This window comes from Colias croceus, chromosome 9, assembly GCF_905220415.1.
Source record: "Colias croceus chromosome 9, ilColCroc2.1".
Taxonomy (NCBI): domain Eukaryota; kingdom Metazoa; phylum Arthropoda; class Insecta; order Lepidoptera; family Pieridae; genus Colias; species Colias croceus.
Genome location: NC_059545.1, coordinates 9,887,950 through 10,010,000, shown reverse-complemented (window position 1 = coordinate 10,010,000; position 122,051 = coordinate 9,887,950). Strand labels below are relative to the sequence as shown.

General features: G+C 33.5%; 10 protein-coding genes and 1 long non-coding RNA gene across 14 annotated transcripts in view; 5 read left to right on the top strand and 6 right to left on the bottom strand.

The window, feature by feature from the left end:
* LOC123694584 overlaps positions 1 to 17,676 on the bottom strand; it is a 77,018-nt gene extending 59,342 nt beyond the window's left edge. The window contains exons 1-4 of the mRNA XM_045640051.1: positions 17,428 to 17,676; positions 5,626 to 5,678; positions 2,120 to 2,236; positions 287 to 353 (exon numbers count right to left, since the gene is read on the bottom strand). Of these exons, the coding sequence (XP_045496007.1) occupies positions 287 to 353; positions 2,120 to 2,236; positions 5,626 to 5,667 (226 nt within the window). The 5' untranslated portion in view covers positions 5,668 to 5,678; positions 17,428 to 17,676. The remainder of the gene's footprint in view (positions 1 to 286; positions 354 to 2,119; positions 2,237 to 5,625; positions 5,679 to 17,427) is intronic.
* Positions 17,677 to 22,425: 4,749 nt separating this feature from the next.
* Positions 22,426 to 23,426, bottom strand: LOC123694525. The gene is made up of 2 exons (XR_006751821.1): positions 23,135 to 23,426; positions 22,426 to 22,748 (listed from the first exon to the last, which is right to left on the bottom strand). It is a non-coding gene; the product is annotated as an uncharacterized LOC123694525 (long non-coding RNA).
* Positions 23,427 to 30,773: 7,347 nt separating this feature from the next.
* On the top strand, positions 30,774 to 33,650 carry LOC123694534 (sperm-associated antigen 7). 3 transcript variants are annotated; one of them, XM_045639995.1, is made up of 4 exons: positions 30,774 to 30,823; positions 31,002 to 31,098; positions 31,244 to 31,354; positions 31,967 to 33,650. In XM_045639995.1, the coding sequence occupies exon 4, from the start codon at positions 32,300 to 32,302 to the stop codon at positions 33,002 to 33,004; it is 705 nt and encodes a 234-aa protein (XP_045495951.1). In that variant the 5' UTR covers positions 30,774 to 30,823; positions 31,002 to 31,098; positions 31,244 to 31,354; positions 31,967 to 32,299; the 3' UTR covers positions 33,005 to 33,650. The 3 variants fall into 3 exon arrangements, with proteins under 3 accessions (XP_045495951.1, XP_045495953.1, XP_045495952.1); XM_045639997.1 differs by having other exon boundaries at positions 31,225 to 31,354; XM_045639996.1 differs by lacking the exon at positions 30,774 to 30,823 and adding an exon at positions 30,842 to 30,885.
* Positions 33,651 to 40,510: 6,860 nt separating this feature from the next.
* Positions 40,511 to 62,361, bottom strand: LOC123694502 (sodium-dependent neutral amino acid transporter B(0)AT3). The gene is made up of 5 exons (XM_045639954.1): positions 61,434 to 62,361; positions 48,925 to 49,596; positions 47,079 to 47,440; positions 41,298 to 41,561; positions 40,511 to 41,082 (listed from the first exon to the last, which is right to left on the bottom strand). The coding sequence occupies exons 1-5, from the start codon at positions 62,118 to 62,120 to the stop codon at positions 40,896 to 40,898; spliced, it is 2,172 nt and encodes a 723-aa protein (XP_045495910.1). The 5' UTR covers positions 62,121 to 62,361; the 3' UTR covers positions 40,511 to 40,895.
* Positions 62,362 to 64,243: 1,882 nt separating this feature from the next.
* Positions 64,244 to 64,829, top strand: LOC123694329 (bladder cancer-associated protein). Its single transcript, XM_045639739.1, has one exon. It carries the CDS (start codon positions 64,431 to 64,433, stop codon positions 64,668 to 64,670), a length of 240 nt encoding a protein of 79 aa, XP_045495695.1. The 5' UTR covers positions 64,244 to 64,430; the 3' UTR covers positions 64,671 to 64,829.
* Positions 64,830 to 66,708: 1,879 nt separating this feature from the next.
* Positions 66,709 to 67,246, bottom strand: LOC123694395 (40S ribosomal protein S28). Its single transcript, XM_045639818.1, has 2 exons — positions 66,961 to 67,246; positions 66,709 to 66,834 (listed from the first exon to the last, which is right to left on the bottom strand). The coding sequence occupies exon 1, from the start codon at positions 67,160 to 67,162 to the stop codon at positions 66,965 to 66,967; it is 198 nt and encodes a 65-aa protein (XP_045495774.1). The 5' UTR covers positions 67,163 to 67,246; the 3' UTR covers positions 66,709 to 66,834; positions 66,961 to 66,964.
* Positions 67,247 to 67,869: 623 nt separating this feature from the next.
* Positions 67,870 to 70,924, bottom strand: LOC123694524 (translocon-associated protein subunit alpha). The gene is made up of 5 exons (XM_045639984.1): positions 70,725 to 70,924; positions 70,097 to 70,285; positions 69,390 to 69,667; positions 68,617 to 68,857; positions 67,870 to 68,297 (listed from the first exon to the last, which is right to left on the bottom strand). Exons 1-5 carry the CDS (start codon positions 70,783 to 70,785, stop codon positions 68,227 to 68,229), a joined length of 840 nt encoding a protein of 279 aa, XP_045495940.1. The 5' UTR covers positions 70,786 to 70,924; the 3' UTR covers positions 67,870 to 68,226.
* Positions 70,925 to 73,635: 2,711 nt separating this feature from the next.
* On the top strand, positions 73,636 to 91,677 carry LOC123694349 (alanine--glyoxylate aminotransferase 2, mitochondrial). The gene is made up of 17 exons (XM_045639759.1): positions 73,636 to 73,708; positions 74,790 to 74,881; positions 74,996 to 75,180; positions 75,369 to 75,492; positions 75,633 to 75,821; positions 76,153 to 76,281; positions 76,394 to 76,546; positions 76,748 to 76,969; positions 78,018 to 78,263; positions 78,571 to 78,612; positions 88,808 to 88,936; positions 89,162 to 89,321; positions 89,628 to 89,842; positions 90,028 to 90,134; positions 90,320 to 90,460; positions 90,840 to 91,154; positions 91,529 to 91,677. The coding sequence occupies exons 1-17, from the start codon at positions 73,696 to 73,698 to the stop codon at positions 91,650 to 91,652; spliced, it is 2,586 nt and encodes an 861-aa protein (XP_045495715.1). The 5' UTR covers positions 73,636 to 73,695; the 3' UTR covers positions 91,653 to 91,677.
* Positions 86,881 to 87,815, top strand: LOC123694347. The gene is made up of 2 exons (XM_045639758.1): positions 86,881 to 87,083; positions 87,334 to 87,815. The coding sequence occupies exons 1-2, from the start codon at positions 86,951 to 86,953 to the stop codon at positions 87,714 to 87,716; spliced, it is 516 nt and encodes a 171-aa protein (XP_045495714.1). The 5' UTR covers positions 86,881 to 86,950; the 3' UTR covers positions 87,717 to 87,815.
* Positions 91,678 to 91,920: 243 nt separating the features above from the next.
* On the bottom strand, positions 91,921 to 94,224 carry LOC123694346 (ER membrane protein complex subunit 8/9 homolog). The gene is made up of 4 exons (XM_045639757.1): positions 93,903 to 94,224; positions 93,456 to 93,605; positions 93,103 to 93,208; positions 91,921 to 92,659 (listed from the first exon to the last, which is right to left on the bottom strand). The coding sequence occupies exons 1-4, from the start codon at positions 94,113 to 94,115 to the stop codon at positions 92,490 to 92,492; spliced, it is 639 nt and encodes a 212-aa protein (XP_045495713.1). The 5' UTR covers positions 94,116 to 94,224; the 3' UTR covers positions 91,921 to 92,489.
* Positions 94,225 to 94,566: 342 nt separating this feature from the next.
* Positions 94,567 to 120,069, top strand: LOC123694244 (1-phosphatidylinositol 3-phosphate 5-kinase). 2 transcript variants are annotated; one of them, XM_045639630.1, is made up of 34 exons: positions 94,567 to 94,971; positions 95,338 to 95,506; positions 95,995 to 96,128; positions 96,374 to 96,525; positions 96,711 to 96,794; positions 97,252 to 97,385; positions 98,216 to 98,332; positions 98,409 to 98,465; positions 98,936 to 99,097; positions 100,572 to 100,692; positions 101,358 to 101,466; positions 101,896 to 102,007; positions 103,054 to 103,194; positions 103,394 to 103,967; positions 106,729 to 106,873; positions 107,738 to 107,855; positions 108,259 to 108,445; positions 108,728 to 108,859; positions 109,125 to 109,215; positions 110,491 to 110,690; positions 111,397 to 111,515; positions 111,923 to 112,048; positions 112,600 to 112,719; positions 113,259 to 113,312; positions 113,423 to 113,455; positions 113,549 to 113,631; positions 113,931 to 114,061; positions 114,673 to 114,784; positions 115,692 to 115,827; positions 116,965 to 117,072; positions 117,240 to 117,359; positions 117,888 to 118,076; positions 118,497 to 118,652; positions 118,965 to 120,069. In XM_045639630.1, exons 1-34 carry the CDS (start codon positions 94,690 to 94,692, stop codon positions 119,138 to 119,140), a joined length of 4,884 nt encoding a protein of 1,627 aa, XP_045495586.1. In that variant the 5' UTR covers positions 94,567 to 94,689; the 3' UTR covers positions 119,141 to 120,069. The 2 variants fall into 2 exon arrangements, with proteins under 2 accessions (XP_045495586.1, XP_045495585.1); XM_045639629.1 differs by having other exon boundaries at positions 113,256 to 113,312.
* Positions 120,070 to 122,051: the final 1,982 nt, after the last annotated feature.

Sequence of the window (122,051 nt, the reverse complement as noted above, 5' to 3'; positions counted from 1 at the left end):
TACTCCATGACATGACAGTATTGCCAGATTATTTTACGACAATAACAGATTTGATACTAAAAGTCAAAACAGTATACATAGGTATTGTACGAGAATCATCACTGTATAAAAATGAATTAAATCACTCTTAGACTCTTAGTGATGTATGGACAAATAGATCATAGTACGCGCAGTCGTTGATACTAAATCAAACACTTGATGCACACAAACACATAATACGAGTAGAAAAGCGTGTGTAAATTTAAATAAGTAAAAACACTTTAAAAAAAACCCTGTATATACTTACCAGTTTGCAATGATTCGAGAAAGGTTTGTATAAGAAGATCTGGCTTGTCATTCCAATAAGTCGATTTCTGTAAATTTACGTAGGTATGTATTTACAAATAGACTACAAGCCGGTATAGGAAAAAAATATGGGTCATTTGAACCACCAGGTGACCTATCTAGAACGATAGAAGAGCATAAAATAATAAGATTCAGCACTATGCCGTCACTTGTAAGCTGTCCAACTGAGTGCAGATGAGAATTCGAAAGTACAGGTAGACTCGGTAAATTTTGGTCATATATTTTTGTACGGCATTCTTAACCACCGATAGATCCATTAAAAATAATAAGAAAACGCTCAGTGCCGTACAAAAATGGTGGTCCACAAAGTCGGAATTTTTATTTAATTTCCGAGAGTTACCGTGGTAAATTTGGTCATTTGACCATGTACGGCATCTGTGTCATACTATTTCAATACTGCTTTTAATCCATTATTCCGCAACGCCGTACAAAAATCATGGGGACAAGGGGAAATATCGAGAGTTGCAATCCCCTCTCTTTCCCCACTCTAGGGAATCATTTGACAAAGTACGGCTTCGGTTCCAAAACATTATCTAGTCCCTCGTAACTTCTAAACTACTTATCAGAATTCGACAAATGACATATTATTAGAAGCGTCTGAATTGTTCGCTGGATAACCAGCGACCAGCTAGCTAAAGTCTATATGGGGTTTCACAAAATCTAATGTGGCGCCCTCTAGCGGACAAAACATACAGAGTAAAAAAATTAAGTTAAGATAAATATGCCGTGTTTGGTATCATTTGAAAGCGCCTTGTACATTTTGAATATGTATATATTACTAGCATTTGCTTGTGACTTTACCTGTATTCATGGGCTGATTGCATAAAATTCACATCTTTTCGTTCATAGCTTCTTTATTAGTTCATCAATTTAACGGAGTCCATTCCACCTGACTCCGACTTTCCAAGGCCGTGATAATTAACCACCTCGAGCTTCTTAATATTAATGTATATTTATATTTTATTATCAAAATATAAAGCAAAATTCACCTTACATTTCGTTAAATGGATTTTTTCTTTTTCAGTTTTTTCCCCTTTGAACCAACGAAAATGTACGGCATATGAAAAAATATTATCTATGCATAAAATACTTTAAAAATAAATTTATTTCGTGTTGTGTCAAATGACCCCCTGGAGTGGGGAAAGAGAGGGTATTGCAACTCTCGATTTTTCCCCTTGTCCCCATGATTTTTGTACGGCGTTGCGGAATAATGGATTAAAAGCAGTATTGAAATAGTATGACACAGATGCCGTACATGGTCAAATGACCAAATTTACCCCGGTAACTCTCGGAAATTAAATAAAAATTTCGACTTTGTGGACCACCATTTTTGTTCGGCACTGAGCGTTTTCTTATTATTTTTATTGGATCTATCGGTGGTTAAGAATGCCGTACAAAAATATATGACCAAAATTTACCGAGTCTACCTGTACTTTCGAATTCTCATCTGCACTCAGTTGGACAGCTTACAAAGTTACAAGTGACGGCATAGTGCTGAATCTTATTATTTTATGCTCTTCTATCGTTCTAGATAGGTCACCTGGTGGTTCAAATGACCCATATTTTTTTCCTATACCGGCTTGTAGTCTAAAAGTTGCTCTTTTTTCTTAAATTATTTTCTAGCAAAACAAAAGAAAAACCTCAACCTCTATAGAATCACTTCCTTGTCTGTCCGTCTGTCAAGTCTCTTTTGCTCACGAACGCGAGGAGGTATGAAGCAACGTCTTAGAGCACAGATTGATTTTATTATATTGCATTTAATTGGAAAGTATACCTCTGGTGAGGGGTCGGCGTGTCCGGTCACCAGGTGGAGCAGACAACGCCGCACCCAGCCCGGCAGAGCGTCCTCGACGTCCGCGGGATCACTTTTCTGAACAACATTCACTAACTCCTGCAAAGCAATAATGCTATTCTTTACTATCCATACTAATATTATAAATGCGAAAGTAACTCTGTCTGTCTGTCTGTTATTCAATCACGCCTAAACTACTGAACCAATTTTCATGAAATTTGGTACGGAGATATTTTGATACCCGAGAAAGGACATAGGCTACTTTTTATCCCGGGGAAATGACGCAATCCCGGAAATCCCACGGGAACGGGAACTATGCGGGTTTTGCTTTGACTGCGCGGGCGAAGCCGCGGGCGGAAACCTAGTTTTTAATAATATATAAAGTTTAGTTAATGCAATACTAGCTGTGCCCCACGGTTTAATACCCACATTGCTCCGCTCCTATTATTGTTAGCGTTATGAAATATAATACATATAAACCTTCCTATTAAAAAAACCACATAAATATCCGTTGGTACTTTAAAAGCATACATAGGGACATAAGGACAGAGAAAGCGACTTTGTTTTATACTACCTATGTAGTGATAGGTACATCAGAATAATACGTGAGCTATAGAAATACTTGATATTGCCCGCGAGTTCGCCCGCAGGTGAAACCGCGCGGCACAGCATGTATAAAGGTTTTATATCATTTATATTGGTATAGGCTAGGTAGCAAGTAGCAACGTTGATAAGAGAGAATTTTAGTATAGTTGGTTCTTTGATATACTGTTCCTCTTGCTATTTCGGTTAGAGTCCGGGCTGTCTGGCTGGCCGCAGTGGTTGCGTTTATTAGTGCGCATCTTATCTGCACAGAAAAATATCCTTAATTTAAAGTCATTTTTTAACGCGTAATTTTTAATCTTTTGCCTTTAGCTAGATCCATCAGACATATTTTTTTTATTGCAAGACGTTTTTTTCGTTGTTAAATAGATGCCATACGCAATTTTTTATTTCAAAATAATTAAAATGTCATCGAAATAAGTGAAATTCCATCAAGATGAGTCCCCGTGAAGGATAAGTAATCACTGTGTTACTTATACTATATATTATAATATTCATTTTACTATTTACAATTTTTTGCAACAATTTACCATGGTGCCTTCTTTTCCCAACGAAACTCAAATAGGACGTTAATGTAAACTTGATAAAAACCAAATATCATCAAATTCATATTTATACCCAAAAGTGTAATAAATATGAAACCATCTATTAAAAATATTAGTTTACAAATTATTCAATATAAGTATTAAAAAAGGATAATATAATATAAGTAATAAAGTTATTACTTACCTTTTAAGCAGACTCATGTTGATGTGATTTCACTTATTTCGATGACATTTTAGTTATTTTGAAATAAAAAATTGCGTATGGCACCTATTTAACAACGCAAAAAACGTCTTGCAACAAAAAATTTATGTCTGATGGATCTATCTAAAGGCAAAAGATTAAAAATTACGCGTTAATAAATGACTTTAAAGTTAAGTATATTTTCCTGTGCGCACTAATAAACGCAACCACTACCGCCAGCCAGACAGCCCGGACTCTAACCGAAATAGCAAGAGAAACAGTATATCAAAAACCCAACTATACTAAAATGACTTTTTTTAAACGTTGCTAGCTCCCGTACCATATAGCCCTCATACTCCAGTTGGTGATGATGGAGTGAAATCTCCAGACTCATTCAATTTTAATGCAATTCTTCATAATTTCATCAGCATTCAGCCGATAATGTTTTTCTGTAGGATGCTAGCTGTGATGCTAGGCTGTAGATCGAGAAGGGCAATTTATTTTATTTATTTAAACAATTAGATGACAGAGTACCTACCATTAATGTTAGTACGTGACTTATAAGCTAATGTTAGTAGGTAAATATACCTACATCAGTTGACTAAGGGACACACCGCGCGCCATCTATTGAGATGATTAACTTTAACTGAATTTTTTCTATTCTTTATAAATTTATATTTATAAAGCATTTGAATGCCATAAAACCGAAAATATAAATTCTACAAAAAAAAAGGTCGTGTTCCATCGTTACAATATTGTATTCACTGAAAAGTGCTTCATATTGGTTGAGAAGGTTGTTAATCATCTCAATAGATGGCGCGCGGTGTGTCCCTTAGACACAAAACTGAAAGAATAGAATAAATTCGATTGCTCTGGCGGGTCACGAGTGGTTGAGTTGGTCAGGCATCCGCCCCGGAATGGCGCGAAAGGATGCGGGTTCGAGTCCCGCCTCGTGATCGATTTTTTTCTATTCTTTATAAATTTATATTTATAAAGCATTTGAATGCCATAAAACCGAAAATATAAATTCTACAAAAAAAAAGGTTGTGTTCCATCGTTACAATATTGTATTCACTGAAAAGTGCTTCATATTGGTTGAGATGGTTGTTAATCATCTCAATAGATGGCGCGCGGTGTGTCCTTTAGACACATAAAACTGAAAGAATAGAATAAATTCGATTGCTCTGGCGGGTCACGAGTGGCTGAGTTGGTCAGGCATCCGCCCCGGAATGGCGCGAAAGGATGCGGGTTCGAGTCCCGCCTCGTGATCGAATTTTTTTCTATTCTTTATAAATTTATATTTATAAAGCATTTGAATGCCATCAAACCGAAAATATAAAGATGACATATATCTCTCCGAAATTACCATCATGAGACCGTTGCGACTGCCCCGCACTCTATCAAAAGTAGACGCTATTTTTTGCGTATTATCGCCCAGAAATCGTCAGTTTGCGAATTAGCGAACATTCCAGGCGCACTGCAGTAGCGAGGCAGTCCAAACAGCATTCTAAACGCATTATTATACATGACTCGTAAACTATCAGAATGAATAGTCAAACCATAGACCGTGTACAAATTCTGACAGTAGGCTTTAAAAAGCGTGATTTTCACTGGAATTCTACAACGGGGAAATCTACGGGCCAACATATTACTTCGGATCGCCAATGCCCTACGCTCACGCTCTATACAGAGGACATCAGTTAGCATGTGTCCGAGATACTTAAACTCTACTGTTATCGCGTTAAGAGATATATAGATATATCAGACTCACATTTTCTATGCTTGCCAATGTCCCCAAAAACAATGCATTTACATTTAGACACAATATTATAAAGCAAGCCGTGAGCAGTGACATAATATGTCTCACAGACTTTGAGCATCTCAGAAATGGCACTTGCAGTCGGAGCCAGCAATACCATATCATCGGCATAGCTTATGTTGCTACATATTAACATATACCTCCGATCCGGCAACCAACACGCATATTGCTGAGTACGACAACAAGGTCATTTACGTAAAGATGGAACAATTTACTATTTAGGCGACCACAGTCCCCTTGTCTTTATAACTATTAGCGATATAACAACTAGGTAGGTACCCAAAAATGACATTACCAGAAAAAGTGTGATTTATTGATATTGTCCGCCACTAATTATTACCTTAATCCTTAATGGTAAAACATCCGACATCACAACATCCATAGTAGCTCAATCTGTAACATAATAATATTACTTACTTACTTTAAAATAAACGAAACAATAATTATAAGATAAGTAAAATACCTAATGAAAATAAACAAAATGTTTGGTATCGAATTATAGGCAAACCGAGGCAAATGCTATGCAAAGTCCCAGTCTAAACGAATATTTTAGTTATTAGAAATATTTCTTTTTAGATAATATTATAGGTAATCTGTAGCCTAACTCGATCAATTAATAGATAATGAGTATTATTTGCAATGGTGCAGTTTGTTGAATTTGTACAATTATATTCTACTAGCGACACGCCCCGGCTTCGCACGGGTGCAATGGCTTTCGGCCGGTACCGCCGCGCCGCAAGCGTTACGTCATAATTTTTAAATCTGTAATATCTTCGAAAATATTCACTTCAATCATGCGGTGTAAAGGGCCATATAGATCTATATTAAATGAACAATGTATTCAAGGTATTTAATTGGTTAAGGATTAATGCTGTATTGGTTAAAATCGCTTCGAAAATTAGCTATTATTTGTCGTAAAAAGTAAATGACAAAAAAAGTTATTGTGGGTTATCCATAAGAGATAGACATATACCATCATGGAATTTTCTGTAGACCTTGAATGTGTACAATACTTAGTACATTATTTTGATAAAACTCGTAGGGTTCGGCCTGCGTTTGCAATGTAAGCGGAAAAAATGTAATTATTTACGAATTACGACATCACATTAGAAACCTCAAAAATAACAGTACTTCTCCACTATTTAATGGATGTTATTATACATATAAACCTTCCTCTTGAATCACTCTATCTATTAAAAAAAACCGCATCAAAATCCGTTGCGTAGTTTCAAAGATTTAAGCGTACAAAGGGACATAGGGACATAGGGACCGAGAAAGCGACTTTCTTTTATACTATGTAGTGATAGTGATGAATTAACCTTTTCAAGTATTCTGGCTAATAACCATTGGACTGACAATCGCCATACTAGAGATCGTAGCACTAAAATTTCAGACTATTACTAGATGGCGCTCTGATTTGAGCTTATTATTTAATTTGCAGTTTTAAAAGCGCCACTAGTGACCAATTTTAGAACTAAGGAAACAGAAAACTATCGATTTTCAATTATTACATCTAGAGGGCGTTGTTTTAAAAAATCGGGTGTTTTTGAATTTTTATTTTAGTTTTTAGTTAATAGCGTTCATGCCCTAGACTGATTATAGCCGGAATATTGATTTCAGAAGTACGAAAAAAATATGTCTTATTAAGTTTTTCGAAATAGTTCCGCGTGATTTTTGTTTTAAAATGCGTGGTATTTTTTATTTTGTTTGTGCCTACATTAGTAAGTGTATAATATTTAAGAATATTATAATAAAATTTTAGTAACAAATGTGTATTTTTTTTTACAACGAATTATTTAAAATTGTTCTAAATACGGCTTCCAAATGAAGTCGCGCCACAGTAGTACAATATACATTATCGTAATACTGCGCTCGCGCTCAGTTACGGCCTGTATTACCTATATTACTTACTCTGTGGCATGCCTGTGGCCATATTGGTCCATGGTGGTCAAGAAGTCACTCTCGAACAGCGATGAACGAAGTGAAAAATAGTTAAATCTGTCGGTCAAACTAACCGTCATTAGTGTTTCCAAAGTGTTTCGTTTACTCAAAAGTCAAAATACAAAAATCAAGAAAGTATTATTTTACGCTTATAAAATCTTTTTATAAAAAAATAAATTGAAACTAAAACAAATAGCATTTAAAAGTAATGCCACAAGAAATAATTTGTAACAAATAAACTATAAAGGTAATAAATAATAATTATTATGTAATTTTTTTTTCTAATTATTTTATCTTTTTTTATTTAGGGACTTTGAATTATGTAAATAAAAATAATATTTTGCCTATGATTTTATTTAGTGTTTAACATATGTCAAGATACTATTTGGCACAAATTTGGCACATTGATTTTTTTTAGTAGCGACATCTCTTAGAGCATTAAACCAACTTAAAGCTCTATGGCGACATCTAGTTCTTAAACGATTTTAATTACGTCTTTGGTATGACAAGAACCATTCAATTATAAAAAATGCCAAGTGCTACTGCGAGTGACATCTATCGACAAAATTGGGAACTGAGAAACGAATTACGTTGTTTACTATGGCGATTGTCAGTCCACTTGAGTAGATATTGGTCCATGCTAATAACACAATAGAACTAATCCATTATATTGTGTTATTAGCCAAAAAATAACACAATATAATGTTATGTTGGAGTACACGTACGGTATTAATAGTACCAGTTAAAAAAAAAAGACAATTCATAAACACTTGTCAAAGATTACATGAATGAAATTTTTTTGGTGTGAGTCTAGTATAGTCTGAGTTTACAAAATTCGTGAATTTTCTTTTAAATCTCGTCAACTACCTATAAACACCTATTTATTTTGGCAAAAACATGTAGGTAGGTAGTCTATAAGTTGAACCTAATATTGGTATATCTGCTATCATCATATCTTAACTATCAAAATCTGCTCAACGGTTTCCTAGGTACCTACCTATACCTATTTCATTTTTATGGAGTACCTTTATGGACTTGAATGACTCGTCTGGAAAATAAGATAGGTAGTACGGAGTACCTATGACCTACCTACCTACTTAAAATTATAAATACTTTTGCTAAATGCTAATTGTATGATTCATTTTATGACGGTCTCTCCGTCACGCTCGCTGTGAAGTGTTCAAAACGGTAAATCGCCTTTCCCCAGTAAATAAAGTTCCGATCTTATATGTCCGTGAACTTAGCAGAGCATTTTTAGCAAATCAAAAAAATAATGTGAGTTCTTATCGCGTGCAGTTGAGTTCTATAGTTCCTGATACTTTTTAGAAATAGTTCTGGCGTTTTTACCTGAAAAAACGACATTTGAAAAAATGATCTGCCAACTTCCCGTAGCAGAGCATTTTTAGCAGATCAAAAAAATAATGTGAGTTCTTATCGCGTGCAAATGAGTTCTAGAGTTCCTGATACTTTTTAGAAATAGTTCTGGCGTTTTTACCTGAAAAAACGACATTTGAAAAAATAACTTAGCAGAGCATTTTTAGCGGATCAAAAAAATAATGTGAGTTCTTATCGCGTGCAGTTGAGTTCTAGAGTTCCTGATACTTTTTAGAAATAGTTCTGGCGTTTTTACCTGAAAAAACGACATTTGAAAAAATGATCTGCCAACTTCCCGTAGCAGAGCATTTTTAGCAGATCAAAAAAATAATGTGACTTCTTATCGCGTGCAGTTGAGTTCTAGAGTTCCTGATACTTTTTAGAAATAGTTCTGGTGTTTTTACCTGAAAAAACGACATTTGAAAAAATGATCTGCCAACTTCCCGTACTAGATCATTTTTAGCAGATCAAAAAAATAATGTGAGTACTTATCGCGTGCAGTTGAGTTCTAGAGTTCCTGATACTTTTTTGAAATAGTTCTGGTGTTTTTACCTGAAAAAACGACATTTGAAAAAATGATTTTCACACATTTCCGTGCGATTTTAGAAATTACATTCATTTCCTAGGAATTTTATAGAATGACGGATAACATACATTTCCGTTAACATATATACTATGTTATCGCAAATGTATGAAATCAAGGAATTGTATACAAATCCTAGGAAATGTGTACAATTCTGATACCATTTAGGAAATGTATAAAATGTTGTTTAATTAACTATTTAATGCAAAGATATCCTAGGAAATGTATAGCCTTCCTCGGAATTGTATATAATTCCAATATCGTATTAGGAAATGTAAAAAGTAAATGATTTCTGTAATAAAACACGTTCTTATTTTTTTTATTATAGCACTTATTGAGACAATCGGGTAAAGAACTCAACTGCACGCGATAAGTACTCACATTATTTTTTTGATCTGCTAAAAATGATCTGCTACGGGAAGTTGGCAGATCATTTTTTCAAATGTCGTTTTTTCAGGTAAAAACACCAGAACTATTTCAAAAAAGTATCAGGAACTCTAGAACTCAACTGCACGCGATAAGAACTCACATTATTTTTTTGATCCGCTAAAAATTATCTAGTACGGGAAGTTGGCAGATCATTTTTTCAAATGTCGTTTTTTCAGGTAAAAATGCCAGAACTGTTTCTAAAAAGTATCAGGAACTCTAGAACTCAACTGCACGCGATAAGAAGTCACATTATTTTTTTGATCTGCTAAAAATGCTCTGCTACGGGAAGTTGGCAGATCATTTTTTCAAATGTCGTTTTTTCAGGTAAAACGCCAGAACTATTTCTAAAAAGTATCAGGAACTCTAGAACTCAACTGCACGCGATAAGAACTCACATTATTTTTTTGATCCGCTAAAAATTATCTAGTACGGGAAGTTGGCAGATCATTTTTTCAAATGTCGTTTTTTCAGGTAAAAATGCCAGAACTGTTTCTAAAAAGTATCAGGAACTCTAGAACTCAACTGCACGCGATAAGAAGTCACATTATTTTTTTGATCTGCTAAAAATGCTCTGCTACGGGAAGTTGGCAGATCATTTTTTCAAATGTCGTTTTTTCAGGTAAAACGCCAGAACTATTTCTAAAAAGTATCAGGAACTCTAGAACTCAACTGCACGCGATAAGAACTCACATTATTTTTTTGATCCGCTAAAAATTATCTAGTACGGGAAGTTGGCAGATCATTTTTTCAAATGTCGTTTTTTCAGGTAAAAATGCCAGAACTATTTCTAAAAAGTATCAGGAACTCTAGAACTCAACTGCACGCGATAAGAACTCACATTATTTTTTTGATCCGCTAAAGTGCTCTGCTAAGTTATTTTTTCAAATGACGTTTTTTCAGGTAAAAACGCCAGAACTATTTCTAAAAAGTATCAGGAACTCTAGAACTCAACTGCACGCGATAAGAACTCACATTATTTTTTTGATCCGCTAAAATGCTCTGCTAAGTTATTTTTTCAAATGACGTTTTTTCAGGTAAAAACGCCAGAACTATTTCTAAAAAGTATCAGGAACTCTAGAACTCAACTGCACGCGATAAGAACTCACATTATTTTTTTGATCCGCTAAAAATGCTCTGCTAAGTTATTTTTTCAAATGACGTTTTTTCAGGTAAAAACGCCAGAACTATTTCTAAAAAGTATCAGGAACTCTAGAACTCAACTGCACGCGATAAGAACTCACATTATTTTTTGATCCGCTAAAAATGCTCTGCTAAGTTATTTTTTCAAATGTCGTTTTTTCAGGTAAAAACGCCAGAACTATTTCTAAAAAGTATCAGGAACTCTAGAACTCAACTGCACGCGATAAGAACTCACATTATTTTTTTGATCCGCTAAAAATGCTCTGCTAAGTTATTTTTTCAAATGTCGTTTTTTCAGGTAAAAACGCCAGAACTATTTCTAAAAAGTATCAGGAACTCTAGAACTCAACTGCACGCGATAAGAACTCACATTATTCTTTTGATCCGCTAAAAATTATCTAGTACGGGAAGTTGGCAGATCATTTTTTCAAATGTCGTTTTTTCAGGTAAAAATGCCAGAACTATTTCTAAAAAGTATCAGGAACTCTAGAACTCAACTGCACGCGATAAGAACTCACATTATTTTTTTGATCCGCTAAAAATTATCTAGTACGGGAAGTTGGCAGATTATTTTTTTAAATGTCGTTTTTTTCAGGTAAAAACGCCAGAACTATTTCTAAAAAGTATCAGGAACTCTAGAACTCAACTGCACGCGATAAGAACTCACATTATTTTTTTGATCCGCTAAAAATGCTCTGCTAAGTTATTTTTTCAAATGTCGTTTTTTCAGGTAAAAACGCCAGAACTATTTCTAAAAAGTATATATCAGGAACTCTAGAACTCAACTGCACGCGATAAGAACTCACATTATTTTTTTGATCTGCTAAAAATGCTCTGCTACGGGAAGTTGGCAGATCATTTTTTCAAATGTCGTTTTTTCAGGTAAAAACGCCAGAACTATTTCTAAAAAGTATCAGGAACTATAGAACTCAACTGCACGCGATAAGAACTCACATTATTTTTTTGATCTGCTAAAAATGCTCTGCTAAGTTCACGGACATCGATCTTATTTGATATTTTTTTAGGTCAAGGCCTTAGATCATTAAGGTCAAGGCCAAGGCCCAGTAGCTTCGCGAAAAGTTTTTGGCAGATACCTATTTACTTATATAAAAATTATTTTGATATTTTTTGTACTGAATAAAATTCCACATTTTTTATATCCTGTAAACTTTTTTGGTTATGACCAACACAGATTATGACCTATTGAATGAACCGGTTTATCTAGAATAATAATGCTTTGTAGATAGGTAGCTAGCGTAAAAGCTCCATATTCGCGCTTCCTTCATTCGCGGTTTCACTATTCGCGGATGGAAAAAATGCGACCTAATTCCTATATTCGCGGCCTAAAATTCTTAATTCGCGGATCGAATCGGTACATCGGTACTTATATAATATAAATCTTAGATTACAAAATAAAAGACAGATGGAGCGTTTCCGAACTAAACCGAATAATTTATCGTCATTTTCAATAAAGCTATGTGTGCTGTCATTTCGCCGCTGCACTGTCAGTACGTACACGGTGCTTCTGTGTGCGTGTAATGTTGCCAGATATTGAAAAATTTCCCAAATTTTTCCCCGACTACGGAAAAAAGAGGGTTATGTTTTTCGAGTTTATGTATGTATGTATAATATTTCTTTGACACGCCCTGCAGTATAAACCGTTGGACCGATTTTGAGTTGTGAGGGAAACCTCTCAAAAAAAAAAAGGAAAATCGGTCAAAATTGCAATGATCTGAATTATTATGTTAGTGGCGGTAGTGACGTAGGCTATATACATAAAGGAGAAGTCAAGTTTTAATTTTTATTTAAATTCTTTTATTACATAAAGACGTACCTGCCTACTAAAGTTATATATGGACAAAATAATTGTATTCAATTTTTTATTAAATAAATTACATAAAAAAAGTTTCAATATTAACTATAATAATTATATTATTTTTTATTTTTCATAATATATGAATACGAATAGCGGTAGTTTTTAGTCGAGAATACGGGATTTATTTTCATCATATCCATCATGGAGTTCACATAAATTAAATCGCTAGCGAAAACGACTATGACGTTTTTAAGCTTTATAAAAGTAACAAAATAATGTATTATGCTTATTAAAATAATCTAATAATTATCATGAACCTTTAGTGCACTATACAAATAATCAAATTCACGATCGAAAAATCCAACAGCATTACCCTGAAGATCTTTTAACCATTTTACCGTTTTACCAATAAAAATGGCAAATTCATTTTCAAAATACTGGCAACATACGTTGAAGTTTTGTATTCCTTCATATCTGTAAAATGATTATTCGTATTAAAGAAATAAATCAGCCAAATTATCTACAGAAAACCTGTGAAACGATGTTTTATCTTTTTTTTTGTTTTCGGGAACAAATTTTACAGCGTTTTATTATCACAAGACGGCATTTTTTTACTTAAATTGCAAACCCTTTTTGACGTATTGCATGACACTATATGCGCTATAGCACTGGTGCAGCGACGTATTTGTTTTTTCTAGACACGCGGCAGCGTGTCAAGCCGAGTTCAAGCGAAGAGAACTGGCGAGCAGCAGCCGTGTGTATATTTACACGAACCATTTCGAGCCACTTTTCACCCCCTTATAACTCGAAAACTATTTAAGTTATATAAACCAAATTTGGTACATATCAAGAGGACCTCAAGATAAACAAGAACCTTAAATTTCATAAATACAGATTAAACAGTTGCGTAGATATTAATATCCAAAAATCGCAATTTTTAAGACTGACTGACTTATAGACATATACAAAACCTAACCCACTTCCAGATGACCTAGAAAGTTCAAATTTTGTAATCAACTAGGTAATAGTGAGTGTACAAAGGAAAAAATCAGAAAATACTGAATTTATTTGTATTTAATTTTTTTTTCAATGACATAAATTTTGTTTGTATGGAAAAATGGAAAAGTTTAAAAAAATAGAAAATAGTATATTCACCTTACTAGTCTTAAAAAATAGATCAAAACTAATCAGTGGCCGAAAAAAATTTTGAAATCCATCAATAAATGACTGAGATATAGATTATTGAAGTTTACATATTTTAGGACGAAACATCTGTAGATTCGAAGCGCCTCTGACATCACACTCACTCGCGCTAGTATCGCTAGGGCGGATTACTTCGATTGCATGATTTCTTTATTCAAAACTGTTATTAAACGTAAAATAAAAGAAAATGTTAATAAAAATATTGCCTTTATTGCTCATACAGTTAAAAATAGGTAATATATAATTTTACATATTCACATTTATTTATTCTTTATTTATGAGTGTTTAGTTTAGTTTTAATTTCAGTGTAAATAAATAAATAAATAAATAAAATCTTTATTTTGCTTTAAACATGGTATTCAATGGTGATACAATTATATTAATAAAGCACAAACATGTTTAGCCAATACAAGCATGCAAAAATAATTACCATAAATGGTGTAATGGAAGAAGGCTTCGTCGAAGGTCGAAATGATTTAATTTGTGTAATATTAATATGAGTGAAACATCTTTAGGCGCGTTTAGAGTAAAATTTCAAGATCGCGTCATGGCAATACCGTAACGTCATGGAGTAAGGCGACGATTCTTCTACAACGATCTTTGCATCTTGGTAATAGTGTGTGTACAAATTCACGCTGGATGTTTAGAAAATCATGTAATCTTTTAAACAGAAAACGAGTTTAAAAAATTGCAGATAATGACGGGGCAATGTGCGCTGACATTCATAACATACAAGAAAATATAGAAAATAATACTAAACAAACCATATAGAGAAACCGCAAGAAAAAAAAATCGTATATAAAAAGTATTATATTTATAAATTAAATCAAATTTGCAGAGTAATTTTCTGTACAAAAAGTAATGATATCCCACCAAAAACATAAATGTAAAAATTGGAGCCGAGTTCAATCGTTGACTTAATTTGCCAAAAAAAGAAATGAGATCTAAATGTGTGCCAAGTTCTGCAGACAGTCCAGAAATTTATTTACAAAGATGTATTAAGTTCTTAGGTTGACTGAAAACTCAATTGTTTTATTTTCCCTTAGAGAACAATGTTTATTCCAAAATATAACTTTTTTAATTTGAATAATATAATTATTTTCACAAAGCAAACAACTAATGACCTATTGAACCCCATAATTTGATGAGGCTAGTTTTACATACCTACTGTTTATATTTTGTGAGGTTCTTAAAACTAGCCTCATCAAATTATGGGGTTCAATAGGTCATTAGTTGTTTGCTTTGTGAAAATAATTATATTATTGAAATTAAAAAAGTTATATTTTGGGATAAACATTGTTCTCTAAGGGAAAATAAAACAATTGAGTTTTCAGTCAACCTAAGAACTTAATACATCTTTGTAAATAAATTTCTGGACTGTCTGCAGAACTTGGCACACATTTAGATCTCATTTCTTTTTTTGGCAAATTAAGTCAACGATTGAACTCGGCTCCAATTTTTACATTTATGTTTTTGGTGGGTTCGTATTTTCTTTGACAAGGGCGACGGGTGGTTGTCATGCTCCATCTGTAGGTACTTTATTTTGTAATCTAAGATATAAATCATCGTTATCCTTAGTAAACGCCTGAAATACAACTACGAATTTATAATGTCGACTAAAAAAAATAAAAAACGAGTAAAAAGTGCCAAGCCATTGCCTAAACCTGAAGATAATACCTAATCAAATGGTAATTAATAAATATGTATTGTCAAAAACTTCAATTAAACTGATTTCTTTATGTATTTGCTTTTTTATTTCGTCACCTAGGAACGTCACCTATAACCCAATGATATTATATATAGAAACAAGAGGTAGATACGTTACCAACGCACCAAAACGTAAACCGTGAATTGGTCCTAATTGGGACCAGTGGAATCAGTCAGATTGTGACTTGTGACAGCGAACGCACATGCTGATATAAACGTTAAAATTATCAATAATGCCTTCTTGTGTGTTCAGAAAGTGCACAAATTACGATAGCAAAATAAAGAAAGATAGAGGGATATCATATCACAGGTAAATGTATTAAAATATTATAATTTTAGAGCAAAAATAACAATTTGCAATTATTAATGAATGACACTTGCTTGACACTTGTATTGAAATAATGAAAGGGATAAAACATTGCTTCAATCACTAGTGTGACAAAGCTAGCGCACACTGTGTTCAAAGATTATCATGTAGATACGATTATTGAAAATAGAACGGTTATTTTATTAATTTCGATTTGGGTAAATACTTGATAATTTTTATATTTAAATCCACACAGTGCATGTAATTAACAAATATATCTATTTATTACATACAATGAAATCGTGATGGCAAAAATGTTTGTTTGCAAAAATGATGTTGAATATACGTATACATAAAAGAAAAGATTATCGCTACTGACGAAAAATGCTATTTGCTTTTCTGTAAATAGCTATTGAACATAAATTTTATTTGTGTTTTAGATAAAAAAGGCTTATACTTCATCCTTTCTTTTATTTCATACTTTTTTTTCATCTAGGCACCACTATTATTATATCCTACAAGTTGGAGTGATGACCTTGTACGGGTTCCGGGAACTGCCTTGAAACGAATAGCGTAAGATCGGTCCGTATGGAGTTCTATAAGGAGGACTATGCTCAGCAGTTGGTGTTTATCGGGTGAAATGATGATGACCGAAAACGAACACCACAGCTAGTAATAAATGCTTAATACAGTTATATCTCCAAAAAAGTTTTTTTCATTTTAATAAAACTTCATAATAATAACTAAATAGTAAATGAAATTGTCACATTTGTTTACGTGTGCAGGAAACGAAACATCTATAACATTGAACCTTCTGTGTCGTTAGTCTATGCCAATTGCCATGGCAACTATTTGTTTATTTATATTTAATTGGTGAATTCTTATGACTTTTGCTTACACCTGCGCGGAAGTGACAAACTATCTTGTCTTTTTTGTTTATATCATTTTATTATAGCCATCTCTCTAATACAGTCTGTCAATGTAATAAATTAAGTAAAATGAAACTTGTATTTGTGTGTGCCTGACACTGCATATGAAGCATTTTTTTTGGATATATTGTGAGTATATAACGTATCTATACATAAAATATCATTGCTATAACCCCATACAAATTACCATTCCGTATTCACGGTTTCTATATCCGCGGCATATTTACGGAACCTAGTATTATATTATTATAGACTATAGTATTGTATTATATTATTATTATAGCCTGCTAACATCTATACTTCTATACTAATATTATAAAGAGGAAAGGTTTGTATGTACCTATGTATGGTTTTCACGCATAAACTACTGGACCGATTTCAAAAATTCTTTCACCATTAGAAAGCTGCATCTTAACTGAGCAACATAGGCTATATTGCATTTTCAAAAAAATTAGGGTTACATTATTACCAAAAATGCAATAATGTAACCCAAGGTGTAAAAAATTCCTTAATAAAAATTCTGTCATCGCGTGCGCTGCGGAATCTATTCCTTGAAGTACGAGGATGGTTCTTATGAAAAAAAACTTTAAAAAAAACGTAGGTAAACATGTAGGTAGGTACCACGGGCGAAGCCGGGGCGGACCGCTAGTACCTATTATAATAAAAAGAGAACTAATAAGTACTTAATATCAACAAAAATAGCAATTACATACCTTTGGAATGTTTGCACAAGGGCGTACATCTACTCACGAAAAACACTGTTTAAATAACTTCCAAATTACAATAAATCCACCACCATCTACCTAGCCTATACTTTTGTAGACTTTACCTACACGAACTTATGAAATGCAAGGTAAAAAACAAACAAACACATCTACGCTCAATTCTGTATTACTATTGCTAGTGAGGTAATAACTAATACTAATGAAGACTGAAGAGCGGGCTAAAAACTTGAACTTGTGTCATTCAAATCCCCAAAGGGCCTCTAGCTAGCGCGATAGCCGACTGGTGCCCGCCCACGTCGCGCGTCGCCCGCGGCCCGCTCCTAGAGAAACATTTAGTTATTCGGTTTCTGTACCGAACTACCGAATACCGATATCACAAGTTGACCCGGACGCGGCGCGGCGGAACTGAATAACTGTCCAACTTCCTCCTAACTAAGATCGATAAGTTTATATTATTAAATCTAATGTTTTATAAACCAAAATAGAAAAAGTAGGTATCTAAAATAACGCAGAAGATAATATTTGAAATTTGTAATATACAGTATTAATTGGAATGTAATAATGTTATTATTAAAATGATTGCATGCCATTTCACATTGCGAATACTGTAACGAAATTTAGGTAATATAAGTTAACATTCGTGTTCAAGCAATGAATAAATGAATTTCAATTTAAATTTGAAATAACGAATCTCAATATAGTATTCGCTATCTATATTGGTAGCTACTTAATGAAAGTTTTTTTTTTAATGACATCGACACGTAAAAAATTCCTCGAGACTTACCTACTCATCATCACTACATAGTATAAAACAAAGTCGCTTTCTCTGTCCCTATGTCTCTTTGTATGCTTAAATCTTGAACAAATCAACAATATTACAAATCATAATGGAAAAATATTAGACTTAGCCTTAACTAATATTCCTGGTTTAAAAGTATCTTCTGCGATTGATATATTGACCAAGCCGGACCCACATCATCCGTGTTTATTCTTGAGTTTGACATCTGACGCAACTTCCGTGCTTAGACGTGATAATTACGTCAGTTACAATTTTTTCAAAGCTGATTATGGTTGTGTTGTGCGGGAACTGGAGAATATTGATTGGTGCTCCAAATTCACTAACCTCGTAGATATTAATGACATGTTAGAGGCATTTTACGACATTATGCGTAGTGTAATTGATACCTATGTGCCTAAGAGTAATATGAAGAAAAGTAATTACCCTCCCTGGTTTACGCCCGCCCTAATTCACGTTATCAAAGATAAGGATAAAATGAGACATAAGTATAAAAAATATAAAAATCCCCGCGACTTGTTTGAATTTAATATATTACGAGACCGCTGCCACAAACTAATTACACAGTGTCATCAAAACTACAAGTCAAAGATTGAAGATGCAATCTCGAAGGATAGTAAAGCTTTCTGGAAGTTTATAAATAGTAAACGGAACAATTCAACATCTTCTATACCTTCTGTTATGTGTCTAAATGACAAAATCGCGGAAAATGGCCCTGATATAGCTAATCTTTTTGCATTGCATTTTTCTTCTATTTATTCTGACCCTATTTCAAATATTAGTGTTCAGAACAGCAAATCTACTTGGGATTCTTGTACAAAGGTTGTTGTCACAAAAAAAGAGGTTCTTCTCAAGTTGAAACAACTTGATATAAACAAAGGTGCTGGTCCAGATCGTATTCCTCCTGTATTTCTTAAACGCGCCGCTGTCGCAATTGCCACCCCTCTCACTATGATAATAAATAAGTCACTGCAACAAGGCACATTTCCTGAATACTGGAAAACTTCTATAATTGTGCCCGTACATAAGAAGGGCGACCAAAGCGCAGTAAGTAATTACAGACCCATAACCATGCTATCTACACTATCGAAGGTTGTTGAATCGTTGGTTTGTCCGGTCTTGACTCGATATTTAGATAAATTCATAACTCCACATCAACATGGGTTTAGAAAGGGTCACTCTGTGCAGACTAACCTTGTTAAGTTCTTGTCTGATTTGACTCACGTTATGGACAAAGGCAGCCAAATGGACGCAGTCTACACAGACTTTAGTAGCGCATTTGACAAGGTAGATCATGGGACTTTACTCACAAAATTAAATAACTATGGTGTATCTGGTCCTCTTTTACAATGGGTTGCATCTTACTTGTATCAAAGGGATCAGGAAGTGGTCGTAAAAGGCTTCAGATCAAAAGTGTTCACAGCTACATCCGGTGTTCCCCAGGGATCTCATCTGGGCCCCCTTCTGTTCGTTGCTTATATTAACGATATCTGTGGTTCCATCAAACATTGCAATTATGCACTTTTCGCTGATGACTTGAAAATTTACAAAACTGTTAACAGCTTAGCGGATGTAGCTGCTATCCAGAATGATTTAGATAATATATCTCAGTGGTGTGAAAGTAATAATATGATAATTAACTCTAACAAGTGCTCATTTATTCGATTTACAAGGAAAAAAGTACCATTTCTTTCCACATACAGTATATAGACAATGTTCCTCTCATTCAACAGTTTGAAATTGTCGACTTGGGTGTTACTCTGGACAGTAAACTCAAATTAACGTCTCATATTGATATGATAATTAAGAAAGCCGCAAGGATGACCGGGTTTATTAAAAGAAATGCTACCTCCTTCAAAGCATCTACAAAAATTGCCTTATTTAACGCATTGGTCCGGAGTCACCTCGAGTTCGCGTGTGTTGTGTGGAATCCTCATCACGCCGTGCACTCGCAGCGCATAGAATCCATACAGCGATCGTTCACTAGGCATTTGGCTTTTACCTCCCCAGGTATCACACATCGTTGTCCGTATGCTGAGCGCTTACATTACTTTAAAATGATGACGTTAAGAGACCGGCGTAAATTACACGATTTGACATTTCTTTTTAACTGTGTAAACGGTATAACTACCTGTGAGGATATTGTTTCTAGTATCACTTTCCGAATCCCGTATAGTTTACCCAGAAAACCGATAAGCACTCTCTTTGACCTACCAGTAAGCCGAACTAACTTGGTACGACAAGCACCATTGTCTCGGATGTGTGCAACATACAATCAATTTGTTACTTCATTACCGGACCTTGACATATTCTTTGGATCTCTAGCACAATACAAACATATTGTTACTCATTGCTTACTCAATAATACTTGTATAAATAGTTATTAACATTAAAATTAATAAAAATAAATTATTGTTATTGTATTTTAATAATTTGTAAATGTACTTAAATAATTCTATATAATTTCGAGAACTGTTGTGAATGCTGTGTATACCTGTTATTGATAAATGCATAATATTAATGAATTTATAATGTCTATTGTATGAATGTCAAATGTATTTATTGTTGGTGTGCCAAATAAATAAATAAATAAATAAATAAATCTTTAAAACCACAGACATACATTAAGATAGACTACGCGAGTGTATGTACTTCCCGTGTCCAAACTAAAGTATAACTTAAACACTTACTTGACGCTGGCCTACACCGCTTGCAGTTCGCCAAGGAAAGACGTGAAACTGAATAGAGTAAAATGCCGAATTACGCAGTTATAAACTGTAGAAACTCCACAGCTGTGAGTGGCCGAGTTATCGGAGATTTTTCCTTCCACTGGTAATTAATTTTTTAATCAGAATATGCACTATTTATTTTAAAATCAAATAAAGAATATCTATGGAAAACGATCGTGACAATAATGGATACCAATTACCAAATCATACGGAATGATTCGGAATACATTGCGGCTTTTACTTGGCACGGTAAAGATCTTAATGTATGTCTGTGTTTAAAACTATGCAACGGATTTTGATGCGGTTTTTTTTTTAACAGATAGGAATTAGGATTATTCTCGAGGACGGTTTTAGTATCTAATTTATTAGGTTTAAGCCGCGGGCGGAAAGCTAGTATTTACTAATTTATTAACCACCACATAAAACTCGAACAAACACACCAACTGAGTAGTAAGTATGTGGTAGTATAGTGAGTGTCAAAAAATAGGTATTCGTTTTTCGGTTCGTTATGGATATTAAAATTTCAAGCTCGGCCATTTGACATAGTTATTAATATATGCGGGGTCATGCGTACAACGTTGTTTTTAACCGACTTCAAAAAAAAAGGAGGAGGTTATCAATTCGGCCGGTATGTTTTTTTTTATGTGTGTACACCGATTACTCCAAGGTTTCTGAACCGATTTACGTGATTCTTTTTTTGTTTGATGCGGAATGGTGTCGAATTGGTCCCATAAAATTTTATTCGGATAGGCCCAGTAGTTTTTATTTTATGAGCATTTTTGTCTGATCTCGATTACTTAATTGAAATGTAGCAAGTAACTTTGATTCACTTACCGGTAACCGATTGAGCTAAAATTTTGTATACGTATATAAATTGGATAGCGATGAAACATTATGATAACATAGAGCTGATTTGATGATGGAATCGGAAGGTGGCCATAGGAACTCAGTAATATATTGACTCAACTTTACCGAGTTTGGGCCCGTTAGATTCGTGAAATGAAAATACACTAAACCGACTTCAAAAACCGAAAATTAAAAAATAAAAAAGATTTGATTTGATTGATTTGATTTATTTTTTAATTTTCGGTTTTTGAAGTCGGTTGTTTTTAACCCTTTAACGGGCAGAATTTTTTTTGTTAGATATCAATATTTTTGATATGACGTTTCGTTAAGGACCTTTTATAGATGCTGAAAATTGATAAATTGACTAGTTGTGTCTTCCGGTTTTACCTGCAGGCCGTGGTTACATATGTAACCGAGACCATTTAGGGAATAAGTTAAGTGGTTACATATGTAACCGGACTGGACTATGACCGTTTAGGGCCTAACTTAATTCCCCATAGGAATGCCTAACCTTTAGATATTCCTGTGGGCAATTAGTAAGTGCTTAGGATAAAATGTACGTCATTTTTGTATATAAGGGTATTTTAATGAGCACATAATTAAATAAAAGATATGTTATTTAGGAAATCAAATTATTATATTTACTATTTCTAGTATAATACATGCAAAATCAACAACCTTTTTGCATTAGGCAGTCTTTGAATTTGTCTTCAGAGTGGAATAAAGTTTTCAGTCTCTCTCTAGTACACAAATACAATTCTTACATAACTAATTCACATGAAAAGTAAGCTAACGGGATTCAAAGGAAGATTGTCCTCAGGATCCGAATCACCACCAATATCAGAATCTTCAGCCTGACTATCATCGATTCCTGTCATCATGGCCTCAAATTCCTAATCATCCATTTTGTCCAAATCCAAAATATTTCTTTTAGACATCTAAAACAAACAAAATAAATTGTAATGTTGTCAAAACTCTGCACAATTATTACCTACAGTGTAGTACTTTTATAATGTAAAACCTCGTCATACAAAAAACCTGACTTTGGTGTTCAATAACATCTTTACCCGAAAATCTCAACTTATTGTTATGTTATTTTCGTAAAATATATTTATTTAACTTACTAATAACAACTAATAAACTTTTCAATTCATACAAAAAGTAAATTTTTGTTTCAATTGAAAAAAAGAACCAAAAACGGACCTCAAAATTAACGAAACGTGCTCTTCATATTTAACTCGTTATAAAACTTTGTCACACAAAGCTACATGCATGAATTTTATATCAAATTACTGGAAAAATAATAAATAAACTATTTACATACCTTATTTTATTCAAATATCACAAATTTCCACAAAAAACAATTAAAAAGCAGGAGAACATAGTCCACGTGCACATCGCAAACTCTGAATGGACAGAAGGCACAAACGTAACCACAAATATTTAGCGACATTGCAAATAGTACGAAACAACTTCACACCTGTGGGTACGATTGTGTGTTACGCCCGTTCAAGGACTACGCGAAAAACATATAAGGGTCATTTTATATAGAAAGGTTTAGATAAAATCAACCTTACAGTCAGATGTGTCATGTGGTTACAGCCGCTATACTAGTTTTGCTTATGCCCTATAAAGGGTTAACGTAGTTATCGTCTTTTTTACACGTGGTGCGGGCATCCGCCCTCCGCGCCGCGGCCGCAGTCGCCGCCATAGAGGCGCCTCTCTGATCACTCACTACGGTGCGGTGTCTTTTGATTTATTTCAAACTAGCTTCCGCCCGCGACTCCGTCCGCGTGGATGGTTTATTTCTCCATTTTGAGTGATTTTGAGTAACTCTGACAATGACATCTTATAAATATCTATTGGACCTAAATACGGCTAGGCCTATAATAATTTAAGGAGATCCCTCTATTGAGCTACTGCTGTTGAGCTCGCGTTCTGTAGTAGGTAAGTATTTTTTCCATAGTAATTCCGACCTTGATAAATAGCATGTAGCAGTAAATTACTGACAGTGACGAAAAGTTTGCAAAAATAAAAAAGTAATCGTGACAATGCGACAAAAAGTTAATTGAGAGCTTCACCATACACAAGTCACAACACACTACGTACGTACTATAATATTTAAAAGAGTATTTACAAATAACTGATCGTAATAGCACAGTATTACAATATAGTAATAGTCTTAGAAATGACATCAAATCATAACCAAAACAAAACCTACATTGTACTGCCCGTCAGTCTTGAAATATTTGTTTGTTTATAAAATTTTCTCAAGTTTTTGCTTATAGTTATAAGTGTATTGAATACGATTTTTGACGAGTACGATTGGGGGGGGCTGCATACCATTCCAGCCGCGTAACCCCCCTCAAAATGTCAGGCTGCGACCGCGCCTGTTTTAAGTCGGTTGTTTTTAACGCAGTTATTTTTATATACTACTAGTGGTCCGCCCCGGCTTCGCCCGTGGTACCTACATGTTTAAACTATCCTATCTCTCAAGTTGGATCGAACTGCACAGATGAATGAACTGCATGATGAACTGCACTGCACAAAAAATCAAAAAACCGTCATAGCTAAACCATCCATTTTTGACCCCTGGGTAACTGGACTTAAATTGTTGCAAATGACCTCTAGTATAACCCCTTCGAAGGATCACGTCGAATTTCCAGTCACCCTGTATATTAAGATGTAGTGATAGTGATATTTTAATGGGAGCAATAACAAAGTTGAAAGTACCATACAATTATTTCAAAAACTGTTTATGAAAGAAGAATACACCAGCCTTTAAAAATAATAAAAAGTGAAAAAAAATCGCAGTAGGATGCAACCCATTAGAAAAGGAGGAAAATATGATAAAAATGTAAGGAAAAATAAATTACGGTCAATCCGAGTTCGGGAAGTGGGAGGGGGGGAGCTTTTAAGAGAAAAAAATGGTATCTCTCGATTTCCGACAAAACTACAAGTCCTACGGAAAAAAGTTCAACAACTTTTGTATTAACAATTTTTTCACATAACCTCAAAATTTAGGTGAAAAATTCATAAAACCAAGTTTTTGGTTTTTTATTTCTATCTCCTTTAAAATTTATTTTTTTTCTACGAAATTTGGTGAAAACTTACTTTATTATGTCCCAAATACACTGTAATTTATTTGATTGAAAATATTTATTTTTTCTCCTTATTTTGAATTAATACCAAAAAACCAACCTAACTTTCAATCGAAAAGTCACCCGTCAAAATATAGCTTTTTTCAAAAAGTTGGTATGTTTTCTGTTCGTTGAAATCTCTACTTTCCGATGGTGAAAAAAAAATATGTTACCATAGTAAATCTTCTCAGGAAATGCATACAAACAGTGTGATAATGAGCTTTTACTAAATCAGGCAAATTTCTCAAACGACCTGTAGTCCATTGAAAAGTTACATTTGGGGTTGCATTTCTTAGAGGACGCAATTTTATTTTTTTGATGTGTAGAGGGGGTTAGTGTGAAGCTATCACCAAGTTTGTGGGGTCGCCACCCTTGTTCCACGGCCGCCATCTTGAAAATAGCGGAAGATATGGTTTATACGATATATCTCTTAAACTGTTTATCTGATAAAAAAAATTTGTTAACATTATTTGTTGCAAATTAAATTCTCTACAATTTTAGTCCAGTAACTTTTTGTCGTAGAACTATAAATAAAAAAGTTATAAGCAAAAATGTTCAGATAATAGAGATATTTATATTTTTCAATAAAACTTTTTTTTATCATTTTACGAAGAAATGATATCAGACCATTTTTGTAGATTTTTTTTCGAGGAACAACTTTTACATACAACATTTTTTCATAAAGTCAATAGCTAAGGTTTTAAAGCGCTCCGAAATTAGTACTATTTTTCAGTAGGTACTCTTAGCTATACGTTATACATATATTATGTGTGTACTAATAATTATTTGTCATCAGTAATTGTTTTTTTTTTTTTGTTATTATAATATTTTTAATAATTAATTTTGCAATACTATTAATAATTAATTATTGACTCTTTTCCCCACCACCCAGGAGGTAGAGTCTGGAAGCACGTTTTTTTTTACGTCGAAAAGCAGAAAAGAGCCAATAGCCAATATATGTATAGTAAAGAGTACTGAAAAATAGTACTCACTTCAGAGCGCTGTAAAACCTTAGCTATTGACGTAATGAAAAAATGTTGTATGTAAAAGTTGTTCCTCGAAAAACAATCTACAAAAATGGTCTGACATCATTTCTTCGTAAAATGATAAAAAGCAATTTTATCGAAACATTTAAATAGCTCTAATTTCTGAACATTTTCGCTTAGAAATTTTTTATTTATAGTTCTACGACAAAAAGTTACTGGACCAAAGTTGTAGAGAATTTAATTTGCAACAAATAATGTTAACAAATTTTTTTTATCGGATAAATAGTTTAAGAGATATATCGTAAAAACCATTTCAACCACTATTTTCAAGATGGCGGCCGTGGGACAAGGGTGGCGACCCCACAAACTTTGTTTTAGCTTCACATTGAACCCCCCTACACATCCAAAAAATAAAATTGCGTCCTCTAAAAAAGGCAAGGTTAGGCCAAAAAAATGTAACATTTCAATGGACTACTGTTTTTATCGCCATCATTTGTCACGTGTTGTTGTGTCACGTGTGTCGAATGTCACGTTTTGTGTCACGTGTGGCGTCACGTGTATCGAATGTCACGCGTTCAAACTCTTCGGCTTTATAATATTAGTATAGACTAGCTGTGCCCGCGACTTCGTCCGCGTGGAATAGTGACTGCATAGTAGTTACTACTTAACTTTTATTGAATAAACACGTACTACCATAAATAATTAAAAGAACTGTTAGTAAAATTTATTACTAAACTGAGCTAAAAAATAAAAAAAAAATGCCTAATTAATTTTCTACGTAAAATTTATTTTAAATTATGTCATATTATTTTTTAGGCACCAGGGAGCACATTATTTTATTTTCCTTCCTTCCTTGTATGCATGTTTTTGACAATATATCGTGCAGCAACCAGAGCGCCGAGACAAACGTCAAAACGCAAAGGAATAGATCGCGGAGCTATCGATACTAATTGACATAAGCGTATGATGTTTTGCTAAGGATTTGTTCACCCTGCTAATTATTTTTTACATATTTTCATTGTACAGACATCACTTTTCTAGAATTTTATTATATGTATTGATGATGATGATGTGCGCATGGTTTTAGTTATTTTATAATTAATAATAAAATAAATAATTTTACAATTATTTCAATGATGGACCTATACGGAGTTAGTACCATGTACCAAGTACTTACCACTATGTACCAAGTACTTACCACTATGTACCAAGTACTTACTACCATGTACCAAGTACTTACTACCATGTACCAAGTACTTACTACCATGTACCAAGTACTTACCACTATGTACCAAGTACTTACCACTATGTACCAAGTACTTACTACCATGTACCAAGTACTTACCACCATGTACCAAGTACTTACCACTATGTACCAAGTACTTACCACTATGTACCAAGAACTTACCACTATGTACCAAGTACTTACCACTATGTACATAGTGGTACATGGTAGTAAGTTGTTTGGTCAAGGTGGAAAACAACATGGTAGTAACAATTTCAATGATGGACCTATACGGAGTTAGTACTATGTACCAAGTACTAAGTACCAAGTGTTGTGCCGCGTGTGTCGAATGTCACGTGTGGTGTCACGTTTTGTGTCACGTGTTGTGTCACGTGTGTCGAATGTCACGTTTTGTGTCACGTGTGGCGTCACGTGTATCGAATGTCACGTGTTGTGTCGCGTGTCGAATATCACTTGTTGTGTCACTCGTGACATTCGACACTTGGTACCAAGTACTGAGTACCAAGTACTTGGTACTCAATACTAAGTACTTGGTATTGAGTACCAAGTTAGTATTACCAAGTACCAAGTACAAAGTCCATGGACTTGGACATGGACGTCGCGTGTGTTGCATGTCACTTGTTGTGTCACGTGTGTCGAATGTCACGTGTTGTGTCACGTGTGTCGAAGGTCACGTGTTGTGTCACGTGTGTTGAATGTCACGTGAGGTGTCACGTGTGTCGAATGTCACGTGTGGTTTGGCGTGTACTAAGTACCAAGCGCCAAGTACCAAATACACTTAGAACTTATTACGGACCTAACGATAAAGAATAGGATTTTGAAAAAATTCGCCAATCTTGCTATGGGTGAGATGCTAAAGTGTACTTTTTTATACCCAAAAGTAAAAAAAAATATTTATAATAAAACTAAAGGGGACCTAACAAAGAAATTGTGGGACCTTAAAGGACCAAACGGAGACCTATCGATTAAGGTCATTTTCGACCTAAAATTCTATGGATGCGGTGCTAAAGTGTACTTTTTTATACCTAAAATTTAAAAAATTATTTATAAATAAACTATAAGGGACCTAACAAAAAAAATGTAGGACCTTAAAGGACCTAACGGAGACCTATCGATTAACATTGAGATAATATTAATATGGAGACGATACCGCCTACATCACTTATGTTCCACTCAACATACGTCATGTGGCATAACTGCACTCAGTCGCTTGCTCGCTCATTGGCGCGAACGTCACGCTCATTTTTTATTTGTTTTAAAGTGAAACGCATCAAATATGCCTACGTGTGTGTTACGATATTGCACAAATAATACAAAGAATACGGAAAAGTGCAAAAGAATAACTTTTCATCAGTAAGTAACTAGATAATAATTTTTAAAACTTAGTTAGAGCAAAATTTTTGGCGGGCGACATTTTGTCATAGATTAAAAATTTAAGATATGACATTGGGCATGAAATAAGTGTTGTTAGTAATATTTGCTGGCATTTTTATAGTATAAAATAATAATTTTACATATTTAGAAAAGCATAGACTGGTTGTTAATTGAAAAAAGGTGAAATCATGAAATATGAAAATCAATTACTCAATCACCAATTTTTTTTTGTTAATTGATTTTAATCAAGTTTTTAATTGATATTGTATAAGCTACTGACTTGAACGTATAATTGAATTATTATTTATTTATCTGCACTAATATTATAAAGAGGAAAACTTTGTTTGTTTAATTGATTGTAATTAATAGGCTCATAAACTACTGGACCGATTTTGATGAAAGGAGAATGCCCATTTTTGGTACTGGTTTTTCTCATGCATCAAGACAACAATACTATTAAAAAAAAATCTCGGCAATTTAGAGGCCTTCTTACCATCGGAAAATATATTTTGAACAGGGAATGTTTTGTAAAATCTAATAAGACATGTAATTGTTTAGATCCGTTATTATAGATTTAGTGTCCATTACCGGTTACCACGGTAACCAAGCGGTAACTTATTACATTTACTATGGTAAATAGCTAAATGTATTAATATCGATTATTGTTTTCATTGAATTACAAAAAAAATCAATTAAGTAACATAAAATCACTCTTTAAGGTATTGTTTATACACTGTAGGTTGTTTTAACAAAGATAGTGAAGTAAAATAATATAAATATGTATATATAAAAAAAATATTATTATGACATAGCTTGGTAGGTAACCAGTTATTTCTTATTTGTTTCTTTCTTCGAATATGTAGTGAAAAAATGATTCAAACAACAACAACAACAACAACATGTAAACCGAATAAAAACTCAATTGGCATTTTTAAAATATCTATTCAGGTTTTCTTGAAATCCGTCCCGGATGATTTCTGGTGCCTACCTACTCTGGCCGATCAACAGATAGACTTTGTCTGAAAGCATAATCTCTACGCATAGATTAAATATGTTAATCGAAAAATAACCTTTGGACGATAAAATGTTACCTAAATCACACATAAACCTAACTAAATCGGGGTTATTTAAGTTTTGAGGTTATTTCACATTTTTCTCAATATCTTGAAAACCCCTGTTTTTATCACAAAAAAATCAATTGGTAAAAATCTTTTGAATATCGAAGAACCCTCCAAAACCACTCTGGCATTGACGCAACACTGTACTGTGGTCCATACTTTCATGGGCATTCTCCTTTGGCACAGACAATCTTAAGACCCTGAGAAAGAACATAGGCTACTTTTTATTGCGAAATATGTGCCACGGGCGAAGCCTTGTGTTTCAGAGATAAGTAATTAATATTTTTTCTATTCAAGGTTTCCATGTCTGGGCCGTGAAGAAAGGGAAAAATTATTTTTTTTCTAAAAAAGGCTCAATTTGTAAGGAATAAAACTTCCCATAGCCCTGACTTCAGTCAGTAGGTTCACCTAAAACACGAAAAAAATTAAATTATTCCATATGACGTCACTATTTACATCATCCTATATTATATGCCAGATATTGTTAGCCCCGCGTAGTAAAGTCAGTTTATACCTAAAATAAATATTAAGTAAGTACAAAGAAAATTTCAAGTCAACGTGCATGTAAGGAGTGGCACCCAATAAAATAGACAGAATGAAACAAAGTGTCGCCTCTATAGCGGTGAGTCAGTGACATCGCATAATCTATGACTGTCTAGCCGTCATTCGCGCGCCCCGCGCCGCCGCGCTTGGCGCACAGATTTTGTTCGTGGTGTCTGCTCCATATTAATATTATCTCAATGTCGATTAAGGTCATTTTCGACCCAAAATTCCATTGATGGGGTGCTAAATTTGCATTGGTATTTAAATCTCCTATTTTGAACTAGGAACGTAGTTAACACAATAAGGAATATTTTACAGCGAAGAGCAATTTTAACTATTGCCTTTTTTAATTCAAATAAAGAATTCTAAATCTAAATAAATATATAATTCTATAATTAATATTAATTATTAATATTATTTTAATACTTTTTAAATAAAAATTCGTAAATTCTATTTTTAAGTATTTTATAATTTTTGAGTAATTTTTAAATACTGTAAGTAATTTTTAAGTATGCCAATATTCGATTGACATCACAATTCACAATTCACAGTTGACATTTGACATACCTACCTACTGTGCAAGTCGTATTATAATCTGTATTCTGTGTAGGTATTTAAAAATAATTTTCTCGTTTACATTGACTAATGATAAGTTTTTATCAGTTTATGTAAGCAAAAATTACTTTTAGTAGCAATATTTCTTCATGTGCAATATAATAGTACCATCGTAATGTAATGGAAGCTAAAATACAATCGCAAATCATCGATTTCTTCTCGTTTTTAGAAGATTTCTACAGCACATCCAAAACGTGTTTGAAAACTTGCCAAAACTACGCCGTATCCATAAATAAAATAATTCGCCGTTGCAAAAATATAAAGGAGTAAGTAAATATAATACATAACCTTTGCTTACTATAGAATTAGAATGATGCTATGTCACATACATGCAAGACGTGCTACTATTTTTCTTTTTTCGTTACCTACATTCTGATTGTTTGTAAATATAGATTTTGCGTTTTGTTCAAGAGCTCAAATTATAAACACACCTTTGGAAGAATTTGAGGGACTTCAAAACAAATTACTGTCTTCACTCCACAACATTATAAATTGTGAAATACGGGAAATACAATCCGAACTGTAAGTAACTGCATTATATTGTGCATATAAAGGAATTTTAATCTATAATGAAAAGATTTCCTTGCAGCTGCTTCCACTTAATATGAAATTTTTATTGCAAAGACAGTAATAATTGAATTAAAAAAAAAATAAACTTTGTTTGTCGTGTAATAATTGGGTACTATTAATTGTCAAGTTATATTAAGTTTTTAGTTTATTTAAACTCGGAAAAATGTCAATAATAATAATGATATTTTCTCTCATTGCAACAATAATTAAGGCCTATATTTATAAACTAATTCCTTGCACCAGTTGACAGAGGATTAAAAGTGAAGACACTTGTTACTCGGTAAACATGTAGCTTTTTACTATTGCAGACACTCTAATCTTACCTTTTTGTTATATTGATTTAGATAAAATTAGTTAAGTATTTCAAAAAAGCATAGGTGTTAAAATGTCTTCGTATATCCTGAAAATTGAGAAAACCTGTTATGAAGTTCCTTTTCTTCATTGTATTACATAAGTGTTATCTGCCAATAGATTTAATTTAAAAAGAATATAATTAAGTCTTATTCAGAGTATTATTTTTTTTAGAAAATTAGACTTATAAAAAAGTTAATTTTATAATTTCAGCTCATCAATAGAAGAACTTTGTGAAAAACTCTGCTATAAGAACAAAGTTCTTCAGGAAAACTGCAAGGACATTGACTTCAGTGTACAAACACCATTAGTAAAAGGATCACCACTCCAGCCTCCATTAGAAGAAATATTACAATTTGCGTCAGAGTCTGTTACATTTGGCAGTCAGATTTGTGCTCAAATTGAAACATCATTGAGAGTTCTCTCATTCAAAGGTCTAGAAACATCTCATTTCATAGATAATTTCAAATTCCCAGCCAATTGGCAAGAGAGAATTTCTGAAATCCTCGCCTATACATCCTTCTGTCCAGAAAATCAAATTTAAAGATGGATCTACTAGGTTCTATCTTGAATTCTATGCAAAAACCGCCAGCTGCGAGCGAGGCGCAAAAAAATGCTATGCGAAAACAGAAAGAGGCTATTGAAAAGAAACAGAAGGAAAATAAGATCATGATTAATAAATTCAGACAGCGGGTTGAGGATAAAATAAGTGATTTTATCAAGGATGGCACCAAACCACACTTAGCATTTGACCCCATGGAACAAATGTACAGGTCTATAATTCGCGATGTCGCAGAAACAGCTGGTGTCCAAGTGTTCTCCTTTGGGCAAGAGGGTGTCGATAGATATTCCGTTGTGTACCTCAAAGACAAAGGGCCCTCTGAAGACGAAGTTGCGGTGCGTAAGAATGGCGGTATCTGGGATGAGGAAAAGGCCATAGAAATGGCGAAAAGAAGAGAGTTAGACAGGCAAGCAGAGAAGGAAGACATAGAAGAGAGAAGTAGAAAACGAAAGAATAAGGAGGAAATAAGTGGGACGTTTTATAAACAGAAGTATGCGCATTTAATCGGTCAAGAGGCAGCGCTCGATGCGGCGCATAAAACGAATATGAATAAAAACTATGGAGAAGTGCCGAGTGCAAATAAAAAGGATCAACGTTCGATAGAACAGACGATGGCGGATATTAAAGCTAAGAAAATGAAGAAGATTGAAACAGAGAAGCAGTCGGCAGAGGGTAATGAAAGTATCTAGTATTTAATACATTTTCTTCTCAAGTGTATTATGGGTTTGTGATCTAGGGAGTTGTTTAAATTTTCATGAATTGAAGTTGATAAACAATGATATTTTAGAAAAGTACTAAAAACACATAGTATATAATATACTTACTTACTCAGTATTCAATGTTACCTATATCTTGAAGTAATAATAACACCATATAAAACATACTTTAAATCCACATTCAATTTTACTATAAAGAAAAACAGTTCTAATATAGAAAGATGAAATTTGTCTAAAAAGCTAGAATTTATACTTCATTGAACTCTTTTTTAAATCTTAAAACATGCCCTGTATGTTAAAAATTACTCTTTGCAAAATGAATTTAGATCCATTAACATATTGCACTTTTGCTATGGATGAACACTAGAGTAGTGCTCGAGAGCATTTTAAATTATAGTTATATTACGACTGAATAGATAGGTACAATAACGAATAGCAATTAATAGTATTACACACCAAATTTTCTCACATTAGACGTTTAACCGGAGTAAGAAAGTAGGCTGTGATGAAAACCCTTGTGTCTCAAAGACCTAAGTAAGTTAAATCCTGTGCTTACCCTTATTCATAAACATTTTTCATAATGTACCCGCAACATAGACTTAAATTTTAACAATATTTTTGTCTTTGTTTATCAAATTGATACTCATCTGAAGTATAAGATTTTTTGATGTATTTCCTCTAGCACATTACTAATTAGGATGGTTTTAGAGTCAAGCTGTTGCACTAAAATCCTTCATTGGGACAGATAATAAATATTCTAATATAAAAGGCATAAAATAACTACCTACCTAATAAATACATTCTGTGGGTTCAAGTATACTTTAATGTGAATATAACAATTATTATCTTAGAATATATAATATATAAATGTACAAGCCGTATATGCGAACAAACTAGCAGAAAAGCCGTTCCGCGTTAGACGGAGATAGAATATACATTTAAACCATTAGCCGAAAAGAGTTAGCAACAACCGACTAATACAACCAAGCAAAATGACTTCAAACGGAACGTGTTTTTATGCGTATGCCGCTTCTACCTCAGTTTATATATACATATATATTCTAAGGTTTATGTATATGTACCCGCCGAACTTAAAAGAGTTATGAATTATGACTGGTTTAAATATTATTAGTATAATTTTAAAATTACCTGCCTTTAATTCATAAGAAAATTAATTCTAAATGAAGTCATGATTGCAGTAGATCATATAAATGTACTCTACCCATCTTGCTACCCATACTTGCAAACATTTCTTATGATTGAAGTATTTAGTAGAAAATATTGAATATTTTTATACCAATTGAGCAATACAAATGTAATTAGCAAAGCAATAGTTAGAATCAACGTAGAATAATTGTATTCTTTTGATAATATAGAATTAGTTAGTACTTAGATGAATTTTAAGAATTAAACGAATCAAAAAGAACATGGCGGCTAATGTTGACATGTCATTATAACGCGCGTAACTTCGAAAGACCGCAGGCCGCAAACGTGTACCGATGTATTATTTATCGGGAAGCCTGTTTTTTGTATAATAATTTCATTTTTTTGGATTAAGTTTAAATATGATAATTTTAAAGTGACGAAGAGGGCAGTACCTAGGTATAACAATATATCCATCTCTTTTCTCGGTAGTTTAATTTACGTTTTGTCTCCCTCACTCTCTCCGCCTGTAATATTTGTTAAGTTTTCCATAAATTTGGATCATAAAATGTTTTACGGAATATGTCATGAAATGATTCAAGATCATTAAGGAATATAATATTAAGATGTGATTATAATTAATGAACTAACTATGTAAGCAATAATAAATTTAATAATTGAATTATTATGTACTAAAACAACATAACGCACTTAATTTCAACATGGTTTGCGTACTATTGTACCTAAGTAAAACTATAAAATCATTTGCCTGAAATGTTTTCAAAGTTTGAAAATTTTACATTATAAATAATTAATTACCATCTTAAAATACATATTATATAAACTGACGTAGAAGCGGTTTATGCGTACAAACTAGCAGTTATATCCGTTCCGCGTTAGACAAAGATAGAATACATTAGCCAAAAAGAGTTAGCAACGTGACCGACTAAACGCAACCAAGCTAAATTAGCTGATTTCAAACGGAATGTGATTTTTAGTTCAGGATCCATCGCCCATTTTTGCAAGTGATTACTATCAAGCTAATTTTCCGTGAGTAGCTTTATTTTGATGAGACGCCCAATAATTTCCTGTACCTACGAAACTCTCGATTGTGGTAGCTAACAGAGGTAACAAGGATAAAATGTTTTGATTTGATGGTTCTCAAATATTTATTACTAACTGATTTTTTTTTTGTTCAATCTCAAGATAATTATCTAAATTATTCGAAAAAATATTTGTCCTACAAAATCTATGGTTTGATCAAAGAGTCCCCTCTTTCCAATGTGTATCGATAACGAGGACATCATAAATGATTACTAACCAGCAGATTTTTTTGTTTTCACTTAGTTAATATTTATATAATTCAACAGACATATTGTCCTACAAATTGCGTAATAAATATTTGAGAACCATCAAATCAAAACATTTTATCCTTGATACCTCTGTTAGCTACCACAATCGAGAGTTTCGTACAGGAAATTATTGGGCGTCTCATCAAAATAAAGCTACTCACGGAAAATTAGCTTGATAGTAATCACTTGCAAAAATGGGCGAAGGATCCTGGACTATTTACGCGTATGCCGCTTCTACCTCGGTTTATATATTAATTATTATGTACTCTAAGATAACCATGAAATAAATTACAATTAATGGAAGGGTATAATAAAATATATTAAAATTTCAATGTATGATATTTTTTCACATTTGAAACTGTGCACATAGTTTCAAATGTGAAAAATGTCTTCAATTTTATGCATGAGATGCATTTTACACTCACATATTCCAAATATTATAATAAAACATCGGTATGTTTTATTAAAGACGGATTAGTGGTGTATTATTAGACAAGTTTATTTTTAATAACTTTCTCAAGGATATGTTTCATTGACAATACCATTACCCACCACAATGTATACTGTGTTGAGTATTAATAGCTATTTTTGTACCTGACAGTACTTGGAATTATTGAAGTAAGGTTAGCAAATTAAAAAGTATGCAAAAATTGTGTGTTTTTATTTTATGTTCCTTTATAAAAAATATACCTACTCTTTATTTTGTGGTTTAACGGACGCAATCGAATGTGAATATTCGACGAACACGAATGTGAAAATGCACCATTAAAATTTTGATATTGCAATTTAGTCAAGAAAATTATTCTTTAGATCGATGTAAATTATAAGGGGCCATCCATTAATCACGTGATGTATTTTTGACCCCCCCCCCCCCTCCCCCTTGGTGATACGTGGTGAGGTTTAAGACTACCCCTCCCCCCTATATCACGTGTATTTTTTCCTACCTGCAAAGAATCAATTTTTTATTTATAAAAAAATACTGGTATAGGTAAGTATCATCTAATTTTATTATAGTAAATTAAAGACTACTATTATTAACGTTCAGAGGTAGACAGAAAGATTGCAGTTTATTTTTGAATGACATAAAAATAATGAAAGATATGCGAAAAAGTTGTACGCGTTTGACTAAAAATAAATACATGTAACGCCGCTTTTCAGTTGAGTATCGCGCGCTTGTCGAAAAAAAAATAAATACACGTGATATATTACTTTACCCCCCCCCTCCCCCTTGTGATATTTCGTGATGTTTTGATGGACCCCTCCCCCCCCTTTCGAGCCTCACCTGATTAATGGAGAGCCCCTAAGGGCATATACTGGGAAAGTATAAATAAAACCGCATTTCACATTTTTTGAACATTTATTTACCATTAACACGCAATAGACAAACTTTACAGCTCACAAAACATAGGAATAGGAAGTTAATGTGAACGTTTTAACATCTATAGATATGTTCTCTATTTAAAATAATTTTAATAATAATTAATTTGTGTACTAATTGTGCTCACGTTACAACATAATAAATTAAACATTAAATTACTCAACAACCCATCGTCACAATTCAGATTTAACTTTTTAATTGACATTAATTAACAAAACTAAAGTAGATTAAGTGTGATATTTACCTACTTTGATATGTAGGGTTAATAACATGATTTGTTAAATAGTTAAAATACAACATCCAAAGCTTTCACTACTATAAATGTATTTTAAATTAATCGTAGGAGATATGCTTACAGAAGTTTTTAAGTCCTATCATAATTCATAAGATAACATTTTACAATGGTGTTATAGCTGCCACGTTAAGAGACACTTGTAGCATACTCTTAGTTTTGTTCAAAGACAAACCAGTCTTTATTTGCGATTTAAAAAAAGCCAAGTAATTATGTAGGTATGTACCAAGACAAGACCTTTCTTGTAAAATCGTATAAAAAAAATATCAGAAAAATCAACGAGTAATTCATTTGTTTAAATATATGCAATAAAAATAATTACATCTCCATCTTTATTAATTTATGGAAGGATTTCCATAGACAATTTGTAATAAGAAGCATTAGGGTACCTACCGAATAGTCACAGGATTTTCCTAAAAATACAATAATCTCTGGAAACATTACGCTAAGCTGATATAACATTCTGTGATATTGCAATTAAAACTAATAAAACTATATTTAATTATTATCCATCATTATTGTCGGACATCTTTGTCTACAGTAAACGTCTAAGCTATAAATACATATCAACAGGTTATATAATATAGAATAAGATCAGCAATATTAGTCAAAAATGTAACAACAATAAATTTTATCACATCAAATATTATCTAGTCCTACACGTATATTATATGCAGTCATTTGCATGTTATTATTATTATTATATGTATATAAATCTAATTTTCCACCTACGGATGGAAATTAAGGACTAGGCCAATTTAGGCGATTATATATTTTTATTTTGAATACAACTAGCTTAGCAAGATACAGCAATATTCATGGAGATGTTACACAATTGAAGGCTTGTGTAACATCTCATTTCAAGTTCACATAATAGAAATTGATATTATCTTTATATTTACTGATAATATCAATTTCACTGATATATTATCAGTAAAAAGGTGTAAATGGTTACCAACACAACATATTTTGATCTGCAAAAACGGCACACTAACGCACACATGATTAGCTGTCGAAATAATCGTGTACGTACGTGTGCGTTAGTGTGCTGTTGATTGGATTATGAATTTTTTTTTATTAACTTTAAATTCTGTCTAAGTAACCGAATTTCAATGCAACTCCCGGAGCGCTTTTAACCCACCCATTTACTTAGAATATCATCATCTTAGAATATAATAGGTAGACCGAAGATTGTCGAGGCGAACAATTTTATTGTCTTGATAAAAGTTTGAATTGCCCTTTTATGGCAAAGGACATATACAGCCTAATATAATGTCACACTACTCTATTATTCAAATTTTTATTGTCATGGAGAAAAGATGTACTTACTTATTTAGTTATTTTAATACTGAAAAACCACAATAACAACTGTAAACTTATTGTAAAAGTTTATAATAAAATTTGATATTTTATTTTTATTATCATAAAGTATTGTCTTCACCTTACAAGTATATGTATTAGATAGGGAGGCGAAGAGGGGAATTTTCTGTAATACTCGAGCGTGGCAGTTTAAGATATGAGAGATACCTTAGACCTAATAGAACAACCTTGTTAACTATTTAGCTCTATATGTAGTGACGCGCGCCTAGGATAGACGATCAGATTAGTAAAAAAAATCGATAGTCTGAAATACTCGAGCGCGTCAGATTAAGATATTGGGGGTTGATTTTAGTGTTTTAAGACTAAATTTAACTAATCTGACCATAAGTCCTTGACGCCGCCGAGTTATAGGGTCGCGAACTTGTAAAAAAAAAACGTTAATCCGGCATTCTCGAGCGCGATTGTTTTTATTTTTATTTTGAAGAATATAATCTAAAACTTACTAAAAATACAAAATCTGCCGGTTTCTGCATGACCGAAAGTCTGGAGGAGCCATTTCTTCTTCCAAAAAACGCGTTGCAGCATATAAGTCGCGAACTTTACTTTTTCCAAAAAAATAAACAAAAAAGGTAATTTTATTTTACAAAAAAAGGTCTCTTTTCATTTTTGTCCAAAGTTAAAACTTTTTTTACTTGAAGCATTATAAAAATTCAAACTCCCGGTTTTTTGAGTATATCTCGAAAACTGAGGGTGTTATGAAAAATTTATATGAAATAACGATGATTAAAAAAAAGAAACCCTTTTCGGTCAGATTAAGAGAACCCACCAACATTTTTGTCAGATTAAGAAAATATGCTTTCAGGATACCGAGATGAACCTCCCCTATGAAAATCTGACGCGCTCGAGTATTTCAAAAGGACTTTTTTTTTCTGCATTTTCAAAAATTCATCGTAACTTATCGTCATGCCGTAATCGTCAGTTTTTTTAAGGGGAGCTTCCTTGGGGCCTACTTAACACCCCTTCCTAAAATCTGACGCGCTCGAGTAAATTTTTTTTTTTGTGCATTTTTGATGAATTTATATGCCTAGCCCCACCACGCAAACCGGCAGATTAGTATACCGCTGTTATCAGAGGCACTTGGAGCATACGTAGTATGAATATCTGACGCGCTCGAGAATGCCCAAGTAACTGTTTTTTTTTACATTTTTGAAAATCCGTACACACCAAACCCACCGCTAAAATGGTTTTTACCATAGAAGCTTTTCTTTTCGAAATTATTTTATCTTTCGATTTTGATAAGTCTCGACGACGCCGTTGAATTACGCCATTTAGCTACCTCGCCTCCCTATCTATATTGTCTCGCTAAATTTATATAATGTATAATTATATTTTATTAAAATGTAGCAGTTAAAACATTGGTATGATCATTTTAAAACGTAAAATAAAATTAGATACAATGCGATCGTTAACATTAATTAAACAAGAGTAAATATAAGAATATCAAAAATTATCTTTGTATGAAAACAAAGATATAGTTAAGTAGGTATAAATAATAATTATTATTTTTCTGTAAAAATGTTTTCAAAAACAAGTTTTCAATATGTAGAATACAAAATTATTACCTATAATATAAATTATTGTAGTAATACTTTAAATATAATATGTTTATTAAAATTATTGTCACAATCTAAATTATTTAGTATGCTACAATTCTGAAACATTTCATAAAAAAAATTAGAGATTTTAAAATTGAGAATTATGTTTATAACAACTTTTAAAAATATCTATACTTTATGAAAGACGCACACATTATCGATACAAACCTATATGGGTAATTGGGTAGAAAATATTAATTTGTTCGTAGTATTGTACGAATATTTTGTGCACTCAGAAGGGCAGAAGTTTTGGCCTTCTCAAAGTTGTCTTGATAAATAATAGTAATAGAATTAACGATATGTGAATCAAAGAACGTTGGATATGAATTATAAAGAATCGCTTTCCAAGACAAACGATAGCTACAGGAAGTAAAATATGTACTTCCTGTCTTTCACCGTATATTATGCTATTTGGATGCCTTCTTCTCGTTTTCTTTCTTCCTATTAACCAAATTTTCACGAGTAAGTATGTATATTATTGTTTATTGTCATAGGCCAACATTTTAGCTATCTTACGATCTTTACAATGCATTTTGAAAACTTTTTGATAATTTTGTGTAGTAAGTATGTAGGTACTTTACATAGTTTTAACAGATATACAATATGTCTATCATAAGATCATCCAATTTCCTAGCATTTCATTATTGTGCTACATATTGAAATTCAACTTAGAGCTACACCAATCGAAACCTTTGTGCGCTCATTTTACGTGATAACCAAGTACCTATTCCTCGTCATCGGTTTCGCAGCAGCCTGGCCAGCAGCAGCCTTCAGTGCCGTCTGGTCTGGTGCAAAACAGCAGAGTCTCCAACGTGGAGACTGGATGAGGTTCTATGCCGTGGAAGTCGCGAAGGTCTTCAGCTGGGAACCAGGCGCGTTCTTCGTCTTCTATAACGGGTATACCGAAGTATCTGGAAGGATAGGATTGTTGGAATAAATATACTGTTTGCAAATAAAATTGAATTTTCATTTTTTACACTGACTAAATTAGTTGGTGAAAATAAGTAAAGGAAATGGCTATTGCGTGTGGTGTGCATTACACAATACCTTAGAATGTTTATAATTTCTTAAATTATGAAAATACCTATAAAATGCGAACTAAATAGGTAGTCGAGCATTAACGTACCTGCAAATAGCCAATCCCGGAATCCATAGCACAGAAGCCAAAACAAGGACCAACACCAGTAGAATGGCCCAGATTGGCCAGGGTTTCCTGACTGTGTCGCCTTCAGAGCTGATCCAGGCGTCATACCCTGATCCCTCCACAGCTAACTCCGCAAAGGAGGAGATCAGGATCGATATCATGGCCAGGGGAGACAGGTACTTCCAGCAGATCAGCCAATATATGCCTGGTCGCTGGCCCGTCATTGCCTCTATGTCGTCAGCGAATCTACGGAATAACGGTTGAGGGTTAGAATAAGTATCTAAATAGGTCACTGTATTGGTTGCTGTACGGAAAAATGAACGGGTAATCTACTATTCGAAGATTGAAAATTATTAGGATTATTGTATTTTTGTTGCGTAGGTGTTTAGTGTTTATACCTACTGTTATTGAAAATTATAAATAAAGTATAGGTAGGTATGTATATCTAAATTGTTAATACGGTCATTGATATCACCTAAATTATTTGTTCGATTCAGCTTAGATGTATTATTCTGGTACACAGTTCTGGTACCAGCTACATCACTGACAAGTACCATCAAAATCCGTTCAGTGGTTTTCGCGGGAATGAGTAACAAATATACATTTTCTGATAACTTTCACCTATACATTATTAGGAGGAAGTAGGGTTAAGATAAAAATTATAATTATTCAGAACCTTACTTAAATGTAGAACACACATTTCGGTCGACCGATCGTGCTATCTCCCTCGCACTTATGACTTATAGCTAACATCTACGCAAATGGATAAAAAAGATTTGTTTCTTTCATTGCGAGGGCTTAGGTTGGCTGTTATTCTTTGTCATTTTTGCATGAAAACATTTTCACGTTAAGACTACGATTGATTGAAAATCCAATAAGGATAAATACTTTTATTTATCATTCTTTATAGATAGGGAGGCGAGGTAGCTAAATGGCGTAATTCAACGGCGTCGTCGAGACTTATCAAAATCGAAAGAGAAAATAATTTCGAAAAGAAAAGCTTCTATGGTAAAAACCATTTTAGCGGTGGGTTTGGCGTGTACGGATTTTCAAAAATGTAAAAAAATACAGTTACTTGGGCATTCTCGAGCGCGTCAGATATTCATACTACGTATGCCCCAAGTGCCTCTGATAACAACGGTATACTAATCTGCCGGTTTGCGTGGTGGGGCTAGGCATATAAATTCGTCAAAAATGCACAAAAAAAAAATTTACTCGAGCGCGTCAGATTTTCGGAAGGGGTGTTAATTAGGCCCCAAGAAAGCTCCCCTTAAAAAAACTGACGATTACGGCATGACGATAAGTTACGATGAATTTTTGAAAATGCAGAAAAAAAAAGTCCTTTTGAAATACTCGAGCGCGTCAGATTTTCATAGGGGAGGTTTATCTAGGTATCCTGAAAGCATATTTTCTTAATCTGATAAAAATGTTGGTGGGTTCTCTTAATCTGACCGAAAAAGGTTTGTGGGTTTCTTTTTTTTAATCATCGTTATTTCATATCAATTTTTCTTACCACCCTCAGTTTTCGAGATATACTCAAAAAACCGGGAGTTTGAGTTTTTATGATGCTTCAAGTAAAAAAAAATTAAACTTTGGACAAAAATGAAAAGAGACCTTTTTTTGTAAAATAAAATTACCTTTTTTGTTTATTTAAACTTTTTTTTTTGAAAAAGTAAAGTTCGCGACTTATATGCTGCAACGCGTTTTTCGGAAGACGAAATGGCTCCTCCAGACTTCCGGTCATGCGGAAACCGGCAGATTTTGTGTTTTTAGTATGTTTTAGATTATATTCTTCAAAATAAAAATAAAAAAAATCGCGCTCGAGAATGCCGGGTTAACGTTTTTTTTTTACAAGTTCGCGACCCTATAACTCGGCGGCGTCAAGGACTTATTGTCAGATTAATTAAATTTAGTCTTAAAACACTAAAATCAACCCCCAATATCTTAATCTGACGCGCTCGAGTATTTCAGACTATCGATTTTTTTTTACTAATCTGATCGTCTATCCTAGGCGCGCGTCACTACATATAGAGCTAAATAGTGAAAAAGTTTGTTCTATTAGGTCTAAGGTATCTCTCATATCTTAAACTGCCACGCTCGAGTATTGCAGAAAATTCCCCTCTTCGCCTCCCTATCTATTAGAGCAGCTTAAAGAGCTTTCGGGGTAATCGCCTTTATGTTAATTTTTTGTGTGTTAAGTTATTCTTTTAATACAATGTATCATTTACTTTAGGTTAAGACTACGTTTACTTTAAACTTATATTTAGAAATAACTAGTGGTCCACCCCGGCTTCGCCCGTGGGTAATGTTTCGCAATAAAAGGTAGCCTATGTCCTTTCTCAATTAAAATTTCATGCAAATTGGTTCAGTAGTTTAGGCGTGATTGAGTAACAGACAGACAGACAGAGTTACTTTCGCATTTATAATATTAGTATGGATTTATACGAACGTACTTCGACTCTACGGCGTAGCGAGTTTACGCCGTAGCATCGTAGCAAGTACTATCTTTATGCAATGCTCTCTCGTACCTTCTGTTAGTCTTTTTTAATTAAAATTTTGCAATAAGTAAATTAAATTTTACATAAAATAAAAATATACGATAGTTAATACATTTCTGGAAAATTACATATCAATAAAATGATTTATTTTATAGCGCAAATATTACGTCTATACATTTAAATAAACAATACTTAATTAATTGGCATATGAATATCGAAATGCAAACGCTGTTTACTAAAATGTAATTGAATGGCACCCTTTGACCTTTAGTGACAACCCACGCTGGAATAAAACGCAAGCAGAATTCAAATGCAGTAGGTATATGAACACCCACGAAATGGTTGAAAGGGAAAAACAATTTTCCTGCATTATTCAGAACTGACTGAGCATAAAAGACTATTTAGTGTATGCTCTTTTATTATCAATTGCGATAGAGTTCAGTTTATTTGGTTTGCTTTGAAAATTTATAATTTGACTTATAGTCTAGTTACATGCATTCTTCTCTAAACCTAACTTTACCCGGTATCATATACAGGGTGTCACGGATGTCCTATCGTAGGCCTAATGGAGTATATAGTGTTTAACCTTCTGATGCTGTAAAAAATATTTAAAAAATCCGGTCGTGCAGGAAAAATTATCTTATAACTTTTCAATAAACTTTGTGTTCGTAACCCTAACTACGCGGATCATATGCGGAGCGTTATACATAAGCGGTCATTGACCGAACGCGGACTCGAACGCTATGCTTAACCTCGAACCTCGGAAATAAATACCTACTGTTTGGATAATATTTTTTAGAGTATACAACACACATACAAAAATAATCGTTTATTTTACAAAAAAAAAACTGAAACTCAAACTGACCGCGGTCGAGCCCTTTTAATTCTTTTTACTTTTAACATATGTATTTTAATCCTAACTTAAGTTTTTTTAATTTTTATTTTTGTCTGCATTATGCAATGTGTTTTTTACTTTTGCTTTACTAGGTATTTACTTATACTTTTAATTTTACGAGGAAGTCTTCAGATTTTTCATGAATCGAAAAACTTCATTATGCTAATACACATAACTACACGTTCCGTAAACAACAAAAAAAATATTTATCAAAGTTTTCATAACGATAAAAATAAAGTACGACTCCCTCAAACTCGTAAGTAATAACAACTACCTGTACCTACATAATTATGATTACTGACAAAATAATTATTGTAATAAAACCCACTGAGTTGTGAAAGCTAAATAATAAATTTATTTATTTAATAAAATAAGTCTAAAGTATTAATAATTATTGATAATTATACGACCTTACACTATTTTCCATTTGGGTTAAAGCTATTAAATAAATAATTATTAGTAAAAATGAATAATAATACTTTGATTTAAGAAATAGAAAGTATGTTTTACTTATGATTTTTCGTAATTAGGTAGATGTGTCGTAAACACCAATTACATGCACACGGTGTCATATTATTTACCAGAAGAAATCAACCTCTGTGAAATCAACGGTTTCAAAATGCAAACACTCACCCGATTATCATGCACAGGAATCACAGGATCGTAATTCGTAATAGGTACATATTGCACAATGATGACGAATGATGAGTGACGAAGGTAAACAAATATTACATAATGTATTAAATATTATACGCACTAGGTACTCCAAATATCAATCACTTCTTAAAATAACTAAGTAACATAAGAAAATCTCGTAAATACTTAAATGCATTATCATGGATTTATGCAACCACTGCTTTAATAACTTTAACTAATTATTATTATAAACACAAAATAAGAATTTCGACTAACGAGTAACGACCCCGAATCACCCGCGCAGATCTATCACAGCCATTACGCTAAGACGTTTGGTGGAGAACTAACAATTTAACAAAATTTATGCAATTATTAAAATGCGCGGACGCTTACACGTGCCGGCGGCGGTGTCTTTGTGCAACTAGCAAAGGTAACGCCCCCTTTCGTTTGTGAAATGCCGCCTTTTAAAAATACGGTTCCGTTGTTTATTTAATATTTTATTTTACTTATCTTTTTATTATTTACTTTCAATTTTCTTTTGTAACTAAAAATGAAAAAACACAATCATATTTAATGTGAAATTATCAAGAAATGATATTATTAAGTTTTATGCTGGGAAATAATATTATTATTTAATAGGTATTTAGGTACCTTAAGTTGCTATTTATACTGTAATCTAGATTAGGCGCCATATTTTAATTATTGAGTTTCATCTAGCAAAAGTTGAAAGGAACAGATATTATTATGTATTCTAAATCATTCTTATTAAAGGTATTTTTACAAACATTTCCCTACGAATCCCTAAACTCGCATTGTACGTTTATTCGTATTATTATTGAAGTTTTTATAATTTTAAATGAATTTTTGTTAGTCGCTTGTTTTATCTTTCGGTGTCAAGTTGCTATCGTTTGCTTTTTGTCGTTTTCTGTGTTTCATCTGTGAGTTTCTGAGTCGGTAATGTCCTAGGTATTATACGAACGTGGAGTATTAAAATGTTTGAGTTTGAGTACGGGTGCTTTAGTAGGTATGTTGTGAAGGTGTGTTTAGTGTGTGTGATAGGTACCTACTGCATGTTGTATGCTGAAATTTCTATAAGTTGGTAGGTAATAGGTATGTACCTTATTTCAATATCATTGTACAAAAATAAATTAAATAATTGATACGCATGTATCTAAATAAAAAAAACTAAGTAAAGATTAAAATATGATTAAGTATAAAAAGGGTGCGGTCAGAAGGCGATGGTACTAAGTAGGTAAATTTTCGTTTTTTTGGTAACGAATAACGATAGTGTACTTGTGTATTTGTCTCGTATACTCTAAAAAATATTATCCAAACAGTAGGTATTTATTTTCGAGGTTCGAAATTAAGCATTGCGTTCGAGGTCAATGACCGCTTATGTATAACGCTCGCGAGTATGATCCGCGTAGTTAGGGTTACGAACACAAAGTTTATTGAAAAGTGGTAAGATAATTTTTCCTGCACGACCGGATTTTTTAAATATTTTTTACAGCATCAGAAGGTTAAACACTATATGCTCCATTAGGCCTACGATAGGACATCCGTGACACCCTGTATATCATAAAATAATTTATTTAAAAACACCATAATTTGATCACATTTATTAATGAAATATTATTTGATTATACTGAGTACAAAATATTGCGGATATACAATTTTATTTAACCAGTGGTTCAATATAAAATGAAAAAAATATCGAATTAAATTAAAACTTACCTCTTAACTCCATAAACGTAAGAAATTCCAATGCATTCGAAGAGCGCTATGATCAATAACGGAAAATTTCCGCTATACATATCGAACAATAGAAAAATATAGCTGCCAGCACCATGTGCGAATCCCATAGATAATAAACAACATAACAGGCATATGCCGCCTGTCAAATATTCCTTCCTCAGATTCGGGAATAGCTTCATATCCACGATTGATGTCACCACGCCCTCTAATGTTCCAAATTGTGAGTCTATGCCCAAAGTGAAGAGCATTAAAAAAAATAAAACGGACCAAAATTGCGCGCCAGGAAATTGGTTTATTGCTTCCGTGAAAATTATGAACGCGAGGCCGGTGCCAGATGCTGTCTGCAAATGGAAAAATGTTTATTGTAGTTGAGTGCTTTCGTATTTTGGGTTCGTCGAAAATATTTTTTGTGAGGGTCTGTTTTCATTTCAGGTTAGTTTCGCCTTCATATTTTAGATTCATTGTGAATTGAATGATATCTCCATTAATAGGCTTATTAAGTAAGCTATTGTAACTTGATAACAAAGCATAGAACCAACTTAAAAATATTTTAAATAGTATTATTATATTGTAAGTAAAAACTAGTAAAATGAGATCTTTATAAAATGGATCCAACGTGATTTTCTCTTATATATTAAATAAATCCGAAAATTATCAAAGGACCCTAATAAATAGTGTAGTTCTGCAATATGTGTTATTATTTAGCTCAAACGTGCACGAAATATTTCAATAAAGTTCTACTTTGGCTGACGTCCAAGCTGCGGAAATGAAGCTTTAAGGCCGTGTACGCGGTCCGTGCGCTGTTTGGCTCAAATATGTGATTTTCCAAACCAGATTGTCCATCAACCACTTATCTTACAAACATATGAATTACTAATAATTTTAGGAAATTTTATTGTCTATATAGTTAGTTAAGAGTTTATTTCAATTTATACAGTATTTGTGAATACCATCAAGATAACTGAGCCGATGATTACTTGATTTCACTTTTAGTGTCAATTTCGAAGCTAAAAATATCTGAAATTGCTGACAGATCTAACACACTTTTTTTTTTAACTAACTGCTAAAATCCTTATTAAAATAGTTAGTTAAAAGATTTTTTTATTTTGGACTCCTAACTTACGAAATTAAAATCCGAACAATGTGAATTTTTTTAGAAATTATAGTCGACAAAATGATTATTTTCACCAAGATATTTGACTTAGTTGAATATAATTTATACATATTGCAATAAAAGAACGTCTTACTTATAAGATAAAATTTAAAAAATCAATTAAGGTACCTCTATTATTTTTCTACAATTTTTTTTAAAGTACTATAAAACACTGCGCGCGACCCGAATAAAATCAGTCGGCAGCGAGCCTTTCCAGAGAGAGGACATGTTGCTCGGCGCTCTCCTGTGGACCTATGCTGTTCATAGTAAAAGGATAGCGCAAGCCGCGATCTATCGTAATAGATCGCGGAGATTTTGACTTGCGTTAAATTGAATAAGCCCTCTTAAGCCGGATTTAGATGCAACCAAATATTATATAGGGTAAAGTAAATGTTGAATCCATACTAATATTATAAATGCGAAAGTCTCTGTCTGTCTCTCTGCCTGTCTGTCTGTCTGTTACTCAATCACGCCTAAACTTCTGAACCAATTTTCATGAAATTTGGTATGGAGATATATTGATACCCGAGAAAGGACATAGGCTACTTTTTATCACGGGAAAATGACGCAATCCCAGAAACCCCACGGGAACGGGAACTATGCGGGTTTTTCTTTGACTGCGTGGGCGAAGCCGCGGGCGGAAACCTAGTTATTTTATAAGTAATAACTTACATTATCTAATTCCTTCTGTAAATCACACTCCGGCAAATGTGGCATGATTAAATGCGTCAAATTTCCATTCATTTCAATCGTCACATTTGTTCCCGGTTCTGGGATTACCATACTCGTGTATGCTGGTCCAAAAATCTCTAGCAGCGTCTCGTTCCTTGTTCCTAAACATTTCTCATATATCATAGTCGCTTTAAACCCAATAATTGAGAACACAACGATGCCAGCGAACATAGACGTTAAGCAGTTAGTCATAGATACCATAATGGCATCCCTGTAACAGTTATTATCGACGGGGTTGTACGAGCTGAAAGCAATGAGGCCTCCAAATGCCAAGCCTAAAGAGAAGAATATCTGTGTTCCCGCTTCTAGCCAAACAACGGGATCTAGAATCTTGTGCCATTTGGGTGTAAATAAATGTATCAAGCCATCTCCCATTCCTTTTAAAGTAATTCCTCTGAAGAAGAAGATCACCAGGACTATATAGGGGAACGTAGCAGTGACGTATACAACTTTGCCTGAAGATGCAATTCCTTTGATCATACACATATATACTAGGATCCAAGCTATTATAAGGGCAAGAGCGATTTTATAATTAAAGGTTTCTGGGTAATTGATGTCCTCCGATACTTGTAAGGTGGTCCGGTACCAGAAATATTGGGTAGGACTGCTCAGCTGCAACAAAAGATATATCATTAAGTTATCGTGATTTAGTTAATTCAGTATATATGCCTAAAAATTAACAACCCTCTTTAGTATAAATTTCTGGGTAAGTCTAAACAGGGAAATAAAAAGTCGCAAGCAACCGATCACAATAATACGGAATACCTCCGCTTATTTCTATTTATAGTGCCAAATGAACAAACTGAATCTCACATTGACGCATTTCAATGAATAAATTAACAGGATAAAAGCACATGGAATTAATTAAATATAATTATTTATTTTAAGTCGACCAATCATGATTATGATAATATGCTATACTGTTTAATTGACTATAGGTAGTATATTTGTCACTAACATAATTTTTGTAATACAACAACAAGATGATATCTAAGCCTAAGCCTTAGCCTGAGCTAATATTTTAATTAAACCTGGAAATGAAAGAAAATGATCGTTTAGACTTTAGACGATCCCTCTAAAGCTGGGTATCGACTTCGCGCTCCTGGCGCGCGCGCCATGAATGACCGCGCCGAGAGTGCGTTCCGCGGAGCGCGTTCCAAATAATTGAAGTATATCAACTTAGCGCGCCTGGCGCGCGTGGCAACCGTTCCAGTGTTTGACCGTTCATCATGGAAGCTAGTCCGGTACAAGCAGCAGCAGCTTTTGTAATTATACACAGCATAATAAGAAAGAAAAAACAGAAACGAAAAGTGCGTTGGTGGATAAAAGAGCTGTACCGAAAAAGAATGCAGTATGGAGTGACACATATAAGAGATATGCAGTTCGAAGTGATAGAAGACACAATAAGAAACTTCACTTCACTTTGGTTATCCATAATTATTAGTCGGAGCGCAACAAACACAAAAAATACGACAAACCCGTCTCCATTGGCGCGCGCGCCACGATTGATGCGCGGTAAAAAACCGACACCCGACGGAACGGACCGCTCCGCGTTCGACCGCTCCAACGAACATTTTGGCGCGCGTTCCAAACTGGTATCCATTTCACGCGGCTGGAGCGCGCGCCAATGTTCGATCTCTTGGAGCGCGAAGTCGATACTCACCTTTATTCATCATTGGAACTGCAATGACACATTCCCAATTAACAACCAACGCCTCGCTGGTATTAACGTGACCCAGTTCGAAGCATTCCCTACTAGCTTCACACCCGCATTTCCTCTACTCCTTCTACTACCTACCACCCTTTTTCAAAAATTCGAATGAAATGTCTAAAATGAAGACAAATATCACAGTGGATAGTCAATGTTTGATACTAAAATCGTATGAATTTTGAGACATGATTTATTTTAACAACAATTCATACACCTGTGTACCTAACACTACTTATAGTTGATAAAATTAGTAGCTGAAGTTATTAAATTAATTTACCATTCCCTATTCATGTTTCCTTCCGTTTATTTACTTTAATTTTAAACACGTAATTTACAATACAATGTACATATTATGAGCCCCGCTTCTGTGATAACTTTATTAATTATTCCGCCCGGAATTCCGTTTAACTATAGTTGTGATCATTAACTAACAAGACACGACTATTATGATAAACTGTGAACAGATTCAACACCTTTAATAGATTCTCTACAGCAGCCCTAATGACGATCAATATTCGTAACGCCCACGCTTTTTACTAGGGCTGCCACTCGCCACTTATAGAACAATATTCCTACTCATTCCCATTTAGAAATTAGCTATTGTTCCTCGTGCCATCTGTTAGACTAATGCCTGCATCTTAAATCGTTATTTATAGAAGTTGAAGCTATAACTTTCTTCTAGCTATAAATTTAACGTTTTTCAAAGGTCAATTCAAGTTTCATTCATTTTGAAGTATTTAATTATAAATTTATAAAGAATAGAAAAAATTCGATCACGAGGCGGGACTTGAACCCGCATCCTTCGCGCCATTCCGGGGCGGATGCCTAACCAACTCAGCCACTCGTGACCCGCCTGAGCAATCGAATTTATTCTATCCTTTCAGTTTTATGTGTCTTAAGGGACACACCGCGCGCCATCTATTGAGATGATTTAACAACCATCTCAACCAATATGAAGCACTTTTCAGTGAATACAATATTGTAACGATGGAACACGACCTTTTCTTGAATTTATATTTTTTGGTTTTTATGGCATTCAAATGCTTTATAAATATAAATTTATAAAGAATAGAAAAAATTCGATCACGAGGCGGGACTTGAACCCGCATCCTTCGCGCCATTCCGGGGCGGATGCCTAACCAACTCAGCCACTCGTGACCCGCCTGAGCAATCGAATTTATTCTATCCTTTCAGTTTTATGTGTCTTAAGGGACACACCGCGCGCCATCTATTGAGATGATTTAACAACCATCTCAACCAATATGAAGCACTTTTCAGTGAATACAATATTGTAACGATGGAACACGACCTTTTCTTGAATTTATATTTTTTGGTTTTTATGGCATTCAAATGCTTTATAAATATAAATTTATAAAGAATAGAAAAAATTCGATCACGAGGCGGGACTTGAACCCGCATCCTTCGCGCCATTCCGGGGCGGATGCCTAACCAACTCAGCCACTCGTGACCCGCCTGAGCAATCGAATTTATTCTATCCTTTCAGTTTTATGTGTCTTAAGGGACACACCGCGCGCCATCTATTGAGATGATTTAACAACCATCTCAACCAATATGAAGCACTTTTCAGTGAATACAATATTGTAACGATGGAACACGACCTTTTCTTGAATTTATATTTTTTGGTTTTTATGGCATTCAAATGCTTTATAAATATAAATTTATAAAGAATAGAAAAAATTCGATCACGAGGCGGGACTTGAACCCGCATCCTTCGCGCCATTCCGGGGCGGATGCCTAACCAACTCAGCCACTCGTGACCCGCCTGAGCAATCGAATTTATTCTATCCTTTCAGTTTTATGTGTCTTAAGGGACACACCGCGCGCCATCTATTGAGATGATTTAACAACCATCTCAACCAATATGAAGCACTTTTCAGTGAATACAATATTGTAACGATGGAACACGACCTTTTAGATGGCGCGCGGTGTGTCCCTTAAGACACATAAAACTGAAAGGATAGAATAAATTCGATTGCTCAGGCGGGTCACGAGTGGCTGAGTTGGTTAGGCATCCGCCCCGGAATGGCGCGAAGGATGCGGGTTCAAGTCCCGCCTCGTGATCGAATTTTTTCTATTCTTTATAAATTTATATTTATAAAGCATTTGAATGCCATAAAAACCAAAAAATATAAATTCAAGAAAAGGTCGTGTTCCATCGTTACAATATTGTATTCACTGAAAAGTGCTTCATATTGGTTGAGATGGTTGTTAAATCATCTCAATAGATGGCGCGCGGTGTGTCCCTTAAGACACATAAAACTGAAAGGATAGAATAAATTCGATTGCTCAGGCGGGTCACGAGTGGCTGAGTTGGTTAGGCATCCGCCCCGGAATGGCGCGAAGGATGCGGGTTCAAGTCCCGCCTCGTGATCGAATTTTTTCTATTCTTTATAAATTTATATTTATAAAGCATTTGAATGCCATAAAAACCAAAAAATATAAATTCAAGAAAAGGTCGTGTTCCATCGTTACAATATTGTATTCACTGAAAAGTGCTTCATATTGGTTGAGATGGTTGTTAAATCATCTCAATAGATGGCGCGCGGTGTGTCCCTTAAGACACATAAAACTGAAAGGATAGAATAAATTCGATTGCTCAGGCGGGTCACGAGTGGCTGAGTTGGTTAGGCATCCGCCCCGGAATGGCGCGAAGGATGCGGGTTCAAGTCCCGCCTCGTGATCGAATTTTTTCTATTCTTTATAAATTTATATTTATAAAGCATTTGAATGCCATAAAAACCAAAAAATATAAATTCAGTATTTAATTAGTTGTGCTTTAGTCATGAATAAGTAATAATAAATAGTTAAAGGTTAAATCTTATTTCTCTGTTATTCCAAACTTAGCTTAGAAATCTGAGATTTAAAAATTACATTTTGATGAACATAAATTTAACCCCTTATTGCATGAATTATTAAGGAGATGAAATAAAAATTATTTTTTTGCAAAAAAGTGTTTATTAGACCTTACATTATGAGATCAAATTGAGAAAAAAAATTATTTACTTATATTATAGAAAATATATAACGGCGCCATATATGGACTTGTATGCAGTGTTTGTTGTATTTTTTCTGTCATATATGGCTTCGTATGCAATTAGAAAAAAGTAACTAATTAATAAAATAAAAACATATTCCGGATTAATTTCACACACACGGTTGCTAAGCCCCAAACTAAACTTAGGCCTGTATCCTGAATGCTAAGGCAACTGATATAGTTACTACAAATACTTTACATAAATCCTATCCTACTAATATTATAAATGCGAAAGTTTGTGAGGGTGGACTTATGTGTATGTGTTTGTTTGTTACTCCTTCACGCAATTGCGTGAACTACTGAACCGACTTCTATGAAATTTAGCACACATAATATAGAGGGTAACTTGGACTAACACATAGGATAGATTTTATCCCGAAAATCCCACGGGAACGGGAACTATGCGGGGTTTTCTTTGAAATCGCGGGCGAGGCCTCGGGCGAAATGTTAGTACTTTATATTGATAACTTATACTTCGTGAAATTGCTTAAAACAATTACGTTTGTCATTATAACATAAAAACACGTTATATTTTTCACATAACGTGAAGGAACGAAATTGGAACAATATAGGCATAGCTGACGGGCGTTCTTCTTCCAAATTCGGTAATGACTAATCCCATCAGATCGTACAGAATCAAAGTGAAAATCTAGATGTCCTGCAGGAGTTTTTCGTAGCTTTTTTGTGGCAATTGGCGAGTCAGAAATACTGAGGAGACTCCAGAGATGCCGATGTTTCTAAGTTTTTGAGAGACGACCACGTCTTTTGGTAATAAGAGCTTTCCCTGACTTTCGCATTTGCTCTGAAATGGCTAATTAAAAATCATACAGTGGCAAATAGCATGAGATGATATGATATTTACATGCTTAGCAGTGAGATAAAAGTGTCCAGGATCGATACTGGAACAATCAGTGAAAGTATCCTTGAATGCATACCAAGCCACATATGACATAATATATTTTGGACGGAATGCATACGAAGCCAAATATGACAGATTTGGAAAAGTACAAAAAAACATGATTAAAGCAAGAAAAACAACCTAACCAAATGTTTTACCTTATTTTAGAAAGACTAAAGAATGAAGTAATATTTTTTTTCATGGCTTTACTCACCTATTTGATATTGAAATCTTAATTTGAAAATCACGGTTTTTTCCGCGCACCCAAACCGTCGCACGCGCTAGACTAAATCTATAATATATCTGATGGATAATAGTTACACTGTATAAATTAATTACATTCCAATTCTCGATGAAATGCTGTTTAAGATGTAAGGTAGTTTTTGTAGATATTGTTTATAGTTAGCCTATAAAAAATTCATAAACTTCGTCGTCCATATATGGCTTTGTATGCGGTAAGGGGTTAATGTAAATACCTTTTCAAAAAACTTTCTTTTAAGTTACTGATCATAATAGTTAAGAACGACATCACATAATTTCTGAGTTATTCTTAGAAATCCCTTTTATTTTATACAAATATTATAGCAGTTAGTAGTGCTATAAAAAATATTGGTCCGCCATGTTGGATTTAGAATGACGGCAAAGTCATCCAAAATGTACATGTATGTTCATACAAAATTTCAGCTCAATCGGTTTTTGATATCTGCTTCAAAATTGAGTTTGCAAGATTACCATCTGTAAATATTTATAAATTTTACTATACCTTAAAAATAGTTACCTACCAAAAATAGAATATAGATACAGAAGATTAACCACGTAATAAAACTATAAATGATATTAATATCTATAAATTAAGGCAACTATTTCCGAGACGATTTCGGATAGTAATCTTTTTATTCGTATTATGCCTGCCTCTATTGAAAGCTGAAATAGAATATGGATCAGCTTTTATCAATTTTATTTCAGACTAGCGCAGCGGTCCGCCCCGGCTTCGGCCGTGGCACATATTTCGCAATAAAAGGTAGCCTATGTTCCTTTCATTGTCTGTGCCAAATTTCATCAAAATCAGTCCAGTAGTTTATGCGTGAAAACCTACACCTAACCTACATACATACAAACCTTTCCTTTCCATATATTAGTATATAGATTATCATACGTTACAAATTAAATAATTGTTAGAAAATTTGCACATAAATTAATATAGTGTTGCACGCTTTAGGAAATATTTGAAAAATAATTATTGTAGGTAATGTAATTTCCTATGATGATAATTCTAATAAAAAAATCCTTTTCTGCTTATTTTACGAAGTAATAGTAAATTATGTGCTTTTCAGCGATTCTAAAAGGTTTTTTAAAACTCATTTTTTAAGAAAATTCGATTAAAAATTTATTTAAATGAAATCGAATGAAAGTACCATAAAAAAGAAATAACGGCTACGGGCTAATAGAAAAATGTCATGAACTATAAATCTACAAAGAAGAAATTATAAAGACAGTATTCACATTTATTATAAGGCTTTGAAAAGGTTTTATAATAGCGCTTGCAAAATTATAATATTTAAATGTAACATTAAACCTGAGGTCATATGTTAAAAAGATGTGTACATGATATAATACATTTGAATAACAAAAAATATGAAAGGGTCAAGCCGTATTCCACCAAAAACCACGATTATATTATTATACTGAGAATTTCAGAAAGCATTGTTGTCGAAAATAAATTCAGAGTTACTTTACAGCGAATAAAACTACATATTAATAATTTGGAAATCTTTAAAACGTACCTATTTCTCAAATTATTAATTTATGTAACAAGAGAAGAAATAATCATTTACTAATTTAAATATATACTAAAATAAAGCCGAATTAAATTAAGACCATAATAAATCTAATTTTATCTTATACAACCCTTTTCAGGATAAAGGATTCGTAGAGCCACTCGTAGCCCTATTCGTAGCTGATGAATACTGCTTGTTCTACGCCGTAGTATAAAGCCGTATACGTTTGTAGATTCAAGTCTTTGTAATTGAAACAAACCTTGGCCTTTCGCCAAATAATTTCGAATATAAAGATTTAAGATATTTTAAGTAGAGTTTTTAAATAAAGCCTATGTGCAATTTTACAATAAGAACAGTAAAAAATACCATCGTAATACATTGTTTATTATAAACAGTATCTCTTAAACAGAGAAGACTTAGTAAATTAATTTCTACGTCTTCTCTATTTAAGATAATATCGCGAAAAAAGTCATGGTAATAAATATGTGCCGCATGTACAACTGTAACAGCGTTAGCTACAATTAAGTATTCTGTGACTGTATTAAAGTGTCAATTATTACATAAATAAATAATTTCATATTATGCTTTTAATAATAATATAATATGATAACAAGCACTTGAATTTTACGTAACATCTGAACTCTATATTTTTACAACTCAATCTACAACCATTCCCAAAATATGACGAGCCCTTTTCAAACAGGAAAAAAAACTTTCCAATCAAGGTTATAAAAAATGCTACCAGAAAAAATTTAACGAAAATTTTTACTAAAGTTACGTCAAAGTTTTCAATTTATATCTCCAATCAGGCGTTAAGTTGCAAAGTTTCCGTCCATTTATGAAGCCTTTTAGAACTTTGTTAAACCATTAAAAATAAGCCCTAAGTAGGCTAGTTAATATGAATCAAGTACCTTTGTGAAGGGACAAAACTTTTTGCCGATTTCGTTTTAGATTGGACCCCTTTCAATATATTTTTATCAACGAAAATTTGCAGGATCAAGATTAAGTTAAATAGGGCTTTTGGAGCTTATACATATTGCATTTTGCTATGCTTTTTGCATAGGCTTTTTTTATGCATAGGCTTTTTGCATTATACATATATACACTTTAACATATAATTATTTTTTGAAATATTTATTTGTAAAATAATCTGGTTACCACCTAATTTTAAATAACATAAATCTAATAACAACAAACCATGTTATATCACTACGCCATTTTTGTTCTATATATACTATCATTATTTACATAGAAAAAAAACAATTTAAACAAAATTAACATAAATTACATTACGTAAGTCTGCAACATGTTTCAACGAATCAATAACGGTTCAGATGTTCCGGTATTAATTAATTTTCATATTTTGCAATAGAGGCTCTTTATGTGTTTTTTTATTATTATGGCAGTGCTTATAAAAAAGAAAATCCATTGTTTTTAGTTCATCAAGCGAAGTATTGAATTCAAATGCGTATATTTTTTATTGATTCATTTGCGTATATTTTTTTAATACAAAAAGCATTGTTAGATTTTTTAGATCTGCCGTCGAGTATTTTTCAGTAACAAAATAATAGCAACAAAATTACCACAATGCGCTTGTAATTTTCGTCATCAATTAAAAAAAAGTTTGTGAGAATGATTATACTTTCAATTTTTGATATTTTATTAAAATTCATGTTCTCCACAAAAACTTTTTGGAAATCTTGTAATAAGTAGTTATTACAAGATTTCCAAAAAGTTTTAACGTGTAGATATAAAGTTATTATATTAATGAATAAACTTTCTACAGAACTTCAGCTCTGAAGTCTGAACCTCTATAAAATACGGTCGATTGAATTTAAGTGATTAATAACAGCAGGGTTATTGTAGAATCTACCTTAATTGTTATTCTGATTCACAATTTTGGGTTTATGTAGGTAGGTACGTGTAGATATAAACCACCCATAAAAGGATAATAATATAATTTTGAATCAATGAATCAAGTCGAAAAGCTACCGCCATTTATCCTAAGAAAACTTACAGGACATTAAAAAGGGACAAACTTCTCGGCAACGAAATTGCGAGAGATTAACCCTGTACCTTTTCATAAAACTTACGACACAGAACACCGTAAAGTTTCCTTTATATAGGTAACTTACATAAGAAACTTTTTAATATCACCCTTTGAACATGTTTCTCATGTATTTCTAATAACTTGAGACGTGTGATCTATTTTTGATGAAAGGTGTCAATATGTTTGTAGAAAAGATTTTAGATTTACAGTTAAATATCGGCCTGAGCCTAAGAGAAAATCGCAAAATAATAACTGTAGAGCTTATAATATACTTCGATAGCCTTATATATGACTCTTCAGACGAAATTTTAAAATAATTATCACAAATAGATAATATAGGTAACTAAGGTTGTTCCGTAATAAAATACTAAATTCTAGCATAAAAAGTAGTTCTTCGATAGAAAATACGTAAACATATTAAATTAGAAATACCTATGTAAAAACCACAAATATCCAATACCTATACTTAAAATTAGCCTTTATGAATATTTCATATAATATCATACTATTTGTTTAAATATTTACTCTACAAAACAGTAGAGTAATTATCGTAGTTGCCCCATTTCATTTTAAGTTCAATTAGGTATACGGGTTACAGGAACATACGTTAATATCTTGACAAACCCTAGCATACCTCATCAAAGTCAATCTTCTTAGAAAATAATAACGGTAAGCTATTTACGCTGCGACTTAACTTGATTGTTAAGGGTATTGGTTAATCTTAATTCTAATATGATAATAATTATAACAAAATAAGGATTAACAGACAATAAAAATATAACAAAAGGATAATTATTATTGAATCTTTTGTTTGTTTTATGTAGAAAGAAGAGGTCTCCCGTCTTCAGGGTTCTATTATATTATTTTGTAATCGCATTACTTACATGAAATCTGATTATTTAAAGACAAATGGTAGCGCATGGTAGATACATCATAACGAAAGAGATATCAAACCGAATGTAAAATTTTGTATAAGATGATTCTGGAGGCAGTTACCGTTATTTATTCTTTTAAATAATAACAAAATTTGCAAACGTGTAAGGCGTAAGCACATTCACTATCTATTATTAACTGTCTGTATATCAAGCATCATTTGAAAGAAATACAGCCTACATAATTAACCATTGCTGGTTATTGCGATCATAATAATTTGCCAGTCAGTTCAATTCACGGCGTAAATTGTCTGGAAATAAGAGGTCATACGGCCCCGGGCCTGTTTCCCCTAATATCAGCATGTTTTAAAGTTACATATTATATAAATGAATAAACTTTCTACAGAACTTCAGCTCTGAAGCCTGAACCTCTATAAAATACGGTCGATTGAATTTAAGTGATTAATAACAGCAGGATAATTGTTAGCACCACTAAACAATATTTTCCCGTAATTAAACATCTTTGACGAGGTCGTTTATTCCGCTTGATGACTTTTGTAGATTCAAGGAAATATGATATTATTATTACTCTTCTTTTATGAGATAAGAATAGTGTAAAATTTTAAGTTTGAAAAATCAGATGTTTTGCGCGAAGTGACTACTGTCACTTCGCGCAAAACATCTGAACATCTGATCTGGGTACTACTGTACCCACCTCAACGCTTCGCTTATGAGGCGTGCAATAAAATAATACAATTCTTTATTTAAATCAATGTGAATGGAAAATAAATAGAAATTTCTATATTTCACGTTGTTGTTTCAGGTAGATAAGTACCTACTTGTTTGATTTGGCTTCAAATGTAATTAAATTCAGTTCCATGTAAGCTACAAATTAAACATAAATTGACAATGATATATTTCGTAGTGGAATGGACACAATGGAGATTGTCGAATTTAGTAAATTATTATGTGCAGTGCTTGCCCATTGCAAAAATACAAAATTGAATCTGTTTATAAATTATACCCTTTTTAAACGAATTTTTAACGACTTATTTGGATAGGTAGGTATAACTAAATTATGGGAAGGATATCCAATTTCCAACCACTAATTTTAGCTCTTCCAAAATCTAAAATATACATAGATAATAGCTAACTATCTACTTGAAAACTTTTAGGAACAATGCTTACAAAGTATTTATTGTACTTATAGTTTTCACAAAGTAAACTCAAACCGGTAAGTAAACTTATGTCTTATACAAGTTAACAATGTGAGTAGGTACATATGTAACTATTAATACATGTAGGTTCAGTTGTTTGTTCTTATATAATATGTATGTCTCATTATAGTAGACTAGCTTTCCGCCCGCGGCATCGCCCTCTTTGTCTAAAACCTTATAAATTATTTACTAAAACCAGAGCTAAAACAGTCGCCTCGAATCAATCTATCTGTTAAAAAAACGTATCAAAATCCGTTGCGTAGTTTTAAAGAGGGAATGAGAAAGCGACTTTTTTTTATATTATGTAGCTGTAGTAACTAACTTAGTCAGGGATGCATATATGTAATAAACTAACCCTTCTGCTACTATGTTTGCGCATCATTTTATATATTTACATGTTAATTCCCAAAGCATTTATCGTGTAGTATTAATATTAAAATCCCTTAAGATTTACGATCGTGTGCTGATAGTTACATCACACAAGAATTATCAAGCATTATGTTTATATAATATGTACTAAAATATATGCATATATTATATTGAAGTCAAATAGCTTAATCAGCAATTTAATTAAGAGCCTAGTTAATTAATTAATATAGAGCGATTGCGTCGTAGAGCCTCATTCGTAGAGTACATTTCCAAAGCTCATGGACAGCGATGACCTGCCATTCTTTTGTCGTTTAGTTGCTATAGATTTTCTCTGATTGTTTCACTAGTTTTGGAAATATATTTACAAACGGTACAATGTGAAATTGAAAACGTCCTAAATACCTATTTATTCATAAATTATTACTTTCTTATATATTGCATTGAGTATCATCGTAATCATATATTTTTGAAATGGGGTATGGGGGTGAAACATACTTACAGCGCATTCTGGTTCGGTTGTATACGATCCATTACTGAAATATTTCTTCGGGCATTCCGACCACGGCAATTCTGCTTGGAAGCTCTGAGCGAAATAGAACAGGCACCAAGCTATTATAGAATTGTAGTACAAGGCAACATTGAAGGAAACCACCGCGGAACTTATTCCAATCCCACCCAAATATGGGGACACCTGATGCCACACGCCAATTGCACCCTTTCGCAAACGTTGGCCAATAGCCAACTCCAGATAAAATATCGGTATCCCCTCAATAGCCAACATAACAAAGTACGGTATTAAAAATGCCCCTCCTCCGTTTTTCTGGGCTAGATATGGAAATCTCCACACATTACCCAAACCTACAGCATATCCAACTGTAGCTAGAAGAAATGTCAGCTTACTGTCCCAAGATTCTCGTTCCCCCGGATCTCCTTCTGGTTTGAAAACACCCCTTCCTTCAACTGAGCTTTCCTTGCTTGTCGGTGTTTCTGATGTCTGCCTGTTAGGACTGGTGTCTTCGAATGCCTGGTTCGTCGCTCCATACATAGCATGTGCACGCAACGGCTGACCATTCTCTAGATGAACTAAACGCCCCCTTAATTCCTTCATTTCCATTCTTTCTAATGAACGTTGTGCGTAAAGATCTCGCGAGCTTTGTCGCCGAATTAATTGAGCCGTGTTCGCCATTGTTAACTAGGTATATTTTATTGTCCTAATTACTTAGTGTTTATTATCTTAGTATCTAAGCTAATTCATTAGACTCGTCGTCATGGCACATAATGGCTAGTATATAAACGGCCACCGCGTAACACACTGTAATGTGAATGAACTTAGAGGCAGAAGATATTGATCGAAGCATTTCGACACACCGATTACTCAAAAATTGAACACTTCACGATTTTCAAAGAAATGTTTGGTACAGAGAGTGATTTTTGTATTATTTTTTATTTAAAAAGAGATGAATGATATAATATGACTACCATCAAGGGTGCCGAGATGTAACTGGCGGGAAATCCTCCACAAAGAGGTGAGAATGAAGCAGCGCATGCGTAGAAGTAAAGGCTTTTATAAAATGGAAGAGTATGGAAGGTTATTCAATCAGTTCAGTGAAACCATTAGTCTTTGCTGTCGAAGCACTTTATTGTACTTATATAGATATGGAAGATAACCCATTCAATAAGGAACACATAAAAGATCAGTCATTTCGGTAATATGATCGTTGGATTAATATTTAGTTGTAGGTAAATATTGTAACCTGAGGATTATGTGCTATAATTACATACTCGTATCTGACTTTTCTAATATTCAAAATATTAACAAAAAATATATTCTAATAGGTACATATTATATTGTAATTAGTAAATAGTAATAGGTAGGTATATTTCACAATAGGTATTTTCCACTTTCAATACGTCGTCAAAATCTAAATTAAATTTCCATTATAGTTTTGATGTAGAAACAATTACCTTGAGTCAAACAGACATAAATATTTTGTCCCTACAAAAAGGCGCGAAGAAGAAGAAGACAGACCTAATACTATCGGTATCAGTTATTCTCTTTTCTTTTACTAAGTTTTAATTCAATAATTAGCCATGTCTAAGGCTAATTATAGAATTATTATAATCATGACTCTAATCCAAACTTTCGCCTCTGTGCTATAAAATTATCACTCGACTCGACTCAACCCTCGTAAAGATACTTCGCTCAGAGTTCATTTACATACCCTAAGTGGAACCTAAATAGCTAGAATTTAAATAGATAAGTATTAAAACTCGTTATGACTTGACTCAGCACTTCAAACCCTTAATTTATTAGTGCATTATGCATTATTAGATAATTTAACTTATAATAATTATGTTTTACTAGCTTTCCGCTCGCAGCTTCGTCCGCTTTGTCTAAAAAACTACAGCCTTCCTCTTGAATCACTCGATCTACATATTTAAAAAAAAACCATCATAATCTGATGCATAATAATTGTAAACATTTTTCTTGGTTTATAATATTATGTATTAATATGTAGTATTTGGTCTGGTAAATATTTTATGAGTAATAATTTAATCTTAGTTTAACATAAATTAATGACCGTCTCCAGCCTCCTTGGAACAGTGGTTGACGCGTGAGCGTAGAACCGAGGGGTCCAGGGTTCGATTCCCGGTGGAGACGAAGAAAAAAAATGTCTCGGTCTGGCAGGACACAATAGGCTGATCACCTACTTGTCCCTAAAGGAAGTGGATCAGTGAAACATATGTATGCATAATGCATCTGCCCCTTACCCCACTAACTTAAATTACTTCTTGACTTCACTTTTAACATAAATTAATATAGAAAATCATTCTGAATACTCATCTATATAGAGGTAGGTAACAGTAAAGCTATATTAAATTAATAACAAAATTCAATTGTATTCGGAGCCGACGTAGGAGGAGATATTATTCGTTTTTACTGAAGGAGGATGAGGATGAAATTTAAATCACAATAAAAATACATAACATTCATCATTAAAATCATTAAACCACATACATTTTTTTCTGAAAATGTTCAACGTACATTAGATAACGATAAGTAATAGGACAGTTAGATAAGAAAAGGATAATTACGACGTAAGAATTAAAGAATCCTAATTTTCAATAAGAATTAGAAAAAAAAAGAAACTTTATTACATAGGTACATTCTTTATGCTATTCTGAGATGCTTTTATTGTATTTTATCTGTGTATTTTATTAATATTTAATTATTACTAGCAACATTTTTTGCCCGTCATACCTCCATCACTGTCATTTTGACATAATTTATTTATCCATAAAAAAATATTAAATATTGTCAATACAGGATTTGTGACGATTGTAGGATTACGCATTTTATACCTTGACATTATTTTTGCTATAATAAGTAATATAAGCAATATAATTTACAGAATATGTCGATTGTGACATCGATACCCTTTTGTGTTTGTATCCGTGTAAGGTAATCGTAACCCTTATCTTCAGAGCACACAAAATGTATTGCTTACAATGGCTAATACCTGTGCTCTTGATTCCGAAGCCCGTAAACCCGGCATTAGTAAATACACACGTAATGTTTATGGTGTTATATCTAATCGGGTTTTTCCTTGAGCGGAAGCCTTGCACTGTATGCAGCGTAATGTTCATGGCCGCAGTGGTTCTTATATGTTATAGCGGCATAGGTAATTGTTTATTTTGGGGCAGTCAGTGTGAAGTGGAAAAATACGACACTTAGCGAATTCCGAAGAATCGTATCAGCGAAGTGCTCAAACTCAAGTGTTCCTGATGCTTTCGGGCACGACACGCGGCCAAATCCTGCTGACGTCATATTTACCCAATAATAATACCTAGTTACTGTATAATTATGTAAATAAAACGTGTTTTGTTTACATAATGTTGTGTATAATTATTGTTGGAATTCCCTGGGGATATGTGCCGATTTGTACTTATTTAACATTGTTGTGTTGATTATTAAACATTGTGATTATTATTGTACAGTTATTGTTAGTATTTTATAGTGAAATATTAATTTTAAATTAATCGAATGTCTTTAGAACTCATTTCCCTATAGAAATGTTATAAACATTGACACTTAATGTATCATTCATAGAAAATTCAATGTTTCATTTTAAAATTCAATTTTTAACAATGTAAATCAATTTCATTTATATTTAATAAATAATTCAATGTAAGTAGCATAATTAAATTTCTTATTGAAAGCTATACAATGCCTTTTTCTCAATCCTTAAGCCTTGGTAATTAGTTGAATTTGTACATAAGGTACTTTTATTTAAGACTAGATTTCCGCCCGCGTTTGCAAAGGAAAACCCGCATAGTTACCGTTCCCGTGGGATTTCCGGGATAAAAACTATGCTATGTGTTAATCCAAGTTACCCTCTATATGTGTGCTAAATTTCATTGTAATCGGTTCAGTAGTTTTTACGTGAAAGAGTAACAAACATCCATACAAACTTTCGCCTTTATAATATATATTAGATATATTTTTTTGTAATTATTGATCTATTTTTTGTCCATTTCATGATTCAAAGATAATTAAAAGTCCATTAACTGATGCTTAATATCAGATAAAATGCCTATTAACATTTTGGTGTAAACACTCACTGCAATTCAACCAAGTATTTCGTTTGTTCTAGAAAATATTTTGATGATATCAACGATAATAAAGATATATCTCAATAGTTTAATTATAATATTATGTATTTAACCTGTTTATTAAATATGCATCCTTTTATTATGGACATATTATGTACTGCTGCTGAAGGAGAGAACAATTTTAAATTTTTACTTGTATTTGTTGCTTATAAATAAGCAATCATAACTGTAAAATGTTGTGATACAAATACATCCCAGCAGCGACATCCTTATTATTATTTACAAATTGATTTTGATTTATACAAATTATGGAACTTTTTGTAATGTATATCTATACTAATAATATGAAGCTGAAGAGTTTGTTTGTTTAAACACGCTAATCTCGGGAACTACCTACTGGTCGGATTAAAAAAAAATATTTTGGTGTTAGATAGCCCATTTATCGAGGAAGGCTATAGGCTATATAATTATCATTACGCTACAACCAACAGGAGCAGAGCCAGGCGGGTGAAACCACGAAGCGCAGCTTGTATATTATATGAGAGAAAATATTTATCTCAATGATTTTACATTTTTATTATTGATTAGGTATCCTACTATCTAGTAAAAAAAAGAATATTATAGTTTGAAGATATGCAAGAAACTGCAATTATTTTAAATATTGTTTATGGTATAAATATTCAACAAATTTGTATACCATCAACTAAAAAACTGGATCATGGCATAGCAGTCCATTTAGAAATTTACTGCTATTTATTATTTAAAAAGGTTTGCTGCTGCAAAATTATATAACAGTGCTTGTAGGTTTTTCTCTGCATGTATGCTGGAACAATTCAGAATCTTTGCAACCTTATTTAATACTTCAAAGAAAAAATAAATCCCTTATTTTATCAACTGCAATATATCTTTAATTACTTACTTTACTACACATTTTTTTCAAGAATATGTTCTGTAATGCAATAAAATCATTATTAATCCTCCCACTAATGCAAGTCAACACAGCAGTATTTGGTGCTAAATACAAACTGGGCTAATGATTTTCATTTCACACTGTCACTTATTAGAAAATATTCTGAAACCACTGATAAACAAAGAAATATACCATCATTCTGAGCCTGTAAGTATTAATAATTGGAATTAATTCAAAATAAAACAAGAAATGGTGTTAACTGTTTATTAAACGAGCTGGATTTAAGATGGTCATCTTTGACGGTTTTGATGTTCACTTACAATTTTGATAACATAGTTGATACATAGAAAGCCTTAACCTAGGAGGTTCTAGCAACCTGAAACAAAGAATTAATATTGGTTGAAAAACATTACAAAAAAGATTGTCATGCTGTAATAAATATTAAAATAGGTTATCAAGATTGAATATTCTTTCATACAGTGTTGGTACCTAATCAATTTACCTGCTTATCTTAGTCTTCTAGCTTCACGCTCAGACTCGAGAAGGGTTAGGATGTCACCATCACGCACGGGCCCCTTTACGTTCCTGATAATTTGACGGCTGGTCTCTCCGATGAACTCGACCTTAACCTGGGTACATTGTCCCTGGGAGCCAGTACGGCCCAGAACCTTGACGACGCGAGCAAGAACGTTGGGTTTGTCCATTTTGAACAGATATCGAGCGAAACTCACTAAATACACGTGCAACGCAAACGGCGTGTACGAAAAAGAAATCTGTCACAGATTAAATTTTGAAGGATCCGAAAATAGTGTTACCATTACATAAAACCGGTATTATTTTATCGGTTTTTAGTTATATTACAAATAAGATCGAATTTAATATTATTTAAATAAGCACATAGGTGGCTCATAGTAACTGAAGCAAAAAAATAATAATTTTATTTAATAATTAAATAGAATAAAATTAAACTAATTCGATATGTATTCTATCCTATCTGACTAATATTTTTTTTTTAATTTTTTGGTATAATAATTATTATACCACAGAATTATACGAACACTAGCCCCTCAAAATGACCTGGGAAAGGTTCCAATCGATCTAGTACAATAGTACAGTATTAATAATATACTACTGAGACTTTAGAGTAATAGAGTATAATACTACTCTTTGGTCCAGTAGTTTCGAAGCTCATTCATTTCATTAGAACATTGAAAATTTAGGACGTACAAAAACAAGTAAAAAGTGGCAAATTCTTATTACATATCACTTTTCAAACATTTATTTAATTTTTACACAGTTGCACTTTTTTTTTGGGTTTTGTCGCTGTTAGCCCAGGAGGGCTTCTATAGCTTATCCGGACTTGGGTTGCATGTGCAAGTATAAAAAACAGTGGATAAAATAAAACCAGAAGTAAAAATGTAACATTTTTAATATTTAAATAATGTCTTCTCGTAACGCAACATTATTGCAAAGATGTCCACTCATTTTGTTCCATAATTTACTCTCACTCTTAAACTAAACACACAGTCTCATCACTTTACATCAAATAAAATAAGAATTAAGACAATTTATTGTACATCTTAGTTAATTTTTATTAGGTGTAAGTATAAAAAGTGAAAAAGAAAGCTATATCAACTGCTTCCTAAACTAATTAACATTATTTTTGCAGTATACAATTATTGAAATCTTATTCTTATTTTAATTGACTGATCACTGTAAACTCCTGGCTGATTTGATGTTAACTAAAAATTAATTTAAAAAACTAAAATTAGTCATCTCCCGCCGATCTCTTGGCCTTCCTCATGCGTGGCGACTGTTTCGGCGTCTTGGGTGATTTTTCTGTAAAAAAGAAATATATTTACTATTTTAGGTATGCATATTTATCTTTTGGACAAAAAATTTTTCCATCATATCACAGAAAAGCCTTAACAACATTAGATTCTGGCAATCACATGATATATATAAGTTGTATTTTTTATTTTTCTTTTTTATTTATTTTCTATGTTGTGCTTTTCACTTTTCAAAACAATTAAATTATAGATATCACGTCCAGCACACACAATATAGGGAGTAATTTAGATTTAATTAAAGAGTGTCTATGTTTAACTTTAACACACATTTATGCATAATTTTTAATAAATCACCAATAAATACTTACTCAACTGGTTAACGACTTCCTTCGGCAGCCAGTCGTAATCTACATCATTAGCTGTACCAGTCTCCAAGGGTTTAGGGGCTGATCTCGGTGAGCGACGACGGGCGAGTGATGATAGAGCTTGCTGGCCCAACACGAGGATCAGTACGCAGGCTGCACCCAAGAATACGTATAGGAAGAATGTCTCTCCGTCTAGACCTTCAGAGATTTCGACAATGTTGACTGTTTGGTTGTAGACTGCTTCCTGTAAAAAAAATTGATATATTATAGTACGAATCAAACTTATTGGCGTCTCGGAACATCGTACGATCCGATGCGCAGAAAACAATTTTAGGTATTAGCAGGACGTTAAGGGACCTGTGCGCGCACCCGCACTCGCATCTGCACCAAACTTCCGAGCCGCCATTCAGTATGAATCGTACTATACATCTTAATAATTCGTAAATTTGTTAAGAAATGAATAATGTTCTCAATAAATATAGCAGATTGCGTTTAAGTTTATGTTTCTATGGAATATAATATTCCATGTGTTTGTAATTATTAAGTAATCAATAAATAAATACAGTCTATTAACATGTTGTAATTTTTTAAGGATTTAGTGTACATAATTAGTTAAGTACATAACTTAAATGACCATCATTAATAAATATAACGACAAATACTAATGTTATATCAAAATTCTAAGAAAAATTTACTAATGAGATTGATACCTTGTAAGTAATTGTGATCAATTTATCAATAGTATAACCATCTAAATTATAATAAAAAAAAATTACCTGGTATGAGTTGCCGCTAGCGTCCTTGTAGTTGATCTGAATGTTTAATCCAAAAGGTCTGCCAGCGAACGCTTCATTAGGAATGAACGAATAAGCAAAGGTGGCTTCTTGCTTCGGTTTGACCTCGCGGTTGTAAGGCAGAGCGGTGAAGTTCTGGATGTAGTAAGTGTAATCCAGAGGATATCTGAAGGAAGCTTCCATTGTCTCCACCAAGTAGTCTTCAGAGCCCTTGTTGATGAAACCAACGAGGAATTCCACTGGATTTCCGGCTTGTAAATCTAAAAAATAAACATTTACTTTATAATAACGTTATGTTATAAATTATAATAATGCATAAATTAATGATTTATATTGTAAATTAGTGTAAGAAACCGGTGTTTTTTTATAATATGATTCAATAAATGCTCTTTATTGTACATACATAGAAATATAATTTGCTACATGCTTGAGATACTTATAATAGAGATGTCAAAGGCCAACAATATTATGGTGTACGCTTTAACGCTTTGATTTTAATAACAGAATAAGTAACTGCTAATTGCACATATTTTAGGAATAAAAATTTAACTCAAAATGAAAGTATTCCTTTGTTTCTAGGTCAGTTAATATCACCTTTCAAAATTTTTATTAACACATGTAACATAATAAAATACTCTTGCAATTATATGCTTCTAATTATATTTTTATGTTATAATAAATAAACTCACCAAATGACACATCACCATAGTTAGTGATGGGTTTGGTGAACAATATGGTCGTGTCTACATCTTGTGATGACTTTACAACAGAGTCATCTTCATCGCCAATAACATCATCACCGACAACCTGGTTGTCTTCACCTTCAATATCCACTACATCATCCAGTTCGTCTTCCTCTGCTCTTGCTAGGATATTAGCTGAAAATTTACAAAGAGATTATAAATTACGAGAATCTATTCTCACATCTGTGAACAAATTCAATTTAAAAAAATGTTGAGTGTATGATTGTGACAACAAAGTTAGTTACTGAAGTGAGAAAGTTTTCACTATAATACATTTGAGGGGTCTTGCCTATCTTACTTATATAACAAAAGAAAATGCCTATATTTCATGTATTTAAAAGTCGTATGTTGATCTAAATACCGTCTTGATTCGAACAAGTTTAATTTCATAACTGTAGGTATAATAGCAAAAGTATTTATGCGGTAACTAACAATATGGAGATAAATATCTTAGTGAAACAATGGACGTTTAGATATTTAACACAAAATTATAGTGAGTTTCTTTTAAAATAATAACCCTATGCCACGTACTTACACTACTTTCTAAAACAAATACATAATTCTTTGAACTTACCGTTTTGGAAGCACAGCAGAGCCGCGGGTAAAACTAATAACATTAGGTAGATGAGTTTCATTTTGATTTATTTCTAAAAATAACTAAGGTTAAAGAAATATACTAAATTGATGCTAGCTAGGAGACATTCACTTCACGTACTATAATATCTATGCGACCGCCACCGCAAAAGCTCGATGTTCACGAATGCCAATTTTCTCTCCAACTCGATTGACGTGGAAGGAATGCTTGTCAATAGTGTTGTTATCGTATCGGTTTTAAAGAAAATCGATGACGGAAAAATATACATGTAATTCTTTAGGTACGTTTTTAATTCGAAAAATTGAACTTTTGAAGTTTTTGATTATGTTTCGTTGATGTTTCGTTAACATTTAATTTAATAACGATAAATTCACACATAATAAATAAATAAATACTACAAGCGTTAATTCTAAAATATAATAATGGGTATCATAATTCTTGGATAAACTTAAAAATGTGGAGAACATCTCCTGCCGAAACGTAGTTCCGTACTTTTTATTAAATTAACTTTGTAAGTAAACACTTTTATATTAATTGGAAATTTATAAAAAGCTTTCAATACTGGTTATTGTAATGTTATTAAAATTGAGTGCCCCTGTGGAGTGCCCTTAATGGCACTCCAAGCTACCTACTCCAAGGTTAATTTAATCCTTGGCGGGACTTCTTTTGTGGCTCTGTCTATAATGTACAAGTTACCTGTACCCTTAGCATTATTTTATTAATATTGCATATAAACAAGATTCCTAAAAAGCACATACCTACAGAAATTAGAAACATGCCTTGTCAATGCGATGATAAATAAATAATCGTATAAGGCTTCTCTACGAGTTTTACGATTACACAATAAAGTATTTGGTTATAGGTCCAAGAAAGAAATTAAATCCTGCGTCTCAGCTATTGCTTTCCAAAACAGCGATGTTGATTGTGAAAACAATAAAACCCTTAATGAAACCTGTGTGATTTGTCTAGAAATAAAGAGAAAATTTGGTTTAAAAAATTAAAATTTTAGTAAACGTTACTGATTTAAATACCTAATTCAGGGCCAATAGATTTAATTATATTACTGATGCAAAACGATAGATCTAAAATTATACATCATTATTTCTGAAGCTTTCTTTCTAAAGCTAGAACAAAATGACAACGATAGAACAAGGATAGAACATTAATCTAGGCACATAAATGTAACTATATTACTTCACTGTATGGGGATATCGGTATAAAAAATAGCTTGTTTAGTTGTTCCTCCTTACACCAACAGTGAAAGTTCCGACCAAATCGGTCCAGCCGTTTCTGAGATTAGCCGGAACAAAAAGACAGACAGATAAAAATTTATAAATTACTATTTTGTCTAATGCTAATAATTGCACCTGATGAGAGTTACTTTTTTCTTTCTTCCCATACTATATCGCTCTGTAGACTGTATGTACCTAACTTTTTAAGTTATAATTTGAACCAATTTAAAAGTCAGAATTACCTACAATGAACTTTTAATTTATGTAAAATTTTGTAACATTACATACATTTTAAATTATAATTTGGTAAAGGGCAGTTCACATGAATAATATAATATGATATGCATTATTTTTAACAGTGATTCTACGTACCTGGGGTAAATATTTTTGTACCTTTTTTTTTCTTATGAATAAGCTATAGCAATATTTTACTTTTAAACTATTACTAATTATTAATGAATTATTAAATATTTAACTTAACATTCGCCTCAAATACCAATACCAACTACGAAAAAAATCTATGTCATATTTATGATAATCTCCAAGCATATAATTGTTACACATATCTAGTGATACAGAATCGGGAATAATAAAACCACCAAAAACATTTTCATGTAAAATGTTGCCAAGACGAGCCCATATGACTCGCACTGTCAAAAAGTTATCAGATCTCATGTAGAGCGAAGCTTCTAACACTACACGCCCTAACTCTACAAGGCCTAACTTCACAAACTCTACACCTTAGTCAAAATATGTGGCTTGGCCATTTCGCTACATTCACATCGGCGCAAGGTGAAAAATTAATTAATTCACTGTTCATACAATAGTTCTTGTAGTAACGAACGGCCAAGCCACATATTTTGACTAAGGAATAGAGTTTGTGAAGTTAGGCCTTGTAGAGTTAGGGCGTGTAGTGTTAGAAGCTTGGCTCTACATGAGATCTGATAACTTTTTGACAGTGCGAGTCATATGGGCTCGTCTTGGCAACATTTTACATGAAAATGTTTTTGGTGGGATTTCATTTCTTTTTGTAAGTTGTTTGTAACAAAATTTTATAAGTCGATTAATTTTTTTTTTTTAACAAGGAGTACCTATGCATATATATATATCTAGGGGAACCAAGTTTTAGATAATTAGATTAGACCTCTAGCGTCATCAAAATTTAATTTAAAATTACAGGTCTCATACAAACTCCCATCCCCTAGTTTAAGGGGTTGGGGGATGAAAGTTACAAGTTTTATAATTTTTTTGTTGTTTGTGTGCTAATACTAGCTTACATACAAAATTTCAGCTTTCTAGGACATTAGGAAATACCTTAAGAATTTTGATGATCATCAGTGAGTCAGTGACGAAATTAGCGTTTTTTAGATATAAATAAAATCTGAAGTATAAAAGCTAATGTAATTAAAACTTAATATGTTCAATAAGTCCGCTATTGGCAATATATCCCGAAAATTTTGTTGATCTAGCATAATCCAAACCCAAGTTATGAGGGTTCAAAAAAACGTCGAAGCGCTTCGAGAAAAGGTAGGTAGTGCCCGTGCGCTTCGCTTGTTCGCTTGGCTCGTCTTGGCGGGGGCACTACCGTGCCCCCAGATGTTTTGTTTCAACATTATAAACACGATCGATATAATAATTATGTATTCAAGAGTCAACGGTCGTAATTCAGTTGTGTTTTAGCCATTAACTTAGTAACTTACGCTATATCGAATTTAATAATGGTCAAAAAAGGTATGTCCACTATTCGTTTATTTTTTTATTTTTTTTTGGATTATCTTTCTTCTTTAAATTGGATCTAACCTAGCACAGCTACCGAGTAGCGTAGGTAAAAAACGTAGGTAAATTCATTTGTGAGGAAAACTAAAAAAAAAACATTGAAGTTAGTTAGTTAGTACTCGTTGGTTAGTACACAATGAATAAGAATATTTTTTTTTTTATGTCGACGGAATTAAAAAAATATGGAACTTATTTGAAAATAGCTGACTCTTGTCCACTTCGTTGGAATCGTCATTAGGAATCTATGTCGTAGCAACATTGTGAAAAGCGTTAGATTATAATCTAACAGGCACAAATTCTCTAAAAATCGTGATCCGTAATTGCTGGCATTATTTTTGATTTATATATTATGCTCAGAATTTACTTTTTCTCAAAAATCTGTCTGGTGAAGGTAGAGATAAGATGCAGATCCAAAGATGATGATGAGTTTTATTCAAACATACAAAACTGAGTACCTAACTAATTCAGTTTTGAACTTATTTTTTGAAATTACAAACACCAAGTTTGAATTTGAGTTTGAGTCTTTCATCATCTGCAGTACTTTAAAGTTTTTAATAAGTATAATTAATTATAATCCATACTAATATTATAAATGCGAATGTCTGTCTGTCTGTCTGTTACTCAATCACGCCTAAAATACTGAACCAATTTTCATGAAATTTGGTATGGAGATATTTTGATACCCGAGAAAGGACATAGGCTACTTTTTATCTCGGGAAAATGACGCAATCCCGGAAATCCCACGGGAACGGGAACTATGTGGGTTTTTCTTTGACTGCGCGGGAGAAGCCTCGGGTGGAAACCTAGTATTTAATAAAACGATAATTTTAACTTTATAGTAGGTCCCTATTATCTATGTGTTAAAATGATGTTTTGAAATTGTGGAGATAAGATTAAATAATTATTTATAGAACCTGCTATGGCGTATACGCTATTGTTAATTACACAATTGATAATTTATCTGAACAACTGAACTTTTTATGTAAATCTAATCCCATTATGTTGTAGTAAAATTAATTTCGTATTTAATTTTCAGCATCTTTACAGTATTTTAAACATGTTGGTCGGCGTCTCAGCACAGCTTCTGCACCTCTACCAAAATGCAGTTTTATACCCAAAGAGTACACTGTAAGTTAAGAACATAATATTACGACCAATAGAAAACTGCTTAGTTTCCTATTATATTTTTATTATAACTTTTTATCAACATTAAGTTCGTTGATAGGTTACAAATAATTCCAGGGTCCCGTTGTTCAAAAGCTGGACAAATTGAAGATGGATAATATACCCTCCGTGCAAGGCAATATGTTTAAGAAACCGGTGGTCATTCACCAAGGTCACATGCAGTGGCTTTTCGACCATGAGGGCACGAGATATTTGGATCTCTTTGCAGGCATCGTCACTGTATCCGTGGGACATTGCCACCCGTAATTATATATTTTTGTTAAATTTTATAATTGGTTTTCTAAATAAATAGTTGCTAATGTAGAGTTAAGCGGTGCTGAATACAGAGTAATGTCGTAGGTGCTGAACGCGATAATACTTAACGTTCTTTATAACTGCATTTTGTAATTTCACTAAAAAGCCGTTGACTATAAATAGTTACAATTTTCAGTAAGGTATCAGCGGCTCTTCACGATCAAATCGATACTCTGTGGCATACAACTAGTATTTATAAGCATCCAAAAGTATACGAATACGTTGAACAATTAACAGCTAAGTTTCCTGGCGATTTGAAGGTAACTATCACTTCTAGGTAAATACGAGAAAAAATCTGCATACCAAATTTTGCGTTGTACGCGTTTATAATCTCATTAAGTTATTTTAAACCTACCTATAACGTTTCATTTTAATTTGGGCAATTTGATCTTTTTTTCAGGTAGTTTATCTAGTAAACAGTGGTAGCGAAGCCAACGACCTGGCAACACTGCTAGCAAGAGCGTACACTGGTAACCACGATATCATTTCTCTTCAAGGCTCCTACCACGGCTACTCTAGTAGTCTTATAGGTCTCACTGCGACACAGTCTTATAGATATCCTGTTCCTGTACCCACTGGATTTCATCATGTAAGACATTCATTACTACAGCCTACTAAAAAGTTACATAATTATAAAAAAAATGTCTGACGCGTATGTCGCAGTCATCTGGTTGAATCTGCTCTTTGATTGAATGAATAGTTCGTTCATTGAATGACGATATTTAATTGAAATGACTAGTAATAGCTAGTTATTCAATTAAATAGCTGATAACAGATTCAAACAGGCGACACCTACATCATATTATCTTTCTAAGTAGTATTTTCGACTTCTTAAATTTATCAAGATAAAAGATTATTTACGAATTAACTGCTAAATCATTAGGTAACTCGTTAAGGTCGTATAGTAAATTTTCTTACAGGCAATGTTACCCGATCCATTACGCGGTCTGTGGGGAGGATGTCGCGACTCGTACTCCCAGGTACCAGGAGCCTGCTCATGTCCAGAAGATTGTGTCACTTCTGATAAATACATACACCAACTTAAAGAGGTAATGTATGATAAAATTTCTTTGACATTTTAGTTAATGGATAATGTAATCGGAACATATCAGGATCGATCATTTTCATTAGATTTGTAATGATAAAGGTATTTTTTTCTAGCTATTAGAACATTCAGTTCCAAAGGGTCGTTTGGCAGCTTTCTTTGCGGAGTCAATTCAAGGTGTGAATGGAGCGGTACAATTTCCAAAAGGATATTTGAAGAAGGCGAAGGAATTGGTGAAAAGTTATGGTGGATTGTATGTAGCTGACGAAGTGAGTTGATATACCGTTAACCGTATAACGGTAATAGAATTCACATAGGTACCCATTCATTCACATTCATGTCCAAGTTCAAATCAATTTTAACATTAACACAATATCAAAAAATAATTGTACAATATGACAAGCTTAATGATAATGAAGCCTTTTTTACTTTATTTGGCCATTTTTGCAAAGACTATTTAAATTTTTCAGGTACAAACTGGTTTCGGTCGTACCGGCGACGCGTTCTGGGGCTTCCAGAATCATGAAGTTATGCCAGACATTGTGACAATGGCTAAGGGAATCGGTAATGGCTTCCCACTCGCTGCTGTTGTTACTACCAAGGAAATAGCTGATGCGCATAAAAAAGCGTCCTATTTCAATACTTTTGGAGGGAACGCTCTGGCTGCTACTGTGGGAAAAGCTGTGCTCGATGTAAGGTTTTTAATTTTTAAACGATTCGTTTTTTTTTTTTGCAAAATTATACCCAAAAAGATAGCCAGTATTGCAGGAAGTGCTTCTAAGCAAATATGATATATGAATACTTTTTTATTTAAACTAACAACAACCCGATGAAGAAAGTCAATTATAATATTATGTATATTTTTCATACAGTCAACGCAGAAAAAATACACAATACTTAAGGTACATTTTTTGAAAATTTATTTTATTGTAAACGAAACCGAACCGTATTAAATGGTCCATGTTGAAAAAAACAATAGAAATCTTATAAATTTATAAAGAATAGAAAAAATTCGATCACGAGGCGGGACTCGAACCCGCATCCTTTCGCGCCATTCCGGGGCGGATGCCTCACCAACTCAGCCACTCGTGACCCGCCCGAGTGATCGAATTTATTCTATTCTTTCAGTTTTATGTGTCTGAAGGGACACACCGCGCGCCATCTATTGAGATGATTTACAACCATTTCAACCAATATGAAGCACTTTTCAGTGAATACACGGTCACGAGTGGCTGAGTTGGTGAGGCATCCGCCCCGGAATGGCGCGAAAGGATACGGGTTCGAGTCCCACCTCGTGATCGAATTTTTTCTATTCTTTATAAATTTATATTTATAAAGCATTTGAATGCCATAAAAACCAAAAATATAAATTCAACAAAAAAGGTCGTGTTCCATCGTTACAATATTGTATTCACTGAAAAGTGCTTCATATTGGTTGAAATGGTTGTAAATCATCTCAATAGATGGCGCGCGGTGTGTCCCTTAAGACACATAAAACTGAAAGAATAGAATAAATTCCATCACTCGGGCGGGCGGGTCACGAGTGGCTGAGTTGGTGAGGCATCCGCCCCGGAATGGCGCGAAAGGATACGGGTTCGAGTCCTGCCTCGTGATCGAATGTTTTCTATTCTTTATAAATTTATATTTATAAAGCATTTGAATGCCATAAAAACCAAAAATATAAATTCAATAGAAATCTTTACAAAAATTACATTCATTAAACAACGAATTTCGTTTCAGGTAATAGAAGAAGAAAACATTCAAGAGAACAGCAAAATCGTCGGAAAGTATTTCATTGAACAACTAATGGAATTACAGAAGATTCATCCCACTATTGGAGACGTTAGGGGCAAAGGTCTCATGCTAGGCGTGGAGTTAGTGAACCCTGGAACGAAGGATCCTTTGAGTCCAGAAGCATTCTCGAATGTCATGGAAGATGCTAAGAATATGGGTGTTTTATTTGGATGTGGGGGAAGATATGTTAATGTGAGTTCTATTCCAATAATTAATGTTTTTAACGGACTATAAAAAAAGAGGGTATTCTAATTCAAATGTATTTATCACGCAACTGCGTGAACCGTATATATCTTATATACGGTTAACGCAGTCCTTTTTCAAAAGTTGTGCCCCCGTCTGGTTTTATTTCAATTTGACATTACGAGAGTCTTATGTATTTTTTTTTTTTTTGTATTCGTGATTCCAAATTGATTTGATACGTAACATAAATTCATAAAAAGTGATTATTTGTAAAAGTAATTCGTGTTTTGTTATTTTATCTTTATTTTTATTTCAGGTATTACGAATTAAGCCTCCAATGTGTATAAACAAAAAAGACGTCGATTACGGTATTTCAGTATTGGACCAAGCTTTGTCAAAACTTAATAAATAACAATTTATATCTTGTGTGTATATATTGTGTACTTATGTAAAATGTTTTTTTGTTTCATTGGAATAAATATATGTATTTGCGTTTATTTTTTATTGAAACAAACAATTTATTTGAAATGCTCTTAGGAAATGCTATGAAAGAATATTCTCTGTTTTTTTAGGTAAGTACATTGGTCGATGGTTTATTATCACGAGGGACATTTTTTTTTTAGTTCTCGTTTAGTGAATGATCTCTCATGACTCATCATTTCACTATATTAAGTTTAGTGAATATTTTTAGTAAAAAAACCTAATAAATAGGATTATTTGACATATCCTACTGTGATTTCGTGATATGTCTGATATCATCATTTATCTGCGACATAAAAAAACGGCACTGCTTGAAAAAGGCTTGAAACCATAATATTTTTAGAAAAATATGGAACAAAATATATGGTCTAAGATCCGAACATAAGGCGAAATTCAACGGCGTGATAATAGAATGAGACCAATTTTATAATAAATTTAGTCTATTAAAAATGTATTAAAAATGGGTTGACTGGGAAAATCCTGGACAGGACATTTTTAATGAATTAAAAAAAACATTTTTTTTTTTATTAATTGCAGTATCAAGATAATAAAAAAAAATATAATTGACTAAAAAGTATGAAACCTACAGAATGTGCAGTCATAGTCGTTTTCTAATATTTACCGGGACAAACGGCTAGGTTGGCAGGTATAAACAGGTATGTCGGTACCAGTTATTTTCACTTGATAGGATGATGAAAAAAAAATTATGTCAGCACTGTTTTATTACAAAATTGTTTTATTATCTCGAAACTGCAATTAATAAAAAAATAAATTAATTTTTTTTTTAATTCATTAAAAATGTCCTGTCCAGGATTTTCCAAGTCAACCCATGTTTAATACATTTTTTAATAGACTAAATTAATTATAAAATTGGTCTCATTCTATTATCACGCCGTTGAATTTCGCCTTATGTTCGGATCTTAGACCAATATTTACATATTAAACAATCAATCATGCATATGAGTGATTAATATCTGAACCAAAATCACAGAACAGTAAGAACATAATAGAAGTGCGATGTGGGCGTGGCCCACGTGTCACTAGTAAGGTAAGATCACCTAACTCGCTCTCAGTTGTGCGCAGAAAAATATTCGAGTCGGTTGTCAGCTGTCAAACCTTATTTCCATATTTATTCATTATTTAGAGCGTGTTGTTCGGTATTAGAGTGGAAAAATGATAGCAGACGAAATAATTTCAGCAATCGAGGCATTTCATACCATCGGTAAGTCTTATTTTAATTTATTTTAAATATATTTTATGTTACAACTTCGCTTGTCGTAATTTGTCAAAAAATTATAAAAATATTAAGTCAAAATGAACCTTAATCCATAAGAAATTAGTACTAATATAGATTGAACAGCAAACAAGACTTTCTGGAATATTATTGCAATAAACAAACGAATGTCGGATTAGTGATGCATGTGGCGCATATCGACAGTATCGATACTTTAGAAAAGACAAACATTATAAATATTAAATTTTATTCTATTTTTCCTTAGCTTTCATTTGCCCCTTTTTCTTTATAGATTCGAAAGAGCCTAATTTAAAAGAGAAATGGATAATAAATGCAACGTGACGAGTTAACTGGATGCCGAACAGCAATAAGCAGTCTAACAAAGGCTACCGATACATCAAACCTACGGCAGTTCCAAGATTTAAAATAATGCATATTTTCTGTTTGTTTTGTAAATATAGATTTATACTATTCTATTCCGTTTTTTATTTAAATATAATAATATGAAAAGACGTACTTAGTAGTAATAAACATACTCCAAAATGTGACACATTATCCTATACTCATATAATAGAAAGAAAAAAAAATGCACAAAAATATATTTATTTGTGAACTAGCTGTTGCCCGCGACTTCGTCCGCGATTAGGTCGTTTTTCGTCATTCGTCGTTTAAAAAAAATACGTGACACTTTATTTTAAAATTTTCTTAATTATTGTCTCTTATAAAATTTAACTACATTAAAATTGAACACTCTGATAAGAAAATCTTAAAATCTGAAGAAAACATGAATGTGGTTTAAATTCTACATTACTTAGTATCAAATAATAATCTAAATTAAATGTAGATTAACAGTTTGAGCACACCATTATAGAATATGTACCTAAGTATTAAATTACGTTAGTTTACATAGTAACTTTACTAAAAACACGATGACTATCTTTCGCGCTCGATACCACAAACTAAGCATGTTTGTGGTACGTGGCCCGCGTCACTTGACCCCCCGCGAGTTCCCCTCCGTTGCTATGCGAAAATATATTCGTCGCCCTACTGTAGGAAAAATTGTAATACTGTGGCCTGGGCGTTATAACACGTCCAGGGAGTTCCTGAGTGCCGATATCACCATCTTGAGGAAAAGCTTCTAATGTCGATTTAAAACTGCATACATACGAATTAACCTGTTCTAAAATTGTGAAATGAGTTCAGTTTTAAATTTGAGAAATATTGATTTCTTGTATTCCACTATTCGTTGTAGTCGAATACAAAATATATTTAAACAAACTTAGCTTGGCCTTCAGGCAAAAGGGATCCTATCAAATGGTAAACTTGACCTTGTATCTTAAAAGTAAGCATGAACGGATCTTCTGATAATTATTGAGCACCAAAGGATCATTTGAAACGCACTACTATAAGAGCGAATATTGTCTAATAACAGTTTACATTGCACCACAGAATATACATAATAGTAGCTAAACGCTAATTGCACAGTATGTTCCTCTAAAAGTAGTGATTTTGTGAAAGGTTCCGGTGTATCTTCAAACGAAAGCCGACTCGCCTTACTACACTTTAAAGCATTACAAAAAGAACATACTACGTTAATATCGCCTATACAGAAAATGATCTGTAATCAATTGTGAGGTTATAAGCAAACCCACTTTTATATTTGTCAGACCACACCACCGAATTCGTAGATTGTTTACCTCAAGACATTAAGACTATGACGAAATCTGTCTGCAGTAAGACGGGCCTCTCGCTATTCGTACGTTTCCAGAGACCGAATAGTTTCAATTCTTAATCTTTCATTAAACAAACTTATTAATCGTTCTTGTCTCATATAATTGTAATATTCGCGTCCCTACTCTAGTCATTGCTTAAGCTCATGTTCATCTTATTATGATGCACCCTACCATTTGTCAAACGGTCTTCATATTGAGTAAAGTTTCAGATTCTCGAGATAAAATATGACTGTCGTGATCAGTAGTGAGACGAAATTCCCTCTCAGTGAGGGTTTCGGTCTCACGGGATAGTACAATCTGCCGTTTGCGATCAGCTGTGTGACGTCATACCCTCTCAGTGAAGGTTCGGTCTCACGGGATAGTAGGGGAGATCGGGTTTGGTTGTCTCACGGGTTAGATGTCACAGCGGTCTTAATACAAAACTGAACTAACGAATAAGTCTGTTGACCAGCGTGGCTAGAGCGATACAGTGACAACGCTGTCCCCACTTCGCGTCAGACCGCCCCGATCTGCCGTGAGGGCCTCACACGTGTTTATTGTTTTCGCACAGATTTTTTATGATATGAGGACCGAATATGCTCCTCATAACATCACTTTTTGTGAACGAAACGACAGCGCGGTTTAATTCAATGCCAACACATCAGAAAAAAGGATTATCTTTAATTGTGTAATAATATATTATGATTTACACTATTAACACTCTTTTAACATAAAATATAAGTCTGTGAGTGTGTAAAAATAAATCCAGCTAATTACACATCAAACTTATGTTTATAATTTGGTATACGACATTAATTGTCCAGCAATAATAATACAGATAAATACTGAACATAAGTATAATAGCTGATATTAAGTAGTATTAGTTAAAATATACTTTGACTACTTTGACTGTTAGTTAAAGTTTATTTTTACTAACAACATGTAAATGAAGAAGAAATAATAATTACCAACGAACTAACCTTTTCTATAATACTTAACACGGCACATTTTTCAAATTATCTTGCTCAACTCTACTAAAAAATTTGAGGGTTTTGTTGGAACTTTAATATGTAAAAACTATGATATAGGTATCTAAACTACGATACAACTTGCATGCGGAAATGCTCATTACAATTGTGAATCTAAAGAATAACTAACAACATACTGTTCAATTTTATTGAGCTGATGAATATCTTTTGCCTGGAAGAAATCACCGTCGCCTAACAAATATAATGTGTTTTCTTATAAAACCGTTACATAATTTATTTTATCTACTTAAATAATGAAAATGATATATTTATAAAATATAAAACATATTACTTATGTAAAATGATTAAAAATAAATAAATGAAGCAACTACGATTCAAAGAAAACAATATCTTTTTCAGTGTGAAAATGCTCTAAGCAATCCTGGATGATGAACTGTATATCATGTACCTACTCTGATCCCAGTACGGTCGGTACGTCGATAGCCATAACGATAAATATTATAATCAGATAACCGCAAAGTCAAAATAAAAACATTACTTGAAAAGTTGTGAGTGCAAAATTTACGTTTCATTTGGCAATAAAATTTTTTTCGGTACTAAAACGTAGTAGTTTGATATGTGGTTGGCTGCCCCTCCTCTCCTTCCTGAAAAATATCCTCCAAAATTTCCCGAGATACTTCCAATGATTGAACCATTGGACGTTGAACATTAACTTCAGTCAAAAATTGACGAAGCGGATGATTACTAATTTCCACTTAATCCTCGCTGCTACTGTCTTTATCATCAAATCATCAATTTTCAAGTGGTGTAGTAAAAATATCAGCAGAAATCGTCTTCCAAAGGCGATATAATTTTATTAGCATTGAATCTGTAAATAAAAAAATCAAAAGTTAACTGTAAATCTATAAAAAAAGCTAACTACTAACAAATAAAATTTCATCAAAAACTTCTGTTCCCAATGCACCTCAAAATAATAAAAGAATCATTCATTTCATTTCATTTCATTTCATTTCAATAAATATCTGTAAGTAACAACTTACCTTTTGTGGGAACGCATGATGGTGAAAATTCACAAAACACGAAGATTGCACTTGATATTTTTGGTTTTATGGCATTCAATTGCTTTATAAATATCACTACATAGTATGAAAAAAGTCGCTTTCTGTGTCCCTATATGTCCCTATGTCCCTTTGTATGCTTAAATCTTTAAAACTTCGCAACAGATTTTGATGCGGTTTTTTTAATAGATAGACTGATTCAAGAGGAAGGTTTTAGTACATAATTTATTAGGTTTTAGACAAAGCGGACGAAGCCGCGGGCGGTAAGCTAGTAAATTTATAAAACACGAAGATTTTTAAAATTGTAACTAATGAACACAACAATATATTAGTATACTCTTTGGAACACAATCATCAGATTAACTGTAGATAATGGTGTCTATTTTTACTTAAAATAATAAACATCTACCCTCACTTTAAAAAAATGTAGTTTATTATTTACACGAAATATATCTTATAGGGAACGGAAGATATAGGTTAAAGAGTTAAATAAATAAATAACATAATTATATTTAAATTATTAATTTTTAACATTGTGTTCAGTAGTGTTAACATGTAAATTGATTTGATTTTTACGAAATCTCATAGATGGCGCTGTTACAAAATTAACATTATACAACTTACATTCTTTAAGCTATGTTTCTCTTCCCAAGTTACTTAAATGGCATAATTTTTATAGTGTCAATATAGATATTGTCAAACAACATTTATATATGCGTCATTTGATTATTAATTTCCAATAGTTAACGTGTAAATTGATTTGATTTTTATAACATTTAATAGATGGCGCTGTTTCTAATTTGTCTTTATACTACTAAATTCATTAAACTGTTTCTCTGCCCAAATTACGTAAATGACATAGTTTTTATTTTGTAAAGCTAGATAATAGCATGGCTTACTCGAAACCAACATTTAAACATGAGTCTTTAGATTGTACGCTGTCGTAATACACGGAATACGTAAGAAAAATAAAGGTTCACAGCTCCTCCCCCGTAGGTGATAGCTTGATAATATGTAGCCTATAGCCTCACCCGACCTGTTAGTAATATTCATGCAAAATTTGAAGTCAATCTATGCAGTACTTTTCGAGATTAGCTCGGACAAACATACAGACAAACAGACAAACAGACAAACAGACAAACAGACAAACAGACAAAAATTCTAAAAACTATGTTTTTGGCTTCTATATCGATTATAGATCACGGCCCAGGTATTCTTTTAAAAAAATATTCAATGTACAGTTTTGACTTTCCTACGATTTTATTATATGTATAGATTATCGATAACAAGGCTGACATCCCTTAGAGCATAGCATCAGGTTAATGTCAAGTTAATGTCATTAATTTAGAGTGACACAAATTTCAACCTTATCTTTATGTGTAGAGGTTCAAAGTTATATGTATTGAAAACCAACGCCCTCTGTTGTGGAATAGCTGAATGTTTTCGAATTTGGAATTTCTGAGCAAAGAGAAACAAAACAGCTAATATACATAGGGATGTTATACTAAAATAAACCGTAACTTGGTTCGTTAGGGTACATATTGAAATGCTGAATTTATAACCTAAGTCAGTTTTTCCTCAAATTAAGCTGTCCAATCAAAGGCATAGTTTACTTGTAGTGTACTGTACACAGAACAGTAAGAACATAATAGAAGTGCGATGTGGGCGTGGCCCACGTGTCACTAGTAAGGTAAGATCACCTAACTCGCTCTCAGTTGTGCGCAGAAAAATATTCGAGTCGGTTGTCAGCTGTCAAACCTTATTTCCATATTTATTCATTATTTAGAGCGTTTTGTTCGGTATTAGAGTGGAAAAATGATAGCAGACGAAATAATATCAGCAATCGAGGCATTTCATACCATCGGTAAGTCTTATTTTAATTTATTTTAAATATATTTTACGTTACAACTTGGCTTGTCATAATTTGTCAAAAATTTATAAAAATATTAAGTCAAAATGAACCTTAATCCATAAGAAATAAGTACTAATATAGATTGAACAGCAAACAAGACTTTCTGGAATATTATTGCAATAAACAAACGAATGTTGGATTAGTGATGCATGTGGCGCATATCGACAGTATCGATACTTTAGAAAAGACAAACATTATAAATATTAAATTTTATTCTATTTTTCCTTAGCTTTCATTTGTCCTATTTATTTATAGATTTTCGAAAGAGCCTAATTTAAAAGAGAAATGGATAATAAATGCAACGTGACGAGTTAACTGGATGCCGAACAGCAATAAGCAGTCTAACAAAGGCCACCGATACATCAAACCTACGACAGTTCCAAGATTTAAAATAATGCATATTTTCTGTTTGTTTTGTAAATATAGATTTATACTATTCTATTCCGTTTTTTATTTAAATATAATAATATGAAAAGACGTACTTAGTAGTAATAAACATACTCCAAAATGTGACACATTATCCTATACTCATATAATAGAAAGAAAAAAAAATGCACAAAAATATATTTATTTGTGAATTATCGATAACAAGGTTGACATCCCTTAGAGCATAGCATCAGGTTAATGTCAAGTTAATGTCATTAATTTAGAGTGACACAAATTTCAACCTTATTTCTATGTGTTGAGGTTCAAAGTTGTATCTATCGAAAATTAACGCCCTCTGTTGTGGAGTAGCTGAATGTTTTCGAATTTGGAATTTCTGAGCAAAGAGAAACAAAACAGCTAATATACCTAGGGATGTTATACTAAAATAAACCGTAACATAGTGATTTAGGGTACATATTGAAATGCTGAATTTATAACCTTAGTCGGTTTTTACTTAAATTAAGCTGTCCAATCAAAGGCATAGTTTACTTGTAGTGTACTGTATAACTATCGGTTTAAATGTGTGGTTTTGGCGACACTGGTTTTCATACTAATTATGACATTATAGCACTTCTATTATGTTCTTACTGTTCTGTGGTACTGTATAACTATCGGTTTAAATGTGTGGGTTTGGCGACACTGGTTTTCATACTAATTATGACATTATAGCACTTCTATTATGTTCTTACTGTTCTGTGACCAAAATAATCGAAAATAAGTTTGTGATTGGTTTGTGAAACTACTTCTGCGTGCCACGAAACGAGTCTTACGGCGAAATGAATGAACTAAATTTGACAGGTCGGCCATGACGTATTTATCATTGTTTACATGAGTAAAGAGATTTGGCGAATTTACGTAAAATAACGTTTACGACTGTTGTTTACCATGTCACAAGAAGTAGACGATGGAGTCCGAGAAGTGATTCTCAGAATGAAGAAGTTTTGTGAAGCGGAAAAGAAAAATAAAGGCCTTCTAATCCCACTAGCTAACGTTCGAGCTCGAGTTGCTGCTTTGACAGGTAAATATTAATAGTTGCCATATAATATTTTCTTTTACCCGTAAGTTGATAATTTTTAGATTTTTTATTCGTTGAAAAGTAAAATGGCATAATTGGCTGAACAATAAAATATACTTGTTATAGATAATAAAATAAATCGGGAATATTTTCTTCTATTTTTTTATTCAGAAAAGTAAAAAGCCCTTGAAGTGTTATGCGCCTTTAAGTTCCAATCATACGAGACGTACATTAATTAATATACTTTTTGCAGGTATTTCTGAAAAAACTGTATCTAGGATTACTAAAGAAGGTAACATTGCAACCAGGACATGCAGTAAAATGGTAACTCCAGGAAAAATTCGACCACATCCAAAAAAATATAATCTCCATGAGTATCACGTCGGTGTCATTCGAAAAAAAATTAATGAATTTTTCTCTGAAAATAACAAACTACCAACTGTTAATAAACTGCGCCTGGAGTTACTAGAGGATATTGACTTTAAAGGAAGTAATACCACTTTGCGAAGAATATTAAAAGAAAAGGGATTTCGTCTTAATAAGCCCTGTGAAACGAAAGAAAATACATCGATGGAAAGCTCTAATACAGTTCCAGAAGAGTCGAACCCTTCAAATAATGAAAGCGATAGTCAATGAAGTTGAACCATCAAGTGATCATAATATTATTTAAATTAAAAATTAATATTTGTAAGTTTGTAAATAATGCTACAATACAATATAAGAGATGACTGATAATTCATTCTTATTTCTTAACTAGCTTCCGCCCACGACTTTGTACGTGCATCCCCGTTTTTCCCCGTTCCCACAAGAATTGTATCAGTCACCTTTGAGTTTTATATATATAGATTACTAAATTGAAATACTGAAATAAATGGGTGTTGACTTATATTCACTCAACAATAAAAACTGCCTAAATATAACTGAATCTTACATCTTCAATAATAATAAACATTAATCATGTTATAATTGATCTCTATCTTCTCGGTAATATTAAATATTATTGAACATAAATGAATAAATGTTTATATTCAACACAACAAAGAGATTTTCTATGACATTTCAATCTATTTTCCCAACTCTAGGGGTATTTTATATAAACTAGCAACCTAGCAACATTATTTCAGGTGCTAAGTGCTAACAGCGCCGCATCAACGGAACTTTTTTTGTGGTTCGCTGATCACTCCACATTTATCATTATTTTGTACATGCGTGATGTCTGATGTGATTATTTGTTTTTGCGCAGCCTTCAGATTGAATTTTTGATTGAACCCAAATTATTTTATTGTATTACTTTTACATTTTTACTATTCCTTGTCTATCTTAAAATCACAGCATAAAATGGTTTTTAAATGTCAAGAGGATAGTTATTTGAAAGAGGTTCGTATTATAGTTACCTATTTTTTAGCGAGCATGTTTATTTTTAGTCCGAACTTCTAAGCCGAACTTAAATTAATTAGGTACCTCTAGACCTACTTACATAAAGTGATGTCCCGTGTCATCTAGTGGGGTAAGGGGCAGATGATTCATACATCTGTTTCACTGATCGATTTTCTTTAGTGACAAGTAGGTGATCAGCCTTCTGTGTCCTGCTAGACTGAGACATTTTTTCCTTCATCTCCACCGGGAATCGAACCCAGGACTCCTCGGTTCTACACTCACGCAACTGTACCAAGGAGGCGGTCGACCTTCTAACATACGTTTTGATACATGTATTGTTACTATTCCAGTTTAGCTCTAAAGTTGTTAAATGTGAGCCTACGAAAGAACCAATAGTTGAATATGGGAAAACTTCAAAGTTCGAGGGCTATCAAATAACACTTGATAATACCATTCTTTTTGCTGCTGGTGGAGGACAGGTAACTAAAAAAATTCGAAGTTTATTCATAATTCTATTATAAATAATATGGTGTACTTATAGAAATCTTTCTTTAATATAAAATCCATTTCCTATGTTAAAAATTCTTATAAATCAATAGCGTTCACTTAGAATGTTGAATAATAAAAATATAACAACAAAAAGTGAATTTAAATTTCGTATGATTAATAAAAGGCGCATAAAATTTTGTTTCTATGCATTACAGCCTCACGATAAAGGATGGTTAAACGACCTTGAGGTGTTACAAGTCCTCCGAAAAGGTGAAGAGGCACTCCATTTTACTACTAAACCACTTGAAGTTGGTGCGGTTGTGTCCCTGAAGATAAATTGGCAGAGGCGGTTTGACCACATGCAGCAACATTCAGGTTGGTAAGTGGAAACAGACTTCGGAAAAGTTACATAGTAAAAACAGCAAACAAACAATCACATTGATGTATTTAATAATAATATACATAAACTCTGTCATTGCCATTACCATTGCTAAATTATATTTTATCTTACGGTTTTTATACAACATATTTTGTTGAATATACTAGGAAATTTCACAAAAAACTAGTTTTATATCCCAGACTGTATAAAATTCAAGAGGAAGGAATTTATATTTGGTCTAGTACTCTCAAGAAAAATACATTATCCTCGCTTACCTTACAACGTCTACGTATTTACTTCAGGTCAGCATCTTCTCTCAGCAATCCTAGAAAATGAGCACAATCTCCCAACAACAAGTTGGTGGCTTGGAGCCGACGAGAGCTATGTTGAGTTAGACCAACCTAGTGTAAATGCCGATATTTTAAAAGCTGCGGAGGATAGGTGCAATGAGTTGATTAGAGCAGCCATTCCTGTTACTGTTAAGTTTGTGAAGGCCAATGATCCTAATTTGGATAAAGTAAGTTCGGATATTGAATAAGTATAAAATTATTTTTCAATAGGAAATTGGAAACTGCAAATTATTTGCTATAATAGCTTGAAATAATATACAAGAGAAGACCATTTAACCAGACCAGTAACACTTTTTTTATATATAATGAGTAAAATTCTCTACATATTTTGAAAATATCATTTTATTTGTAGGCACATACTCGAGGATTGCCAGAAGATTGCATGGAAACCATCAGAATTATATGTATTAAGGACGTAGATGAGAACATGTGTTGTGGCACTCATGTGTCTAATTTAAGGTCAGAAATAAAAATGTATTACATAAAAAAACCATTGAAATACTATACTTTACTTTCTTTGTTTCAAATATACTCTCCTCTTCCTACTGTAACGAATTTTCATAGTATTTCGCAAATATCATTATTCGTTAACTAAATAAAGCAAAACTGTAATAGTTACAACATTTATTTATGTTTTTTTATAGCCAGTTGCAAATGATTAAGTTTCTTGGTGCTGAGCCTGGTAAGAAAGGCAAAACAAACCTAAGGTTCCTTGTTGGGGACCGCATTATGAAAACTTTCCAAATTATGCTGGACAGAGAGAATGCACTTACTGGTCTCTTGAAGTAAGTATTTATTAATTTATTATATGTCATGAGAATAAAATATACAATGCAATGCAGTAGCTATAGGCAATATCCTTTTAGAATTCATTGTTAAAAAAAATTAAATGTTTGATTTAATGATAATATTTATCATAAATTATTTTAATTTTACACCACTCTTACGCCCGCCTTTTTTTTTATATAGTGGGGAAATCTTCCAAAGATACCCACGTCCCCCGGGAAAGGAGCCGTGGGTTATGTCGGATTCTTACCGACTAAAACCCCACTGTGTTCCGTCGAGCCGCTTTAATGATGGGGCACTCTTACGCCCGCCTGATCAAATTTAATCATTTTTAAATTATTATAGCTAATATTTACATCACTTATTTACTAAATGCAGAAATGAAGCATCAAAACACGAAGAACTTGTGCAAAAATTACAAAAGAACCTCAAAGTGACGAACAAGAATCTACAAAACGTTCTCTCTGACTTGGCACAGTATGAAGTGGACAAAATAAAGAGTACACAGCCGAAGCCAAAATTCGTATTTATGTTTAAAAAGGAAGCGACACCTGATTTTAACAGGATTATATGCAAGGCTTTGGAAAATGAAGGGATGTTTATATTCTGTGCTTCAGAGGAACCTGATAAGCCGAAAGAGGGACAAATAATGATGCAAGGGCCGGAAGAACACTGTAATTTTTTGGGACCTCAGTAAGTTTTACTTTATTAATACTTGAAATCTTAGTGCACATTAAATTAATTACTCACTTTAATAAATAGGTAAAATAATTAAAATTCTTTGAAATAATTTTGCTATTGAATATATTTCCATTTAATTAATTTAAACATTTACCTGGGAATCTATAAGAAAATGTGATTTAGTCAGGCTTTAAACTCAAAACTCAAACATTTATTTATTCAATTAGACTTCTTCTAGAAGCACTTTTGAATCGTCATTACATTTTTTTTAATTTACCAAAACTGTGAATAATTTTATTTTATTTGGGAAAATAAGAAGCAAGCTTGTGTTTGTACAGTGTACCATAGTCCACAATCAATTACTTTTAATTAAATATTTTTTTTAGGATCACACAAATGTTAAACGGAAAAGGTGCATTTAAAAATGGCAAGTTTCAAGGAAAAGCTGGTGACTTGACCAATATCAACAAATGCAAGAAAATCATAGAGGATTACTTCAACAGTCTTTAGATAAATAAAATGTTATTTGTGTGGTTTGAAATGTGTTTTTATTTAAACAACATTATATTATTTTGGTATTTTCTATAATGCCTTTAAAGTGTATATTAAACGTAAATAATGTGTTAATTAAACAATGCAATGCTAAAATATATTGTAGAGATCAAAAGCTGTATTTTTACTGGTAAGTCAGTTCAACAGATTTTGTATACTTTAAAATGTTATTAGAATGTTGAAAATTGAATTTTTTGTAATGGAAACAATATTTTACTATTTTTTCTATTATTTGCATTGTTTCATTAACACATTACGAGAAATAAATAATATTCATCATATTTTTACATATTTGTAACAGGCACATCTTTCATATAATAAACATATTAATTGTAGAATAAAATACAAGTAAATTAAAATAATCAATTCTTACATAATAAAATGAACATAGTGCATAGATATTTCACATCCCAGATTGTATAAAAATCTTAGCATACCTACATAATACGCTTATATTGTCTGTATAGAAAATTTGGTAAAATTATTGAAAATGTAGAAATTAAAGAATGTACAAAATGTACCTCCGCCAGTAATTCTGAGTTGACCACAAATCACATACAATATTTCAAATACCTTCCACCCCACATTTTGTTTACATCCCTCGTTCTTTATATAAGACCACATATAAGACAGATTGCTTAGAAAAAGATGCTATTCAATATTCACTTAAATAACTTTCCTAAATAATATAATTTGCTAGTTTTCAATGCCTATACCAGAACTGATAAATTTATATATAAATGTTGCACTTACATCATTTACCAGTCACAAAAAAAAAAACCGAAGAATCTATAATTACTTACTATCTATAGTGTTAACAGCGTTAATGCTTGATACCACTTTCTCAATACCCAGATTGCTCCAATCTTGTGTGAGGTCATCTAGATAATTATCGAAGTCCACCAACTCTTTATATACTTCCCATTGCAAGAGATGAGACACCGTTTCTAGTACTAGAGGTGTTTCTGAAAAGAAATTTTGATATTATAATTTTTAGAGTGAGAAATTCAATCACTTGGAAGGATTTGAACCCACGACTTTCAAATAAATCGGACAAATGCTATAAAAAAATAACAATATATCAAGTTTTAAATGAAAAAACATAATTTATGAATGCTATTAGCATCAATATTACAAATGCTTTGAATGCAAGACATATAGCTTGGGCTTGATGAACTAAGCAACAATTTTCAATAGAATTTACGTTCTACCCTCCAATGTTTGTGATTAACTTTATATTTTGTGATATGAACAAATTATAGTAGTTTTTGAGGGTAGGTGTCAAAATAAAAATAACCATTTTTGTTTTTTGTTGCAATGCCTTGAAAATGCATATAGTATTTGTACAGCTTAAATATAATTTTTTTCAGAATAAGCCTAATTTCAATTAAAAGTCAATATAACTTACGGAATAACACTTTATTTGTGTCCTGTGGTTTCCACTTCCCTTCACTGTATCTGTAAATCTTAATTGCTGGTGTAACCAAGTGTCTAACTAGCCTTTTGTTGTCCACCTTAAAATTATAAAAATGTGATTATTAAAATCAGAATCTATTGTGTAAAAATCAGAATTATCTATCACATGTGTGTATAAAAAATCAAGTAGGTAATAGATTTCAGAGTTTTCATTTTACTTGCAAGATGATAAGATAATTTTAAAAATTTTAATTTATCATGTCTAACTTTAATTTAAGTTATATTAATATATGGAAATTCTGCAAATTTCATGTAATACTTTTGACAATTAAATGTTATCATTACCACAATAAACACAGCGGATGGGAAGTGTTCAGCAATTTTCTCAGCAATCTTCTGACCTGGACACTTCTCCACAGTGTTGTCGTTAAAGTTCTCACAGCCTGCATAGTAACCGGCTATCACGCGATTGTCGGCTTGCGCTAATGCTTCAATCTACAAAAAATTACAATTTGCTTGATGTTACTGTTGCTGTTTGAGTGAAAAGGTTTCGATTTGGGTTTGAGCTTGTAAATCTTATCAAATATAAATGTTAGTGTTGCTTTTTTGATCTCAAACATGTTATTGTCAATGAGGCTTCTTAAGCACTTTAAATTATAACCATGATTACCCACTAATTTTACAGTATTATTTACAATCAAAATCTAAGAGCCGGCAGGAAAAAAGACTATGTAGGTACGCTCTATGTTCACATATTAAAATATTAGAAAAAGATTGGAGTGGTTTGGTTACCTGTGTTAAAGCGACCTCAGCCATTGGCGATAAACTATGGCTATGGTGAAATAAGGGCATCGTATCCACAATATGCAGGTCGGGATTCTTAGACCCCTCTTTAATTTTGCTTCCATCCGCTAGTAGTATTCCGTTCACAGCACATTGAGAATATTTCACTGCATGTAGTATAATTTTAGCGTAGGCACTTGTTTCAAATGATACTTCTCCCATTTTTGAAGTTGCAATTACTTATTAGGAATGGGAAATTAGATAGGATTTAATATAATAACAGCTAAAAACTTGTTTTCTGTTAAAATACACGACACTTCAATAACATAGACATCACCAAGACACACACCAAGACATCACAGATTTCTGATTGACATAAGACATTATAAGACAATTTAATCTGTATTTTTTAAATTCTTTTGATAGAAAGGTGATAGAAAGGCTTTTTGTCAGTATCGAGTTGAAATTGCTACGAAAGGCGTATGTAAGGCTGTAAGGTCTTTTACTTTACTATCAGTGTGCTATAAGTTACTATATTAGCAACATTTTGTAATTTCTAGCTAATATAAAATCAGTAATTTACAATCGAATTCTAGTTTTACTTTTCCGATTCATAAACGAACATTCATAATCAGCTGACATCGCTTTGTGACATGTGTCACAAAAAAAAAAACAAACTGTCTACTCGTATATAAATATTTTGTTTAATTAATTCTGCAAAAGATTTGGTATTTGTAAATCTATTTTGCATATTTATTTTGTTACCAATGATAGTACGGAAATTGTTAATTTATTCATGATGGATGCAAATGACGTTTCTCAGTTGACCGAGTTCCCTCGGTTTGAAACAGAAGGGAATCAAAGGGGTGTTACAACATTTTTTAATAAATTGTGGAAACTTCCCTTATTTTCGCCTAACGAGAGTACAGATCAATCTGATGAAAAACTAATGGGTGATGAAAGAAATAACGATCGTAGTGATGAAAGAAGAAAGGCGGAATACTCAGATAAAAATGATAACTCAGAGAACAGTGAATTTAGGACCAATATTAGGAAAATAAGTTACCTGGGATCTGGGGTGAGCGTTTTCTTTTTTATTTTATGAATTATACATCCATATACTGATAATTAAAGCCAAATATTTGAAAAATTATAATTTGCTGAATACTATGTACGTAAATATCTATCAACAACAGATTCTTGTTTTGTTTTATTGTTCACATTATATCAACATATTATTCCCACAGTTCTATATATCAATAATATGTTTCTTTTAAAAGGTGCTATTACAAAATGCCACCATGTATATTTATGAGATTTAAATTAAAAATACATTTTTTATATGGTAGTTATATGAAACACAATGATATCTAAAATTATTACAAATTTTCTGTTTGTAACTAAACAATAATTTCAAGTTTAAAAATAAATAAATGTTCTCTAGAGTGGTACCCGCTACGCAGACACAGAGCTAGCCCGCTACTGGATGCCGGACGATATCTCCCGCGAATGCTACGAGTGTGCTGCGCGGTTCGGCACGCTGCGACGGCGTCATCATTGTCGAGTGTGTGGACAGATATTCTGTTCGAGGTGTTGTAGTCAACGGGTACCAGGTAATTGGAAAAAATTGCTAGAAACTATTGTTATATGCTAGCTTTCCACCTGCAGCTTCGCCCGCTTTGCCTAAAACCTAATAAATTATATACTAAAATGTTCCTTCAGAATCACTCATATGTTAAAAAAATCTGCATCAAAATCAGGTGTCATAGTTTTAAAGATTTAAGCATACATAGGGTTATAGATAGGGACAGAAAAAGTGACTTATTTTTAAACTATGTAGTGATTTTATTTTGCATTTTTTTTTGCTTATTTGCATTTTATACACGTTGGGTTTACTTAATGATATTATTAAATTGAAGGGAATAGAAAATTAAATTTTATAAGTGGGTAGAAAAAAGAAATTACAAACTTATGTTTATCAGCAATTTTTTGTCATGGGAAAAATTTAAAAAACTAAAGTAAACTTAGAATCTCTATTACTACATAGGTATTTAGAATTGTTAGTCAATTTGAAAGATTGTATAATATTTTTAATCTTCAGGTCAAATATTTGGATGCGGGGGCGATCTCCGCGTGTGCACATACTGTTGTAATGTGGTGTTAAGATATCTACGGGAAAATGATATTACCGGCGAAATATCACCTGATTTACGGACACTACAAGAGAATTTACAGGTGCGTTTTGTATTGCATTTACAGGTAAAAGGTGGGAGTTACAGGTGGTATTGTGATTAGTTAATAGCAAAGCTTAGACAGTCAAGCAATAATGATGACTATATTTTCTTTGTGCAGTTTGCATTTCTTCGTGATATTTAGGCACAGACATAAAGAAAAAAATATTAAAAATTCCAGACTATATTGAATTAGAAATTAACTAATATATAATCATAAAAAAATAAATTACAACCATATCATTTCAGATAAAATTCCCCGAAAACAAATCGACGAGTCCCCACAGTCGTGACTTCGTGTTCGCTCGCGAGCAAGAGACGTGCGAATTTAAAAGCACAACCAAAGATATCTATGAAATTTATAGACAATTGTCATTTGCGTTGCCTACACAGCAACATAGGTAAGTAGAAAAAATTCATCTGCAAATATTTTTTTTGGGACAGTAATTTTTTTTTATTAGTTTAATAGTAATAATTATGAAAAACTCTTCTAATTTCTGTCACTTCTTAGGTATAATCAAAAAATTTAAAATTTGTTAAAAAAAGAGAGTTTCAGTGATAATAATGTCATTTTTATACATCACAGATATCGGCTAGTAAGATATAACAACGTGTGGCGTGGATGTGACATGTTACAATGGGTCATGGACAACACTGTACACAAAACAAGGTAATTTACTATTTTATATGCTTCACTACATAGTATAAAACAAAGTTGCTTTCTCTGTCCCTATATCCCTATGTATGCTTAAATATCTAAAACTACGCAACGGATTTTGATGCGGTTTTTTAAGCTATTGCATAGCTTCTATCGCGGGCCTTGAGCGCGGGGACCGAATCGAGAAATTCCGTAACGAAAAAACCTCACGCTCCCCACTCCGACGGGCGGAGGTGTGGCTTGAAGGCATAGCATGCAATAGCTTTACCGCGGCAGTCCCCGAGTGCCACACGTCGTTTTTTAATAAATAGAGTGATTCAAGGGGAAGGTTTTAGTATCAAATTTTTTAGGTTTTAGACAAAGCGGGCGAAACCACGGTCGGAAAGCTAGTACTGTTAATATAGTTAGTGCAAAAAATGTTTATTTTTTTATTTATTTCAATAAATCTATTGTTTTTTTTTATTTACAGGGCACAAGCGACGCAAGTGTGCCACAGTCTCATACAACTGGGCTACGTGGAGCGAGCCACTGAGCCCTCGCAGTTCGCCGACTACGCGCTGTACCGCCCGCTGAGCATAGCGCGCACTGACACTAAGGACCAACGTGAGATAATATACAGGGTGTAATCGTTAACCCATTGAGCCCCGAGCGGCCCGATCAGACCACGACACAATAGTTTTTCTATTGTGTCTGTGATTCCGGGGGCTGAGTTATTGTGTGGACAAGCGATTATACCGTAACTATTGCAAATATCAAAAACTTTAAACTGATATCGAAAGTACTTAACCTAATGAGTAAAATGGCCGTAATAAATTTTTAAAAATAAAACGAGAAACGAACGAAAGCAACGAATTCGCTGCGCAACCACGTCATGTTTGTTGCGCACCCGCTCTGCTTTAAAACGCTCGCAATCTGCTAGTGTGATATCGCCCTAATAGTTACGGAATGTACATCTGTGCACACTTAACAATTACACCCTGTATATATTTGGGCTTACCACAAAACAATTTAAACACAGTCGAACTTTAAACCAGGTATCTGTCACTTTAATAGTTGTCTATGTGAAATATGACAAAACCACATTAAAGAGAACCCGCGTTTAAAGTGAAACCCTGTCTAAAGTTTTTTGTGGTTATTGTTTAACTAATTATAACATCGACACAAGTGTGCCACAGTCTCATACAACTGGGCTACGTGGAGCGAGCCACTGAAGACTTTAATTATTTTTAACTAGCTTTCTGCCAGCGGCTTCGCCCGCGTAGTCAAAGAAAAGCGCGCATAGTTCCCGTTCCCGTGGGATTTCCGGGATAAAACCTATCCTATGTCATTCTTCAGGTCAAATGTGACACTCATATAATATGACACTCATTTTTAATACATGATGTCATTTTTGACATTGTTTTTTTTTTTTTTGATTAATTGTTTTTTTTTAGCTGAAGAAGAACAACCTGTAGAAGAACCAACTAAATTAGTGGAAAGCGTGTCGTCGTATTGCCTAGATCTAAATCTAGGAAATAGTTCAGCTAGACTCATCAAATCCACCAAAACAGGTAAATGGAAATAATAAAAACATATAGAAAAAATTATTAATACATATTTTTAGATTAAAAATGATTTCTCTTTTAGAACCAACGGAGGTAAAGCCATCAGAGGAAGAACAACAAAATGTGGATCAAAATGAAAGTAAGTTACTTTTATTTCCATTGTATTCTATTGATGCTGTCTCACGGCTATGTGAACTTGGCATCCGACTTTAAAAAATCATATTTTTTGTGTTCATTTAATTTTGAGATTTCAATATGTAGTAGTAAGTAGTGAAACTTATTTTGTTTGTAGTTGCGCCAAAATTTTTTTTATAGGCACCTAATAAACTCGTCCCCCGAAATTAAAAAAAAAATACTTTTTTTCTTGTTGTGTCTTAAAGATAAACGTTTGTATTTGATTGAAGTGCAATTTTTTCGTTTGTAGTTGAGCAGAAAAAATATTAAAAAATAATAGCGATTTTATTTTATACCCAAAACTAATTCCGAAGAGAATACGATTACTTTAGAGGTTAGTAGTGGTAAAATATTCGTTAGTTAGCCAGAAATTGATAGCCAAGTCCACATAGTCTCTATCCCATGTACTTTTTTCTGTACCTACCGTTTTTTCAGTGGACGATTCCCCCCGGCCAGTGTGCAAGGCCATAGAGCAGGCTGGGGCGGAGCACTTGGCGCTGCTGCTGCGGCAGTGCCTCGCGCGGCGCGGGCTGGCGGCGGCCTGGGCACCCGCCCTGCTGCCGCTCTGTGTGCACGCCGCGCACGTCACTGTGCCCGGTAATCTATACTATAGTCGAGCCAATTTAATGCTAGGCGTCCACTAGGCGGATCGGGCCGGGCCGCATCGCAACGCAAAAATACGCCGGCCTATGTTTTGTATGAAACATCGTCCATTAGCGACGGATCGGGTCGGGGCGGGCCGCAACGCATTGGCGGATATAGATTCGCAGGCGGATTTCTGCCGGCGGTGCGCTGCGGCCCGACCCGTCTAGTGGACGCAGGCAGGCGGATGTGTGACGTCTGTAATCTGTTAGATAAAATCCGCCTAGGCGGTCCGCCGCGCCCCGTACAGGTGGACGCAGGAGCAAACAGCGCGTCCATTAGAGACGGCCCGTTGCGATGCGACCCGCCCCGATCCGTCTCTAATGGACGCCTAGCTTAATAGGCAACATTTAACGTGTATCAATTTTATCTTCGAAGAGATGTAACTTGTATAAAAACATCGATTAAAGTGAATTAATCGATACGGATTTGAAACATTTGTCAATCGAATTTATTAATTTATGACGATTTTTATTCACAGGTAATCAATGCATTCGATTCTAGATGTCAGATTTCAATTTTTAGAGTAACGTCTCTGGTATTTAAAAAGAAAAAAGGTTTATTGACACAAAATTGTAGCGACGTCAGTTCTTCAATTCAGAAATTGTTTATTATGTTTAGAATGGTTTATCAGTAAAATTAAATCTTTAAATTACTTGTATTGGTTATTATAATAAATATGTAATCATAATTTAAAAATGTTAAGCAAATGTGCAGTTCTAACAAAACGAAATATCATGTTATTCTATTACGTTGTTGAATTTTGTTGAACTGTCAAATGTTGTCTATTAAAATGGCTCTACTATAATATTATAAATGCAAAAGTTTGTATGAATGTATGGATGTTTGTTACTCTTTCACGTAAAAACTACTGAACCGATTACAATGAAATTTAGCACACAAATAGAGGGTAACTTGGATTAACACATAGTTTTTATCCCGGAAATCCCACGGGAACGGGAACTATGCGGGTTTTTCTTTGACTGCGCGGGCAAAGCTGCAGATGGAAAGCTAGTAGAAATATAAATAGAAAGCGTTTTATTTGCCACCATGAAAAAAATCTTAATCTAACACAGAACAGAAAAAAAGGCAATGGTGGCAAAAAGTCCTCGTCAGCAAAGCAACAATTAAAATGTATTGCTGCACTTATTTTCAGAGACCACATGACTGTACAGATGCAATGATTCAGTAGGTACTAAGTGAAACATGGCAGTGTGTAGCATAAGTAGAGACGATATAATATGTGCATTGTGCACCTTAATTTTATCTTGTTATCTAGCCGCAAGTTGGCGATTTGTATCGTATAGCCAAGCCGTAGAAGTTGCTTCTATGTAACTTTAAAAATTAACAATCTAATTTATTAAATTGTCTGTTTAAAGAAAAGTAATGTTTCAGTATATTTGAAAGTTTAACGAACTCATGATTACAGATTATATGGGCAACGACATCGACGTCAGGAATTACGTCCAAATTAAAAAGGTACCTGGTGGAGATATGAAGGATAGCGTGGTTATACCGGGCGTGGTTATGACCAAGAATGTAGTGCACAGGTATGATATTAATTATATTAATTACAATTTAATTCCAAGTTCCCTCTCTTAGACATGAGAATTTATTTCACATCTATTTCAATCGTACATTTGAAATATTTTTTTTTATTTGAGATTTTTTTTGTGTCTACTATTTAAGGGGAGGCTCCCTAAATTTTATGTGAATTTGCATTACTATTCTGAAACAGTCACACATACAATCAAAATGGAACTTTAGTATATGATTTATTGGGTCTATTTCTTTCGATGTAAAAGACAGTTACATAATTGTAACATTTTCGCTCGATTCATTTTTTATTAAAAAATTATGCCCTTTTTAAGGATTATTACATTTTTTAAAGATTTGCTTGAACTTAATCTCTAAAATAAATGTTAACAGTAAGAAAAAAGAGTTTACTATCGAATACCAAGATATTTTTCTCTACACCAATTATTATTACTTCAGTTATAAACGAAATATGAATTGAGACTTACTTTTCGAGCTCGAACGCGATCAAAGAGCGCATGCGATATTCAACTTTATTACGGCTGTATTAGCGTCTAGTACCGTAACCGGTCTCTCAGTGCCAGAAATGAGAAAGAGAGCCTCGTCTTAAATGTAAATATAACAGATTTTTTATTTTTTTACATAATGTGTGTTTCTTATAAAAGTGAGTGAGTTACAGGGGTATGCCGCGTCAGATTTCAAATCCGACGGTGCTGCTTCTAGATTGTTCTATCGCGTACCAGCGCGTGGAGGGGAAACTCACTTCCTTGGAACCTGTTCTAATGCAGGTAAGGATGGGATCTAGTGGATTATAAGTTGTTAATTATGGATTGTATATCTTATCTGTTGTTTATAAAAAAAAAATGAAAGAAAAAGTTTAGTTCTCTATGGACCAACAAACTTTTTTGTTATTTTACCAGATATAATTTAAACTTGAGAAGCGTCAATAGACATGAATACTTGCCTTATGAAATCAACCAAGTATTTTTGAGCAAACTTACCACCACTTCTTTTAAAGATTAAAATATTGTCTTTTAAAAGTTAATTTTAAAAAATTCCACGCAGTTGAATGTCATATTTTAAAGCTGTTTAGTCTTTACAAATTTAATTTTTAATTCATAATAGATTCAAAAGGCTTCACAATTTTTTGATTTTTTTTTAATATGTACATTTTGGTTAATTCAATATTATTAATAAATAAAATCTTTCTAAAACAGGAACAAGAGTACCTAGCGCGATGTGCGGCCCGCATATCAGCGTTGCGGCCCCGCGTCGTGCTCGTGCGGGGCGCTGTGGCTAGAGCTGTGCAGGACAGGTTGAGGGAATTGGGTATTTTATTTTATTTTTTTTATTTTTATTTTTCTTTATTAGGGATAATAAACAGCAGAACAGTGGTTAATTGTACAATAAAACTTAATCTAAATACAGGTATAACTGTCCAACCAACAACATTATCCACAGTTTGGATACATACATTTTTTACGTGCAACAAATGCGAATAAGAATAAATAAATATAAATGTGCACTTAGCCATGGCAATAAAAATAAAATAAATCAAAAATTAAAAATTGTTTGGTATTGTGTGGTATGTGTGTGTTTGTGGCCTATTGGTTTAGGGTAAGGCCATTCTCCCATTACGATACGCACAGGCGTTTCAAGTATCCTGCAAGTCTCGGAGACTTGTCGCCGCGGAGTATCTCACATACATTTGTATGTAGGTACCGGTAGCGTAGAGGAGAAGAGTAGTGAGGGCAGAACCCAGTGGAAGATGTTGGAGGAGGCCTATGCCAAACGGCACACTGAACTACGAGATATTTTATAATTGTATAGTGTATAAGAAAATATATTATGTAGTGTATAAGTTTTTAGTTCAGAATAAATGGGCTTTTTATTTTATTTTTGTTTTATTTTATTTTATTTACCGGTAGCGTAGTGTGCGAGCCTACATACAAATGTGTGTGTATCGTAATGGGAGAATGGCCTACGGTGTTTATGTGTGTGTGTTTGCCCTGTTGGCTTAGTTACATTATAGTGTTTTGGTGATGACACTTAGGTAACATGGTATGTGTGTATGTGGTTATTTTTATAAAAAAGCGGGCATAACGAACTGGTGGGGGGGTTTTTGTATTTTTAGTATCTGTTATTATTCAAATTCATTAAATCTATACGAATATTATAAAGCTGAAGAGTTTGTTTGTTTGTTTGAGCGCGCTAATCTCTACTGGTCCGATTTAAAAAATTCTTTCGGTGTTAGATAGCCCATTTATCAAGGAAGGTATAGGCTATATATCATCACGAGTGGAGCCACGGGGGTGAAACCGCGTGGAGCAGCTAGTAAGTTATACATTTAATGTTAATTAATTTATCCGTTGCAGGTGTAGCCTTAGCACTCGGAGTTGGTGATAAAGCGTTGCGCAGAGCAGCCAGATGTGCTAAGGCTGATCTAGTGGCATCTATAGATGCTAGGATTGGAATGCCTAGACTTGGCACTTGTAAGAACTTTTATGTCAAAAATTGTAAGTATCAATGTGTTTTTTTTTATGTTCTCAAGAATTTATTATCTATTTGTTGTTTTTACAGCATTAATGATTGTTTGATTTTAAACCTAAGAACTTTCTTTCATTTTGTTACTAAGTGTGATTTTAACAGTATAGCTATCTCTAACGACTTACCTGTTTTGAAAAAAAGTAAGTAAAAAGTAATGTTATATTTTAGATTCGAGCAAAACGCTCATGGTGTTAGAAGGATGTGCGGAACCGAACTTAGGTTGTTGTATTTTACTACGCGGCGCTAATAACCAAGAGTTGATGCGAGTAAAGAAAGTAGTCAAGTTCATGCTACTCGCTTGCTATAACTGGAAGCTAGAAAAAGCATTCCTCGGTGACATAGAAGCTGTGCTACCAGAACCTGGAATGAGCTTTGTTGATGATGAGGATGATCAAAATGATGATAAAAACACAAAAGAAGAAATAATAGAAACCGGGGAAGCGGTACTCGAAAGAATAAATACCAATGGTTCTGATGATAGCGACGATATCTTTGATAACGCTAGAAGCAATGCTCTTATTGATAATTCTGAAGTAAAAGAGAATGATTCAAATACTGAAGGTGTTAAAGACACTGATCCACTAAAAGCGAAGCAGTTTCGTAAAACTGAAAGCGATAAGAATCTCAGTTGCGGTGTGCCGATACGGGATTTCAGCGATCCGTTGAGGTCTACGCTGTCTATGGAAGATGAGGTTTTTCTGCCCGAGGAGGCTGAGTTGAAAGCGGATACGAAGAGTGAAAGGTTTGTATAATCCTATATTGTATTATATTTTTTTATTTATAGGCTTGGTTTTTGAGTTGTTTTTTTTTTGTTTGTTTTTTATTATAAATATTTGAGACAATTTTGGAACCGGATCTCTTGATGTATTTTCAAAAATGACAATACCATCTTATTGAGAGCATTCACGTAGTTAATCACATGGAAAAAAATGTCAATGCCACACATTGACGGTGTATCTGAAATGTCACTTACAATGATATCGTCGCCGTAGAAGAGAAATTAGATAACTAACAAAACTGTTTTTACGAGAAAAAGCTGATTTAGTGTATTTTTTTCACAAAAACCGAAATAAATATTTTACTGTTAACATTTTTACTGTAGGTTTTTTTATATGTTATTAAAGGGTTAGTTATGCATGTTTTTAGTTTATTGTAAACCCGATATCATGTTACCTTAATATTTAAGAAATAATTTAAAAGTTATCTAATTTTGCTCCAACGAGATTTCGGAACTTACATGTAGTTATCTACTTTATTAAGTTAGTTGTTCAGTTTTGTCCGTGTGAGTTAAAGACAATCAGTTTTAAATCGAAATGATAATGAACATTGTTCAATTATTCTTCTGCAAATAAAATATATGAAGAACATTTGTCTAATTTTTTCGGATAATCTAAAGTAAAAAATTGAATAAATCTTTGTATATGAATGACTGATAATTACTAAAAAAATACATTAGATAAATAAAAAAAAAAAAAAACAACAGTGAACACATGAAAGTGTGATAATTCATCGTGAAGCAGATCGTGCAGTACCGCATCGTACTCTCCAAAGTGTATCCGATAGAAGACCGATAAGCTGGCCACTCTGCGGCGATGACCGAGGCTCTGGAGTTTTTTGCCACTAGGTCATCGTCGTTTATGAGCCTCTTGGCACGCCTCTCTATCGCCTAAGCGCCTCCAGCTGGTAGGTACTTGGCGGAACCGTCCCAGAGATGAGAGCAGTATTCCATGCACGATCGGACTTATGCTTGATAAAGGTTGAGCAACTGTCCCGGGCTGAAATACTGTCTCACCTTCGCCAGAGTTCCAAGCTTTTTTGAGGCTACTTGGGCTTTTGATTTCTATGAAGGAACCAAAGTTCAGAGTAGGCGTTAAGGTGATACCAAGAAGCTCGAGGTGGCTAGTTATCGGCACGGACACGCCTTGGAAATTCGGACTCAGGTGGAATGGACTCCGTTTAGCGGAGAATAGACACGCCTGGGTCTTAGACGCATTGAACTTGACCAGATTGGCATCGCCCCAGTCGGAGACCGCCTGTAAGGACAAGTTCATACGATCAACCATCGCCTCCCGTAGAGACTGAGTTTGTGCCGTACTGGCTCGCGCGTTGGATACATATCTCTCCACAACAGTGCTATCGTTTGCGTACCCATAGATACCGGGTTTCAGCAGATCGTTGATGTGTAGCAAGAAGAGTGTTGCGGAAAGAACTGATCCCTGAGGTACTCCGGCATTTATAGCCATTTGGTCGGACGAGCAGCCGTCGACGGCCGACGACCGGGTAGAAGCGAAGCGACCGGTCTCTTAAAAAATCTGAGATCCAGGCGCAGAGATCAGCAGGCAGATCGTAGGATGGAAGCTTGCCAATAAGACTATCATGCCAAACCCTATCAAAGGCCTTCGAGATATCAAGGGAGACAGCAAGTGCTTCACCATGATTCTCGATGGCCTCACTCCAGATGTAGGTGGCGTACGCTAGAAGATCCCCAGGTCCGCGGTCCACGGTTCCGGCGGAACCCGTATTGTCGGTCACTGAGGAGGTCGTTCGCTTCTAGGTGTGCCAGGAGCCGGCTGTTCAGTACACGTTCCATAGTCTTACAGAGTATGGACGTGACTGAAATTGGCCTGTAGTTGGAAGGATCGGCACGACTGCCTTTTTGGGGCACAGGCTGCACGGCGCAGGCGATTATTCCATAACTATTACAGATATCAAAAAACTTTATACTGACATTGAAAGTACTATACCTAATGAGTAAAATGACAAAAATAACTTTTTAAAAATAAAACGAGAATTATCCAAAAATGTTACTCTGCCTTCTTTATTTGCTCTACCTTGTTCGTTTTCTTTCGATTCACCATGCTTCCTTAGTTCCTGAAAGTCTGTTTCACAATCTGTGGTTTCAGCGATCGTACGATCGTAAAAAATAGTGGTTTTTTTTTTAAATAATGTACATTGTTCGTTTTTGCCACATCTTTCTTATTACATTCTCAGAATTTGCGGCGAGGCGAAAATGATTAACGCTCATTATGCATTTTATTTAACACCTTATGGGTTTATCTTGAAAGTTAATCATTTATTAGTCAGTTATTCAATTTTTCTTCTCAATTTATACTTCCATTATTGAATGTTCATTTTTGTTACAGAACCCTACTTTTTTTTATATCTTACGAACAAAACGAGATTTCAAAGCGAGGGTAAGGTCAAAAGATGCGGCCAACTTTAAACTTTAATATAATGCAAAAAAGTAGATTTTGGAAAAAATGCTAGTTGTTCGATTTCTCTTCTACGGCGACGATATAATCGATTAATTTGTACCTACTTAGTATCCCAGGAAATCCCATATAATATCGATAATTTCGACCATTATAGATGGTGTACAGACGACGTAGTACTGTCGTAGACCGTTGTATGAGACCCCCCCCCCATATCGGCCTTTTAAATCAAATAAAAATATTATGAATTACCATACCAACCGACATTCAAAATAAACAATTTCGCTATAGATGGTGTACAGACGACGTAGTACTGTCAATGTCACCCAACATAGTAGTCCCAGCGCCAAGTAGGCCGCTGTACTCAGCACCACGCCCGCACACACCGCGCCCGCAGCGCACGCACGGCAAGGAACTGAAAACAGCGCCTGTACCGGTAAGATTATTTTGTGTAACTGTATTAATTTGGACATTGTATGTTGAAAATGGAAGAAAAAACATGATATAATCTATACATATAATAAATCTGTAGAAGGGTCAATTCTGTACATTGAAAATATTGAAAAAATAAATTGGTGGGTGGGTGTTACTGGATCGATACCAAACCCAAATATGTGATTAAAAAAATTTTTGTCTGTCTGTCTGTCTGTCTGTATGTGAAGACATCACGTGAAAACTGCCGGTTCGATTTCGTTGAAACTTGGTATGATTATACTTTATTATCCTGGGCGTAAAATAGGATACTTTTTATCCTGGAAAAATACGTAGAAAAAAAATTAATCTTAATTTTTCAGTTTTATACATAGACGTTGTTCTGTAGAACCGCGAACACACGTTGCGTATTGTTATAGGCCTATAGAGATATATTTATAAGATGTAATTTTTTTTTACATTGTTATTCTCAGAGTTACTCAAAATGGACAAATAAACCATCCACGCGAAAACCGACATACGCGCGGATGGAGTCGCGGGCGGAAGCTAGTGATAAATAACTCACAACCCAACTACTAGAATTATGGAACTTTATATTCGCTTTTATGCTTTATTTTATAGAGCAGGACGTTGCACCCGAGGATTAAAAAAATATTTTCGCATTTTTACTCATTTTTTTTTTCTTATCGAGTAGGTAGGCCTAAACTTAATTTTCTGTTCACATAATCTGTTTTATCGACTGTTTAAAAAATTGTAGTGATACAAAAATACATTTTTATTATATTGTAGTATTTTGATAGCTACTACAAAAAAGACCACTTACCACTTACAATTTACCATGTACCAATTTTTTTTCCTTACCACCCAGGAACCCCACCCGTTCATAAAGCAAGCGATCACAGCACCTGCGGACGACTTGGCAATGCGGAGGTCGTTAGCGCACTTTCGCGCTACGGGATGTCGATTTGTCACTGATAAACATAAGAGTGAGTTTGGTAGACTAGTTTGGGTTTGTGGTTTTGCTTGTGTATTGTACGAATAAAATATTGATATGGACTTTATACCAGGTTGTAATTTATCTTATTTAGAAGAGGTAGAAATCGTTAATGTTGTTTTGGGTGTGATTGGACAACACATTTTTCGCAGGAATAGAAACAGTTTTCTGTAGACTTCTTATTAATGAGAATGGCGTGACGAAAAAAAGTTTGATAAATTTTTTAGACATCACATTCAGTAAATAAAATACCGTAAATAAATAATCTCTTCAACATTACCGTACTATTATCTCAAATGTGAAAAACATATAGGTCCCACTTCTGAAACTTTAGAATAAGATTTTTAAACATTCAGAGTATTTTTAAAGTTTAAACATTCAATAATAACTTCCAGTGGAATGTCCGAAATACAATCCATCTGTGATCAAGCAAGTGGAGAGTGAGAAAGAGACGAACAAACAGACAGAAAGTGTGGAACCCCCGGATCCGTTGGACCCGGTAAATCATCAGAAACTAAGTCTACTATTGTACAGCTATAGCAATAAGTCGCCGAATGTTCCAGACTTCTGTGTTAATCCTTGGTAAGATCTTAAACCTAGGTATTTAAAAAGATTTGTTTATACAAATATCTTTTGGTAACCATCTACAGCTTTTTGTTAAAGTTTAGTAGATTGAATGAAAATTTCAAAAAATATTGTAATTCGAAAACATTGTAATTATTATAATGTTGAATACTTTTAAATTTCACTTTTTTGTAATAAACGTAGAAATTTTTGTCATACCTACCTTAGAACGTATAAAATACCTTAGAAGAGACGTATAATAATAAAAAACTGGCGTCTAAATTTTCAATTTTTTTCCAGGATAGTAACAATGGAAATGTATGGACGTCATGATATTTCTCTGGGCGCATTTCTAGAGAAATACTGCTTCAGTCCCGACCACAAGTGTCCTTCAAACACTTGCCATGTGCCCATGAACCAGCATGTTAGGAAGTTAGTTTTTAATTTAACTTATAAAAAATAATAATAAATATAAAAATGCTTAGATCTTGCAAGGAATGATGTTTTGTGAAAAAAATACAATATGTTCTGTTTTATTGAATAAAAAAATAGTCTGGTTTAATCCTAACTCGATTTTACTCGATTCTTTTCTCGTGACATCACGTGTTAATTTCTTATTTTGCGAAGAAATTCAGAAAAAGTTATGAATTTAGATTTTTTTAAATAAATTGAAAAAAAAAAAAAAAAACATTTGCAGGTTCGTGCACGATGACGTGTGTATAACAATAACATGCAATACTATTGGCCATAGCAATGTCGATAAACCGAAGGAGGATTTGAATAAACAGGTATGTGTACATACAATAGCTAAAAATATTTAATTGGTTTAATTTAATGGTATGTCATTAATTTAAATCATGAATAGAAACAGACTAAGAATGGAACCTTGTGGGACGCCTAATTTTATAACTACGCTCAGTGAGCTTCGACTATTCATTGAATTCTGTTGCATATGGTTTGATAAGTAGGTGGTAATAAGGTCTTGACCCGTATTCTTTATTGCGTAAAATCTCTTTTTCTCTATGACTTTTTTGTTATTCACACAATCGAATGCTTTTGGGAGAACACCTTTTGCATTTTGTTGATTTTCTCAAGCTTCATAGCCTCGATTGCCAGTTTGTAATTCGTGTTTAAGGCTTCACATTAAAAAACAGCCTTTTACACACTAGGGTTAGAAGGCTGCTTTTTTATACCTTACGTAGTAGTTTTCTTAAAAATTTTGAAAATGGTGACAGGCGGCGACTCGACTAATTTTATCAGTGAACCAACAATAAAAAAGTGTTCTAGCGGGCAGAGCTATCGCTAAAAAAACCTTTTGAGAGCAAACCGACATATGGTGTTGTGTTAGTTATGAATTTTAAGAATTACCGTCGTCGTTTGTTTTTTATGTCACGTTGTGACCTAAGTGCCACATTACCACGTTGTACAGGAATATCCCGTACCGCGTTTCGCAGCTAGTTACTAATAATAAAGCTCTCATAGGTGGTGTTCTGGTCACGCTACTACCTAAGCACCCCTACCACGTACTTACTAACTAACAAAGACGTAGGTGGTGTTCTAGTCACGCTATGACCTAAGTGCCACATTACCACGCCGTACGGTGCTATCCCGTACTGCTTTGCGTGTATAGTTACTAATAACAATGATATCGTAGTCATGAGCTAAGTACCAGTTTACCACACTGTACAGGAATATCCCGTACCGCGATTCGCAGCTAGTTACTAATAATAAAGCTCTCATAGGTGGTGTTCTGGTCACGCTACTACCTAAGCACCCCTACCATGTACTTACTAACTAACAAAGACGTAGGTGGTGTTCTAGTCACGCTATGACCTAAGTGCTACATTACCACGCTGTACGGTGCTATCCCGTACTGCTTTGCGCGTATAGTTACTAATAACAATGATATCGTAGTCATGAGCTAAGTACCAGTTTACCACACTGTACAGGAATATCCCGTACCGCGTTTCGCAGCTAGTTACCAATATCAAAGCTTTCGTAGGTGATGTTCTGGTCACGCTACTACCTAAGTACCACGTACTTACTAACTAACAATGACGTAGGTGATGTTCTGGTCGCGCTGCGAGACATGCGCCACCGTATCTCGTGGTGCCCCCTTATCCCGCAGCGCGCGGTCGCTCTCACTGGCCCAGTACCTGCGCACACGCGTGGCCGCCCCCAGACTAGCCCGTGCCCTGTGCCACCACCCACTCAGCGCACATTCACACGCGTTCGTCACTCGACTCACTACGGCTTGCTTCAGGTGAGTGACACCGTGAGTGACACCGTGAGTGAGTCCGACATAATGCTCCTTCCCCGGTGGCCGTGGGTATCTATGCAAGATTTCCCCACTTAAAAAAGGTGAGTGTCACTTATTTACTTACCGATATATCTCTAGGCGCATTTCTCGAGCTGCTTCAGTCCGGAACACAGGTACACAGAGCGACTAAGTAATGATATCATAGGTGGTGTCCCGTAGTGCGCGGTCTCTTTCGCTAGCCCAGTACCTGCGCACGCGCGTGGCAGCCTCCAGACTAGCCCGTGCGCTGTGCCTTCACACGCGTTCGTCACTCGACTCACTACGGCCTGCTTCAGGTGAGTGTCACTGCCACTTTAAATAAACTTTAAGCCATTTTAAGGAAATATAGAGATAAATAAAAACTGGAGAAGTGTCAAGGGACGAAAAAAACGAAGTAACTAAAATAATTGGTTTGCTTTGAGAGAGAGAGAGGCAGATAAGTGCCTTGCTTTCTATTAGAGAGAGACACAGTCATACGGCTTACAACTATTGTGTCTACTAACTGTTTACCACATAAATTGGTAATTTTTTTTTCAAAAAAATCTATATTCCTTTTGTTTTTATAAATAGTGGAGATTTTTTAAGTAATTTTATTTCAATTCTCATCACTAATAAACTTTACATTCAAATCCCATTGAAATTCTATACTCAATTGTCAAATAAATTCCAGGTACAACAAGATTTCAATGTACGAGATCCAACTGCCGCCAGACGTGATATCCATAGATTACGACGTGAAACAGATGCGAGAATCCCTTATCGCACATCTCAATGACTTAATGCTAAAAGGTGAGTTACTTTGAGGAAAAAATAAAAATGTTCCTAGCATGTGATACGTAATGTTGTACTAAACGCCAATTTATTGTTTTTCTTAAACTGATATAACACAATATTTTTTGTTATTGTAAAGTAAATTCATATCTTGTAACGTAATGATAATTAAATTTCTTGTACCATTTAGTCATAATATATTGAAATCTTATGACAATTGAATTTTTCAACGTTAATTCATGACTTTCAACGTGAACTCATGACTTTCAACGTGAACTCCTAACTTTTAACATCAACTCATGACTTTCAAAGTCAACTCATGACTTTCAATGTCTTCTCGTGTCTTTCAAAGTCCACTCATGACTTTCAATGTCTACTCATGTCTGTTAACTTCAACTCATATCTTATTAAATTGCAATAATTAGGTCACGAGACACTAAGTTCGAGTGATAACTGCGGCGAGGCGGAGCGTGAATATGCCGCGTTCAAGCTGCATATGGAGCATTTGCATCTCGCACTTACTGCTCCTAGTAATATGCAATCGGTTCCTGGTAAGTGATATCGCATTGAACATTGTAACACCACTAATACCCGTCAAACACACCAATATTTATACAAAATTATACTATTACTATGTGGTCTTATACCTTTTTTTTATTTATTTTTTTTTATAGTGGGGAAATCTTCCAAAGATACCCACGGCCCCCGGGGAAGGAGACGTGGGTTGTGTCGGATTCTTACCGACTAAAACCCCACTGTGTTCCGTCGAGCCGCTTTAATGATGGGGCCGCGGGTATTGCTTAGAATTCTTCCGCGACATGTGGTCTTACACCTGCCATTTGCCGACCACACCAAATGTTATAAACTACTAGCCATCTGCAAACCACATAGCTCGTTTCAACATGTACAACCTATAGTTTAAAATCCATTGTCTACGACTTTACCTTACAACTACCATCTTGAATCTAACTACTTACTAATTACCATGAAACAAAATGTTTTACCTACCAGAATCATAAATTATTATCATTGATCTTTCTGTGTATAACTATTTTATAAATATTCTTTTGAATGTAATATTGTAATAACATTTAATAAACAGACATGGTCCGTCGACTCTGGAACGTATACGATAACATAATAACTGGAGAGAAGATGCTGCGAGATGCACAGGACAAACTATCTCTCACCGCTAAGGGCAAAGTGCAAATGGAGAGTAATGGTGAGCAGGATGTTCTGTAATTAGAAATATTGTGTATGCACTTTTTTGAGATTTTCTGCTGTTATGTTTGATAGTTGTCATTTCTGAAACTGTTGGGATTATGTCGATAAGAACGTACGAATAATGCTATGAATATTCATGTTCCATCTCATTTATAATGAAAAAATTTACTTTCTAGATTTTGATATTTTTATCCCAGATTGATTTTGACTTCGTACTTCTCAATGTTACAACATAATACTTCCTTCGCAATAGCAAAATTATAGTTGACTAGCATTCCACCCGCGGCATCGCCCGCGCAGTCAAAGAAAAACCCGCATAGTTACCGTTCCCGTGGGATTTCCGGGATAAAATCTATCCTATGTCCTTTCTCGAGTATCAAAACATCTCTATACTAAATTTCATGCAAATTGGTTCAGTAGTTAAGGCGTGATGGAGTAACAGACAATCAGACAGAGTTACTTTCGAGTTTCGCATTTATGATATTAGTATGGATTTTTAAGATTTAAAATAAAAATGCTTGATATTGTTTTCAGTAGAAGACAGGACAGATTCAGAGGACTCCACTGGAGATTCGTCGAATGAAATAAGTGGTGAGTGTGCAAAATTAATAATGAGGAAAATAAACATTAAAACGTCTATTTCAATACTCGGATGACCATTTATTTGCTGCAGAAAAATAATCATTAAAATCTGTTTTCAGATGGTAACAGAGATTCCGAAAAAGAACACGGTGGTAAGTCCTTTTTTACAAATTGATATAAATTCGTCTATCGTAAAACAATTTTTTTTTTCTATTTACACGTTTGTGTTTATTTTTGATGTACAGAAGAAGAAGAAGAAAAAGGTGATAAGAAAACAGTGAAGCAGATTTTGTCACAACTACTCAGCAATAATCAACCGTCCAATCAGGTATATCCCAATATAGTTTATATTTACATACTAATTTCGAATTATGAATTTTTTTTAAACTTCGAATTACGAATTTTGTATGTCAAACTTCGAATTACGAATTTTGTATTTCAAATTTTGAATTACGAATTTTGTATTTCAAACTTCAATTTATGAATTTTATATTCCTAACTTCGTATTACGAATTTTGTAATACAAATTTAGAATTACCAAATTCGAATTTCGATTCATGAGCAATATAATATTTTTTTTTTATAATTTATCCACCATTATCTATCTATCTATCTATCTATCTCCAGGGTGGTATGATAATATCAAGCGGGGTTGTACCAGTGGTGGTGAAAGCTGGTGAAATAGGCTCAGTGATAGCGGCCACACTTGCGTCTGTCACTTATCAGCATACGTTGCAACAACATCGACAACGTCATAGGTATAACTAATGGATCTATGAAATCTTATTGTTAAAAAAAAGAGTGTGTGTACTTATGTACATGCGTTAAAAGTTATACTTCTTTGGCGTATGGAAAAAAAAATACTAGAATATACAACTTGAACTTGAACTTGTTATCAATTTTGATACCACCTAGAACTAACTTCATGCTGTTAAATTTAGGTGTCGGTGTGCGCGCGCATCGTAAAAATTCACTCTCATCATTTTTCTCCATCGCACCAAAAGAAGTATAACTTCAAAAATAACATTAGTGAGATGTTTTTAACAGTCTGAAATTTTTTATACGTTAATGTTAGACGTAACTTTTGATTTAATATTTTTGCGGATGAATAGCTGTGTCACTATTTCCTGTCAAAAAAATTTCCTTGGCGCATTCGTACGAATCGTGCCTAGGGGCTCGGACGTTGTTTATACGACGTTTGACACAACTACCCTCACTTAGTTAATAGTCGTTGACTAGCTGCGATTTGTTTTCAACTGCCTACATCAATTATGTACTTGTGTAGATCGCAGTACATTTTTATTACATTTCAAACCAATATTTAACCCGGCCTCGCGTGTTATTTCTTATATTAACTTATTATTTTCAGTACTCAAAGTGAGCAAGAGGAACAAGAGAACTTAACATCTAGTAAAGATAAAACTGATGGCGATAAGGCGAAGGCCAAGTCGAATAATGATCACATCGAGGTGTTGTTAAAAGTGAGTATAAGGATGATTTTATTTCGCAATTCTGTAAGACAATCTAAACGACGTATCCGCACGGGTGATAAAAAATTCGCAAGAAAAGTAATTCTGTGATTTCATGCAAATTGAACAGGAAGCAGTGCGAATTATTTTTACTTAATTTTGTGTAAAGTATGACTTTGTCCGCACTGTAAAATAAAATTCGCGCGTTCAAGCTCGGCCGGGCAACGGGCCGGAAGATCGATCCATTTTACACGTGTTCCGGGTTGAAAACTGAATTGAAATGAATTAAAATCGTGCGAAATTTTTCTCAGTGCGTGCTAAGCACAAAAAACCGCGCGGTGAAATATCGCTGTGCGTACAGTCTGTCATACCAAAAGATAGTTTTAAATTGATTTTTAAATCTATACTAATATTATAAAACTTAATAGTTTGTTTGTATGAACGGACTAATCTCAGGAACTACTAGTCCGATTTGAAAAATTCTTTAGATGTTAGATAGCCCATTTATTGAGGAAGGCTATAATAAGCTATATATTATCACGCTTAGACCAACAGGAGCTGAGCAATGCGGGTGAAACCGCGGGGAACAGCTAGTAATTAATATGAGTAGAAGTCACTTAAAATTAGTTTTATACATTACTAGCTGTCCCGACAAACGTTGTTCTGCTTTACTCTACACTATTTGTATGGGTATGAAAAATAAATGTTGGCCGATTCTCAGACTTACCCGATATGCACAGAAAATTTCATGAGAATCGGTCCAGCCGTTTTGGAGGAATATGGTAATTAATATTGTGACACGGGAATTTTATATATAAGAAGATACATATCAATAGTCGTACAGTCCGTCAAATAGCAAAATCATTATTTTTATATTATTTATCTATTTTTCATATTATTGTAATGTAACATTGTCCAGGACGGGCTGGTGTGTCGCGTGTACTACGCAGCACAGTTCCACAAGCTGCGGCACATGCTGGTCGCGCCGCTCAGCGCTGCGGACAGCACTGAGAACCGAGACGAGAAGTGCTGCGACCCGCACAAGGAGAGGGACAGTGAGTGTGTTCATATTGCACAGGACGTGTGTTAATAAATAGATAGCAATTGTAGTAAGCACTGAGCAAAGTTGAATCTTTACATTTCCATTTGCGTTGCCACGTCAGCTCATTAACTGGGTGTGTTACGTATTCGTATGTTATGATCAGTAAATTGAAGGTAGCAAGACGTATGAGTGTGTTGTGATCAGTAATTTGAACGTGGCATGACGTATGAGTGTGTTGTGATCAGTAATTTGAACGTGGCATGACGTATGAGTGTATTGTGGTCAGCAAATTGAAGTGCATATCGTGTGAGTGTGTAGTGGTCTGCAAATTAAACGTGGCATGGCGAATGAATGTGTTATGGTCAGCAAATTAAACGTGACATGACATATAAGTGTGTTGTGGTCAGCAAATTGAACGTGGCATGACGTATGAGTGTGTTGTGGTCAGAAAAATAAACGTGGCATGCCGTATGTGTGTTGTGGTCTGCAAATTGATGTGGCCTGCCGTATGTGTGTTGTGGTCTGCAAATTGAACGTGTCATTACGTATGAGTGTGTTGTGGTCAGCAAATTGAACGTGGCATGACATATGAGTGTGTTGTGGTCAGCAAATTGAACGTGGCATGACGTATGAGTGTTGTGGTCTACAAATTAAACGTATAATCACGTATGAGTATGTTGCGGTCGGCAAATTGAACGTGGCATGACGTATGAGTGTTTTGAGTTCAGCAAATTGAAATTGGTATGACGTGTGTATTGTGTGGTCAACAAATTGAACGTAGTATGACGTATGAGTGTGTAGTGGTCAGCAAATTGAACGTGGCATGACGTATGAGTGCGCTATGGTCTGCAAATTAAACGTGTCATGACATTCATATGTCACACTCATGTGTGTTGTAGTATGCTTGTTAAAGCGTGTGAGTACATTATTGCACATAAAGAATTATATCAATATTTTGCACTAACCAGTGAGTGCACGTTTAATTGCAGTGCATGACCAAGTTTAGTTTTGTACGGGATAAATTTTAAAACTGTTATACTGTTAACTTTATACTGTATATACCGCTCCTTCATCATAATACTCAATTAATTTTAATATGGAAATGTATGGAAAGGCACATCAAGTTAACACAATATAATTTCGCTTACAGATAAAGGTGTGTGCGAAATAGAGGAAGGTTTCATCCGTTCGTTAGCGCAGTGTGTGCCCTGGGCTACTAGGGGAGGAAAATCTGGCTCTACATTCTGTAAAACTAAAGGTAAGTCCATATCTTTACATGTGAAATTATAAATGAGAAAGTCTTCTTTTGTTCTTTTTTTCATGTTAGATCTTCTCAATTTCATAGGAATTTTTTGTGTTAGTTATGTGGCTCTTCGCCTTATTTATGAAATAGGCAAAATTTTAACTTCTAAACCCCTTTTTCAGACGACAGATATGTACTGAAAGAAATGACGAAGCCTGAATGGCAGCAGTTCTTAGAATTCGCTCCACACTATTTCAACTATATCACAAACTGCAGGAATAATAAGCAGCCCAGTTTGCTCGGTGAGTATATTTTATAATTTATAAAATATTTATTTTCTATTTAAAATGTTTAATGTTACGAAAGCCGCATTATTTCAACGAATCTGTCAAGTATCTGATATTTATTAATTTTATTTTTTGATAAAGTTTTATATCCTTATCACCTTGAATGTGATAGCTGATAATGTGATAGCGTAGTGATAGCTGCAAAATACTTATGACTGTGTTGTGGTCAACAAATTGTGCATGGCATGACGTATGAGTGTGTTGTGGTCATCAAATTGAGCGTGTTATGAAGCATGAGTGTGTTGTGGTCATCAAATTGAGCGTGTTATGACGCATGAATGCGTGCATCCCGCGTGTATTATCACGTATGATATGCATGCAAAAAAAGCTCACTCATACTCACTCATACGAGTGTGAATGTGAACTGGAGTTTTTATGGCGAATGCGTGTTCATCGTAAATCCTTGGTTCGTCTTAACGTGTCCGTGTAGAGTTTATCTCGTGCACGGTCAGCAAACTGAGTGCGTGATGTGTGTATGTGTAGCGCGCATCCTGGGCGTGTTCAGCGTGGGCGGGGCGGGCAGCGGCGTGCTGGTGACGGAGCACGTGTGGTACGGGCGCGGTACGTGTGCGCGGTTCGACCTGAAGGGCGCGGCGCGACATCGCCTCGCGCTCGGAGCCGCCGCCGCACCGCCCGGGCAAGCTGTGCTCGTGGATGATAACTTGCTTGCAAGTGAGTATGGAAATTGACCCTTATTTTTCAATAGGTTAGGTCTAAAGTTGCATATCGAAACAAATTTCGACAGAGAACGCCAAATTTATTGTATTGTAAGGTTTCAATGTGAATATTGACGTAACGTAAAAATAATTTGATACGACCACTATTTTTTTCAAATGATTTTGGTCAAACAAAAAAGCTATTTGTCTGTAAAAATAAATAAAAAATGACACAAATAAATAAAAAATATCTTTTGAGCAAAAAAATGTGTCAATAAAGTACATTTTTTGTCATTAATCTTTTATTATATTCGATTCTCTAAAAAAAATCCCACTTTATTAAACATTTCTATAAATTACCTCATTTTTTTGCCCGATACCGTTATTTATCCCCAAAAAAAAAAATCCAAAAATTAAATGAAAAAAAACGTTCCAGTACGCTGGGACCGTCAACTCTACGTGTCGGCGAGTACCGCTAACACGCTATGGAGTAGCCTGGAGCGAGATACCGCGTTTCTCTCGCAGCACCACGTGATGGATTACTCGTTACTACTGGGGATACAAGATAATACGCTCGTTTTGGGGATTATAGGTGAGTGAAGGAACGAAAAAAATTTTTTTTTTTGATTTGACAATAAAAATAAAAATTGTCTCGATGATTTTTAGATTTTTTGATCTGTCTCGATCTCTGTACATCAAATGTATAGTAATAAGATACTTCTAAACTAACTCTATGAATAAAAAATTCACAAAAATTTTTTTATCGACATTTTTTTGAAAAAAAATTTAGTGCCCCAAATGGTCTGAATCTTCAAACAATTAAAGTACTTAATGACACATTTTAACCCTAAAAATCACTCTGTTATATTACACACTACTACAAAATAAGTTTTTCTCATTCTAGATTACATCCGCACATTTACTTGGGACAAAAAACTTGAGCATCTAGTGAAGAAGAACTTAGGTTCAGGCCAGCCCACCGTGGTGTCACCTGAACAATATCGCAGAAGATTTTGTGCGGCCGCTCGCAAATACTTCCTGCATTGCCCACATCATTGGGATCTTATTTTTGGAAATTAGGAGAAATTTTGCGGGAAATATGGATTTTTGTATAAAATATGTAAAAAATTATAAGCAAAATCGATTTTTTTGTGCAAAAAAAATTATTATTTTTTATAATTTATCTGTTATTTATTATCAAATAATATAGAAGGCGTAGAATGAAGGTTTTTTTTATTTTGAAATGAATTTGCAAACTTTATGTTGTACAATATTAAAAATTATGTTGTTTTTTTGTTTCGAACAATTTGAGATGAAATTTTATACTTATATTTTGCTTGGGTAAAAATCGGCTCTAATGTTCATTCGATTATGATATAAAATATTACTTACATTTGATTAAATGTTGCTCGATATCAGATTAATGATATGTATTTAAAAAAAATTGCTTTCAAATTGTCGCTCGGTTAATTTTTAGATTTTTTATATTTTATTTACTTTCCATCTTCCATCTACTTAATAAAAACCACAAGGAATATTATATATTTCATAACTAGTTTTAAGGTGTTTGATTTATTCCGATTTGTTACCATATTTTTTAGTCTTAAAGTTGTGAAAATGAAATATGAAAAATTATTACTTGCAATAATATTAATACAATATATGTTTCTGTACCAGTCTTTCCAAATAGATTGTATTTATATTTTTATAGGAATAATAGTTGAATCTAACTCATTTTTAAATATTGGCTTTAAGAAAGTATTAGCTGATTGGAGTCTCAAAGAATTAGCATAATAATTAGTATTATATACCATTTATTTAAGTACATATGGTACTCAAAATAAATATTTATTTTACATTCTAAAAATAGTATTTTTGTTTTTTCCAGTTGAATATTAATATTTTATTGCACGTTTAGTTACATTCCAGATCATTAGTTTTAAAATGTTATATTCTTTCACCTGATGTTATTTTTACACACCCGCTTAATAAATGAATTTTATTTTAAATGTGTTTTTATTTTTCTCCTATTAAACCTTCAATCATTATAAACATAACACAACAGTCATAGACAAAAACGAACAGAAATGTCATGAAATTTTGATGTTGGAAGAGAAAAACATGAAAGTGAAATCAGGTTTATTAGCATTTTTTACCAAATTCCAAAAGAAATCAATTTTGACGCATTTGCCCCACCCTGGCTTTGACCCCTAAGGTATCAAACCAAATATTAGCTAGTTCAATAAAGAAACGAATCTTCAATGGCGGCGCTTATCATTCCCTCTCGCTCACACACGGCCGTACGGTATGCAAAAAAAAAGGGAAAAATTAAATCACTAAAATGTATTTGATTTTCCCTATAATAGTTTTTATCATAAATTTACAATGACAATTATGCATTTGCGAAAGTAAATAATGTTTTATTGGAATTTGACAAAATATGTTCTTTGGGAAAAGTTGTTCAGTTTTATGGGCTTATTACAAGTATTATGGGGATTTTATTACATTCTGTATACGTAAATATGATAATTCATATAAATACACATATACAATAACAAAAAAGTTTGTCAACAAACAATTTGAAATAATTAATAAAATAATTATCAATTTACGTTATTTTTATTTTCTTTTTTGCTGATCCTACCATCTGTCAAAGTCAGCTTTGGCCGCCATTGAAGATTCGTTTCTTTATTGAACCAACTAATAAAAATGTATGCGTGTACTAGTACACACGTAAGAAGTGAAACTTCTTTATGACCATATTATTTTTCAAAAAATAATTTACTACCACGTGTGATTCGATGTAAATTGACGTAAATATTAGTATCTTATCCCTACCGGGATAAGAAAAAGATCGCCGTAACGAAAAAATGTTAGACTGAATTTTTTTCCAACCCCGATAAAGAAGTTTCACTTCAAAAAACCAAATTATCTAGGTACTATCTCTTGGCACCCTTAATAATTAAAAAGTAAGTTCATATACAGTAAAGGAAAAGCAAACACAAAGAATAATAAAAATATTTATCAGGTTTGCAAATAATTATTCTTAACCATCAACCATGTCTGAAAGAATTGTTTGGCTTTGAAGAAACGTTGAATAATTTCCGACCGCGTGAAATGTAAGGATGTAACCGCGCAAGGATACAGGTTAACCTTTATAACCTTTTTTAATGAAAAAAAAAACCGGAATGAAACCTCGGGTATAGTTTGCTAGTGATATCTACATATTATATTATGCTACTGCCCCACCCTGTGCCCTTGGCTAGCTACGCCCATGCCTTGTGTTGTGTGTTATCAGCTATTCTTATTCCAAGCGAAAACAGATCTAACACACCATTGATCATTTAAAATTCTTCAGCCGTTCTTCTGTATTAATACTATAAGGAGGAAACTGGAATGATTTGTAAATTAAGTTCTTTATGAACTACTCTTTTTTCAAATTTACCGGAAAGCTGCATTTTTTTTTTTCAAGTAATATCTAACGATTTATTTTTTTTTATCTGCAGTAAATAGCAATATGACTTTCTCATTTTCATAATATATTTATTATTGATGATTTGGTACTTCTGTGGCGGGTGGCAACATCGCGAATTGAACTATTTTTGCTCTTTGAGCGTCATGGTCTTTGATATGAGATTAATTTAATAAGAACAGTGAAATTTCAGAAAAATATGGCTTCCTCAAAATTCTGGCACCTATTCGTCTAATTAAGAACGTTACTTTGAATCACTTTTTCATCGCAATCGTTTATAACGGCTTTTTTAATGGGACTGGAGGTTACGAAAGAAAACAAAAAATGCACATGTTTATAATTAATTTTATTATCCTCAGGCTCACATAAGTTACATTCCGAGTTTCAAAAACATAACATATTTCCATACAAACACTTATTAATACATAATATGGCAGAATTTTCAATACTCATAAACAACCACTTATTTCTCTTAAATATCCAAAATATTCTATTTTCCTTTACAAATCCTTCCCACTT

Bases quoted from the DNA above. Each gene is read 5' to 3' on its own strand.
- LOC123694534 (XM_045639995.1), top strand. From the start codon at position 32,300: ATGGATCTACTAGGTTCTATCTTGAATTCTATGCAAAAACCGCCAGCT.
- LOC123694346 (XM_045639757.1), bottom strand. From the start codon at position 94,115: ATGGGAGAAGTATCATTTGAAACAAGTGCCTACGCTAAAATTATACTA. The intron at 93,606-93,902 runs GTAACCAAACCA...AATTTTTTGTAG, and splicing joins CTGAGGTCGCTTTAACACAG to ATTGAAGCATTAGCGCAAGC. The intron at 93,209-93,455 runs GTAATGATAACA...TATAATTTTAAG, and splicing joins CATCCGCTGTGTTTATTGTG to GTGGACAACAAAAGGCTAGT.
- LOC123694329 (XM_045639739.1), top strand. From the start codon at position 64,431: ATGTATTGCTTACAATGGCTAATACCTGTGCTCTTGATTCCGAAGCCC.
- LOC123694244 (XM_045639629.1), top strand. From the start codon at position 94,690: ATGATGGATGCAAATGACGTTTCTCAGTTGACCGAGTTCCCTCGGTTT. The intron at 111,516-111,922 runs GTGAGTTACTTT...TGCAATAATTAG, and splicing joins CAATGACTTAATGCTAAAAG to GTCACGAGACACTAAGTTCG. The intron at 114,062-114,672 runs GTATAACTAATG...TATTATTTTCAG, and splicing joins CAACATCGACAACGTCATAG to TACTCAAAGTGAGCAAGAGG.
- LOC123694349 (XM_045639759.1), top strand. The intron at 89,322-89,627 runs GTTGGTAAGTGG...TATTTACTTCAG, and splicing joins CCACATGCAGCAACATTCAG to GTCAGCATCTTCTCTCAGCA. The intron at 90,135-90,319 runs GTCAGAAATAAA...GTTTTTTTATAG, and splicing joins ACTCATGTGTCTAATTTAAG to CCAGTTGCAAATGATTAAGT.
- LOC123694395 (XM_045639818.1), bottom strand. From the start codon at position 67,162: ATGGACAAACCCAACGTTCTTGCTCGCGTCGTCAAGGTTCTGGGCCGT.
- LOC123694524 (XM_045639984.1), bottom strand. From the start codon at position 70,785: ATGAAACTCATCTACCTAATGTTATTAGTTTTACCCGCGGCTCTGCTG. The intron at 70,286-70,724 runs GTAAGTTCAAAG...GTAAATTTTCAG, and splicing joins TCTGCTGTGCTTCCAAAACG to CTAATATCCTAGCAAGAGCA. The intron at 68,298-68,616 runs GTAAGTATTTAT...TCTTTTTTACAG, and splicing joins GGAAGTCGTTAACCAGTTGA to AAAAATCACCCAAGACGCCG.
- LOC123694347 (XM_045639758.1), top strand. From the start codon at position 86,951: ATGTCACAAGAAGTAGACGATGGAGTCCGAGAAGTGATTCTCAGAATG. The intron at 87,084-87,333 runs GTAAATATTAAT...TACTTTTTGCAG, and splicing joins TCGAGTTGCTGCTTTGACAG to GTATTTCTGAAAAAACTGTA.
- LOC123694502 (XM_045639954.1), bottom strand. From the start codon at position 62,120: ATGGCGAACACGGCTCAATTAATTCGGCGACAAAGCTCGCGAGATCTT. The intron at 49,597-61,433 runs GTAAGTATGTTT...CTTTTGTTGCAG, and splicing joins CAACCGAACCAGAATGCGCT to CTGAGCAGTCCTACCCAATA. The intron at 41,083-41,297 runs GTACGTTAATGC...CTATCCTTCCAG, and splicing joins CCGGGATTGGCTATTTGCAG to ATACTTCGGTATACCCGTTA.